At 42.3% G+C, this 124,180-nt stretch overlaps 2 protein-coding genes, 1 long non-coding RNA gene and 4 pseudogenes across 14 annotated transcripts; 4 read left to right on the top strand and 3 right to left on the bottom strand.

Moving 5' to 3' along the window:
* Positions 1 to 5,641: 5,641 nt before the first annotated feature.
* Gm2977 (predicted gene 2977) lies at positions 5,642 to 64,558 on the bottom strand. 9 transcript variants are annotated; one of them, XM_017316310.2, is made up of 8 exons: positions 64,310 to 64,470; positions 29,785 to 29,958; positions 13,906 to 14,040; positions 13,011 to 13,173; positions 11,922 to 12,053; positions 11,739 to 11,748; positions 11,061 to 11,122; positions 5,642 to 5,957 (listed from the first exon to the last, which is right to left on the bottom strand). In XM_017316310.2, the coding sequence occupies exons 2-8, from the start codon at positions 29,843 to 29,845 to the stop codon at positions 5,801 to 5,803; spliced, it is 720 nt and encodes a 239-aa protein (XP_017171799.1). In that variant the 5' UTR covers positions 29,846 to 29,958; positions 64,310 to 64,470; the 3' UTR covers positions 5,642 to 5,800. The 9 variants fall into 9 exon arrangements, 5 of the variants coding, with proteins under 5 accessions (XP_017171799.1, XP_030103994.1, XP_011243098.1 ...); XR_003950937.1 differs by lacking the exons at positions 5,642 to 5,957; positions 11,739 to 11,748; positions 13,906 to 14,040; positions 64,310 to 64,470 and adding exons at positions 53,116 to 53,218; positions 56,015 to 56,208 and having other exon boundaries at positions 11,056 to 11,244; positions 29,844 to 29,958; XM_030248134.1 differs by lacking the exons at positions 5,642 to 5,957; positions 11,739 to 11,748; positions 13,906 to 14,040; positions 64,310 to 64,470 and adding exons at positions 53,116 to 53,218; positions 56,015 to 56,208 and having other exon boundaries at positions 11,056 to 11,244.
* Gm46462 lies at positions 27,514 to 51,990 on the top strand. Of its 4 annotated transcripts, none has more exons than XR_001781344.2 (4): positions 27,514 to 28,800; positions 45,253 to 45,387; positions 48,273 to 48,509; positions 49,992 to 51,990. It is a non-coding gene; the product is annotated as a predicted gene, 46462 (long non-coding RNA). The 4 variants fall into 4 exon arrangements; XR_001781347.2 differs by having other exon boundaries at positions 27,681 to 27,908; XR_001781345.1 differs by lacking the exon at positions 27,514 to 28,800 and adding an exon at positions 44,372 to 44,721.
* Positions 70,980 to 72,265, top strand: Gm8324 (predicted gene 8324; annotated as a pseudogene).
* Positions 75,177 to 76,316, bottom strand: Gm18572 (predicted gene, 18572; annotated as a pseudogene).
* Gm8323 (predicted gene 8323) lies at positions 87,604 to 88,890 on the top strand (annotated as a pseudogene).
* On the top strand, positions 106,169 to 107,308 carry Gm18569 (predicted gene, 18569; annotated as a pseudogene).
* Positions 109,293 to 119,262, bottom strand: Gm10408 (predicted gene 10408). The gene is made up of 5 exons (NM_001256501.1): positions 119,064 to 119,262; positions 118,262 to 118,424; positions 117,204 to 117,335; positions 116,351 to 116,534; positions 109,293 to 110,187 (listed from the first exon to the last, which is right to left on the bottom strand). The coding sequence occupies exons 1-5, from the start codon at positions 119,191 to 119,193 to the stop codon at positions 110,140 to 110,142; spliced, it is 657 nt and encodes a 218-aa protein (NP_001243430.1). The 5' UTR covers positions 119,194 to 119,262; the 3' UTR covers positions 109,293 to 110,139.
* Between the last annotated feature and the right edge of the window lie 4,918 nt (positions 119,263 to 124,180).

The raw sequence follows: 124,180 nt of genomic DNA, 5'->3' as shown, positions 1-124,180 counted from the left end.
TTTAATATTTTCATTTTGTGTTTGGACTAATGGTTTGAATCTAAGTGGATTTTAGTTTTAGGATTGTTTGTTTCTTCTTATGAAATTGATATTCATTTTACCCTGAAATATAAATCCTTCTCTAAATCTGAAAATGTTTTTTGGGTTTGGGGGGTGGATTTTTAATTAATCATTTTATTTGTTTACATTTCAAATGATATCCCCCTTTAACTGTCCACAACCACCCCCACCCAAACCTCTTTCTCCTGCCTCCTCTTTGCCTATATGAGGGTGATCCCCAATCCCCCACCTACTCCCACCCTTCCTTTAGCATCCCCCTACACTGGGTCATCAAACCTGCACAGGACCAAGGGCCTCTCCTCCCACTAATGCCGAACAAGGTCATCCTCTGCTACATATGTATCTGGAGCCATGGATCCCTCCTTGTATTCTCTTTGGTTGATGGTTTAGTCTCTTGGAGCATGGGGTGGTCCAGTTAGTTGATATTGCTCTTCCTATGGGGATGCAACCCCCTTCAGCTCCTTCAGTCCTTCCCCTAGCTCTTTCACTGGTATCCTCATGCTCAGTTAGATGGTTGCCTATGAGTATCTGCATCTGTATTGGTCAGGGGACACTCATACCAGATTCCTGTCAGCAAGTGCTTCTTGGCATCAACAATAGTGTCTGGGTTTGGTGTCTCCAGATAACTAATATCAACAATCGGCAAATGGGACCTCAAAAAATTGCAAACATTTTGTATGGCAAAGAACCCTGTCAATGAAACAAAATGGCAACCAACAGATTGGGAAAAGATCTTTACCAATCCTATATACTATCAAAGGCTAATATCCAGTCTATACAAAGAACTCAAGAAGAACTCCAGAGAACCAAATAACCCTATTAAAATGGGGAACAGAGCTAAACAGAGATTGTCAACTGAGGAATACTGAATGACCATGAAGCACCTAAAGAAATGTTCAACATCCCTAGTCACCAGGGAAATGCAAACCAAACAACCCTGAGATTCTACCTCACACCAGTCAGAATGGCTAAGATCAAAAATTCAGGTGACAGCAGATGCTGGCAAAGATACGGAGAAAGAGGAACACTCCTCCATTGCTGGTGGGACTGAAAGCTGGTCAAACCACTTCTGAAATCAATCTGGTGATTCCTCAGAAATTTGTAAATAGATCTACCTGAAGACCCAGCTATACCACTAATTGACATGTACCCAAAACATATGCCAACATATAACCAGGACACATGCTCCACTATGTTTATAGCAGCCTTATTTATAATAGCCAGGAGCTGGAAACAACCCAGATGTCCCTCAAGAGAAGACTGAAAATGTTTTAAATTCAACTGTTACTTATCTTCATTCCTGTTCCATGCAATTTTCTCTATTTTGAGTTTCTATAACTAGATTTGACACAGAGATTTTATACTATCCTCCAAATCTCGATCTTTCTTTCACCGTTCTCCTCTTTGGTGGTGGTGGTGTTGTTGTTGCTGGTGATGGTGATGGTGACGATGTTTTGTTTTGTTTTGTTTTGTTTGTGTCTGTGTGTGTTTTGCTAGTCTTGGATACTTTTCTCTGAAATATTATCCAATTCCCTAATTTTGTTTGCAACAATGTTCAGTTGCCAGTGCTGATTTCTTGTCCTTTTGAGGTAAGGTTTTGCTATTTAGTTCTGGTGATTGGCCTACCAGTCTCTACAGAGATGGGACTGGCTTCAAACTTGTAGTAATCTTCCTGTCTCAGTTTAGCCTGCTTCTTAATTTCTTAATATGACCACTGTCTTCTCATTTGTTAATCTCCTTACAACTTTCATCTCATTCTTTTACAAAGCTGTTAGGTCTTTTTTAATATACTTTGTTTTTTATTTATCTTTTAAACCTGTATGTGGGCATGGGTGGGCGGGCATGTATGTACAACAGGATCTTTCTACATAGCCCTGGCATCAGCAACAGTGTCTGGTTTTGGTGTTATTTCTAGCTCATAACTCAAGGTGTAAATTCTACAAATGACCTTATTTTTCTGTTGTCCTCATCTCACCTAATTATTAAGAGAGAAAAAAAAACCTAAATGTCATTTTAAAATGAAAGACAGATTTTTTTAAAGCTGGTGAGATGGCTCAGTGGGTAAAGGCATGGGCCACACAAGCCTAATGATGTCAGTTAAATAGATCACTAAATGCACATAAATGTGGAAGGAGAGAACTAAGGCTACAAAGTTGTCCCCTGACCCGCACATGTACAGGATAGCATGTTCTTCTGCACACACACACACATTACTAATAGTAAAAAAAATTGTTTTTATTAAAAATAAAAAACTGTTAAATATTTTAACTACCTAAAGCCCAATGTGTAAAAAGTGTACATATGATAAAATAAGAATTTTTGAATTGGTAGGTTATGTCTCAACATGGCTACTGGTTATTAATGTGCAACAGGATTCCATAATTGCATGTATTTTTTTCCTTCCTTTTGGCTAAAGTATGGTAAGATCATGTATTTTTTTCTCCGCACAGTTGTTGTTGCTTGTAAGAGAAGAAAATGATTAATAATTACAAATGATTCATCTAACAAAGAGATCAGTATAGAAAACTATGAAAAAGTATTCCATGACTGCTGGGTGAGGTTGTTAACGATGCAGAGAAAAGAACAAACCAACATGAGGTCTGCTTTCCACAGAGAGAGGATGAAACAATTGAGTCTAAAATAAATATAAATTGTGACAGATTTAGTTGTAGTTCAAGAAATGGCACGTTCAGGGCAGGAGAGTCAGCTATAGGTTAAGAGCATAGGCTGTCTTCCAGGGGACCCAAGTTGGGTTCCTAGCACTCACACAATGGCTAACATTCATCTGCAACTCCAATTTCAGAGGATCTGACACCCTCTCCTGGCCTCTACGCATACAGCAAAGTCATGGTACAAAGACATATACTGTGGGCAAAATGCTCATATACCTAAAATAAACTTGAAAATAAATACGTTTTCTTTTAAAGAAATAGAAAATATGAGGTTCCCTCCAAATGTGCAGGGGAAAAGCCAGGGGCAGCATGGGAAGCTAGTTCTTATGATCCCCCGAGAATACTTCTAGCAGAGCCCTTCTATACAGTGGTAGGACCCAGCCACTTCAGATTCCAGCTTAGAGCTCCAAAGCCAAGACACGCAGTTGCCAAGAATCAACCCAGGTGCTCTCGGGATCAATAATTCTGTGATTATTCTATCGGAATCAATTCTGGAGATTAATCACATAAGGAGCCTGAAGGCAGGTGTAGGTGACTCAGTAGCCAGCATGACATCTAGCAGGGAGGCAGGAATCCAGGAGACTAGAGAGGGCCTTTGAAACTTAAGGGCTGGGGAAGGCACTTCAGGAAAGGTCCCCAAGCAGTCCTGGGCTGCATAGTAATGGCAGTGGAAAAGGAAGACACAGCTCAACATTGGCAACTGTCCCTTAGGGGGACTTCTACTCACTGAAAAATGAGACTCTTAACTTACACCACAAAAGAGAAATTCAGTACAAGTCTGTATGAACCATAAATGGAGTTTACTGAGAACGACTGTGTGGGGGTTGGGGGGTGGTAGTTGTACATATCACGGGGCCGTCTTGGTTACTTTGCTACTGCTGTGGAGAGAAAGCATGACCAAGGCAACGTATAGAAGAAGGCGTCTACAGGGGCTCCTGGGTGCAGAGTGCTAGTCCATGACTCTTATGGTGGGGAGCATGGCAGGAGACAGGTATCATACTGGAGTGGTAGCTGAGAGTTTACATCTGATCCACAGGCAGGAGACAGGGAATGCTATGGGCTTTTGAAACTCCTCCATTAGGCTACACCTCTTAATCCTTCCCAAATATATGGGGGCTATTTGCATTCAGACCGCCACAGTGCCCATGGACTGCTCAAGAGAGAAGTTATCAAAGTCACATCTAAGTGTCTTAACAATAAACTCTCTTTCTCTGTCTTTCCCTCTCTCTCTCTCTCTCTGAGAACACACACACACTGTATTGTTGATCTCACACCTACCCATTTCCCTGCAGCCTGACTACTCCCAAACTTGTTATGAAGCAGAAAACATTGACTTACCTGTCTCCATCCCCCTGAGTTCATGCTAGGGAAGTACTCTACCAACTGAACAAATGCTTATAAAACAAACTTTGGTTTTGTTTTGTTTTGTTTTGTTTTGTTTTGTTTTGTTTTGTTTTGTTTGGAAATAGCATGATGTAGCTCATGGTGGCCCTGGACTTGTACTTTTCACACCTTTCCTGAGTCTTGGGATATCAGTAATGTTCCATCACGTCTGACTTAAAGAACTTCTCTTTAGTACATGAGGTTACTGTTGTGTCCGGCCAGCAGATGACAACATGGGTTCTAGCCTGGAAAGGCATTTTGGAAACCTGGAAGAGAAGAGGTGCTAGGTGGCGAGATAAAGAAATGTAGCTAAGACAGTCATTCTGATCAAAGCTCAATTTTACTGTTCCACATGCAACTATAAAGCAGGGAAAGGGGGCCCCTATTCCCGCCAATTAATCTTGGGTTCCAATAGCAGAGTGACAATGTGCAGGGCTCCAAACAGCAAAGAAGCAGGTTCCAGCAGTGGGCATGGCAGAATGATTGAGCGAGAAGCTCCACCCCTGAGCAAGCAGGTTTCAGGCTGGGGGAGGGGAGACTACAGGTTACAAAGTGGTATGTCAGGTATGTTGTCTGTGTTTAAAGACAGATAAAAGATGCATAGACCAGAAAAGGTCAAAGGGATTCATAATGTAATAGGTTACAGTGTCAGTGCCTGTTTGGTGTGCCTTATACCTGTGTGTGGATGCATGTGTACAAATTTGTGTTCAAATTTGTGCTGAGGCAGGAGGACACCTCATATCCATCCAGAGACTTCACCTGGGGATCCATCCCATAAACAACCACAAAAACCAGACACTACAATGGATGCCAACAAGAGATTGCTGACAGGGGCCTGATATATCTGTCTACTGAGAGGCTCTGCCACTGCCTGACCAATACAGCAGTAGATGTTCACAGCCATCTATTGGTCAAAGCACAGGGTCCCCAGTGAAGGAGCTAGAGAAAGGAACTATGGAGCTGAAGGGTTTGCAGCCCCATAGAAGGAACAACAATATGAACTAACCAGTACCTCCAGAGATCCCTGGGACTAAACCACCAGCCAAAGAAAACACATGGTGAAACTCATGGATCTAGCTAAATATGTAGTAGAGGAAGGCCTGGTTGGTCATCACTGGGAGGAGATCCTTGGTCCTGTGAAGGTTCTGTGCCCCAGTAAAGGGGAATGCCAGGGCCAGGAAGAGGGAGTGGGTAGGTTGGGAAGCAGGGGTTGGGGGTAGGAAAAAGGGGATCTTCAGAGAGGAAACAAGGAAAGGGTTTAACATTTGAAATGTATGTAAAGAAAATATCAAATAAAAAAGCATTTGTTAGGATTTTATAGGATGATACCTAATTGCAGTCTTCATTGTTTTTGAAAGATGTCTTTTGGCAGACACAGGTGAATCATAAAGTAATAAAATGAATGTTGAAGGACCCGTAGAGAAACCTGTCCCCAAACAGATTGTGGAATTTATTATCTCTACTTGCAGTTACCAGTGATTTTATATTTGAAGGAAAGCTGAAGCATACACTGCTGTGTTTTCTGACAGCTTTTTATTCCCTTAGACTATGCTTTTAATTAATGAGAGTTATTACAGAAATACTGATGTATTTGCCATTAATGTGTGCAACATCATCATCCACAGAATTTTCACAGTAGCTAAATATTTGACAACAAGGATGCAGCATGGGTAAGTTTTCCAACATTAAGTTCCTATCCAGAGAGTTGGACACACTCTCCACAATGAATTTATGATGGACTTTGTAGTGCAGTCTGGCTCAGAAGAAACTATGGAGCCCAGGTCCCGTGAAGAATGCAGAGATCCATCTGGGTCTGATATCTGTGGGATTTCATGATCACACCTGAAATAACAAGGTTTTTAAGAGTGAAGAGTTGGAGATCAAGGTGTTAGTCATAAGAATAAATGCAATGTACTCAATTGTAACTAAAAGCTGACAGTCAATATGTACTGTATATAGCCTTATCAAAATATCAAATTAATTACAAGAACAAATAAACAACCAATTAATAACAAAACTTTGAATGAAAACAAGAAAAACCAAATAACTAAACTAATCAAAACTCAAACCAAAATCAAACCAAAAAATTGTGCAAAGCAAAATTCTTAGTCTGCTTATTTTGTAGCACAGACTTATAGCCTGTGGCTGTCCTTGGCAACTAAGTAGAAAAGCAGTTCCTGCAGGTAAAAATCTTTGCAGGAGAAATTTAAGCAACACTCTCCTTTTGGAGTGTGGGTCTGAAGGATATGGCCTCCCAAGTCAAAGCAGAACACAGGTTGTAGACTTGGACCCAAGGTTTTACAATTTTGTTGACTGATCTCCATGTAATTAGTCATGATGACCCATCAGGAAAAGATAAATTTGCACTCAGATTCTTCCTGGATGCCCAGCAGCTCTTAATGTGTCTCAGCATTTCTCTTAATCCCTTTAAATGTGCACTCTTCCTGGGCCAGAGGCTAGATGAAATTAAGGCCTGTTCATACCCAAGAAACCAAAATAAAGGAGGAGCATACAGCCCATTACAGCCATGGTTATTAGGGATGAGAGGCAACAGTGGTGTATTTCCTGTGCACACACAGTGCTCCTCCTCCAGCACTTCTCTTTGAGGGAGATCATGTCGTGGTCTGTGCCATGTTCTGCTTTCTGCTGGACTATTTCAGACTTAGGGAAGGAAGAAACAAAGGCCTGGTAAGCATTTGTCAATTCAGCTGTCCCTCCCAGAACAGCTCTATTCAGCTGGACAAACCAACATGACCTATGAGCTGAGATCATACCGTGCATCCCAAGTGTCATAGAACACCTGAGCTTGGAATTGTTTCTCACCTTTTAAAAACTGCTAGAATCAGTACTGTCAATGACACATTATACTGGAGTTTTAAAAAAACACCACATTTCCCCAGTTGTGCGGGTATATTATATTGAGTAATAACAATTGAACAATGTCTGAATGTGAGTCCAAGAGAGATGTGTGCAACCTAGAAAACCATGTAGATTCCTTATGGGGTGTGAGCATGCCCTGAACTGAAGTGAAGGCTATGATTATTTCTCCAGTGCAGGAACCTCACAAGGTTCCACTTGTCAATCCCTCTATCTCCAAATAACCAGAGACAACATACAACATAAAACCCCATGGGTAATTCATAGGTCCTAGAATCTGTAAGAGTTTGCTAAATAAAAATATTCCCAAGGCCGAGCAATGAACCTTAAAAGTGATGGTCATGAAAAAAACACAACACCCCTGTACATCTATGACTATTGTAGGGCACACTCTCAAACACACCTATTTGTGTTTATGCAATACAAGCATATTGTATTGCAGTGCCCCATTTAGTTTCCGGGTTAATACAAATATAAAAATCTCCCAGGAAACTTTAGAGGCATAAAAAACCAAATCTTGAATGGGAAAGGTACTTAGTGGGCAAAGCATAGAGGCAGCACAGTCAGTGATATGCTTTCCACTCATAAACCAGTCTGGGAATCAGGGTTCTTGTCCTATTATCCAATCTGGCTCAGCAAGTTCCCAAGGCTGTGTAGAATAGGTTTGTTTCCCAGCCTATGCTCACATGTTGGTGGTGGACCAGCCTCTTGTTCTTGCTCACTGTTTCAGACTTGTCCCAAAGTAAACAATTTCTTTCAATAGGATCTCCATTTTCCATCACCTAACTGACTTGGTGTCCAAAGGTATGAGCCCAGAGTAATAGGAACTGTCTATAACAGGATCCAAAGGAACCATTTTCTCCCCAGAATGTGATTGTGTCAGGGCTATTTTGAGTAAGAAAAGGCTGACTAGTTGAAGGACAAAAGCTTGCATGGATTATCTCACACTGAGTTCATGGAAGGGCTGCACCACACAGTACCGTTTCATTCTTCAGCAAATGGACATCAGGATAACTTCTCCTTCAGGGCTGCTCTGAGGACCACTACAGCCCTGAATACCCTAGAATCTGTGGATACCTCCTACTTGTTCTGGAAGAACTGGGTCAATGAGGACTTCTTTTCTACTTTCAGAACATGGCTTCTAACAGACATAACCAATTTTATACTACCAGAACCGTCTGAAGGTCCTCATTTCTCCCAACCCCAACTGAGGCTGATTTTAACTCTGAGAAAATGATGTTGAAGAACAGTCCTGCTGAATGCTACACAGATAAGATAGTGTGAGTACTTTAGATTATCAAGACCCTCAATGGGCTCCTGAAGCAGGCCTGGTTTGCTCCACAGCTATGGGAATTCTGCTGGATGCAAGTTCAGCTCCAAGCAACTCAATCTCTCAATGAGTAAAATCCAAGACAAACTACAAGGCAAAGCTTTACTGAGCAGAGGTAGCAGGAAATGTAATGGTGGCAGGCAATGAGGAAAACAACCTGGAATGCTTAGAAGACACAGTGAGCCACCTGACCTCCCAGTGGTCCTTCACAATTCACCAAGAGCAGAAAAAGGTCATAAACACAACGATTTTATACAGCAATGTCCTCCTTACCTCCATATACCATATCCCTTACATTTGCTCTAAAGATTTCAATGAGAATCAATAGTTTTGTCTCTAGTCAGTTAAAAATCTGACCCTACAAGAATTCTTGTGTCCTTTTATTCTTGGGTGTTAGGTGAGCATGAAGAATAATTGAAGTGCTGTATTTGATATTTCATAGGTGCAAACTCAAACCTCAGAGTGTATTTCTCATTAAATTTGACCTCTAGAGACACACACAGGTGCATTCATGCACAATTACTCACACACACACACACACACACACACACACACACACACACACACACACACATTTGTATATACAAGCACCCATATCACAAACACAAAATTACCTAGTATTACACTAATACACAACTTTAGTATAAACAAGCTCAGCCAAACGTGGTCCAAACACACACAGACAAACACACACACCACACACAAGGAACAAAAACATACACACCACACAATACACACATAGAGATACACAAACACAAATCAATGAAAATATTACTGTCGCCCAGCACATTTCCTGTTGCATGAGCAGCTACTGGGACCTCTGATGTGTATGAGTATAAGGTTCTTAGACTCAGGCAGTCTTTGTGGCCTCATCTGTAATTAACTCCTCTTCAAAATTTTTTTTATGCAGATGCTTTCTGATCCTACCAGGAAGTTACAAGCTCTGCACAGTTAACCTGGACAACACAATACCAAATTCCCAAGAAATAGATTCCTAAGAAAAGCCTCCAGCAAGCCCCATGTTGACTCTCTCAGTAGCCTTCCCTACAACTACACTGGTTCCTTGGTAGCATCAGAGGAAGACAGTGACTTTTGGTCACTACCCAGGAACTTTTCAACCTATTACAGTTCATGTGATATTAAATCTTCCTCAATATCAGTAGGAAGAAAGCTGGTGAAATAACGTGCTGTGACATTTATGAAATGCAGCACTGTGCCAACTATGAAGAGGAATCTATCCTGAAACAAAGCCATGCCCACAATATAGTTACAAAAACCATGTTAGCAGAGGGATGCACGGTAGGATTCTATGCATGTTCATGGTGGAGCCAATAAGACAAACCCAAATCTCCCAGGGAGATAAATCTATGCAGGGAAAGTGAAGGAATCTAACACTTATTTTTAAAATAGCTGTGTTTATCAATTTGTTGAAATAAATGAAAGAGGGGGTGCTACCTGATAGTGAACAGGAGATGCAAAGACTACTGGACAGAACAAAACAGGAAATGTCACTTTTATTGAGAGACCAATGCTCAAAGAAGTAATATAGAGAATAACTGCACAACTCAGATGTCACTGAATGGCCTCCCAACATACTGAGAGAGACACAGGTCACGAAAACAATGCATACACAAAAAGAAACACACAGACACACTGTCACAGACACAGACACACACAGAAGCACACACAGACTGATTCACATAAAATCATAACTGAGCACAAAATAATGAGGTATCTGTTATGGTTCAGGACCAAGATAATTCAGACTATGCACAGGAGATGTTTCAAGGGAGACCCAACGACTCTGTGATTACTTTAGAGGGATAAAAAGCCCTGGAGAAGCCAGGTCATAGTGGCACACTACTTTAATCCCAGCACTTGGGAAGCAGAGGCAGGCAGATTTCTGAATTCAAGGACAGCCTGGTCTACAGAGTGAGTTCCAGGACAGCAGGTGCTGCACAGAGAATCCCTGTCACAGGGGACAGAAAAAAAAAAAAAAACATCTAACAAAAATCACTAGAGAACACTCTTCTTGGTCAGAATTGGGGGCATATATTAAGAAATTTTTTCATGAAGCCTCAGAAATCTCACACCAAACCTGAGCCTGTGAGAAGCCGCTCTGTCATCTCTGGTCATCCAGACAACTCCAGACTCTCAGGCCCAGGAATGACCACTCCAACAGCACTCAAAGAAAATGGGACTGACAATATGCTACTCAGGACCTCTCAGTGTGAACCAAGATATATGAAGCCTGCAGAGACCATTTTGAGATAGAGGGGAAAGGGGGGAATAGAGAAGCCACCAAAAGACAGCAATGAAATCCACTTATTTGTCAATTACACAAGGCTGTCATCCCTGCAAACTATTTCCTACCTAGAATCTCACAAGATCCCTGTAAAGCAAATGAGCTACAGGCCTTTACTTCTTCCTTCAAAGCTCTTGCTATTCTCAACAAGGGCTCCAACACAGCATCCTTCAAACTTAAGGCATGTAGTGTTGTGATGTGTAAACAACCTATCACCCTTATTGATTCTAGCAGAGCAGGAACATTTGCATGCCAAACATGCAGTTTCTTGAACCAAGCTACCTCCACAGAGAGCCCTGTAGATGATCACATAAACAAACACTTGGAGGAGACATAGGTGAGTGCCTGGAGAAGTTGGTGGACTGTTGCATTGGATTGTCTATGTTTATGTTTAGACATGAGGGCAATCTGCCTCTGATACACATCATCCTACCTGCTGCTCCTTGGCACTTGAGGCACAGATGTTCTTGCTGGCCTCCTCACAGAACCTCTTTTCTTCCCCACGGGACACTTGCATTCCAGCCTACTCCAACAGCACCTTTCTGTTCTCATTCGGTAATATCCTCACTTTTTCCTTTAGTTGAGTGCACTCACGGAGGTGGTGTTTCTGCTTGATGCTGATCCACAAAAAAAAAAAATTGGTGATTCCCAGCCAGATTCCATTGGCTTGCCACTACTACAAGTCCCATGGTCCCACAAGGGCCCTGAACCCCAGACTGTCCCAGAAGAGTCTACAGTATACATAGCAGCAGCAAACAGAGGCAGGTCAAATCAAGATACCGCCCATGTTCCACAGGACTCAACAAACTTCTGAAAGCCCTGACACCAAGAGTGCACCCTATACATCACAGAAGAGGAAATGTTCTTCATGGTTGATTATAGGTCTGTGGTACCATAAAACCTTCAGCAGGGAGAGGGCTTATCTCCTCTGAGAGAGTTGAGCTGACCCAACAAGTGTACACTCTTTCCATTTTTGTCTGGAATCCTAGATCTTTTAATCTGTGGTCAGAACCCTAGAGGTTCAGGGTTCCTGGATATTCCCAGCGTGGTGGAAAAGTTTTTATGTAGAGGTCCTTGAATTTGGAAGAATAAAGATTGGAGGGTCTTGGACACTTTTCACACTTAGGACAACTGAGTCCAAGAGGTACAAATCCAAGACCCTTGCCTCAGGGCAGGGTTCCTAAATAAAAAAAAGATAACATAGAACCAGAGCCCTTGCGTTTTTTCAAAGTCCTAAAAGGACAGAAGCATTTCCTACCTAGTTCTGGGGGTCTCAGTTGTGTCACTGACTCACCTGTAGGAATAGTTATCTTTTAACAGTTCCTCGGAGAACTTCATGGAAGCAATTATGGACTGGGTCATTTTATCCATATCCAACATTGTCTTCTCATGTTGTGATTTAATGATGTTGAATTCAGTGTTCATCCTGTGTTAGGTCATGGCCCAAGAAGCAAATAATCTGCTGAATTGAGGATTCAATAATCATGTGCAAACAGGCTGTATCATGGACTACCCAAGCCAATTGCATGCCACATCCTAGTTCCTTAAAACTGGGTCCCCTTGGTGCTAATTAAACTTACTATCCTGGGCAGAGGACAGCAGAGCAAGGAGACCTAATGGAGCTAGCTGACCTTCAAGAGCTTCCTGGGCAAGCCTGAAGGAATAGATTACTTCTATGACAATTTTCCAATACACTGTGCCACAGGCAAGGGTCCTATAGGTATCTGTAATGACTTTCCTCTTATTTTTAAGGCAGGGATTCTCATTCCTTGGTTCCTGTTGTTATGTGAATTCCCAGAGGACACAACTATTATTTACAGGTGAAAGGCTTTATCACACCTCCTCCCCGAGGAGATTCCTGTGTGACAACCAGGAAACACCAGGAGCAAACTTCCCTGGTGATCACTTTGGACCTCTATGGACTCACACCAACAGGACCTGCAAACTGTGCATCACACAAATCCTCAGACCCCATCAAAGGTCCCAGAGCCTCAGTCCTGAACAAAACACACACAGCTAAGTTCACACACATAGACACAATTAGAATGCCAATAAATCCAGGGAGGTGCCATCGCTCAGAATATGATGAACAATATCAGAGTAAAGGTGTGATAGCCTGCAGGCATTGCATTCACACACTGAGAGGCAGCAAGTGTGAGCAGGTCCTTCCAGCTGTTGACAGCAACAATCAGATTGCAAGCAACCCAAGGTCAAGTACAAAAGAAGTTGATAATAAACACACAGCACCTTGTTTATCCAACAATTAAACACCTGTCAGTGCAACTTAATTGAATGATGGGAGATGACACACTCCATTCATGGAAGGAAATTGGGTTAACAGATGGCACAATACAGGCAACAGGGTACTGGGCATAATTCCTACCTGTAGTTCAAATTCTCATACATGTAAACGTTCAGGATTCCACACATTTCCTCCATGTCATTGCTGATCTTCCTCATATCCAATTTCAATTCTCTAACTTTATTTATATTTGATATCTGATTAGTGATGTTGGAATTTTGGGTTGAAGTATTTCTAGCAGACCCTGCAGATAGATAAACACAAATGAATTTGCATACTTGATGGCCCAGGAGAGGGGAGACCATTCTGAGTCCCAAGAAGAAGACTGAGGGAGAGAAAAGGTAAAGACAGGGTGAATCCATAAAAGAGCAGAAAAGCTATCTTCCAGCTGGTTTGCTAAGCTATGTCCTCTTCCTAATCACCACTGTCAGACATATGCCACACTCCCTATTACAGGACCCCTTGCCCTGAAATCTATAATTTGCCTCAGACAAAAAGATATGGGGAACATTGTCAGGTCATATCAGATGTGTTTCAGGGAAATCCTGAAGTTCATAGTGCTTAGCACTATCAAGCTCTAATTAATCGAGTGTCTTCAAATCCAAAGTGTCTGAGTCCTCACCACATGACATGACCAGGGAAGCATCCTTCTCTGTTCTTTTCATCAGAGACTCAAGTTACCTACAGTAATCTGGAAGATGAAGTGTTTCAACTCCCTTCCATGAAAGGAATAAAACACTGATATTCCCATAGTGCCCACTCCTGGCATTCTTTGCCACTCAAATTGAAATTAAATAGCTCCCAGAAAAGTAGCTGCAGGTTTGTCAATTCCTGGCTCTGTCAAACTAATCATCAGAAATTCTTGACTCTTTGACATTGGCAAAGTCCAAGGCTTCAGCTTGTAAGACCTACTCCTGGAAGGCCCAGCTCAAGCCTACCTCTACCAGGAAGATCCCCAACTCTGCCCAGGACTCACTGTGCCTTCTCCAGAATGACTTCCTTCTTCCTTTTTCATGAGAAAGGATTCCCTCCTCCTTCTTTGTTGGTCTGGTGTCTCCTTCATCGCCATTCTCTTTCTGACATAGCCTGAGCAGCCAGGAAAACATTCCTGCTGGTGATCCCAGAGCAAACAGAAGAGATGAACCACAGGCAGTTGCTGTCACCACAACACAGGTGACAACACAGAAGATTCTAGTTCTCTCCTAGATACAAGAGATTCTCCAAGGAAGGCATTACTGATGATGTCACTAGCAACTTCCATGATCTACCTGCTAACTAGTTCTCCCCAACTTGGTCCTTTTCTGGGGTGCCTCTCCTGGAGCCTCTCATGGACCCGTGTGATCCCCTTTGGCAACCTCTCCTTCCAAAGCTGGAGAATTCTAACTGCTTCATTAGATGTCATGTGCTTTTGAGGGGGAACGTTGGTTAGGACTCTGACATGCTTAAGAGATTTTGTTAGCCCCAAATCTCTAGGGACTGTGGATGTAGTAGATTTTTCTCAACAATAAATATGCCACCTGAGTCAATTCATATGATATATACTCCAATTTCCCAGGGATTTCCTGTATCACAGAGGCAAATATCTTTCTCCTATACGTTTAATTGTATAAAACCTGGATGATATTTGCTAATGGTGCATTCCTTGATAGTGGTCATTCTTTTCATTCTTTCCATACATAAATACATACATATATATGTATGTATATATATATATATATATATATATATATATATATATACACACACACACACACACACACACACACACACACACACACACACACACACATGTATATATATATATCCATGTGCTTCACAAAATCTCTGGTTTACAATGCTATCTTTTATAAGGAACACTCCCTATTCTTTCAAACATAGGGGATCAACTACAGGGCAAATATAAATGGTAAACTTGCTGTCCTATCTTCAAAACATTATCTTGCACATGGTCCTGTTCTCAAATACAACCAGACAATTTAAGTGGGCATCATAGAGCAAAGGTCATCCTGGACTGTACATTACTACATTGTAGCCTCATAGCCATGACTTCTGCAATATCTGTCTTCCTAAATTGCAAAGTTGTGCAATAAGGATGTTGCGGGTTGTACCATGATGCTGTACTCACAGCAAATATAAGACTCAGGGGGATGGATGATTGCTTTAATGTGTTCTTGGATTCGGTTAGCGAGAATTTTATTGAGTATTTTTGCATCAATATTAGTAAGAGAAATTGGTCTGAAGTTCTCTATCTTTGTTGGATCTTTCTGTGGTTTAGGTATCAGAGTAATTGTGGCTTCATAAAATGAGTTGGGTAGAGTACCTTCTACTTCTATTTTGTGAAATAGTTTGTGCAGAACTGGAATTAGATCTTCTTTGAAGGTCTGATAGAACTCTGCACTAAACCCGTCTGGTCCTGGGCATTTTTTGGCTGGGAGACTATTAATAACTGCTTATATTTCTTTAGGGGATATGGAACTGTTTAGATCGTTAACTTGATCCTGATTTAACTTTGGTATCTGGTATCTGTCCAGAAATTTGTCCATTTCGTCCAGGTTTTCCAGTTTTGTTGAGTATAGCCTTTTTTAGAAGCATCTGATGGTGTTTTCGATTTCTTCAGGATCTGTAGTTATGTCTCCCTCCTCCATTGCTGGTGGGATTGCAAGCTTGTACAACCACTCTGGAAATCAGTCTGGCGGTTCCTCAGAAAATTGGACATAGTAATACCAGAAGATCCCGTAATACCTCTCCTGGGCATATATCCAGAAGATGTCCCAACTGGTAAGAAGGACACATGTACCACTATGTTCATAGCAGCTTTATTTATAATAGCCAGAAGCTGGAAAGGACCCAGATGCCCCTCAACAGAGGAATGGATACAAAAAATGTGGTACATCTACACAATGGAGTACTACTCAGCTATTAAAAAGAATGAATTTATGAAATTCCTAGGCAAATGGTTGGACCTGGAGGGCATCATCCTGAGTGAGGTAACACAATCACAATAGAACTCAAATAATATGTACTCACTGATAAGTGGATATTAGCCCTGAAACTTAATATATTGAGATATAAGGTACAATTTGCAAAACACATGAAACTGAAGAAGAACGAAGACCAAAGTGTGTACACTTTGCCCCTTCTTAGAATTGATAACAATCACCCATGGAAGGAGTTACAGAGACAAAGTTTGGAGCTGAGACAAAAGGGTGGACCATCAAGAGACTGCCATATCCAGGGATCCATCCCATAATTAGCCTCCAAATGATGACACCATTGCATACACTAGCAAGCATTTAGTGCAAGGACCATGATATAGCCGTCTCTTGTGAGACTAGGCTGGGGCCTAACAAACACAGAAGTGGATGCTCACAGTCAACTATTGGATGGATCACAGGGCCCCCAATGGAGGAGCTAGAGAAAGTACCCAAGGAGCTAAAGGGATCTGCAACCCTATAGGTAGAACAACATTATGAACTAACCAGTACCCCGGAGCTCTTGTCTCTAGCTGCATACGTATCAAAAGATGGCCTAGTCAACCATCACTGGAAAGAGAGGCCCGCTGGACAGGCAAACTCTATATGCCCCAGTACAGGGGAACACCAGGGCCAAAAAATGGGAATGGGTGGGTAGGGGAGGTGGGGGTGTGGGAGGCTTTTGGGATAGCATTGGAAATGTAATTGAGGAAAATATGTAATAAAAAAAATTTAAAAAAAAGACTCAGAGGGTAGGGCTGGGAGTGCAATGACCTGAGTTAAGATGAAACCTCAATTTTAATGTGTCTATAAGTTCAGGATGCTTTCCCTTTGGCATTATCATCTCTGGCTTCTGTGTTCTTATGCTGGCTTTGCTGAACCTGTGCTATAATACCCCCTAACCTCACAGATAAAGAGTGAAAAATCATGTATGTCTTCTTTGGGAAAACATCTGAATTTCACTACCTTCTTGAGCCACACAATATCAATATGCAGAGCTCAAAAATCAGGGGAAGATAGGTGATGGCTTCAAAGATGAGGGCTTTTTCTTCCAATGATGGCACATATTGTTGCAATGTGATTTTTCCTTTTCTCTTTCACTAAGGGTGGCTTGTGTGTTTGCTGGCCTAAAGTATCCTGGATCCAACAACAAGGGGCTTACTCTATACAGGCTCAGTTTTACCAAGAAAAGGATTGTTGCAGAATCATACCATGGCAGTAAGAAGGTTAACTACACTGTCTTAGGTCCAGCTGACCTGGTAGAGAACTGAAGACCTGACCTATCTGGGGAAAGGAAGCAGCATGCAGTGTCACACAGCTCTCTCTGAGGCAACTGCTAGAACTGGAATAGGGATGTTTGTTTGTTTATTATAAATACATACAAACCTTAGCCAGAGTTGGTACATAACTGTAATCCCAGCACTAAGAAGGTTTTTTAAAAATTGTTGTTGTTAATATTCCTGTTGTTTCTATTGGTTTTGTTTTGAACTCTCCCAGCTCTTTGCACTGGAAGCAGAAAATTAAGCCCATGCTCTGTAGAGTCCTATCATTCACGTTAATCAGTGATTTTATTCTTAGCAACCACTCCTCAGCTGATCTCATTACTCACTTTCAAATAAGGAAAACAGTCATACAGACATTAGTTAACTTCTATGGTCTCACGTAACCAACTCATCATGACTGTAGAGTGGCATCCCAATCTTTGGAATACCCAAGCTTCTATTTTTGAGATGACAGGCCTCTGTGGAAGACTCCATTAGCTGACAGAGGACCTGGAATGGCTGCCACCTGAAGGCCAGGGCTGCCCCTCCAGTGTCTCTGAAGCTTGAGGCAGAACAGGAACACTTGGCCACAGCTGGTTCAGGTCTGTGCTTTGGATGAGACCTGAGACCTGGATGAACAGAGGTCTCTAGAATTCTGGTGAAGGTGACCACAAACACTTAGACTTGAGGAGAATAATAGATCTTTGGGATGAACATCTTTCTTTTTTATTTATGTTTGCAACGTGCATACTTTATGTCAATAACAAAGGCACCCTAGTTTACAACATCTAGTCTATCTGGGTGTTAAACTGATTGCCTGTGTATACACTAGAATTACTATAACAATACATTTTGTGCCATTTTGTTAAATAATTAAATATTTTTGTATTAATATCTATTTACTTATTCACTTTACACTCTCCTTACTGCCCCGTGACACCCATAATCTTTCCCCAATATTCCTGGCCCCTTCTTTTCTGAGGGAATATGGGACAGCTATCTCAGGTCATCCCTTCTCCTACCAAAACTAAGTGACCCTGTCCTGGAGAAAGGTGCTGAGGGTGCTGGGAATGAATGACTTCTGCTTGGCTTTCTTCTTGCTCCACTTGGCTGGCTTTGACCAGTTCGTGCAGAACTTTCCTTGAACTTGGTACTTCATCCTGATGGTCCATAAAAAGCACTGGTTTGATTAAGGTTTGAGAGTATATTTCCATCAAACCTACTCCCACTAGTATACTAACAATGACAAAGGAAATTAGATATGAGACATCTATTCCAGGAGTTTCCAATTGTTCTCAGACCAGCAGTAGAAAAGCCGACAAAGCTGACAAAGGTGAGGTCACACAGGGACCTGAGAGCATACTGCTGCTTTCCTAAAGAATGTTCTAGAGGATTAGCATATCTAGACTCCCATAGATTCGTGTGCACTGGACACCAAAGGGCTCAACATACTTTGCTTTTGTCACTCAGCTTCTCCAAGTATTAGAAGTCCCCCAATTTAGAGGGATTTGAAGGTATAAATAAGTCCCAGTGGCTAGAGGTATCTCAAAAAATGTGTAAGAACAGAGAACTGCTTGAGAATCAGAAAGACAAGAGCAAAGTCATAGCCCAATAAGAAAATCTGAGTAACAAGCCATCAAGTGAAAACTGAAAGTAGCAGGCCATGCACCAGTAAGGTTGGTCCTTGTCTCTCAGGTAGATCAATCTGAAAATTTCTGAGGAACTCCATATTGGTTTCCAGAGTTGCCATAGCACTTTGCAGTCCCACCAGAAATGGAAGAATGTTCCTCTTTCTTCAAATTCTCACCAACATATGCTTTCACATGAGTTTTTTTGATCTTAGCATTCTTCACTGGAAAGTATACCGCTGGAAACCAGCCTCAGGGTCATTTTGGTTTTCATTTCTCTGAAGACAAAGGACGTTGCACACTTCTTCAGTGCTTCTCAGCCATTCAAGATGAGTTGTTGTGAATGTTGTGTTTAGTTCTCTACCACATTTTTAGATTGTGTTCTTAGCTCTTATGGTGGTTATCTACTTGAGTTCTTTATATATTTTGGATATTAGTGCTCCACTGGATGGGGGGTTAGTGAACATTTTTCTCCCAATATGTAGTTTGTCAATCTGTCCTACTGGCTATGCCCTTTGTCTTATAGAAGCTTTTCAGTTCCTTGTGGCCCATTTATAAACTTTGATGTTAGAGTCTGAGCTATTGGAGTTCCCGTTTATAACATTTAACCCCATTCCCATAAGTTTGAGGCTCTTTCCTGCTTTCTCTTCAGTTAGATTCAGTGAATCTGGTTTTATGTTGAGATCTTTAATCAACCTGGACTTGAGTATTGTGCCAGGTGACAAATATGCATCTACTTTCTTTTTTCTACATACTTACTCCCAGTTAGACCAGCGACATTTATTTTAGGTGTTTCTTTTTTCTATTGTATATTTTTTAATTTGGCGAAGATCAAGTGTCCATAAGTATAGTTTAATTTCTGGGTCTTCATTTTTTTTTTCTATTTTAAAACACTTTAATCTTACATTTCAAATGTTAGCCATTTTTTCTGGTTACCTGCCTAGAACCCACTTATCTCATGCCCCTTCCACCTGCTTCTATGAGGGTGCTCCTAGAGGATGACTCGTGTGCTACAAAGGGCCTGGCTGGAGAAGTGACCCAAGCCCTTGGAAGAGCCCAGAAGATCGTGAGTTGGATCCCAGACATTGGACGGTTGGAGATTGACTTTTGCTTTTGATTGTGACTGTGCCCTGATATTTTCCTCTTGAAGGAAGAAACTGTTTTAGTGGAGCCCACAGTTGAGACTTTTAATTGTAAAAAGACTTTGAATTTTAAAAGAGATGAATATTTTAAAGAGATTGAAATTTTAAGAATATGTAAAGACTGTGGGACTTTTAAAGATATTTAGAACACAGTGTTCTCTTACTACCCTGACATTCCCCTACACTGGGGCATCAAGCCTTTAAAGGACCAAGGGCCTTTCCTCTCATTGATGTCCAACAAGGACGTCATCTGGCACAATGTGCCTAGAGCCATGGGTCACTCCATGTGTGATTGGTGGTTTAGTCCCTGGGAGTTCTAGGGGATATGGTTGGTTGATATTGTTGTTCTTCCTATGGTTGCAACCCCCTATAGCTCATTCAGTCCTTTCTCCAACTCTTCCACTGGGGACTCTATATTCAATCCAAAGAGTGGCTGCAAAAATGTGCCTTATTATTTGTCACTCTCATGTGGAGCCTCTGAGGAGACACCTATAGCAGGATCCTGTCAGAAAGCACTTATTGTCATCTTCCATATTGTCTGGGTTTGGTGTCTATATGTGGGATGGATCTCCAGGTGGGGAAGGCTCAGGATGGCTTTTGCTTCATTCTCTGCTCTACACCTTGTCTCCACATTTCCTCCTGTGACTATTATGTTCATCCTTCTTTTTTTTTTTTTTTTGACTTTCAATATTGTCTGCTATGTTTATATGCCTGGCTCTTTCTTGTTTTTTAACCTTTTTATCATATGTCCTGGGAGATTCAGACTAATGGAGCCCATATCTGTTCATAAGCCCAGGCATATATAAATGACCTTCCCAGGTGTTCTCCGTTTCCTTGTTAGCATTTCCTTCAAGAATAGGGAGTAAAAGCCAGGGAGTCAAAGCAAAGGCATAGAGAGGGATTGTGAATTGTGATGCTCAGATTTCTAAAGCAGGGAATATACAAAGCCTAAAAGAGAAATAAGGGAAAGCTTATCTATCCTTAGAATGCAGGTGGGGGACACATACAGAAGTAGAGGACAGCAGGGTTTCAGGAAGTATCTTGTTATTACCATATTAGGACTCTTTGGGTATCAAACAGAAACCCAAAGCAAACTAACTTAAGCAGAAAGAGGGGATTATTTATACAAGACACAAGGTATCATAGAATACAGGGGCAGAAATGCAGTTGAAGGGTCAGCAATTAAAGGGATGACTGGAGCCACTGGGAACTGGGAGGCTTCCATGATGAGCCATTGCTTCTCCTGCCATTTGTATTTCCTGGGAAGAGTGAATTTCTCAGCTGATTGGTGCATATGACAGATACCAGATGGCCACCCTCAGCTCCCAAGGTAACAGAAAGACTTGGCCATGTTTTTTCCAGTTTCACCGCCTTAGTCTGACATCTCTGGTTAGGAAGAATAAGACATCTCTAACTTTAATCACCTGTGATCAAAATCAAGCTTCAGCATAAAATCCTGATTTCTAGGAATTAAGAATAAAAAAGTAGCCAGGAACTGTTGTAAGCTAGGGTGATCGTTGAAAGTGGCCACTCTTAATGTTACAATCCGGAATCTAGAGGTAAGAGGGGGAAAAATCCAAGGCCAGGAACATGAAGAAACTGATTGGTACTTAACTGGTTAGACTCATAAATTGACCCCACATAACAATTTCAAGTTTGCTTATTTCTCTCAAATATTTCTAGTATACCTTTTCAATGGATTCCCCTTCTTGCTCTAGTAATGTGTTGTGGAAATTCCTACTTACCTGGTCATTCTGGGCTCCTCACTGGGAACATCCCACTCCATTCCACATCCCTTTTTTGCCTATGAAAATTATATTCATTCATTAAAGGTTAGCTTAACCCTTCATCTGTTTATTAATCTTTTTGTATTCCTACCAAATTTGCTAATTTAACTTTTATTAAATAAACTTTTCCAAACAGACTATATGGTCCTTTAGGTCAAAGACAGTGTTTGTGTCCTTTGTGATTTTTGAAAATTCTAAGTATGAATGTAATTAGTTAAATATAACTGCAGTAATCAGAGAACATTCAAACGCCAGATGAAAAGGAGTAGGAGAGGTGGGGTCTAAGTAAAATGGTGTGCTATGGTGTGACAGTAGGAGAGGTGGGTCTAAGTCAGATGGTGTGCTATAGTGTGACAGTAGGAGAGGTGGGCCTAAGTCAAATGGTGTGCTATGGTGTGACAGTAGGAGAAGTGGGCATAAGTAAGATGGTGTGCTATTGTGTGACAGTAGGAGAGGTGGGTCTAAGTCAGATGGTGTGCTATGGTGTGACAGTAGGAGAGGTGGGTCTAAGTCAGATGGTGTGCTATGGTGTGACAGTAGTCCAATGGGCCTAAGTAAGATGGTGTGCTATGGTGTGACAGTAGGAGAGGTGGGTCTAAGTCAGATGGTGTGCTATAGTGTGACAGTAGGAGAGGTGGGCCTAAGTCAAATGGTGTGCTATGGTGTGACAGTAGGAGAAGTGGGCATAAGTAAGATGGTGTGCTATTGTGTGACAGTAGGAGAGGTGGGTCTAAGTCAGATGGTGTGCTATGGTGTGACAGTAGGAGAGGTGGGTCTAAGTCAGATGGTGTGCTATGGTGTGACAGTAGAAGAAGTGGGCCTAAGTAAGATGGTGTGCTATGGTGTGACAGTAGGAGAGGTGGGTCTAAGTCAGATGGTGTGTGATGGTGTGACAGTAGGAGAGGTGGGTCTAAGTCAGATGGTGTGCTATGGTGTGACAGTAGGAGAGGTGGATCTAAGTCAGATGGTGTGCTATGGTGTGACAATAGGAGAGGTGGGTCTAAGTCAGATGGTGTGCTATGGTGTGACAGTAGGAGAGGTGGGTCTAAGTCAGATGGTGTGCTATGGTGTGACAGTAGGAGAGGTGGGTCTATGTCAGATGGTGTGCTATGGTGTGACAGTAGGAGAGGTGGGTCTAAGTCAGATGGTGTGCTATGGTGTGACAGTAGGAGAGGTGGGTCTAAGTCAGATGGTGTGTGATGGTGTGACAGTAGGAGAGGTGTGTCTAAGTAAGATGGTGTGCTATGGTGTGACAGTAGGAGAGGTGGGTCTAAGTCAGATGGTGTGCTATGGTGTGACAGTAGGAGAGGTGTGTCTAAGTCAGATGGTGTGCTATGGTGTGACAGTAGGAGAGGTGGGTCTAAGTCAGATGGTGTGCTATGGTGTGACAGTAGGAGAGGTGGGTCTAAGTCAGATGGTGTGCTATGGTGTGACAGTAGGAGAGGTGGGTCTAAGTCAGATGGTGTGCGATGGTGTGACAGTAGAAGAGGTGGGTCTAAGTCAGATGGTGTGCTATGGTGTGACAGGTAGGAGAGGTGGGTCCAAGTCAGATGGTGTGCTATGGTGTGACAGTAGGAGAGGTGGGTCTAAGTCAGATGGTGTGCTATGGTGTGACAGTAGGAGAGGTGGGTCTAAGTCAGATGGTGTGCTATGGTGTGACAGTAAGAGAGGTGGGTCTAAGTCAGATGGTGTGCTATGGTGTGACAGTAGGAGAGGTGGGTCTAAGTCAGATGGTGTGCTATGGTGTGACAGTAGGAGAGGTGGGTCTAAGTCAGATGGTGTGCGATGATGTGACAGTAGAAGAGGTGGGTCTAAGTAAGATGGTGTGTTATGGTGTGACAGTAGGAGAGGTGGGTCCAAGTCAGATGGTGTGCTATGGTGTGACAGTAAGAGAGGTGGGTCTAAGTCAGATGTTGTGGGATGGTGTGATTATAAGTAAACACCATTTGCAGTGTACCTTTTAAAACAATTCGAAAATTATAAAAGACTGGCTGATTTTAATAATTGAAGAATACATTAATTAGGGAGTCAGGTCTGAACATTTCTAATTTCTATCATCTTTCTGATGATAGACCCTTACCACATAGGAAATGAACTTCAGAGAATGCTGTACTGAAAAATGAACTAGTTTAAAACAGGTTTAAGGGGAGCCTGAGCTGCATAGCAAGATCCAGAGGCTGGGGAGGGGAGGCAGGAGACAGAGACAGAGAGACAGAAAGAGAGAAGGATAGACAGAGACAGCGACACACATAGAGAGAGAGACAGAGTCAAAGAGACAGAGAGACATTCAAGAAGTAAACTAGTTAAATATGCATGGTGCTAGGGAATGGACACATAGCCTCGGTTTAGGGCGTTGTAAATATTTTTTCTAGCATTTGAATTTAATAGCTTTAAAGTCCCTTCTTCAAAATGTATGTTCAATTTTATTAGGAAGAATAAGGTAAACTCCTCTTTGTGGGTCAATTGAGAATATTTCCATAGATGATAAAATCAATAAAACATACAACAGCCTTATAGACATTCAAGTATGGCCAGCTTTAATTTATTGTACTTGCTGGAAATGAAGCAAAAGCTTTTCAATTAAATTCTGGTCTGCATTGAGATGAGTGAGAAACTTCTATTTGAGGAAGGCTGATAAAATATTTAAGAACTCAGTAACTATTGGTCCAGCACCACGTATATACTTATCCCTATGCATTTTACATTGCCACTGGGGAAGCACCATACACTAAGCATCTAAATTTGAAAGCCTAAAACATTTACAAATCCAAAACTTGCTAAGCACCAAGACAGTGCCACCAGGAGAAACTTCCACACTTGACCTCAATTGAAGGGTCATAGTAAAAGCATAAGCTCATTAAAAATCCTGTAAATCATTAATTTCAGGCTATATTCATGAGGTGTGAAATATAAATGAATTTTGTGTTTTGACTTGTGTCTTAGCCACACACACACACCATTTTTCATTAAAAAAAGTTTTTAAAGCAAGGTGGTCCAATATTTTGAGATTCTCAATTTGTACCTTTTACAAAAGTTTAGAAGTTTTAAATCCCGAGAAATTAAACTTTTGAAATAGCCCAGTTATCAGTGAAAGCAGAGTCTTCCTTACACACATACACACACACACACACACACACACACACACACACACACACACACACACACACAGGACTGTTAACTAAGCCTGGTGGTGTAAGCTTGTAATATCAACTACACAAAAGACTGAAGCAGCGCTGGGTAACTGCCTTAATGCAGGCAAACCAGCTGAGGACATGACATCATGACTGATAACCTTTAGTGCACAGGCAACTTCACATATGCGGAGGCCATGACAACCTGTCAGGGTGTATTTCTTTGCTTGATGGCTCCTATGGATTCTGAGGCATCAATTTGAAGATGGAGCTCAATTTCAGGATGTAATGAAGATGGAACTGTAGCTCTTCATTCCATGTCAGCTTGACAGGCGGTCTAGCTTCTATCTTCATAGACAGCTGTCTCTTTTGCAACTTCTCAGAGACATCAAGGCATCTGTCTGCTTACAATAGTTTCTCATTATTTCAGAGCCGATGGTTGTAGTCCAGTGGCTGTCTAGAGTCTCCCTCTCCTCACTCCTTGCTTTGAGTTTGGTGAGGTGAGCCGTGACCTGGATTTCAGCAGTTATCAGTCTGGGAAGATCAATGCTACTGTCAGAGTAGAGAATGAGAAAGTTCAGTTACTGTTCTTGCCACACAAGCTTGAAGACCTGGGTTTGAGCCTCACCCCAGATGTGACGGTGTGCACTTGTGATTCTAGCACACAGGAGACAAGCAGATCCTTGGAGCTTACTGGTCAGCCACCCTGGCTAACAGAAGAGCTCCAGACCAATAAGAACCCACTTTACAAACAAAGCAGGGGCTAAGCGATGCCTTGGCCTTAGCACTAAGAATACTTGCTGCTCTTACAAGAGATCAGAGCTCAGTTCCCAGCACCCAGGTCAAGCAACCCACAGCTACCGGTGACTCCAGCTCTGGGAATTTGGCACCTTGTCTTGGTCTCTTTGGGTATCCACACTCATGTGGCACACACACATACACACACACACACACACACATCCATAAATCTAAAACTGTGTTTTTCAAATGATGACATTCTTTCTTCTGTAAAGTTATTTCTGTCCTGGAGACATGTCAGTTGACAAGTCACAAGTACAGTGACAAGAGCTTGGCCTTCCACCTTCAAATGCTTTAATGTCTATTTTCTGCTACTCAGGATATTCTTCTCCATGGATATAGTGTAATGATCAGAGTCAATAGTGGTACACATTTCCATTCTAATAGTGAGACCCCATTTAAATGTGAAAAATGACCCCAATCATAATTTCTTTAGCAAAAGGACCTGATTGAAAATCCTGTCTTGCACTTAGCTGTCCTGTGTGACACAGCTTCTCTCGAGACCTTGACACATTTTTAAGATTGTGGTACCTTTATTTTATGCAAGGTCACTCAGTTTGGGCTCATCTGACATTTCTTTCCTTTCACTATGTGGTCCTTGCGGATCAAACTCAGGGCGTGAGGCATGGCAACAAAGATATTTACCCACTGAACGTTTTGCTGTCCCCCTTATCTGATATTTTGTTCTGATTAAATTCTAGTTAGAAAACCTTGACCACATAGAGTGTTGCTTTGTTGCCCAGCTCCAAGTGGGACTTGATTTTGAGTTGCCACTTACTATTGACATTAACTTTGATTATTGACTAAGGTGACATCCTCACAGTTTCTCCATGAGAAGTAATTCTTTTTCCCTTTGCAGTTCTTCAGTATCTTGAAATTTGGGAAAGGTAGATCAAGATTGTGTGACTCTTTTCTTACTCATAAAACATCCTGGTTTGTTTGTTTGTTCTTAATATATTTAATTATGTTGCTATGGACTCAGGTGTCCCCACTTAATCAATAGTTTATAATCTTGGTTAATTTATTATTTATTTTACATGTACAGGTATTTTGCCTGCATGTCTTTCTGTACACCATGTGTGTGCCTGGCACTCATGGAGGGCAGAGAGGGTACCAGATCCTCTATAAGCAGCACTGTGGGTTCTGGGAATTGAACCCAGGTCTGCAGGAAGAACAGCCATGCTTTTAACCACTCGACCATTTCTCTCTCCAGCTCCTGTCATCTGTTATTTTGATCTTAAATTAGCACAGGCTAAAAGCTGGTTACTCTGTCCTTTGGGTGTGAATCCCTCATTCCTTTGAGCATTTGCCTAGTTTGGAGTAAAAGCAGGCTCTCCTCTTATTTCTTTCTCAGCCCTGAAGTCATCCTTTCCTCCAGGGAGCCCTGGTTCCTTAGAGAATGGTATTTAAGAACCAAGATCTATCTGGCTGTGCAATATGGTCATTGCTCACAGGTCCTCTCCCTGAACAGAGCTAGAAAATGCATGTACATGTTCACATATACACATACAGATATAAATTCACACACATACAGACATAGTTTAAAAAAAAAAAAACAGAGGTGAAGTATATGTGAATATAACCACACATTTATACCCAAACCACCAAGTCCTATTCTATAATGTAGGGTTAGTATCATTTTTTTTCATCTCCACATTTATAACCTCCCCCATCTCCCTTCATCCCTTTCCCCTGCATGGAACTGAGTTTCCACTCCACACCTCCCCTTCTCTACAGAAGATGTCTTGCACATCCTTCGTATCTCTCTTGATCATATTTTCTTTTTCCTCTGTGTTTTTTTGATCATATAGAGAATATTTGTAATAGCTTCTTTGGAAAAATCCCTATCCACAAATTCTATTCTTATTAGGTTAGCCTGGGCAACATAAGACGACCCTTTCTCACAAATAAATGTTTGCCCTTCAGTCGGCAGCAGTGTATGTAACACAGTTTAAAAACATTCCATTACTATCCATTATTAATTGTGACATCACCAGTAGTCCCTTTAGGGGACAATCTCTTGTATTCAGGAGAACCCTAGAATCACCTGTGATGTCACCAGTGTTGTGGTGACACCAGCAGCCTATGGAGAATCCCTTTAGAGCCTATTATTTTTGCAAGCAGGCATGTTGTTCAGGCTGCTTAGGCTATTTTGAAGTGAGAATGGAAAACAAGGAGAGGCCATATCAAGACAGAAGGAGGCTGACCTTCTATCATGCTGTAGAACAACAAGAAAGCAATGGTCCTGGGGAAGGTCCAGTGAGTCCTGGGCAGGGTTTGGGGAGCTTCCTGGAGGAGGAAAGCTTATGCTGGTCCTTCCAGGAGTAGGACTTATGATTTGAACCTCAGTCTTCCTAAATGGCAGACCCAGACTCAATAATTTCTGCAGATCAATTTGGCAGAGAGCCGGGAATTGACATGTGTCAATCTGCTTTCCTCAGAGCTCTTTACTTTCATACTGAGTGGGCCTGGAGGAGTCTCTGTGAGAATAACAGAGTGTTGCTGTCAGGATAGTGTTGAAGCACTTCATCCTAAGCATATTCTGTAGGATACATGAGTATGTGATGCCAAGAGCAAAGAGGAATACTCTCCTGGTCATGTCAGACAGACCTCACCACGTTCTCAGACACTTTGGTCTTGAACAAACATGATTAGGGCTTGGGTGCTAATCAGTATGGATTCCAAGAATTCCCTGCATCACATCAAACATGAGCTAACAATGTCCTTCAATTCTTCTTGCCTGGGCCAGCTGATACATTTCAGAGCCAGGGAGATGGCAGTAGGGTGTGAGGCATATGTCTACCTATGGTGCTTGGGAACAGGGACATAGCTGAGGAGCCCAGCTTGAAGATAACTTTCCTGCTCTTTCAGGGATTCATTAGTGTCTCTAGCAACACTTCTTCCTCAGATTTCTATTTGGGACTAAGCATGGTTTCTCCTGGCCCTGTGCCATCATCTATGCAAGTTTACTAGTGTTTATCTAAATACAGGATCTACTGGAAGGCATAATCCCAACCCTCCACCATCTCTAAGGAGGAGGAGAGGTTGAAGAGGTTGGAGAATCTGACAATCTCCAGAAGATGACAAATGGGAGGGATGAACTCTGGGGAATCCTGGCCCATTACACTAACAAGGATTTGAACAACAACAGGTAGTCATTATGCCCAGTTCTTTGCTATCTTGGGCCCTCTCTGTTAACCCAAGATTTCCTCACATCACAGGAGACTACAACTCCAGAGTGTTCTCATGCCCAAAATCATTTTCCTGATTACATCTTAGATACAGAACTTGAAGTTCAGATAGGAGTGAGATGGGGTCACAGGCTCTTTTGATTCCCCCAAAAGTAAACCAGAGCCTGTGGCCTGAATCACAGTCTGGGAATAAGGGTAGAAGTGTGTGAGCTCTCATCCTGCATTTTAAGAAGCCTGGACATGTGTTGGCTTATGGAAATTACTAGGTGCTGTGTGCTTATGGCAAATCACTTTTGTAACTGACCTGGAAGTACTTTGGTTCTAATTGGTCCTGTCAACAGCTGGAGAGTTCTGGTCCCACGTGCTGCCTCTCAGTGTGACAGGATTTCTGCAGGTCACTGCTTTTCTCTGATTTTGCTCATTGTACTCTGAATTGTATTTATTTGGCATTCTAAGTGTGTGTGTGTGTGTGTGTGTGTGTGTGTGTGTGTTTACCTTACAATCCATGGAGTCTCTGGCCTTGATTTGGCCTGAGGATTGGCCTGAATCAATTTTCAGGTCATGATACTGATGAGGACAAGGAGCCTTCCATTTTAGCAGCACAGCACATGACCTCTGTGCTCACCTTGGGTGCACGTTGGAAACTCCTAGTATGTGTTTTTATAAAGCCTTTCACTGTAGATATTATGTCCTTTGGGGATTTATGTAGCAATAGAACCAATGATTGACAATTCCTTGTCTAAAAACAGGAGAAGGGTCATCACAGGTTTAAGGTGGACCCAGGCCTGTGGCACAGGCTCCTGGAAAGTTCTTGGAGAGCTCATCCATTCCTTCAAGTCCCCTCAGGGAGCTAAAGCAGGTCAGCTCTCTTCTTTTACTTCCCTAGCTCTACTGGCCCCAGGCCAAGAGTAATAATTTTAATAATCACCAAGAGGAACCAGTACCAAGGAGCAGGATGTGGCATATGTGGGCTGAGGTAGTCCACGATTCAGCTTGAACTGACATGATCCTTGTAGCCTCAGTTCAAGGGATTATTTGCTCCTTGGGCCATGCCATCCCACAGGATCAACTTTGAGGCCTTCATGCTCGAGATGCAACACCAACAGGTGATAGCCAACCTGCAGAAAATATCCCAGGACATCAGTGAGGCTTCTATGTGATGCTCCATGGCCAATATGAATTGTTGTCTGAGGCTGTCTGGGGGTCAGGGCTCATGATGGGAGGATGGTCCTTGGGAGGAGTGGGAGGAAGGTGCTGCCTGGGAGTCACAATTTTTTGTTTGTGGCTCAGCATCAGGCACTGCCACCTCCTGAGTGAATCTAACCACCTTCAGCACAAAGTCAGGAGAACAGGCAGCTTCTAGGGGAGCAGATTGCATTGGAAAAATGCTCCAAAGAAACAAAGAGGCTGTGTAAAGACAGCAGCCTGAATATCTATGACCTATGTACCAAGCAGCAGCAGGTAGGATGAATGAAACATCAGGGGCAGGTTGCAGTCATATCTAAGCATAAACACAGTCAAGCCTAGGCCACCATCCTGCACCTTATCCAAGATCTCTCCTATGGCTCACCCAGTAGTTCATTTCTGTGATCATTTACAAGACTTTCTGTGGTGTTAGCCTCTTGCAAGAAGCTGAAGGATAGTCCAGGTCACCTTGGGCACGGAGTCGGTGAACACCCCCAAGATCCCCTAGAGGACTCTCCACACAATCTTAGGACCACTGGTGAGTGGAACACAACTTCTGTTCCGATCCAATCGCCTGGGACCTGAGAAAACATTAGAGAAGCAGGAAACCCGGCCTGACCAGGGTCACAAGTCCCTTCCAGTAGGTGCCAGGACTTGGTCACCTGGGCGCAGAGTTGGCAGACACCCCCAAGGTCCCTAGAAGACAGACTCTGAGAAAGGACCCCGTTTTGGGCTCCAGACATCTGGACACCTTCCCTGACAGAGGAGAGGTGTCTGCCCTGCCCTGGAGGGCTTTGCTGGAGCACCTGGGGGAGCCATCTTGGTTCCCGGATCCCTCTGAGACTAGTCTGTGCAGATGAGAGTGTGAACTACAGAAGCAACACAGCTTCTGGAACAAGTCCTGTTTCCGGCCTTCATCTTCTGCCAAGAGGGAGGTCTGAATGCCAGATATCTGTGCACCTTCCCTGTAAGAGGAGAGCTTGCCTGCAGAGAGCGCTATGACCACTGAAACTCAGAGGAGAGAATTAGTCTCCCAGGTCTGCTGATAGAGGATAAAAGAATCTCGAGAGGAACAATCTCCAACCAGAGACAACTATAACAACTAACTCCAGAGACTACCAGATGGCGAAAGGCAAACGTAAGAATCTTACTAACAGAAACCAAGACCACTCACCATCTTTAGAACCCAGCACTCTAACCTCGCCCAGTCCTGGGCACCACAACACACCCGAAAAGCTAGACCCAGATTTAAAAGCATATCTCATGATGATGGTAGAGGACATCAAGAAGGACTTTTATAACTCACTTAAAGAAATACAGGAGAACACTGCTAAAGAGTTACAAGTCCTGAAAGAAAAAGAGGAAAACACATCCAAACAGGTGATGGAAATGAACAAAACCATACTAGACCAAAAAAGGGAAGTGAACACAATAAAGAAAACCCAAGGAGAGGCAAAGCTGGAGATAGAAACCCTAGGAAAGAAATCTGGAACCATAGATGCGAGCATCAGCAACGGAATACAAGAGATGGAAGAGAGAATCTCAGGTGCAGAAGATTCTATAGAGAACATCAGCACAACAAAGACAATGCAAAATGCAAAAAGATCCTAACTTAAAACATCCAGGAAATTCAGGACACAATGAGAAGACCAAACCTACAGATAATAGGAGTAGATGAGAATGAAGATTTTCAACTTAAAGGACCAGCAAATATCTTCAACAAAATTATAGAAGAAAACTTCCCAAACCTAAAGAAAGAGATGCCCAAATAGACTGGACCAGAAAAGAAATTCCTCCCGACACATAATAATCAGAACAGAAAATGCACTAAATATAAAATATTAAAAGCAGTAAGGGAAAATGGTCAAGTAATATATAAAGGCAGGCCTATCAGAATTACACCAGACTTTTCACCAGAGACTATGAAAGCCAGAAGATCCTGGACAGATGTTATACAGACACTAAGAGAACACAAATGCCAGCCCAGGCTACTATACACAGACAAACTTTCAATTACCATAGATGGAGAAACCAAAGTATTCCACGACAAAACCAAATTCACACATTATCTTTCCACGAATCCAGTTCTTCAAAGTATAATAACAGAAAAATAAACAATACAAGGATGGAAACCAAGCCCTAGAAAAAGCAAGAAAGGAATCCTTCAACAAACCTAAAAGAAGACAGCCACAAGAACAGAATGCCAACTTGAACAACAAAAATAATAGGAAGCAACGATTACTTTTCCTTAATATCTCTTAATATCAATGGACTCTATTCCCCAATAAAAAGACAAACTAACAGACTGGCTACACAAACAGGACCCAACATTTTGCTAACAGGAAACCCATCTCAGGGATAAAGACAGACACTACCTCAGAATGAAAGGCTGGAAAACAATTTTCCATGCAAATAGTCTAAAGAAACAAGCTTGAGTAGCCATTCCTATATAAATAAAATCGACTTCCACCCGAAAGTTATCAAAAAAGACAAGGAGGGACACTTCATACTCATCAAAGGTAAAATCTTCCAAGAGGAACTCTCAATTCTGAATATCTATGCTCCAAATGCAAGGGCAGCCACATTCATTAAAAAAAAAAAAACTTTAGTAAAGCTCAAAGCACACATTGCACCTCACACAATAATAGTGGGAGACTTCAACACACCACTTTCACCAATGGACGGATCGTGGAAACAGAAACTAAACAGGGACACACTGAAACTAACAGAAGTGATGAAACAAATGGATTTAACAGATATCTATAGAACATTTTATCCTAAAACAAAAGGATATACCTTCTCCTAAGCACCCCATGGGACCTTCTCCAAAATTGACCATATAATTGGTCACAAAACAGGCCTCAACAGATACAAAAATATTGAAATTGTCCTATGCATCCTATCAGATCACCATAGACTAAGGCTGATCTTCAATAACAACATAAATAATAGAAAGCCAACATTGATGTGGAAACTGAGCAACACTCTTCTCAATGACACCTTGGTCAAGGAAGGAATAAAGAAAGAAATTAAAGACTTTTTAGAGTTTAATGAAAATAAAGCAACAACATACCCAAACTTATGGGACACAATGAAAGCATTTCTAAGAGGAAAACTCATAGCACTGAGTGCCTCCAAAAAGAAACTAGAAAGAGCACACACAAGCAGCTTGACAACACACCTAAAAGCTCTAGATCAAAAGGAAGCAAATTCAACCGAGAGGAATAGACAGCAGGAAATAATCAAACTCAGGGGAGAAATCAACCAAGTGGAAACAAGAAGAACTATTGAAAGAATCAACCAAACGAGGAGCTGGTTCTTTAAGAAAATCAACAAGATAGATAAACCCTTAGCCAGACTCACTAGAGGGCACAGGTACAGCAACCTAATTAACAAAATCAGAAATGAAAAGGGAGACATAACAACAGATCCTGAAGAAATCCAAAACACCATCAGATCCTTCTACAAAAGGCTATACTCAACAAAACTGGAAAACCTGGATGAAATGGACAAATTTCTAGACAGATATCAGGTACTAAAGTTAAATCAGGATCAGGTTAATGATCTAAAAAGTCCTATATCCCCTAAAGAAATAGAAGCAGTCATTAATAATCTCCCAACCAAAAAAAAAAAAAAGTCCAGGACCAGATGGGTTTAGTGCAGAGTTCTATCAGACCTTCAAAGAAGATCTAATTTCAGTTCTTCACAAACTATTCCACAAAATAGAAGCAGAAGGTACTCTACCCAACTCATTCTATGAAGGCACAATTACTCTGATACCTAAACCACAGAAAGACCCCACAAAAATAGAGAACTTCAGACCAATTTCCCTTATGAATGCAAAAATCCTCAATAAAATTCTAGCTAACTGAATCCAAGAACACATCAAAACAATCATCCATCCTTACCAAGTAGGTTTCATTCCGGGGATGCAGGGATGGTTTAATATGCGTAAATCCATCAATATAATCCACTATATAAACAAACTGAAAGACAAAAACCACATGATCATCTCTTTAGATTCAGAGAAAGCATTTGACAAAATCCAACACCCATTCATGATAAAAGTCTTGGAAAGAACAGCAATTCAAGACCCATACCTAAACATGATAAAAGCAATCTACAACAGGCCAGTAGCCAACTTCAAAGTAAATGGTGAGAAGCTGGAAGCATTCCCACTAAAATCAGGGACTAGACAAGGCTGCCCACTTTCTCCCTACCTATTCAACATTGTACTTGAAGTCCTAGCCAGAGCATTTCGACAACAAAAGGAAATTAAGAGAATACAAATTGGAAAGGAAGAAATCAAAATATCACTTTTTGCAGATGATATGATAGTGTATATATAAGTGACCCTAAAAATTCCACCAGAGAACTCCTAAACCTGATAACCAGCTTCAGTGAAGTAGCTGGATATAAAATTAACTCAAGCAAGTCAATTGCCTTTCTCTACACAAAGGATAAACAGGCTGAGAAAGAAAATAGGGAAAAAACACCCTTCTCAATAGTCACAAATAATATAAAATACCTTGGTGTGACTCTAACTAAGGAAGTAAAAGATCTGTATGATAAGAACTTCAAGTCTCAGAAGAAAGAAATTAAAGAAGATCTCAGAAGTTGGCAAGATCTCCCATGCTCATGGGTTGGCAGGATCAATATAGTAAAAATGGCTATCTTGCCAAAAGCAATCTACATATTCCATGCAATCCCCATCAAAATTGCAACTCAATTCTTCAATGAATTAGAAAGGGCAATCTGCAAATTCATCTGGAATAACAAAAAACCTAGAATAGCAAAAACTCTTCTCAAGGATAAAAGAACCTCTGGTGGAATCACCATGCCTGATCTAAAGCTGTACTACAGAGTAATTGTGATGAAAACTGCATGTTACTGGTATAGCAACAGACAAGTAGACCAATGGAATAGAATTGAAGACCCAGAAATGAACCCACACACCTATGGTCACTTGATCTTTGACAAGGGAGCTAAAACCATCCAGTGGAAAAAAGACAGCATTTTCAACAATTGGTGCTGGCACAACTGGCGGTTAACATGTAGAAGAATGCAAATTGATCCATTCCTAACTCCTTGTACTAAGGTCAAATCTAAGTGGATCAAGGAACTCCACATAAAACCAGAGACAGTGAAACTTATAGAGGAGAAAGTGGGGAAAAGCCTCGAAGATATGGGCACAGGGGGAAAATTCCTGAATAGAACAGCAATGGCTTGTGCTGTAAGATTGAGAATCAAACAGCAATGGCTTGTGCTGTAAGATTGAGAGTCAACAAATGGGAACTCATAAAATTGCAAAGCTTTTGTAAGGCAAAAGATGCCGTCAATAAGACAAAAAGGCTACCAACAGATTGGGAAAGGATCTTTACCTATCCTAAATCAGATAGGGAACTAATAACCAATATATATAAAGAACACAAGAAGGTGGACTCCAGAAAATCAATGGAGGAGCTAGAGAAAGTATCCAAGGAGCTAAAGAGATCTGCAACCCTGTAGTTGCAACAACATTATGAACTTACCAGTACCCCGGAGTTCTTGACTCTAGCTACATATGTATCAAAAGATGGCCTAGTCGGCCATCACTGGAAAGAGAGGCCCATCGGACACACAAACTTTATATGCCCCAGTACATGGGAACGCCAGTGCCAAAAAAATGAGAATGGGTGGGTAGGGAAGTGGGGGGAGGGTATGGGGGACTTTTGGAATAGCATTGGAAATGTCATTGAGGAAAATACGTAATAAATAAATTTAAAAAAAAAGTGGGGCTCAGAACTAAATAAAGAATTCTCACCTGACAAATACCAAATGGCAGAGAAGCACCTGAAAAAATGTTCAGCATCCTTAATCATCAGGAAAATGCAAATCAAACAACCCTGAGATTCCACCTCACACCAGTCAGAATGGCTAACATCAAAAATTCAGGTGACAGCAGATGCTGGCTGGAATGTGGAGAAAGAGGAACACTCCTCCATTGTTGGTGGGATTGCAAGCTTGTACAACCACTCTGGAAATCAGTCTGGCGGTTCCTTAGAAAATTGGACATACTACTACTGGAGGATCCCGCAATACCTCTCCTGGGCATATATCCAGAAGATGGTCCAACTGGTAAGAAGGACACATGCTCCACTCTGTTCATAGCAGCCTTATTTATAATAGCCAGAAGCTGGAAAGAACCCAGATGCCCCTCAACAGAGGAATGGATACAGAAAATGTGGTACATTTACACAATGGAGTACTACTCAGCTATTAAAAAGAATGAATTTATGAAATTCCTAGCCAAACAGATGGATCTGGAGGACATCATACTGAGTGAGGTAACCCAATCACAAAAGAATTCACACAAGGAGAGGTTTGTGTCACAGGCGCCGGCGGGAGCCTTCTTGGCTCCGGGACTCCGTGGAGGGCAGGCTGCACGGGAGACCGTGTGGAATACAGAGGCCAGCCGTTTCTGGGACGGGCGAAAGTCGCAGAGCTTCTGGGGCGGTGCCATCTTCGTATCCAGACAACCGGCCACCTTCCTGGCGAGAGCCACAGAGCTTCTGAGGCGGCAACATCTTCGACTCCAGACAACCGGCCACCTTCCTGGCCAAAGCAGCACAGCTTCTGGGAAAGATCCTGTTTTGGGCCTTCACCCTCAGCCAGGAGGAGGTCCAAACACCAGATAACTGTACACCTTCCCCGAAAGAGGAGAGCTTGCCTGCAGAGACTGCTCTGACCACTGAAACTCAGAGGAGAGAGCTTGTCTCCCACGCCTGCTGATTGAGGGTAACAAAATCAACAGAGGAACAATCTCTTAACAAAGACAACTATAACAACTAACTCCAGAGATTGCCAGATGGCGAAAGGTAAACGTAAGAATCCTACTAACAGAAACCAGGACCACTCACCATCATCAGAACCCAGAACGCCCACTTCGCCCAGTCCAGGACACCCTAACACACCTGAAAAGGTAGACCTGGATTTAAAAGGATATCTCATGATGATGGTAGAGGACATAAAGAAGGAATTCAATAACTCACTTAAAGAGATACAGGGAAACACTGCTAAAGAGTTACAAGTCCTTAAAGAAAAATAGGAAAACACTGCTAAAGAGTTACAAGTCCTTAAAGAAAAACAGGAAAACACAACCAAACAGGTAGAAGTCCTTATAGAAAAACAGGAAAACACATACAAACAGGTGATGGAAATGAACAAAACCATACTAGACCTAAAAAGGGAAGTAGACACAATAAAGAAAACCCAAAGTGAGGCAACACTGGAGATAGAAACCCTAGGAAAGAAATCTGGAACCATAGATGCCAGCATCAGCAACAGAATACAAGAGATGGAAGAGAGAATCTCAGGTGCAGAAGACTCCATAGAGAACATCGGCACAACAATTAAAGAAAATGGAAAATGCAAAAAGATCCTAACTAAAAACATCCAGGAAATCCAGGACACAATGAGAAGACCAAACCTACGGATAATAGGAGTGGATGAGAATGAAGATTTTCAACTCAAAGGACCAGCAAACATCTTCAACAAAATTATTGAAGAAAACTTCCCAAATCTAAAGAAAGAGATGCCCATGAACATACAAGAAGCCTACAGAACTCCAAATAGACTGGACCAGAAAAGAAATTCCTCCCGACACATAATAATCAGAACATCAAATGCACTAAATAAAGATAGAATACTAAAAGCAGTAAGGGAAAAAGGTCAAGTAACATATAAAGGCAAGCCTATCAGAATTACACCAGATTTTTCACCAGAGACTATGAAAGCCAGAAGAGCCTGGACAGATGTTATACAGACACTAAGAGAACACAAATGCCAGCCCAGGCTACTATACCCAGCCAAACTCTCAATTACCATAGATGGAGAAACCAAAGTATTCCACGACAAAACTAAATTCACCCATTATCTCTCCATGAATCCAGCCCTTCAAAGGATAGTAACAGAAAAAAACCAATACAAGGACGGGAACCACGCCCTAGAAAAAACAAGAAGATAATCCCTCAACAAAACTAAAAGAAGACAGCCACAAGAACAGAATGCCAACTTTAACAACAAAAATAACAGGAAGCAACAATTACCTTTCCTTAATATCTCTTAATATCAATGGTCTCAATTCCCCAATAAAAAGACATAGACTAATAGACTGGCTACACAAACAGGACCCAACATTCTGCTGCTTACAGGAAACCCATCTCAGGGAAAAAGACAGACACTACCTCAGAGTGAAAGGCTGGAAAACAATTTTCCAAGCAAATGGTCTGAAGAAACAGGCTGGAGTAGCCATTCTAATATCGGATAAAATCGAATTCCAACCCAAAGTTATCAAAAAAGACAAGGAAGGACACTTCATACTCATCAAAAGTAAAATCCTCCAAGAGGAACTCTCAATTCTGAATATCTACGCTCCAAATGCAAGAGCAGCCACATTCATTAAAGACACTTTAGTAAAGCTCAAAGCACACATTGCACCTCACACAATAATAGTGGGAGACTTCAACACACCACTTTCATCAATGGAGAGATCATGGAAACAGAAACTAAACAGGGACACAGTGAAACTAACAGAAGTTATGAAACAAATGGACCTGACAGATATCTACAGAATATTTTATCCTAAAACAAAAGGATATACCTTCTTCTCAGCACCTCACGGGACCTTCTCCAAAATTGACCATATAATTGGTCACAAAATAGGCCTCAACAGATACAAAAATATTGAAATTGTCCCATGTATCCTATCAGACCACCATGGCCTAAGACTGATCCTCAATAACAACATAAATAATGGAAAGCCAACATTCACATGTAAACTGAACAACACTCTTCTCAATGATACCTTGGTCAAGGAAGGAATAAAGAAAGAAATTAAAGACTTTTTAGAGTTTAATGAAAATGAAGCCACAACGTACCCAAACCTTTGGGACACAATGAAAGCATTTCTAAGAGGGAAACTCATAGCTCTGAGTGCCTCCAAGAAGAAACGGGAGAGAGCACATACTAGCCGCTTGACAACACATCTAAAATCTCTAGAAAAAAAGGAAGCAAATTCACCCAAGAGGAGTAGAAGGCAGGAAATAATCAAACTCAGGGGTGAAATTAACCAAGTCGAAACAAGAAGAACTATTCAAAGAATTAACCAAACGAGGAGTTGGTTCTTTGAGAAAATCAACAAGATAGATAAACCCTTAGCTAGACTCACTAAAGGGCACAGGGACAAAATCCTAATCAACAAAATCAGAAATGAAAAGGGAGACATAACAACAGATCCTGAAGAAATCCAAAACACCATCAGATCCTTCTACAAAAGGCTATACTCAACAAAACTGGAAAACCTGGACGAAATGGACAAATTTCTGGACAGATACCTGGTACCAAAGTTGAATCAGGATCAAGTTGACCTTCTAAACAGTCCCATATCCCCTAAAGAAATAGAAGCAGTTATTAATAGTCTCCCAGCCAAAAAAAGCCCAGGACCAGACGGGTTTAGTGCAGAGTTCTATCAGACCTTCAAAGAAGATCTAATTCCAGTTCTGCACAAACTATTTCACAAGATAGAAGTAGAAGGTACTCTACCCAACTCATTTTATGAAGCCACTATTACTCTGATACCTAAACCACAGAAAGATCCAAAAAAGATAGAGAACTTCAGACCAATTTCTCTTATGAATATCGATGCAAAAATCCTTAATAAAATTCTCGCTAACCGAATCCAAGAACACATTAAAGCAATCATCCATCCTGACCAAGTAGGTTTTATTCCAGGGATGCGGGGATGGTTTAATATATGAAAATCCATCAATGTAATCCATTATATAAACAAACTCAAAGACAAAAACCACATGATCATCTCGTTAGATGCAGAAAAAGCATTTGACAAGATCCAACACACATTCGTGATAAAAGTTTTGGAAAGATCAGGAATTCAAGGCCCATACCTAAACATAATAAAAGCAATCTACAGCAAACCAGTAGCCAACATCAAAGTAAATGGAGAGAAGCTGGAAGCAATCCCACTAAAATCAGGGACTAGACAAGGCTGCCCACTTTCTCCCTACCTTTTCAACATAGTACTTGAAGTATTAGCCAGAGCAATTCGACAACAAAATGACATCAAGGGGATACAAATTGGAAAAGATGAACTCAAAATATCACTTTTTGCAGATGATATGATAGTATATATAAGTGACCCTAAAAATTCCACCAGAGAACTCCTAAACCTGATAAACAGCTTCGGTGAAGTAGCTGGATATAAAATTAACTCAAACAAGTCAATGGCCTTTCTCTACACAAAGAATAAACAGGCTGAGAAAGAAATTAGGGAAACAACACCCTTTTCAATAGTCACAAATAATATAAAATATCTTGGCGTGACTCTAACTAAGAAAGTGAAAGATCTGTATGATAAAAATTTCAAGTCTCTGAAGAAAGAAATTAAAGAAGATCTCAGAAGATGGAATGATCTCCCATGCTCATGGATTGGCAGGATCAACATTGTAAAAATGGCTATCTTGCCAAAAGCAATCTACAGATTCAAAGCAATCCCCATCAAAATTCCAACACAATTCTTCAACGAATTAGAAGGAGCAATTTGCAAATTCGTCTGGAAGAACAAAAAACCTAGGATAGCAAAAACTCTTCTCAAGGATAAAAGAACCTCTGGTGGAATCACCATGCCTGACCTAAAGCTTTACTACTGAGCAATTGTGATAAAAACTGCATGGTACTGGTATAGAGACAGACAAGTAGACAAATGGAATAGAATTGAAGACCCAGAAATGAACCCACACACCTATGGTCACTTGATCTTCGACAAGGGAGCTAAAACCATCCACTGGAAGAAAGACAGCATTTTCAACAATTGGTGCTGGCACAACTGGTTGTTATCGTGTAGAAGAATGCGAATTGATCCATACCTATCTCCTTGTCCTGAGGTCAAATCTAAGTGGATCAAGGAACTTCACATAAAACCAGAGACACTGAAACTTATAGAGGAGAAAGTGGGGAAAAGCCTTGAAGATATGGGCACAGGGGAAAAATTCCTGAACAGAACAGCAATGGCTTGTGCTGTAAGATCAAGAATTGACAAATGGGACCTAATGAAACTCCAAAGTTTCTTCAAGGCAAAAGACACCGTCAATAAGACAAAAAGACCACCAACAGATTGGGAAAGGATCTTTACCTATCCTAAATCAGATAGGGGACTAATATCCAACATATATAAAGAACTCAAGAAGGTGGACTTCAAAAAATCAAAAAACCCCATTAAAAAACGGGGCTCAGAACTGAACAAAGAATTCTCACCTGAGGAATACCGAATGGCAGAGAAGCACCTGAAAAAATGTTCAACATCCTTAATCATCAGGGAAATGCAAATCAAAACAACCCTGAGATTCCACCTCACACCAGTCTGAATGGCTAAGATCAAAAATTCAGGTGACAGCAGATGCTGGCGTGAATGTAGAGAAAGAGGGACACTCCTCCATTGTTGGTGGGATTGCAGGCTTGTACAACCACTCTGGAAATCAGTCTGGCGGTTCCTCAGAAAACTGGATATAGTACTACCGGAGGATCCAGCAATACCTCTCCTGGGCATATATCAAGAAGATGCCCCAACTGGTAAGAAGGACACATGCTCCACTATGTTCATAGCAGCCTTATTTATAATAACCAGAAGCTGGAAGGAACCCAGATGCCCCTCAACAGAGGAATGGATACAGAAAATGTGGTACATCTACACAATGGAGTACTACTCAGCTATTAAAAAGAATGAATTTATGAAATTCCTAGCCAAATGGATGGACCTGGAGGGCATCATCCTGAGTGAGGTAACACATTCACAAAGGAACTCACACAATATGTACTCACTGATAAGTGGATATTAGCCCAAAATCTAGGATATCCAAGATATAAGATACAATTTCCTAAACACATGAAACTCAAGAAAAAAGAAGACTGAAATGTGGACACTATGCCCATCCTTATAAGTGGGAACAAAACACCCTTGGAAGGAGGTACAGAGACAAAGTTTGGAGCTGAGATAAAAAGATGGACCATGTAGAGACTGCCATATCCGGGGATCCATCTCATAATCAGGTTCCAAATGCTGACACCATTGCATACACTAGCAAGATTATGCTGAAAGGACCCTGATATAGCTGTCTCTTGTCAGAGTATGCCTGGGCGTAGCAAACATAGAAGTGGATGCTCACAGTCGGCTATTGGATGGGTCACATGGCCCCCAATGAAGGAGCTAGAGAAAGTACCCAAGAAGCTAAAGGGATCTGCAACCCTATAGGTGGAACAACATTATGAACTAACCAGTACCCTGGAGCTCTTGACTCTAGCTGCATATGTATCAAAAGATGACCTAGTCGGCCATCACTAGAAAAAGAGGCCCTTTGGACAGGCAAACTTTATATGCCCCAGTACAGGGGAATGCCAGGGCCAAAAAAGGGGAGTGTGTGGGTAGGGGAGTGGGGGTGGGTGGCTATGGGGGACTTTTGGTATAGCATTGGAAATGTAAATGAGCTAAATACCTAATAAGAAATGGAAAAAAAAGAATTCACACAATATGTACTCACTGATAAGTGGATATTAGCCCAGATACGTAGAATACCCAAGATACAAGATAACAATTTGTGAAACTCATGAAACTGAAGAAGAATGAAGACCAAAGTGTGGACACTTTGCCCCTTCTTATAATTGGGAACAAACACCCATGGAAGGAGTTACAGAGACAAAGTTTGGAGCTGAGATGACAGGACAGACCATCTAGACACTGCCATATCTGGGGATCCATCCCATAATCAGCCCCCAAACGCTGACACCATTGCATATACTAGCAAGATTTTGCTGAAAGGACCCTGATATAGCTGTCTCTTGTGAGACTATGCCGGGCCTAACAAACACAGAAGTGGATGCTCACAGTCAGCTATTGGATGGATCACAGGGCCCCCAATGGAGGAGCTAGAGAAAGTACCCAAGGAGCTAAAGGGATCTGCAACCCTATAGGTGGAACAACAATATGAACTAACCAGTACCTCCCAGAGCTCTTTTCTCTAGCTGCATATGTATCAGAAGATAGCCTAGTTGGCCATCACTGGAAAGAGAGGCCCATTGGTCTTGCAAACTTTCTATGCCTCAGTACAGGGGAACGCCAGGGCCAAGAAGTGGGACTCTCACACACACCTCCTATTCTTTACATTTAAAGTTGTCATATCCACTACCCCGCCCCCAAAAATGGTGAGATTAGTGTACTGTCCTAAAACCACCAATTTCCTTCCACTAAATTGATTAATTAAATGATCACGTACCGTGTTATTTCAACCAAATGAAACTGTCTACACTTTGCCAACTTTGAACTGCTGAAAGCAATTTGGCACAGCTCATCTGAATGGCCTACTGTCACTAAAAAGAAGGAAGTAAATATACAGAAGGCCATTAGGGAATAGTCCTAGTAGCAGTTTTTAAACAGAATATATAAACATTGTGTGTGTGTGTATAAATATCTACAAATATAAAAATAGACAGTGATATTTTCTAAATGTCTATTTTTTGAGAGAGGGTCTCACTATGCCACTCAGGTTAGACTTGATCTTTAGGCAATCCTCCTGCATCAGTTTCCCTGGGGCTGGAGCTACAGGTATATACCATGATATTTGGTTATCTTAAAAAATGTATAAATGCATATATATATATATATACATATATTTGTGTGTGTGTTTATATATGTATGTGTTTATATATGTATTTGTTTATATTTATATGTATATATATATATATATTCTTACATGTATGTTGTACATAGAAATTATATAACATAGAGATTTTCTGGAAGCACCCCGAGAAAACATCACTTATGACTGACTGCCTTTGAGAGGAAACCAGAGATCACTGGAAGACAGGATTTGTCTCATGGCTAGAATCCTTTCCCTGTAGTCTCTTGTATTGTTAGTATATGTGGGTTTGAATATGCTTGGCTCAGGGAGTGGCAACTATTGATGAGGTCAAGGTCAGCTGTCTTCTTATTATTCTTTTTTTTTTTTTTTTGAGACGGTTTCTCTGTGTAGCCCTGGCTTTCCTGGAGCTCACTCTGTAGACCAGGTAGCCTCAAACTCAGAAATCCACCTGCCTCTGCCTCCCAAGTGCTGGGATTAAAGGCATGCACCACCATGACCTGCAGCCGACTTCTTTAGTCACTTTGCTCTTTAAGTTTTGGACAAGGTTGATCCTTAAACCTGAATCTTTGATTGGCTTGGCCAATAGCTCAAGGGGATCCTCCTATGTCTGCCTCCCCAGCACCTGTCTTTTATCAAATGTGGTAGAGGGGTCTGAATAAGAATGACTGCCCCCACCCCTGGCCCCTCCCTACCCCCACTCCACACAAGCATGCCCCCAGTCTATGGAATGTAAACACTTGGCCCTCAGTCAGTGACATTGTTTGGGAAGGATTAGGAGTTCCTCTTTGAAGGAAGTACCTCACTGTGGGGGCAGGGTCTCGGAGTTTAAAGCTTCACACTGCTCTCAGTTGGCTCTCTCTGTTCCAAGACTTCAGTGCATCATGCTACAGCTTCCTGCTTCTACTGCTATACCTGCCTCATGCAGCCATGCCTCCCTCCCAGGAAGAACTCTTATGCTTCTGGAAGTAAAAGCTCCAAAACAATCTTCTATAAGCTCTGCTGGTCAAGGTATTTTTATCACAGCAACATAAAGGCAACAAAGACACATGAGTACTGGGGATGTGATTCAGTTCCTCCACTTGCACAGCAAGCACCTTACAGACTGAGTCCTTGCTCCTCCCCTCAAATATTTTCAAGTTCTATGAACAACACACTCACCTGTGGGCCATACACCTACTCACACTACTCGATCAGGAGCACATTTACACATCTATATGTAAGCATGTAGTATGTATAAGTGTGTGAATGCAGAACTAAATGCACTAATAGTAATCCTAACCCATCATACTTAGAGGGTCTTGATGTATCTTCAGGATGACTGAGAAAACACTGTTAGTGAGGCCTCAAAACCAACTAAGCCTTAGCCAAATCTGGAGCCTGCGCCTCTATTCAAGCCTCTCTCACCTTATACTCCTAGGGAGAAGATGGGGAAATATCTTCATTTTTCTAAGGGTGCTTCTCTTCTTACCTGGATAATTCCCAAAGACCAGGAACCCACTGTTAACTTTAGTAGCTCTACTTAAATTACTTCCTCCACAGATCTCAACTTCTCCCCTAAGAAGCAGTATGTAAGCTAAGTGCCACCATGATGGGCACCACAGCACGAGGTAGAGCCTGGACTGCCACCGTGAGAGATGGGCACCACCGCACAAGTTACAGCCTGGACTTCAGGAGGTAGGCCATGAGTCTGAGTCTTAGCAACTTAATACTTTGACATCAGATGTTTGTGCACAAAAATATTTTCATATGAGCCAGTATAAAATGCAGATTTCCTGATATACTGATATGAATATCAGAAGTGGTATTCGAAAGCTTGATAATTAGCCATAATTGTGGCAAATGTTTGTCAGAAAGTCAAACAAAAAACCAAAAAAAAAAAAAAAAAAAAAACCAAACCAAAAAAAAACCCTTTAATCCCAGCACTAAGGAGTCAGAGGCAGGCAGATTTCTGAGTTCAAGGCCAGCCTGGTCTACAAAGTGAGTTCCAGGACAGCCACAGGTATACAGGGAAACCCTGTCTCGAAAAACAACAACAACAACAACAAAACATAAACAAAAACAAACAAACTAAAACATTTTCTTAGATTTATTGTAGCCTTCATAAACATGCTTTATCCAAAAATTAAACAATACAATCTTTCAAGTTCATTAAGCCCACAACTTAATAGTGCCCTCTATCAAATTTTTTGTTCAATCTTACTTCCTCAGTTCAATTTAAAACATCCCTAATTTTTTTCAAACGGCATAAATCTTACTAGCCGATATTGATATTAATAGGCATGGAATTTTGACCATTGCATATAAGTATATGATGTGCCATTTTCAAACCTAACATTTTTCTCTTTAACTCACTTTTTCAGGTATGTTTGTTTGTTTGGTTTGGTTTGTGTTGTTTTTTTGGAGACAGGGTTTCTCTGTATAGCCCTGGCTGTCCTGGAACTCACTTTGTAGACCAGTCCTGCCTCAAACTCAGAAATCTGCCTGCCTCTGCCTCACGAGTGCTGGGATTAAAGGCCTGTGCCAGCACTGCCCGGCCAGGGTTTTGGGTTTTTTATTTTTGTTTTGTTTTGTTTTGTTTTGTTTTGTTTTGTTTTGTTTTGAATAAGTTTTCATAAGTTAAGAGTATAGGTAGCTTTAGTTTTCAAAAAAATCTAAATTCAGAAAAATTACAAATGCTATGAAATTCAAATCCGTCTTCATTAAATAGTAGTTCCAAGATGTCTGAGTAAACAAGGCTGAAGCAACCTTTGACTCTGGTAACTGAAGTTATCGTCATGTATATGAAAGGAGATTAAATAAAATAAAAGGTTTAAACTAAAAAGGCCTGGGACTGAGACTGCAAAGAAAACAAGCCCGGGCATGCCCTAGTCCATCTTGAAGCTAGGTCACCCGGTCATAAAGATAAGGGAAGGAATGCAGGAACTGGTTCTGACTATCTTGGCTGACTCATTGACCCTCTGGCAGCCCGGCGCCTCCTGCTCGCCCCCCTTTCTATAGACAGCATAGTTAAAAGCTGAAACATTAACCAGATGCATTGACGACTCAGATAAGCCCCCGGCTTTAGAATTCTTATATGCCCTGGCCTGCACGTACTACTCTGCTGACTCATAATCATGTTGTTGATGTTTGAATGGGGCAATCACGTGTAATCGCGCCAATTCTTCCTAGCCCCTAACCCCTACCCTATAAAAACCCTGACTTTTTGAGTCTCAGGGTCGATTCCTCTGTCTCCTGAGTGAGATACGTATTGACCTGGAGCCCCACCATCAAAGCTGCCTCATGCTTTTGCAACAAGGTCTCTCATGTTTTTTTGGGTGACGCTGCATCCTGAGACTTGAGTGGGGGCTCCTTCTTGGGGGGGCATCTTACATTTGCGGGCTCGTCCGGGATTTGAGGGGTCCCCAAGGACTTGAAATACCACTTGGAGTTACGTTTTGTATGTGTGTGGTATGTTTGTGTGGCCACTGAGTCTGTGCCTTGTTTTTCGGAGTCTGGTGTTCTGGCAGCTGCCATTGAGGACTGTAAGGACCCACAGGCTGCGGTGGGGGATGCCCTAAGGCCTGTAGGCTGCACCCCTGGAAGACGTTCCAAGGGAGACCCTGGAGGGAGTGCCCAGGGTAAGGAACAGTCAGGAGGATCTGGCTGTTGCCTGGCAGAGTAAAGGAGAGAGAGTGTTCTTCCTGCCAGAGAAGGAGTGGATGCGGAATCCCACTCTGTCAGAGGTAGCGTGTGGCTTGTTGTATAAGTCCAGATGTGGACAAGTTTGTTTAGATGTCTTAGTGTGTTCTGTCTCTGTCATTGTGTTGTATTTATTCTTATTCTTCACTATGGGACAGACCGTGTCTACTCCTTTATCTTTGAATAAGGACCATTGGACGGACGTTAGGGCTAGAGGACGAAATTTGTCAGTAATAGTGAAGAAAAAGCCATGGATGACTTTCTGCTCCTCGGAATGGCCTGTTTTTGGAGTAGGTTGGCCACCGGAACATTTTACTTACCCACCATAAGGGCTATGAAGGCCATTGTTTTTCAGGAAGGGCCAGGGTCGCATCCAGAACAGCACCCATACATGACAGTATGGGAGGACTTGGCATGCTACCCACCCCCGTGGGTTCACCCATTCCTCCCACCTCTCTGCCCTGGCACCAAGATCCTAGCCATCTGAGAAAATGCTGAGAAAGAGAAACCAAAACCACCGCTCGGGGGAGATGATGAACACAGCACACCAGTGATGAAACTCCTCAAGATCTATCCAGAGATTGAAGAACCCCCTGAGTGGCCCGACACCCCTTAACCCCCACCGTATGCTCCCCAGCTCCAACCTTCAGCTTCCTCGGGACCTCTGCCTCAGGCCTGGGCAGGAGGAGAGGGTCCCTCCACAGGAACAAGGAGCTGGCGAGGAGTCACCCCTGAGGGGCCTGCTGATTCAACCGTGGCACTTCCACTCAGGGCTATTGGGGCTCCCCCTGCTGATCCGGATAGTCTGCAGCCCTTACAGTATTGGCCTTTTTCCTCTTCTGATCTCTATAATTGGAAAGCTAATCACCTTCCTTTTTCAGAGAACCCCGCAGGACTCATATGGTTGGTCGAATCACTAATGTATTTGCACCAGCCGACCTGGGATGACTGCCAACAGCTTCTGTAGACCTTATTCACCACAGAGGAGAGAGAAAGGATTTTCCTCGAGGCTCAGAAAAACATCCGAGATGAGGTTGGGCAGCCTGTCCAACCTCCAGCCAAGATAGTTGAAGGATTCCCGCTAACCCAGCCCCGATGGGATTACAATACAGCACAAGGTAGGGAACGACTGTCCAATTATCACCGGGCCCTAGAGGTGGGTATCAGAGGTGCTACTTGGCGGCCCATGAATCTGGCCAAGGTAGGAGAGGTTATGCAGTGAGCAACTGAGCACCCCTCAGTCTTCCTCGAAAGGCTCATGGAGGCTTACATAAGATATATCCTATTTGATCCCACATCAGAGGGTCAAAGGGCCTGTGATTATGGCCTTCATTGGCCAGTCGGTTCCCCACATTAGAAAGAAGTTACAGCGAATTGAGGGCTTGCAGGATTATACCATAAGGGATGTAGTTAGAGCAGCAGAGAAAGTGTATCATAAGAGAGAAACAGAAGATGAAAACTTAGAGAGAGAAAAGAAAGAGAGAAAAGAGGATGAGGATAGGAGAGACAGGAGACAGGAAAAGGTTTTGACTAGGATACTGGCCACAGTAAGAGAAAGAGATAAAGGGAGAAGAGGTAGACAGTTAGGGAACCTGGGAGACAGAAGATACCAGGGACCAAGGAGACCCAGAGAAGGCAGACAGCACCTGGAGAGGAAGCAATGCGCATATTGCAAGGAAATGGGCCACTGGATGTGTGACTGTCTGAAAAAGAAGCAAGAGGTGAAGGTGCTTTCTCTTGGAGAAGATGAAGACTCGGAGAAACAGGGCTCGGCCCCCCTCCCCAAGCCTAGGGTAACTTTAGAAGTTGAGGGGACCCCTGTGGACTTTCTAGTCGACACTGGGGCAGAATTTTCAGTACTCAAGACACCACTAGGAAAAGTGAAGAAAAACGAAAAAACCTTGGTGATCGGGACCATGGGACAAAAATCGTATCCATGGACCACATCCTGAATAGTAGACATAGGGCAAAAACAAGTAACTCATTCGTTTCTAGTCATTCCAGAGTGTCCTATGCCCTTATTGGGGAGAGACTTACTAACCAAGTTAAAAGCACAAATAACTTTTACCTCTCATCGACCAGAGGTATCCTGGGGAATGAAAGCACCCCAGACTCTAGAGCTAACTTTACAACTAGGAAAAGAATATCGACTCTACCAAAGTAAAGTGAAGCCCCCTGAGGGATTAAAGGACTGGTTGAATCGATACCCTAAGGTGTGGGCAGAGACAGGAGGAATGGGCATGGCAAAACAGGTTCCTCCTGTGGTGATTGAACTTAAGTCCGGGGCCACCCCTATAGGGGTCTGACAATATCCCATGAGCAAAGAAGCTCAAGAGGGTATACGCCCCCAAATCAACAAACTGCTCCAACAAGGGATTTTGGTCCCATGCAAATCCCCTTGGAACACTCCTCTACTTCCTGTAAAAAAAAAACTAGGGACCTGTGACCTGTGATCCAGTTCAGGATCTTAGAGAAGTCAACAAGAGGGTTCAAGACATACACCCCATGGTGCCAAATCCTTATAACCTCCTCAGCACCTTGTCACCTGGTTGGACGTGGTACACAGTCCTAGATCTCAAAGACGCTTTCTTCTGTTTGAGGTTACATCCCAACAGCCAGCCTTTGTTCGCTTTTGAATGGCGAGATTCTGAGAGTGGACAAGCTGGACAGCTCACATGGACGAGGTTGCCTCAGGGATTCAAGAACTCGCCCACCTTGTTGGATGAAGCACTACACCGAGACCTTGCCCCCTTCCGAGCCAGTAACCCACAGGTGACTCTTCTGCAGTATGTAGATGACCTCCTACTAGCTGCAGAAACATGTGAGGACTGTGAAACTGGGACTCAAAACCTCCTGGTCGAGCTAGGTTAGCTGGGGTATCGGGTCTCTGCTAAAAAGGCTCAGTTATGCCGGACAGAAGTGACCTACTTAGGATATGTTCTGAGAGATGGACAACAGTGGCTCACAGAAGCCAGAAAACAAGCCGTTATGCAGATCCTGGCCCCAACCACTGCTAGCCAGGTAAGAGAGTTCCTGGGGACTGCTAGGTTTTATAGACTCTGGATTCCCAAATTTGCCACTCTGGCAGCCCCATTGTACCCATTAACCAAAGAAAAAGGAGAGTTCATCTGGACCAGAGAACATCAGCTAGTCTTTCAAACTCTCAAAAAGGCGCTACTGCAGGCTCCAGCATTGGCCCTGCCAGATGTGAGCAAGCCTTTTACCTTATACATTGATGAAAGAAATGGGGTGGCAAGGGGAGTCCTTACCCAGCTTTTGGGGCCATGGAAGCACCCAGTAGCCTACTTATCAAAGAAGCTGGACCCTGTGGCCAGCGGATGGCCCTCCTGCCTGCAAGTGATAGCAGCCACGGCTGTGCTAGTAAGAGATGCTTACAAACTGACTATGGGCCAGAATGTTACCATAGTGGCCCCGCACTCTCTTGAGAGCATTGTCAGGTAACCACTGGACCGCTGGATGACTAACGCCAGAATGACGCACTACCAGAGCCTATTGCTGACAGAGCAAGTAAGTTTTGCACCCCCAGCCAATCTCAACCCTGCTACTTTACTACCTGAGGTTGACGAGGCCCCTGCACATAAGTGTGAGGAAATACTGGCAGAAGAGACTGGAATCTGGCCAGACTTCACAGACCAACATTGGCCAGGGGAGATGACCTGGTTCACTGATGGAAGCAGCTTCGTGGTAGAAGGTAAGCGGAGGGCTGGGGCAGCATTAGTGGATTAGTGGAAAGTCTGTCATATGGGCCAGCAGCCTGCCGGAGGGTACATCAGCTCAAAAAGCGGAACTTATCTCACTAATTCAAGCCTTAAGGCTGGCATAAGGAAGGACTCTTAATGTCTATACCGTCAGCCGGTATGCTTTTGCCACGGCCCATGTTCACAAAGCAATATACCAACATCATGGACTGCTAACGTCTGCCAGCAAGGATATCAAAAATAAAGAAGAAATTCTCAGCTTATTAGAAGCTGTCCATCTGTTCCATAGAGTGGCAATTATCCATTGCCCAGGACACCAGAAGGGAACGGGGCCCGCTGAAAAGGGAAACCAAATGGCAGACCAAGAAGCCAAAAAAGCAGCCCAAGGGCAAATGACTCTGGTGGCAAGAACCCAACAGCCCGCCAACAAGGAAATAACTAAAAGAACCCTCAGAGATGAAGAGGGGCGAGATTACTTAGATAACATACACCATCTGACTCATTTAGGAACTAAAAAATTAATAAAATTGGATAGTGAGTCCCCCTATTACATTCCTGGATTAAAAAGAATTGTAGAAGAGATAGTAAAAAACTGCCATGCTTGTGCACTTACCAACGCTGGGTCTAGCAGGCTCCAGGAAGGAAAACGACTGTGACGAGACAGGCCTAGAGCCTACTGGGAAACCCGACTTCACTGAGGTGAAACCGGCTAAGTATGGAAATAAATATCTCTTAGTTTTCATAGACACCTTCTCAGGATGGGTCAAGGGGTTCCCCACCAAGAAGGAAACAGCTATTGTAGTGGTCAAGAAGATACTTGAAGAAATCCTTCTCCGCTTTGGGATACCTAAGGTCATGGGGTCAGACAACGGACCTGCCTTTGTCTCCCAGGTAAGTCAGGGATTGGCCAGACAACTGGGGACTAATTGGAAATTACATTGTGCATACAGACCCCAGAGTTCAGGACAGGTAGAAAGGATGAATAGGACGCTAAAAGAGACTCTAACTAAAATAGCCTTGGAGACCGGCGGAAGTGATTGGACAGCTGTTCTCCCTTATTTCTTGTTCAGGTTTTGAAATACCCCTGGACCCCTTGGCTTAACCCCTTTTGAATTAATGTATGGGGCGCCCCCGCCCATTTTTATGACCGTAGGGGATAAGAATCACCTGAATGTGTCTTTCTCTCCTTCTTCTAGTCTTTTGGCTCGATTAAAAGCTCTCGAAATAGTAAGAAAAGAGGTCTGGGAACAGCTAAAAGAAAACTATGTTGCTGGTGACACAGGTGCCGCACCAGTTTGAAGTAGGAGACACAGTCCTGGTGAGGAAACAGCGAGCAGGGAACCTAGAGCAGAGGTGGAAGGGGCCCTTCTTGGCCCCTTCTGACAACGCCCACCTCGGTCAAAGTGGAAGCAATCCCCACTTGGATCCACGTGTCCCATGTCAAGAGAGCACCCCCTGGAGTCAGCCATGATGAGTGGACTTTGGAGAAGACTACTAACCCTCTTAAGTTGCGCCTGCTTCGTAGGAGCGATCCCAAAGGACTTCAACCCCTACAGTCCTGTTCAACAAACGTGGGAGGTATTCAATGAGGGGGGTAGGGCTGTATGGACAATCGCCGAGGTACACCCCCTGTGGACTTGGTGGCCTAATCTTTGCCCTGACATCTGTAAGTTGGCTATAGGAGCCCCTCCTGGATGGGACCTTTAGGGGTACTCTGACATTAAGAGGGCACCTTTTAAACCCCCTCCGTACATAGAAAAACATTCGAGAGACCCATGGGGTGGTTGCTCTAACCAAAGGAATAGAAGCATGCTTCAAACCCATCCCTTCTATGTCTGCCCCAGGCCCCACCAAAGTCAGTCCCTCAATCCAACATGTTGAGGTAAGACTGACTTCTTTTGCAAGAGCTGGGTTTACAAGATTTCAGGTACAGCCCGCTGGAAGCCCTCCTCGAGCTGCGACTATATTAGAGTAACAGCCAATTATTCCTTAGTGTCTTACGTACCTGAAGGATTTCACCTAGATGAGTATACTGACTGGTGCCATCTGCTCCGTGTCACCTTCACTGAACCAGGGAAAAGAGCTCTGGGATGGACAAAAGGGTGTACCTGGGGTTTTAGGATTTACAAGGAAAGATATGATGAGGGATTATTGTTCACTAACAGATTAAAATAGAGACCCCCTACAATCCTTTAGGCCCCCCAACCAAGTTCACACCCCTTACCTATACCATTACTCAGCCTACTCCGGTGATTGCGGACCCCCTTAATATGGTCGCTCTCACCCAACCTCCCACTCTTCAAGTACCTCTAACTATTACCTCCACAATCACTTCAACAAGACAGAGGATGTTTAACCTAGTGAGAGGAGCCTTTTATGCCCTTAATAGAACTGAACCAAGCGCTACTGAGGACTGCTGGCTATGCCTGTCCTCAGGTCCTCCTTATTATGAAGGAATTGCCTTCAATGGAGATTTCAACAGAACCAATAGCCATACTTCCTGCTCTTGGGGAACAGGACAAAAACTGACCCTGACTGAAGTATCCGGGAGGAGTCCAGGTCTCTGTATAGGCACCCCACCTTCCACCCACAAACACCTATGCGGACAAATTCAATCAGTGTCCAGGACAGAAGCTAATTACTATCTTGTACCTTCCCTGGTTGGCTGGTGGACTTGCAATACAGGACTTACTCCCTGTGTATCAACTAAGGTTTTTAATTCATCTCATGATTTTTGTGTCATGATCCAGCTGTTACCCCGCGTATATTATCACCCTGCATCCAGTTTAGAAGAAAGCTATGCTGGCCGGCGGTCAAAAAGAACCAATTACTTTAACCCTGGCTGCATTCATGGGAATAGGTATGGCAGTAGGAGTGGGGACGGGAGTGTCAGCTTTGATAGAAGGAAGACAAGGAATTCAGTCTTTGAGGGATGCTGTCAATGAAGACCTAGCAGCAATAGAGAAGTCCATTGACCCTTTAGAAAAATCTTCGACTTCCCTGTCTGAGGAAGTTTTGCAGAACAGGAGAGGCCTTGATTTGTTGTTCCTAAAGGAAGGAGGACTGTGTGCTGCCCTTAAAGAAGAGTGCTGCTTCTATGCAGATCATACAGGAATACTTAGAGATTTTATGCAGAAACAGAGAGAAAGATTAAAGCGAAGGAAACAGGAACGGGATGCTCAACAGGGTGTGGTTTGAGTCACAACCATCTTGGATAATTTCTTTGATTTCTGCTGTAGCCGGACCAGTCCTTATGATATGCTTAGCTTTAGTTTTCGGCCCTTGTATAATAAATAGAGAAATGGCTTTCATCCAGAGTAGAATTGATACAGTAAAACTCATGGTTCTTCAAAGGCAATATCAACCTATAGTTCAGGTAGATAAAGAGTTAGGGGACACCAATCTCTAAAATTCTATGATTAGAATTAGTCTAAACAGAAGAAGAGGGAAATGAAAGGAAATTAAACAAATAAAAAGTTTAAACTAAAAACGTCTGGGACTGAGACTGCAAAGAAAACAAGCCCGGGCATGCCCGAGTCCATCTTGAAGCTAGGTCACCGGGTCATAAAGATAAGGGAAGGAATGCAGGAACTGGTTCTGACTATCTTGGCTGACTCATTGACCCTCTGGCAGCCCGGCGCCTCCTGCTGGCCCCCTTTCTATAGACAGCATAGTCAAAAGCTGAAACATTAAACAGATGCGTTGTCTACTCAGATAAGCCCCCGGCTTTAGAATTCTTATATGCCCCGGCCTGCACATACTACTCTGCTGACTCATAATCATGTTGCTGATGTTTGAATGGGGCCAATCGTGTGTAACCTCGTCAATTCTGGCTAGCCCCTAAACCCTACCCTATAAAAACCCCAGTTTTTGAGTCTCAGGGTCTATTCCTCTGTCTCCTGTGTGAGATACGTATCGACCCAGAGCTCCGCCATTAAAGCTGCCTCGTGCTTTTGCAACAAGAAGGTCCCTTGTGTTTCTTTGGGTGACCCCATATCCCAAGACTTGAGTGGGAGGGCTCCTTCTTGGGGTCCTACATATACATCTACTGCATTTTAGATGCCAGCACACGCTCAAACAAACACTAATCCAAACTGTTTCCATGTAAGACTCCCATAAGCCTTAGGCAGCTAATTGTCATGAAATGACTGTAGATGAATTGCTTTGGCAAATCTGTTACTAGAGGGAGCATCCACTAATTTAATCATTTCCCTCCTCAAAATCTTGCTTTAACTCCTCCAGTAACAACAGCCTAGGTGTTGAAGACTTCTAAACTAAGAAGAACGTTAGAATATCTAAGTCCCTTATCATCCAGTAGCCTCTGCATTCATTATTGAAGGAAAGCTCAACTTTGAGACTAATCAGCACAAAATTGCCACAAAAGCACTACCACACCCTGAAATACCCTAAAGAAATTAACTTGTGATGAACCACCATGGATGTCTGAGCCCTGCACTTTGAAGGAACCTTCAAAACAGAAGCCTGGGCAGCCTGTGGGCACAGCACACCAGAGAAACTGACTGAGAGGCTCAAGCTGCTCAGCTTGCTGTGGGTGGGAAAGCATAGTGGCTGGCAGAATACAGCTTCCAGCAGGGCTTCCATAGCATGCAGCTCATGGGTGAACAATCAAACTCCCTTTAAGTTTCCTAGGTGGGAACTCGCCACCAGGCTTTAACCGTGCTCCAAGACGCTTGCTATGATGGCTAGACAAGTGTTCCAGAACACACCCTAGATATGTCTTCAACCAACCTCAGGAATCCCTAGAGCACCTTCCTGTCCCCTGCGTGAGGCCACGCCCCATCCAGGCCACGCCCCCGCGCCCATTCCCCAATACCAGTTGCAGGGATCTCCCAGAGCTTTCACTCTGCCCACAGCCCTCTCACAGGTGCCCGGCCGAGCCTTACCTTGGTCCCCATCTGTCCAGAGGTGGACACTTTATGGACCAGCTTCTGGGGCCCCTCCTGCTCTGATTCACTGTTGGACGAATCCTCTCCTGGTCCTGCAGCAGTAGGGGAAACCGCACTGGCCCCAGTGACAGCTCCTCCAGTGAAGCCCTGAGGGTGGTGCTGGCTTCTGGTCCAGGCATCCTCTCTGATTCCCGCAGGGACACAGCAGCGCCCCGAGGGGCTGTAGTCAGCTGCTGGGCTCTGCCCGAAAGTCTGAGCCCTTCACCTGGCTAGCACCATCTTCCCTTATCCCCTCCATGCAGCAACCTGGACCCGGGACTCTGGATCACAAGTCGCCCCTGCCTATATCTCTTTGGTCCTCTGCACACTTCACACCTGAGCACCCAGCCTTGGGATGTTCTGTGGTTGCTGACCCAGGATATGACCAGCACCGGAATGAGAGGATGGAAATCGAGATAAGCCTCGAAGGACCTCCCTCTTACTCCTCCTAGGGTCTGGAGGGCTCAGAGGGAATGGAGAGTAGAGATAGGGAGGGGCATGAAGCAGCAGGTCAGGCAGTGGAGATTCTCCTCCCCTTGTTCTAGGCAGCAGGAGTGAGGAGAAGGCTCCTGAGGGAAATGGGGACATAGAGCTATCTCCTATGTTCTGGGGTGCACTCTGGACCCTGAATCCCTTCACATACTCGGACCACGAGGTTCAATTCCAGCTAAGTAAAAGTTCCCTCTGCACAGGAGAAGAACTGGGTCTTACTGACCCTCAATCAGCACCACTGCTAGGAACTTACCTCCCACCTCTGCCTGGGGGTTCTGGTCCATTATGCCACCTCTACAGTGCTGTTTAGCTTCGGGCCCACCCCCATCTGGCGATTTGGTAGAGAAGAGCATTTTCTGGGAGGTTCAGCTCTGCTCTGAGAGCTTTTGGTTCAGAAAGAGTGATTCTAAAGCGCCCATCCAGAATGCCTGGAAGAATGCACCGAACTACGTGAACAAAGTATAAAGTAAAGAATATATATACACACACCCACAGGAGAGAACACCACTCCCTGGTGCAGACTAAAATCTAAGGAAAGAGAATCCACAGGCTGGAGCCTCAGCTCCCAGGCCTCCCTGGCCAGCTGCTTCAGCACAGCCACAGGGAAGAGCTACCTTGCAGCAGCAGTGCACAATGCACATTCGACCTCAAAATCCTACACAGGTTGGGGAAGAGGGGCTGAGGGAGAGGGTAGGAAAAGGACAGGCTTCCTGCTGCCCACCTTAGAAACCTTCACAGTGCTGTTAGTGATTTTCCAATGGTGAATTCTCTACCGACTTGGTGGGGGGGTTCTCAGTAGAGCAATCCTTTTAGCACAGAGACAGCCTCTCTTGTGTGTCAGTTATTCCCTTTAGCGAGGGAAAACACGGGGTGAAATGGACTTCAAAAGTCCTTCTGGCCCTATAATATGAAATTCTGTAACTACTAGTACACACTGCCGAGAACTTTCTAAGAAACAATAGCATCAAATGGCCTTGGTCGGAGATCCAGATCAGTGCCTAGAGTACAGAAAGCCTATACACGGCCAAAACCAAAATAATGTCCTTTTAGTGACCTTTGTCTTAGTCTGACTATTTGGTCACAGACAAGTCAAGACAAAGACCCCTAGTAAAAGGCCTAACACAGTTCAGACTTTTCCTTTTAATGTAAAGAAGACAGAGGGCACAAGCTGGGACCAAAATGTGATTATGATTCTAATGTTCTCTTCCCCACACTCTATATAGTGAAAGGTCACTTTGGCAGCTATCCTGTATTTCAACCTACACATTAAACTTTCAGGTTTTATATAGCAACATTTCCCAGAATCCAGTCAAGGGTGACTGAAGTGAAAGGTGGTCTAAGGCCCATGCCTATTTGGGGAAGAGGACGGGTTTTATTTCTTACTCTTTGAAAGGATGCTGATTGCTTAAAGACACATTGCACACCTTCACATCCAGGAGCCAGGCAATTAATTTCTCAAAGTGCAGGCATCTGTTACTTATAAAAACATAGCCTTGCAGGCTGCTCTGAACAACACAGAATTCAGTAGCCAGCTCCTAAGGCCTGTAGCTTTGAAAAGCAAAGCCAGTCTAAGCTGGTTCCTGCTAAGTAAATGACTGCAACTCAACAGCATCTGCAGCTGTAGAGGAAACCCAGGATGACTGAAAATACTGTGTAGGCAAAGAAAGGAAAGCTGCCTCATTTCCCACTAAAGGCAGCTCAGGGGAAAAGCCTGGTGGAAGCCCATTGCTTCTGAGAAACTTTCAAGGAATCCCCAATTTAAAATAGTATCTGACCTACTAACTGCTTCTCCTAGTTAAAAGTGTTCACAATGGTTCTCTGACCTAAGGGACATCCACTTGTCTTTTCTTTGTTCAGTTTGTTTCTTTGTTTTGAGGGAGTCCCCTAGCACACCTCAGGCCCAATCTGACTTAGCATTTATGGCAGGTCTCCAGCATCAAACTCTATTTCTCAATATGGCTACTACAATTTCAAATACATGGCATATTGTCTCATTTGGTTTATAAAAAGTTCCTTGACTTTCTTTAGTGTTTTAGATTTTCAAATAATTTCTCCCCTGCTGCTCATGAAATCCCTTTTATTACTGTTACTTTGAGATCTTCATTGGTGAGCCATTGTAGTGCACAACTTTGGTTACAGAATTCCAGAGGCAGAGGCCAGCAGACCTTTGAAATGTGAGGCCAGCCTGGGCTATACAATGAAACTTCTATGTAGAACATATCAATAATCTTGTTGAAAGCTTGCATGTTGGAGTTTAAGGTATGAGTGCTGCCAAGAGCTGGAAGCCAGTCTGGGCTACATTGTAACAGGCCCGCAAGAGCTACACAGCAAATTCTTGTTTCAAACAAACAAACAAAAGCAAGAAAGAGTCTTGGCCATACAGTCTATAGATGCTACAGTCAGGGTTAAATAGAAAGGAGTAAAGCTGACCTCTCCAGTCAGTTTTCTACTTAATAAGGTGCCATACCACCACCCCCAAAGTACAAGAGACATGAGCCAAAGCTGATTAAATCTTTATGAACACTCTATTACTACTTACAGTTATTCTGAACTAATCAGTTGCTCACAAGCAGAATCATGAGACACTTAAAGTGTCTAATCCCATGTTCTAAGGTTTTACCTTCAATTGTGATAGAACTTAAGAGTTATGTGTCATATCTTGAAAACCATGAGTGGGTACTTGAGAAGCCATGGTGCAGGGCTCATGTTCCTGATCAGTCCAGAAGCAAAGGACTACAGATGGAACCAGCACAGACTGGAAGGCTGCCCTGGCAGCAATATGGAACCGATTCCGCAATCACTATGTGTTCCGTAGTCAGAACTTAACATTCAAAAAGTTTGCCCTGGGTCAATTTTCTTAGTTGTTACGCCGATAACAAAACAATCCGTGAGCAACAGTGCTGTCGATTACAGGAACTTCTGTGGTCCTAGCCCACAAGGCCAAAGACTCACCATCCAGGCAGAAAGGGGAACTGTACAACTTCTAGCTTGTATTGTGGCCTTTTTGCTTTGAAACACTTCTCTTTCTAAGTGTCCATTAATTCTGGACTATTAACTGGTATACTGCCATCAGCTAATGCCAACAGGTATAGAACCATTTGAAAATAAAAACCAATTTTAGGCAATGAAGTATAGTCAAGCCTCTCTCCACTTAAGATATTTTGTAAATCCTCCCACATTTTTAAACTGAGTGAGAATTGTAACTACCTATCTGCTAACCACTCCCACCCACCATTAAGGACTGCTTTGCTAAATATCTTCCAATGGCTCATTCTCAACAGCAAAACACTTTGATTCTCCTCACTTGTTTACTTTAATGATGCTAGGGCAAGCCTTGCACTGACATATGCTCTGTCCCAGATCTACATTCCAGCCCCCATTTTTTTCTACTCTTTCTCTTGATACAGAGTCTCAATATGTAGCTTATGCTGGCTCCCCAATCTGGGCCCTCTTTCCTCACCTAGTTGTTGTGAATACAGGTGTGCAGCACCACACCCAATTCCCCAAATACTTTTTGGGCTAAAATTTAAATTATGACTATATTCACTAACACTGGAATATATTCCAAAGCTAGCACCAAAGAAAACCAAGAAACTTACTATGCTAGCAAGTATCTTCTTTAGGCTCAAGACTTAGCCAGAATAATGCTAAATAAACTAATATGTATCCAAATTTAGCTAATTAACTTAATTTCACTCCCTCACAGAGAGAATGGCAGGAAGTCCCAGAAAATCCCTTTTCTCCACATGAATCTCCAAGGAATCTTTTGTTTTTCTCTCTGAATAGGAGAAATCAGGCCATCAAGGTTTAGGCTCCATCAGGAGAGAGAGGGAGAGAGAAGAGGAAGGGGGAGAGGGGAGAAGGGAGAGTGGGGAGGAGAGAAGGGAGAGGGCAGAGGAGAGAGGGGAGAGAGAGAAGCATAGTATGCCTTGGTTGAGTGGTGAAACAAAAAACATCTATGAGTATTTTAACCTATATGTCTTTGACACTGCAGACCTATTGCATAGGAAGTCTTTCCATCCAGAAAATAAGCATCAGAGAGATAGTCAGCTGTCCTTTCAAAATAGGACAAGAGAAATATACTCTTCTCCATTTTGGCCAGAATAAACCTGGTAATATGCAAGGCTTCTCTCTCTTCTAGGGGTGATGATCAGAATGGTCTCAAGCAACTCCAGAATTTCCACACCAAAGCAGAAGGCTTATGAACTCCAGGACCAAAAAGTCCAGCCAAGCAGCTATTGAAGCTAAAACTAAAGGCAGATTCATCAGTGCAGCCAAATCCCCAATGAAGCATTAAGTATAAGGTCGACAGGGAGCCTTTAAATTGTACCCAGATTCTGTGCCATTTCAAAGACTTTGGCATTTGTGCTAGGAAAGGGGACAGATTCTTCTTAGGTATGACACAGAAAGCTAAAACTAGTGATATTTTAGGTACTCACAGCCATGAAAATGTGCCAAGCATGCACAAGTCAAGTTCTGTCAGCATCTTAGCATGCTGGGTGATGAGGAAACCCTACATCTCTGTTAAAGATTAGGACAGGGATAGAATTGTCTTCGGTGTATAAACATTCTTAATATGCCATTTTCAGGTAAATAATCCCTGTTTCACTCCTGCGCTCAGACTTCATGAAATTCATTTTCACATTAAATTTTTAAAAAGAGATCAAATTAGAAGAATTAGTTTGGGGTGGAAAGGGGATGAGCAGGCCTGGGAAATGCATGAGAGTGTACCAAAAGGTGAGTGTAACACAAGCACACCATAAACCTACATGAAAGTGTCCTAATGGAATCCATAGTATTCACAGTTAGAAAATCTAAATGAAAGCATTTATTAAAAAAAATATATCAATGGTCATGATAAAGAGCACCCAAGATTAAATTCTGGCCTCCAAATACATTCATGGGCAACAACAAAAATAACCATGCACACACATACACAAATAAAGATAAAACCCATAAGGCAGGTGTAGTAAAATGTCATATAAATCCAATAAATGACAACAAACAAATATCCACAGACCAGAGGGAACTTACATCTTCCTCCACCTTCAGGGCTCTCGCCATGACACAGAGCCTTGTTTATGTGTTTGTCTGTGTGGATGTATGTTTCCTATGTGGGATATCCATGAAGGTCAGAAGAGGGATCAGATTGCCAGACCTGGAGTTACTAAATATTGTGTACTATTTCTACTTGGGTGCTAGAAAAGAACCTGGCCTCAGAGAATAGCACTAGGCACTCTTTACTGCTAAGCTCTCTCCATAGCCCAGAAAGTGTTGATACAATAAAAATTTAGGTTCTGCTTACTTATTTATAAATACCAGATTGTTTTCACTGAAAGCATAATCATTTCCCTCACTAAAAATTTATGTTCAACTCATGGCAGCAGATAGTGCATGGAGAAAATCCTGGATTGTCTGGAGAATGGAAGCCAGGACTGCTGAGAATGCTCTCCACCTGCACATGGAATATGACTGTGCATTTTTATTTTCTGGTTGTGAGATAAAACTCAGGACTTTGTGTGAGTGAAACAATTATCACACAGTACATGCCAGGTCTGTAAGCCCTTTCTATCACCAGCGTTACAAGGTACACAGCATGATGGGCCTGACTGTCCTTTGGGAAGCACGCACAATGGCACTTGAAAATGGCTTACAGAATTTTCAAGGATTAGACGGGATCAACTAGCCAAAGGCAGTTCAAACAGGTAATTCTCAGTCTGATAACCCTACCAATCTCAGTGTCTGCTCACCCTTCACAAAGAACTGGACTGTGAGAAACAAGTGTAACTAGTTCTACTTTTCCAGAAAAACAAATAAACAAACAAACAAACACACAAACACCCCTTTCCTCTGGCAAGATAACCAAATGATTTTGAAAGATGCCCATTGTCATAACAGGGCTCATTTTGTTCTCCAGGCTCCTTTACAAATACCGCTTAAAATAATTATAAAAAGAAATTTACAGAAAGGTCTACTCAAATTGTCTGCTTGTTTCTGATTAAATGGCTTACTTCCTAGGTATTAAATTTTATCTGGCTAAAACAGATGCATATTTTTCTCTGTCTCACTTCTTTACACATCTCAATGTCCCTCCATGGATGTCAAGGTTAACTGCAGTGGATTCCGGGAACCTTAAAATTCAGCCACCATACTTTACTCATTCTCCTACAGCCAGGGGGAAGACAGTGACCTAAATATTAGCCTTACAGGCTCCCCATCATCCTGTACCTCAACATGAATCAATAATTTGATTGATTCCACTAAAAAAATGGGGAATGTAATAGAAAAAATTAGCTCCATGTAAAAATGAGTTTCAGATCAAGTTGGTATGCAAAAAAAATTATAAGTTAAAGAAAACGCAGAAAAGAAAGTAGAAAATGAATGCAAAGCAAAAGAAAGGGAGTCAGCAAAACCTTGTGCTTAGGCTAAGGATTTTTCACCATAGGATGTTTCTACCAGGGCACTAAGCTTAATTCATGAGCAGTTGAGTCTTGACAGCTATTTAATGAGGTGGTTGATGTCAGAGCTACCTGGCTCATTTCCCAAAATTGTTTTCCTTTCCCATTATTGTGTATTTGTTAATATAAAATATTAACCAGACATTCATTCAGCTTCTGTAATTTCATTTATCTGATGATTTTTCAGAAAAAAAAATACAGTGCCTCATAGAGCAGAAATTCTTGAGTTGAGGCTGTTGTGGTGTGTTCCTTTAATAACCCAAGTCCATGTTTTCTTTTGTAAAGCACCTAAGACTTGCAGAGAATAATTGGGACTCAGCCACAATCACTAAGTTTTTCCCATGGTATACAACAACTTCCTCAGTTATTTTTTCTTGAACCACAATATCTTAGGAACTGGAAGAGGCATTATGCACAGTTAAGAGCAAATCTAGAAGAGCTAGGAGACTGAGCTCAAGAAAGCCAAAAGGAATCTTGAACAGCCCCAAAATAAAAAGGCCCAAGTAATCCTAAAATGGATTAGTGGGGAATCAAAATATAGGATTTCAGCTCCTGGCATTAATTCCAGCCTTGCTTGTTGCAGCCTTTTGATGCAAAGGGATAGAAGATCCTCCCAGGTCCTGATGGCTCCAGAGGACCCTATAGCAGGGGCGACCACAAGAGGGAAGGCAAGGTTTTATTATTGTTCCCAGGGATCCTCAGAATAGAAGTAAGAATTCTTGTATAAGCATCAGTTCCTCCTATGTATAGGATGAGTAAGGTGTCACCCATGCCATAGAGATGGAGAAGTGGCTTTAACTAGATACTTGCTAACTCACCATACGCTACAAAGAAAAAGGGAGACCAGAGAGGTGACCTCTGGTCAAAGACTTGTCTACCTCTTGCTAAACTGTTGAGCCCAAGATACCCTTCAGGTAGCAGATGAACTGTCTTCTCCAGGGCAGCATGAAGGTCCTGGAAGTGGTCCTGCTACATGCCCAGGAGACAGTAGAGCAATATCTCTGCTTTGGGGCCTACTACCTCCTGTTCCTGCTGTGACTGCTCACAGAAGCTCAATAGTATGGTGTACTGCAGCACCCTGTTCATGGCCTTTACCTGTGTCATGGCATGGGCAAGGCTCTGTAAATACTATATGAGCCATTCCTTGCTCTGTGGCTCCCTGTTGGTGACATTTTCCCTCTCTGTATATGGCCAGATAGCATCAGGGCTTAGTGAGGGCAGCAGAGTGACACAGACTGAATTGGGCCTTCAGGCTAGGGAACTGTAAATAGGAAGGCTATGCGATTGATAGGCTGGAACTAACCTCCTGCATCACTGGTAATAAGGCATGATCATGGAATGCCTCTCCCTCTGCTTCCTCTTTCTGGCAAAACCAAGTTAGCTGAGGTTGTAACCATACTTGAAGAGAAGAGACAAAAATGGAGAAGGCAGAGGTGGTGACCACTCCATCCTAGGTCCTGCCACAGATGGGCTTGACCCCTCCTGCTCCACTTCCAGTTGACTATCCCACTTCAAACTTCTATTTCAGTTGGGATTGGAGGAGGGTAAAGTCACTGAAGCCCAACAGTTCCCAGAATTCTGACACGGAGGCATGTGCCCATGAGATCTTCTTTTCAGGCCTCCATCCTTCCTGGCCCACCTTCAGTACTGAGGAATTACAGCAGAAAACATGAAGAATTGGTGCTTTCTGACTTGCCTGGTAGGTTCATCTTCAGATCTTATCCTCATACCACCCATGACCATTTGCTCAGGTAATGGTAACTCCCACAGTCTCCTGGGTGCTCCTACCCAGTTATCAACGAGACATGACTGTATCACAGGTATGCCCAAAGGCCAACTTTGTAAAAGACAGTTACTCCACTGAGACACATGATTTCAGGTGATACCATACAAACAACAGGTTTAGACAATGGAGGTGACTGCTATCATGGAACCGTAGCTTTACACAGACTGCCTGGCTTTCCCCTCTCCCTTACACCTCGATAACTTCTGTCTGGCTGACCAGTACTTATCCTGACAGCAACCACAGATCCGAAGTCATCACTAAGATTCTCATCTTATGTCTTCTTAGGAATAATAGACATCCTGATGATGATGGGATGGACAAAGTGGGAAAGGGAAGGAAAAGTGACATTGGACACTGATTTGGTTTGTGATGAGAAATAACTAAGTTCCATGAAAAACAAGTATAGATACAGAAGAGAAACATAGTCTCTGAATAACAGTCAAAGGAGAGTGAAGAGAATTAGTTTGTGTTCCTAGAAATCTTCTGAATAATCCAGTGAGGCAGCATGGTTGGTGAGATTGTCTCACATTCTGTGCAGTGGTGCATAGTACTTTTGTTCAGTCCTTTATAAGATGCTCTTAGTGTCACTGGGAACTAGCTGACAGAAACTGGAAACATATTTAGTGCTTTAGTGTTGATTTTAACAATGACCTTGGCAGAAACTCCTTTCTGTCAGTATTAGAGATTTAGATGTGTGAGGTTGAAGAGTTCCCCAGTTAAAGAATTTCTTTTTTTTATTAGATAATTTCTTTACTTACATTTCAAATGTTATCCACTTTCCTCATTTCCCCTCCAAAAACCCCCTATCCCATCCCCTCTCCCCTTGCTCACCAACTTGACTACTCCCAATTTTCTGTCCTGGCATTCCTCTACACTGGGACATCAAGACTACACAAGACCAAGGGCCTTCTTCCCATTGATGTCTGACAAGGGCATCCCCTGCTACATATGTGGCTGCAACCATGGGTCCCTCCAAGTGTACTCTTTGGTTGGTAATTTAGTCCCTGGGAGCTCTTGGGGAACTGGATGGTTCATATTGTTGTTCCTCCAGTGGAGCTGCAAACCCCTTCAGCTCCTTGGGTCCTTTCTCTAGCTCCTCCATTGGAGACCCTGTGCTCAGGCCAGTGGTTGGCTGAGAGCATCCACCTCTGTATTTATCAGGAGTCTCTCAGGAGACAGCTATATGAGGCTCCTGTCAGCAAGCACTTGTTGGCAACCACAATAGTGTCTGGGTTTGTTGATTGTATATGGAATGGATGCCCAGGTGGGGCAGTCTGTGAATGGCATTTCCTTCAGTCTCTGCTTCACAGTTTGTCTCTGTCTGTCCTCCCATGGGGATTTTGTTCCTGCTTCTAAGGAGGACCGAAGGTTCCACACTTAAATCATCCTTCTTGAGCTTCATGTTGTCTGTGAATTATATCTTAGATATTCTGAGCTTCTGGGCTAATATCCACTTATCAGTGAGTGCATACCATGTGTGTTCTTTTGTAATTGGGTTACCTCACTCAGGATGATATTTTCTAGTTCCATCCATTTGCCTAAGAATTTAATGAAGTCAATGTTTTTAATAGCTGAGTAGTACTCCATTGTGTAAATGTACCACATTTTCTGTATCCATTTCTCTGTTGAGGGACATCTGGGTTCTTTCCAGCTTCTGTCTACTATAAATAAGGCTGCTATGAACATAGAAGAGAATGTGTCCTTATTACATGCTGGAGCATATTTTGGGTCTATGACCAGGAGTGGTATTGCTGGGTCCTCAGGTATTACTATGTCCAATTTTCTGAGCAACAGCCAAACTGATTTCCAGAGTCATTGTACTAGTTTGCAATCCCACCAGGAATGGAGGAGTATTCCTTTCTCCATATCCTCACCAGCATCTGCTGTGACCTGAGTTTTTTATCTTAGCCATTCTGACCTGTGTGAGGTGGACTCTAAGGGTTGTTTTGATTTGCATTTCTCTGATGATTAAGGATGCTGAACACTTTTTCAGGTGCTTCTCAGACATTCAGTATTCCTCAGGTGAGAATTCTTTGTTTAGCTCGGAGCCCCATTTTTTAATGGGGTTATTTGTTTCTCTGGAGTTTAGCTTCCTGAGTTCTTAGTATATATTGGATATTAGGCCTCTATCGGACGTAGGATTGGTAAAGATCTGAACCCAATCTGTTTGGTTGCTGTTTTGTCCTATTGACAGTGTCCTTTGCCTTACAGAAGGTTTGCAATTTTATGAGGTCTCATTTGTCAATTCTTGATCTTAGAGCATAAGCTATTGGTGTTCTATTCAGGAAAATTTCCCCTATGCCCATGTGTTTAAGGCTCTTCCCGACTTTCTTTTCTATTAATTTCAGTGTATCTGGTTTCATGCGGAGGTCCTTGATCCACCTGGATTTGAGCTTTATACAAGGAGAAAAGAATGGGTCAATTTGCATTCTGCTACATGCTAACCGACAGTCGAACCAGCACTATTTCTTGAAAAATGCTGTCTTTTTTCCGCTGGATGTTTTTACCTCCTTTGTCAAAGGGCATTGTCTTTTTCAGTGAGAGAAGCCCTTCCCTGTTCTGAACCCTCCTTTACCACACGCAAAGACACACATTATATCCATGACTGCTCAGCCATGTGTCCATCCTTTTATTCAGGCTGAATTGGTACTTCCCTTATCCCCCAGGTCCTACTGTGTCCTTTTCTGTTTTCTTTCAGAAAGAAATCAATACCTCCTTGTAGATACTGGGCAACAGCACTGCATCCCTGGCACTTTACAACCTGATTTCTGACAATAACTCAACGTGGAAATTGATTCTCTGGAACGACTAGATGACCCAGTCATTTAGGGTGCGAGCTGATCTTACAGGATACCTCAGTTTGGTTCTCATCACCCACATCAGACAGCTCAGTTCTGCCTCTATCCCCAGCTCTGGGGGATTTAACAGTCTCTTGTAGCTTCCAGGGCACCGGCACATTAAAAGAATAGAATAGAAGAAAGTCTACTCACTACCACTCACCTGAAGTCACCTCAGAGGTCCCTGCTTCCTACACCCTCTGCCACTTCTAGTTTAACCCTCACAACATCTTCCTTTCTTTCTCTTACCGTTTCACCCTGCACTGGCCCTATGTCTCTATAACCAGCTCCTGTCATGCACCTATCTTCCCCTGTACCTCTCTTCCTACACAGAAATCATTGGTAATCTCTACTGGATATTCATTGGCTAGCTCCTCAAGCTGTTTACTTAACTTTTCCTGAGCCTGCAGTTCTTTTTTTTTAATTAGGTATTTTCTTCATTTATATTTCCAGTGCTAGCCCAAAAGTCCCCCATACCCTCCCCCTCCACTCCCCTACCCACCCACTCCCACTTCTTGGCCCTCGCATTCCTCTGTACAAAGGCATATAAAGTTTGCAAGACCTATTGGCCTCTCTTTCCAGTGATGGCCAACTAGGCCATCTTCTGATACATATGCAGCTAGAGACACGAGCTCCGGGGGGTACTGGTTAGATCATATTGTTGTTCCACCTATATGGTTGCAGACCCCTTTAGCTCCTTGTGTACTTTCTCTAGCTCCTCCACTGGGGGCCCTGTGATCCATCCAATATCTGACTGTGAGCATCCACTTCTGTGTTTGCTAGGCCCTGGCATAGCCTCACAAGGGACAGCTATATCAGGGTCTTTTCAGCAAAATCTTGCTAGTGTGTGCAATGGTGTCCGCATTTGGAGGCTGATTATGGGATGGATCCCTGGGTATGGCAGTCTCTAGGTGGTCCATCCTTTCGTCTCAGCTCCAATCTTTGTCTCTGTAACTCATTCCATGGGTGTGTTGTTCCCAATTCTAAGAAGGGGCAAAGTGTCCACACTTTGGTCTTCAATCTTCTTGATTTTCATGTGTTTTGCAAATTGTATCTTATATCTTGGGTATTCTAAGTTTCTGGACTATTGTCCACTTATTAATGAGTACATATCATGTGAGTTCTTTTGTGATTGGGTTACCTCACTCAGGATGATGCCCTCCAGGTCCATCCATTTGCCTAGGAATTTCATTAATTCATTCTTTTTAATACAAGAGTAGTACTCCATTGTGTAAATGTACCACATTTTCTGTATCCATTCCTCTGTTGAGGGGCATCTGGGTTCTTTCCAGCTTCTGGCTATTATAAATAAGGCTGCTATGAACATATGATACATGTGTCCTTCTTACAGGTTGGAATATCTTCTGGATAGATGCCCAGGAGAGGTATTGCGAGATACTCCGGTAGTAGTATGTCCAATTTTCTGAGAAACCACCAGACTGATTTCCAGAGTGATTGTACAAGCTTGCAATCCCATCAACAATGGAGAATTGTTCCTCTTTCTCCACATACTTGCCAGCATCTACTGTTACCTGAATTTTTGATCTTAGCCATTCTGACTGGTGTGAGGTGGAATCTCAGGGTTGTTTTGATTTGCATTTCCCTGATGATTAAGGATGCTGACCATTTTTTCAGGTGCTTCTTAGCCATTCAGTATTCCTCAGGTGAGAATTCTTTGTTTAGTTTTGAGCCCCATTTTTAATGGGGTTATTTGACATTCTGGAGTCCACCTTCTTGAGTTCTTTATATATATTGGATATTAGTCCCCTATCTGATTTAGGATAGGTAAAGATCCTTTTCCAATCTGTTGGTGGCCTTTTTGTCTTATTGAGAGCCTGCCGTTCTTTATTACACCTTGGTGGTACACACCTCTGCTTACTAGAATCTTTAGGAAATTAAGTGATAGGACTAATATAATGACATTGACAAGGTCCACCATCTGGCAGTCACAGGAAACTCACTAATACAGGACTCATGCAGGCAATTTCAACTGCTCCAAAAGCTTGACTGGTAGGTTGCCTTTGCAATACACCAGCTGGGTACTATCCTGTAACCCTCTATCCTTCTATTCTCTTTTGAGCAAAATAGAGTGACAACGACAATAGTAGCAGACTAGCGCTCAAGCTAAGATGGATGCTATTGATAGACTTTCTCTGAGAGATAAACTTCACAGAATCAGGTGGAAGCTGAAGGAAAGAGATATTATTATTATTATCATTATTATTATTATTTATTTTCTTTATTTACATTTCAAATGTTATCCCCTTTCCTAGTTTCCTCTCTGTAAATAGAGGCATAGAGGAAGAAAGAGTTTTATTTAGCTGGTTTTCAGGTAATAAGTGAGGGGATAGGAACTCTCCACCTTAATCTCTACCCTGTCATCCAAACACTGTCCCTTTAACTATGTAAGAAAACCCATGTGTAGACCTCAAGAAATCAGAAATCAGGGGTTTGTGGTGTGGGGTACATGTTATATACCAATAGATCTTTTTAAATGGCCCAACAAACATTTGAGTGAAATAATAAAAATGTTACCATTTTGTGGGGTAGTGGGCTGTGCACAGACAGCCTGGTCTCCAGTCGAACAAAGGTCTGGAACCCCAGAGACTAGATGGATGGTGATTTCCACCTACATGGGACGGAAGGTGTTCCATCATGTCTCCTGGCCTTCTGGCTCCTGTCAAAGTTACCATCCCCACAGCCCACACAGGAGAGGTGTGTGGCTATCCGTCACGTAGGAGCAGCACCAAGCCTTCCCACAAATGAGAGGTACCTGCTGTCAAACCCTGAATCACCCCCAAAACTGTATATAAATCCTATCCAGGGAATTAAAGGTGCTCGAGAACTACTCTGTCATCTGAGTGTTATGTTCCAAGAGCTGTAACACTTGGGAAGAGATCTTCTCTCCATCTGAGGTTCCACTGCACTCCTCACTGAATAGTCGGCTTCTCCTTGGCCCAGCCCAACCCAACTCAGTGCAAAGCAGCTCAGAGTTACTGAGTGACCTGGAAGGCATGGCAGAAACTTCATCTTTGCCTGCAATCACTTCCCTTGGCTGGAACCCTGGCATTAGGCCTGGCCAGAGATCTCCATGGAAAACCTCTGGTACCCAGGCCCACATCATTGAGGATCACTTCTGGTGGACATGTTATATAGCAGCCTGAAGAAACAAGAGCCATAAATATACTTATTAACTAAATCCAATTCATGAAATGAAACCACCAGCAACAGGAGAATCAGAAGTGGAGAGGTAGGCCTACCCAAAGATTTCTCAGAGTCAATTGTTAAAGGACAAACAACTCTCGTTCTGTGTCCTTGTTCAGGAGTAGCCTCAATAAGAATGATCTAGATCTATAAGCAGCATGTGGTGGCAAGATGTCTCACAGGAAATTCTCAGCTCCCGGGCATGGGTCATTGGGCTTCTTGCCTCACAGGCACAACAGCCGGCATCATGGGAAAATGAAGAGCCTCCCCAAGGATGACCCTTCCAAGCCTATTCACCTCACAGCTTTTCTAGGCTACAAGGGTGCCATGACCCACATCCTCTGGGAAGTTGACAGGCCAGGATCTAAGGTGAACAAAAAAGAAGTTCTGGAGGCTGTGACTATTGTGGAAACCCCACCAATGGTGGTTGTGGGCATTGTAAGATATGTTGAAACCCCACGAGGCCTCTGGACCTTCATGACTATATTTGTTGAGCATATCAGTGATGAGTGTAAAAGGCAGTTCTATAAGAAGTGGCACAAATCTAAGAAGACGACTTTTACCAAGTACTGTGAGAAATGGCAGGATGACACAGGCAAGAAGCAGTTGGAAAATGACTTCAACAGCATGAAGAACTATTGCCAGGCCATTCGCATGATTGTTCACACTCAGATGAGTCTGCTTCCTCTGTCCCAGAAGGCACACTTGATGGAGATCCAGGTGAATGGAGGCACTGTGGCTGAGAATCAAGACTGGGCCCAAGAGAAGCTGGAGCAGCAGGTTCCTGTAAACCAGGTGTTGGGGCAGGATGGGATGATTGATGTCATCAGCGTGACAAAAGGCAAAGGATACAAAGGGGTGACCAGTTGTTGGCAGACAAAGAAACCACCCCAAAAGACGCATCAAAGTTTGCACAAAGTTGCCTGGATTAGAGCCTGGAACCCTGCCTGTGCAGCCTTCTCTATGGCTTGAGTTGGGCAGAAAGGCTACCATCACTGAACAGAGATTAACAAGAAGATTTACAAGATTGGTCAAGGATACCTCATCAAGGATGGTAAACTGATCAAGAACAATGCATCTACTGACTATGACCTGTCTGATAAGAGCATCAACTCACTGGGTGGCTTTGTCCATTATGGTGAGGTGACCAATGACTTCATCATGATCAAAGGCTGTGTGGTGGCGACCAAGAAGGGAGTGCTTACCCTTTGTAAGTCCTTACAGGTCCAGATCAAAAGTCAGGCCCTGGAGAAGATTGACCTAAAGTTCATTGACACCGCCTCCAAGTTATGTCATGGTCATTTCCAGACCATGGAGGACAAGAAAGCATTCATGGGACCACTCAAGAAAGATATCATTGCCAAGGAGGAAGGTGATTGATTCCAGGATCACTTTGCACAGCTGGTGGGGTCTCAGCAATAAAATATTTCTAGAAAAAAAAAAAGAATGATTTAGGACTGGAGCCCATGCCTCCAGGGCATCAAGGTTGTGGTCTTTTTGGATCCATCTCTTGGGCTCTGGCTATCAGGGCTTATTCACCTGTTTCTGAGGTGTCCCATGCTCTCTTTGGCAACACAATTACACTTGGCTCTTTGATGACTGTGGCCATTTCCCCATGTAAATAATCTATATGATGCTGTATTTCTTCATAAACCTGCTTGGATTAAGCCAAATTAGTAAAAGATCTGAAGACACAGCTTCTATCTTCTCTATCCTTCTAAACTCCTGGCACCTCCCCATCAATAATTTGTCACTGATGTTGGATGTGCTGGTCCAGGTCAATCAGAAATAAAGAAAGGAAGGTTCAAAAATTCTCTGATGTCTCAGAAAGTGATGGCAGGTGGATGGCTTGCCAAAGCACAATAATTATGCCTTCCTTAGAACTGCTACCACTTGGGTAGAAGCTGCAGTCTTCCTCCCTATATTGCCATGTAGAGAAAGTTGAGTTATAGTTGATTCCACTTCCCATGGCTAACTTAGTCACCATTCTACTGTTGTGAAGAGTCAGCATGGCCAAGGCAAGTCCTATGAAAGAATTTAATTGTGGGGTTGCTTACATTTTGGAGGATTAATCCCATAGTAAACATGGCAGAATGCATGATGTTAGGCTTGGTGCTGTATGTATCTGAAAACTGCATCCTAACAGAATGACCAGAGAGATGAAAAGGGACCAAAATGGGGTGTGAAAATCTCAAAGCCCACCTGCAGTGACACAATTCCTTCAAGAATGTTGTATTTTTTCCACCAAGCCACACCACATAATCCTACTCTAATTGTCTCACTCCCTGAAGATTAAGCATATAGATACAGACACTTCTGTTGGGAATCTTTCTTCAAATCACCAAAATACCTTTGTTCGGAGTGCGGGAGAGATATAATCCTCAGTATAACCATCAGTGCCATGGATGGTGGTGTTTGGGGGGGGCATTGTTTTCTCAGTGAAATAGGAAAATTCTGATTACACATTTTTTTATGAGAAAGATGCTTTGGACAGTTGGGATGGCTCTTACTCTTTCGGTTAATATTATAACAAACATTAAATTGTATTCAGAAACATATTTTGATTATTATCTTTGTGTGTTTTGGATCTCATGGCAGTAATAGGTACCCGAGGTGTTAACTACCGTTTCTGTAACAGCAAACTGTCTCTCTCTACAGCCCAATGCTGTGTAGTTTGTATGGTTCATTTGTTGTTGGCTTGTTGTTATTGATGTTGTTTGTGTTGCTGAGGCTAGAGTCTGGGGCCTTGTACATGTTGGGCAGGCAAATTCTCCACCACTGAGTCTCCAGCCACTTTTCTGGAGGTTTTTGTTGCTGTAGATTGTACTGAAGAAGTCTTTCAGCTTTTATATTTGAAAAAGATACCACGGCAAGATACACAGCCACAACCAATGCACCACAATAAATAACCAACCCAACACATGACATTATGATACAGTAAGAATCAATTTAAAAGATATATCACCTCATTCTTGGGTTTGCCTATGTTCTTAATTTTTAGATTAAAAATCTTTTGAAACATTGAATGACACCTCTCATCTATCAACTACTGCCATTAAATATCGCATCTTCACAGCTGAATAAATAGACCAGCCAACATCCAGAATAGTCCTCCAGTCATTCAAGAAAGAGTTCCTAACTAAGGACAAATTGTTTCTACTGATTTCTTTCCTGGGGTTTCATTTTGGATTGCATGTTCACTTTTAAAGATGCTTGCTGATCTCTTCGTGGACCAGAGATGGAGGAAGCACACCACTCTATTTATTTTTTCACCACAAGATTAATTCAGGTCAATCTCAGCTCTCAGGTTTGTTCTTGTAGTGGTTTTGAAGGTTTCAAAGGAAATGTTGCTGCATGGAGAGCTATGAAGCTGCTGATGTTTGCAAGTCAGTTAGAGAGTGACTTCTACAAGCAGATCAGATTGGTGACCCTGGTCTTCTGGCTGTCAGGGGAACACCACTTTGGCCACTGATTCAAAGAATGTTCTGTTGAGAGCATTTGCTAAGGGGGTTCTGATGATGGCAACTTGCTGATGTCAGGGAACTCCAGGGACATGAGCTCACTGAATCACTGCTTTCATTGGAAAAGGAACTTTTTGGCCAGAACAATCCTCTTAGAATCTATCTTTCTGCACAGCAGCTCTGGATCATTTCTCCAATGCCCTGACTGGTTTAGCCTTAACTATAGGGGAAATCACACACACACACACACACACACACACACACACACACACACACACACACACACACTGTGGTTAGCATCTGCTTTCTTTCCCTGTCTACCTGGGCCACAAAATTTCTCCACCTCAAATATTTTCAGGTCTCAATAGATAAAAGTTCTGAAACTTCATCTTGATATGCACCAATAATACAGTAACACACAATTTCTAGCAGTCTATGTAACATTGATGTTTTGTCCAGGAAGCTCATAGCTCTTTTTTCAAGTAATCACCTAATCCAACCCTAAGTCACAAAAATTGCAAACCTGAAGACAAAAAGAATCTATTCTGAGTCAGGTGAAGTCTCTGCAATGTTCTTTTGAAGTTCATATACTGTTTTCAGATCTTCCCTCTGATATTCTAAAATGTCACCATCATTCCTTCACTGAGGGCTTTATCAAGAATGAAGTAGGAATATTGAATCCTCTCTGTGGCATTGGCTTTAACTCACTCAGTCTTGGAAGATACACTCATATCATGGATAAATTCTGTTCTGCCACCCACAGTGCAGAGCAAGCTACAAATCTATCAGATATGTGTCAGCATCTACATGTTCACAGTAATTCATGCTTCATGATTTATGACCACACATCTTGAACGATAATATGTCCTGTCTTGATCAAACAAGCTTCACATTATCATCCCCAAATTTTATCAATCGCCATCACCTTCAGTTTTAAAACAAACCCTGTAACATCAGTTATGGTTCTCTCTGCTGGAAATCAGGAATGCATGGAAAATAATTTGTAGGGTCCTTATGATCTGTTTCTGCTATCACAAAATTCAGGAAGTCATAATTTTCCCAATAACTCAAATTATCATTGTCATGACAGCTTTAGTCATCTCAGGGTTATGCTTTCTACATCCTAAGCTTCAGTCAAAATATTAATAGCAACCTCCAGCTATGCTGACCGAGTGCAGTTTGCTGTTTCTGTCTAGTAGTTGTGCTGTCACATGATCCATAAGTGATCCTCATATAGTTTTCCTTTATACTCAGCTGGATCTCATCATAATGAATGGGGCTGGGAGCCCACAATTCTGCCTTGTATATAGGGTGTCACCCTGCCTCTGGATAATTTTGCATTGTACTATCTGTACACGTCTTTCAGCTGATGTTCATTGATCCAGCAACATACATACATACATAGCTGTTGAGCTTCAGGGTAGTATATGAAATAGCTCAGCCAAATGATTAGTAGCTCCAACCTGCAATGTGCATATTGCCTGGTAAACATAGAGCTTTTTCAAGCATTGGTATATTTTGCCCTGAATCATCAATCTCTGTTGGTATAAAATACACTGTCTTGGCTTGCTGACCTGTGGAGAAAAGTAAGTTCCTCATTAGGCTGATACTATAATATGGATTCTTTCAGTCAATCTCTGCTTGTGACCTTCTGGAGAAGTAGCTGAACATTGGGAGCATCTGCTCTTCAAAGAGGTCAAACATGCCCTCTACAAATACTTTCTCAGGACTGGACATTTCAGTCCAGCGGTGAAACCGGAGTCTCCAGTAATTTTCTTTATGGAGGAACAAATGAGTAACGGGAGGAATGAGGGACTGTTGTCATCTCTGACACAAATTATCTTCGTCCACATGTTACTCTTGTGCGTGTGATGGAGTCATTCTGCTTTAGCACTCTACTGGAGTTGGAATCTTATGCATTTGGTTGTCATCTGTTTGGATAACAACCTAGATCAACACAGTTGACAACATTTTTTCATGACAGATTTCCCTACACATAGGGAGAACTGAGGACTCAGTAAGCTTACCACTGCCTTGGGCAGTAAACTGACAAGATTCTTTCTTGCTCACGAGCAAATCTTCCCTCCATGTGGGCTACTTGTTGGTGGATATCTGGGTTTTGAGTACAGTTATAAGGAGTTGGGCAGAGGACATGGAAGTTGAAAGGAGGGGCAGTTGAGTGCAGAGAAAGTCAATGTTTGACCTTGCTTACTGAATGTAATAAACCAAAGGGGCAGTGGTTCCCATAATTCAAATAAGTGAATCATGTGACTATGAAACAGCATGTGATTATATTGGAGAGTCCTATATTACTGGATAACTGGATAGATACCAGGACATTTTTAGCTCTTTTGTTTTCAATGAAGTAGTTCAAACTTCTATGTAGGTTTGTATTTTTAGTGTATTTTGCAAAGAGTCACTTTCTTGATGCATATACTTTTTCCAATTATGGCCACTCCCACCTAATTTATCGAATTGGTTTTTTCTTCCAAGTCCACTGGGTACTTCAAATTTAATATGAGAAACTGAAGACAATGTCCTAAATCTTGTCTCTTGTCTTAGGATTTCCATTGTTGTCAAGTGACACATGACCACAATAATTCTTAGAAAGAAAAATTTTATTGAGGCTGGTTTACAGTGCAGAAGTTTAGTCCATTATCATCATGGTGGGGAGCATGGCAGTGTGCAGGCAGAAATCGAGCTGGAGGACCTGAGAGCTCTAAATTTTGATCTGCAAGTAGCAGAAAGAGATTGGGTTATACCAGGCTTGAGCATATATCAGACCTTGAAGCCCTCTTCCAGTTACACACTTCCTCTAACAAGGCTACACCTAGTGCAACAAGACCACACCTCTTAGTAGAGCCATTCTCAATGGGTCAAGCATTCAAACACACAAGTCCATGCAGGCCATGCCTATTCCAACCACCTCATCTTGGAATTACTCCACACTATCAGCTGGTATCTCATCCTAATTAGGACCAGGTGGTAAATTGTACTGAAATCCTGAATTGGGGAAGTTTTGGGTCCTAGTAATTCTTCATAGCTCCAACAGTCATTAAGTTCTGTGTCTGTTGTTCTGTCTTTATCGTTGAGGAGAGCATGCCTACTTCTTTTGTATTTATTTTAATGTTTCAAAATGTTATTTACAGTCACATAATACATTTTTATCTAAAACACCACACTTTACTTCCCTCAATTCATTCCTATCTGTAACCACTATTCCTTTACACACTATGTATTTTTAAAGAAGATAACAGAGCCCACTTAGCATGGATAGAATTAGCAAAATCTACTGGAGCATGAGTAGCCTCTCAGGGATGTATCCCCAAAGAAAACTGGCTCTCTTCTCCTCAGCAGCCACCATTTGCCAGCAAGTCCTTACCTAAGGATGGTCCTGCATGAGCCTCTCCCTTGTTAATGCTGAGATGTTCATTGCCCAAATCTTGCTCACCTTTTGGGCATGCAGGTACAATTGCTATGAAGTAATGTGTGCAGCAACCCTATCATAACAGATAAATACTGTTTTGGTTTGGACATCCTTACCTCTGCATCTCAAAAATTTCCTCTACCTTTTTCTGCCATAACTCCATCGCTTTGTAGTATGAGGTTGTGATATAGCCGGGTCATGTAAGCTGAGAACTCCACAGACCCATATTCTCTGTACATTGATCAAGTGGTCTTTTAGGACTCTAATAACTGTTATACACTGTTAGGAGAAGTATAGGACCAGAAAGGTGTACAACTTACAGAGAAAGTCTGACACAAGAGTGAGTTTGAAACATGTCCAATCCCTGAAAATATTATCCTGAATACAACACTAGGAGCATTGTGTCCTCCTTGTCTGAGCCTGCATGTTCCAGCTCACTTACAACACCTACCTCCACCACCCTTGAGGTAATCATTTACTCTGGTGACTAGATTACAGGTTAAACTTCCTTTCATTCTATTATGACAGGACCAGCCAACACATGGAGTTCTTCATGCAAATGAAACATTCACAGCACATTTGCACTGGAGAATAATGCAGTTACCCTGAAAGCCCCTACCTACATGTTCACTCCAATTTAAGGAGATCTGTTTCACTGAAAACCGTCTCAAGAGAAGACTATTTCTCCCACACTTACACCAACCAAGATCTTGGTATCCTAACTGGCTACTCATCATTCTTTCCAGTCAAGCCTGGGGTACAATGGTGCCTAGATATGCCCAAGGGAAAAACAGATTTGACTGACAGAGACTCTTTTCTGATGATTACCTAGAGCTATACTATTTTATGTGTCTAGAAATGAAACTTAGAAAACAATACTATTTATTTACAGTGGGCAAATAGTAGCCAGATCTCCCCTAGGGGCTATGTCCTACACATACATATTTAGCCCAGTCAACATCAACATAAATAAATGTGGAACTTTGAATCTAGTGTGGAAAGGGTTGGTTACTCCCATAACATTCACACTACTATTTCACTTGGGATCGTGATTTGCTGGCTGAGGAACATTGTTAATCACAGGGTTCACTGTTGAGGAAATGGTTGATTATTTTCTCACTGTTAGCATGAAGGCCATATCCTAATATTGTGAATGTTATCAGGCAGGGATGAACCTTCCAGGTTAGTACCAGATTGAGTTCTCCATGTCCTATGACTCAAGGATATAATGTCTTCAGCAAAAGGACCTTAACATTGAGTTTTGGAGGCTAACCATGAGCCATGGGATTATTCCATATTTTTGAAGGGATTGTATCTATGGGACATTTTTACTAGATAAATTTTTGGGTGAGAAACTCTCTTGTCAGTATAGAGTAACTCCATTTAAATCCATTTTATATATGCAGATGTACATATTTTACCACCTGTTTACTAATGGGTCTAAAATTATCTATGGGACTATGGAACTATCTTATCATGTTCATAATTAACAAGGTTCACAAGGTTCATGGGTGGGTGAGACTGTTGAAGGCTTTCCCCCAGCAGGTTATAAAAAAATATAGTAGACAAAGAATTGATACATCTGTAACATGGATCAATCCTGAAAACAATGCTAAGTGAAAGAAGCAGTTCATGAAGTCTAATGCAGCCTGAACACATTTATATTTAAATAGTCACCCAAAAATATTCCTCCATGCTCTGACACAACTAGATATAAAGCACAGTTATTGTAGTATGTGACCTCCCAGATCTCAGCTACGTAAGGCATCTTTGGAAGAGTAGAGATTTTATTAATGAGGCCTTATTTGTTGCAACGCTACCATTCTGCATAACTCTCCTTTATCAGTCATTCCCTACCCTAAATTTGACAAGTTAAAATGAATAACGCAATTCATAGATATTTGCTTTAGAGTGCAACACACTTTTCCTTATAGCTCTTAGTCATTTCCTGACATGTCTAAGAGCTGTTGAAATCTTCTAATGGGTGGTCATTTAATGAGTGGACCCTGGCCCCTCAAATACTTCCAGATCCTGTATTTTGTTTTTGTTTTTGTTTTTGTTTTGTTTGTTTGCTTGTTTTGTTTTTTGAGACAGGGTTTCTCTGTATGGCCCTGGCTGACCTGGAATTCACCTCGAACTCAGAAATTTGCCTGTCTCTGCCTCCCAAGTGCTGGGATTAAAGGTGAGCACCACCACCGCCTGGCAGATCCTGTATTTTTATTCAGGTCTTTGGTCAGAAAGACAATGAGAATATTATCAAATAATTATTTTGTGTGCTTTGTTTTCTTTTAATTGATGTAGGTAGTATCCTATCTCAGCATGTCTATTAATTTCATGGACCCAAACATTATCAGTCTGACAGAGCTCCATAATGAGAGCCACACTGTTGACAAACAGTAATAGCGGCAGTAAGATATGTTAGGAACTTAACTTTACTGATTGTGGAATCAATTATTCTTTTAAAAATCTGAGAGAATTGAATATAAATAGTAAATACATTAACAACTAGTATAACTCCATAGGTTGCTTTAACCCCATCATGTATTCTAGCTTTTTACTTAAAATATGATACTAACAAAGAAAAAGTTAAATAAATGCTTTCTTTGTATCATAACCAGTTGGAAACAGATAGAACGGACTGAAGGCAGTCAAGACTGTATCTCACTTAGTTGTTTCCACAAATTAAACCATTAGCCAAACTTCCAGAAACTTCTTCAACAATCTACATTTGCAGTTGCTCTTAAGGAGCTGAACCTTGTGTATTTGGAGCCAGAGTTATAGACTGGTCCTTGTAGATGAAGCACACATGTGCATTAGTGTGCTAGGGATCCACCTTTAGTTTTCATGTCACTTTGCATCTATAATTATTAGAATTTACAACCCTTTGCTGTTGATCAAAAGAGAGATGCTAGTGTTTCTTAATATGGTTAGTATGAATTTCTATTGAAGTACTATAAATTTGCTAATAGTGGTTGAAAATGGCATTAGATTTTAGAGTTGAAGATGCAGCTCACTGTTAAAGCACTTATTCCAACAGGAGACTGTCAGCCTTCATGGGTTAATACTGGTTATGCTTGAGAAGGTTATACTTATTCTAAAAGTTGCATCCTTCTTTTTATTCCTATGCCTTTGAGGTACTGACTTTGCAGCTCATTGAGCAAAATGCAATCCAAAGGGATTGTATCTGAATTCTCTTAAAAAACATTGATATTTTATTTCTAGTTTGTGATTTGCATAAATTTTTAGTATACAGACATATAAAATGTATGCAAGTATAGAAATTTACAAAATGAAAGTCAGAGTTTACAGTAACTTCTATTTCTTCTTAATCATTAGAATACAAGTACAATTGATATCCAGCAAAAGTTCCAATCTTTTAGAATTAGAGAGATTCTCATATTCAATCACCACAACCACAGATTTCCTCAGTCACCAGCTCTTAATCTAAATCACTGGTGAGGCATTGCTTGCTAACTTTTCAAATCCATATACAAAGCAGTTAATAGCGCCTACAATAATCATGCTATGTAGCAATGAGAAGCATATCTTTCCAGGCAGGTAGTAACTTGCAGGGTCAACAAGTGCTGAGGCTGGAGGATTATTTCAGGATTTGGTTCTTCTACCATGTGGACCCAAGATCAATCTCAAGTAATCATGTTTGGCGAGTGGCACATTTACCCATTGTACCATTTAACTGGACCCTCAAACAGTTATTACATGAATTAAAGCACAGTATGGTTCCATGGAGCTTTTTCTTCTCTGCTTAATCTTGGTTATCACTTACCCCTCTGCACTATTTAAAAATTTCCACTTGCCCCTAAATCAGATAGGGGACTAATATCCAATGTATATCTAAAGAACTCAAGAAGGTGGACTCCAGAAGATCAAATAACCCCATTAAAAATGGGGCTCAAAACTAAACAAAGAATTCTCACCTGAGGAATACCAAATGGCTGAGAAGCACCTGAAAAAAAATGCTCAACATCCTTAATCATCAGGGAAATGCAAATCAAAACAACACTGGAGAAAGAGGAACAATCCTCCATTGTTGGTGGGATTGCAAGCTTGTACAGCCACTCTGGAAATCAGTCTGGTGGTTTCTCAGAAAATTGGACATAGTATTACAGGAGGATCCCGCAATACCTCTTCTGGGCATATATCCAGAAGATGTTCCAACTGGTAATAAGGACACATGCTCCACTATGTTCATAGCAGCCTTATTTATAATAGCCAGAATCTGGAAAGAACCCAGATGCCCTTCAACAGAGGAATGGATACAGAAAATGTGGTACATTTACACAATGGAGCACTACTCAGCTATTAAAAAGAATGAATTAATGAAATTCCTAGGCAAATGGATGGACCTAGAGGGCATCATCCTGAGTGAGGTAACCCAATCACAAAAGAACTCACATGATATGTACTCACTGATAAGTGGATATTAGCCCAGAAACTTAGAATACCCAAGATACAAGTTACAAATTGCAAAACACATGAAACTCAAGAAGAAGGAAGACAAAAGTGTGGATACTTTGCCCCTTCTTAGAATTGGGAACAACACACCCATGGAAGAAGTTACAAAGACAAAGTTTTGAGCTAAGACGAAAGGATGGATGATCTAGAGACTGCCATACCCGGCGATCCATCCCACAATCAGCCTCCAAACGGTGACATCATTGCATACACCAGCAAGATTTGCTGAAAGAACCCTGATATAGCTGTCTCTTGTGAGGCTATACCGGTGCCTGGCAAACACAGAAGTGGATGCTAAAAGTCAGCTATTGGATAGAACATAGGGCCCCCAATGGAGGAGCTAGAGAAAGTACCCAAGGAGCTGAAGGGTTCTGCAACCCTGTAGGTGGAACTGTTGTCTTAGTTAAGGTTTCATTGCTGTGAACAGACACCATGACCAAGGCAAGTCTTATAAAAAACAACATTTAATTGGGGCTGGCTTATGGGTTCAGAGGTTCAGTCCATTATCATCAAGGTGGGAGCATGGCAGTATCCAGGTAGGCATGGCGCAGGAGGAGCTGAGAGTTATATGTCTTCATCCAAAGGCTGCTAGTGGAAGACTAACCAGTAACCCCAGGGCTTGTGTGTCTAGCTGCATATGTAGCAGAAGATGGTCTAGTCAGCCATCACTGGGAAGAGAGACCCCTTGGTCTTGCAAACTTTATATGTCTCAGTACAGGGGAATGCCAGGGCCATGAAGTGGGATGGGGTGGGTATGGAAGTGGGGGTGGGGGACTTTTGGGATAGCAACTGAAATGTAAATGAAGAAAATACCTAATTAAAAAAATTTGGAAATGGAAAAAAAACAGAAAAAAGAAAAAGAAAAAGAAAATGTCTTGCAACATTACAAGGAATTGACACAAGTCTGTTCTGAGGGACATACAGTTACACATATGAGGCAAATGTCATTTTTGTATAATTTAATTGGGTTTTCTTCTTATATAGTCAGGAGGATTAGACATTCTGCTCCCTTCTTCCTTCAGTGCATCTTGGAGTTTCGACCCATAAGTTCTTGCACCCATAATTACATAACTTATCATAGACTCAGACTGTGGTGTTGTGAGGAAGCGAAGACATGTTACAGGCATATGAAACTCAGATGGGCTGTTGGGAGCAGCATCTGCCTGTACAGGTGTCAAGGCAGCTAAAATCAGAGCAATATGCAGGACAGCTAGCTTTAAGCTAAGGCACCAGTGTGGATGGAGTGGGCAGGGAAGGTGTGGAATGCTCAAGGTAAAGAATGACTTGGAACTAAAAGAGGGAGAATCAGAAGATCTGTGTGGAGATCGGGTACAGAGAGGTGGGGGCCTGATTGGGCAGATGTTAATGTCACTGTATGATGTTAACACTGTATACCCACTTGAATGAATAGGAAAATTTCATAATGTAATGGGAAAAAAATTTCCACTTGCAGGCTCCTCCCCATCTGCTTTCATAGAACATATATTCTGCCCTCCCACTTACCTTGAGATCTGTCTTTTTTTTTTCTTCTTCCCTTTTATAGTCCCATTACTGCTTTCTGGACTTTACAGGCCCTTCATATTAAACACATTTGTCTGGAACTCCATAGCTATGACCCACATGTAAGACAGAAGAGACACATGGATTCAAAGTATCCATTTTTCTTCCCAAATCTTCATTTGTTCTGCTGCTCATGTTCCCTAGACCTGAGCTGAGGTTCTAAGGCCTCCGAATCTCTGCAGCTGGTTGGAAGTTTGAACAGTGTTTCTTTTTCTCTTTTTCCTGCTTTTGCACTACTGCTTGTTTTGTTTTTCACACAGCTTCTCATTTAACTAGAAGAGGGGCTCTCAGATTCTGTCTCTGTCTCCCTGTTTCTCTCTCTGTCCCTCTCTATCTTGTCCTCTCCCACTGTGAGTGTGTGTGTGTGTGTGTGTGTGTGTGTGTGTGTGTGTGTGTGTGTGTGTGTGTGTGTGAGTTCCTATCCTCTCATCCTTTTATGTTCATAAAGACACAGTTCAGACCAGTTTAAGCACATAACTTGCTCTAAATTCCAGTGTGGCCTCAAGGTGTTATCTCTACAAGACACTACTTTAAATAAGAGTTGACATCCTCCTAAGGGAAATGATTTTGGGGGAAAAGCACAGAGATCTGAAGAAAATGCATTCCAAACTGTCCATGTGTTGACTCCTCTTTACAGCAACTCTCAAGGAGAAACATTGTATATAGTTTAGAAAGGATGTATGCTACAATATCCCAGAGTGGTTCCACTTGCTAGCTTCTTGCCTGACATTCTCATGTTCTTCTGATAGATAGTGTATCTAAAGCTAGCAACAGCACATTTTTAAGAACATAGGAATTGCCACAAATGGGTCTGTGCCAAGGTATTTGGCATTTCTTTGCTGGGTGTAGCACCATAGCAGTGATCTATATCATGTTCACCTCTGTGGCTGAAGGTTTAGTGTGAGTGAGTGTGAGTGTGAGTGAGTGAGTGAGTGTGTGTGTGTGTTTCCAGCTCATGTTGTTTCTACATAGCTCAGGCTGATATCTTACTTGCTACTACTCTGTCCTCAGCTCTGTAGCATTCCCCTGTACAGAGGCATATAAAGTTTGCAAGACCTATTGGCCTCTCTTTCCAGTGATGGCCAACTAGGCCATCTTCTGATATATATACAGCTAGACACACGAGCTCTGGGAGGTACTGGTTAGATCATATTGTTGTTCCACCTATAGGGTTGCAGACCTCTTTAGCTCCTTGTGTACTTTCTCTAGCTCCTCCACTGGGGGCCCTGTGATCCATCCAATATCTGACTGTGAGCATCCACTTCTGTGTTTGCTAGGCCCTGGCATAGCCTCACAAGGGACAGCTATATCAGGGTCTTTTCAGCAAAATCTTGCTAGTGTGTGCAATGGTGTCCGCGTTTGGAGGCTGATTATGGGATGGATCCCTGGGTAGGGATGTCTCTAGGTGGTCCGTCCTTTCATCTCAGCTCCAATCTTTGTCTCTGTAACTCATTCCATGGGTGTGTTGTTCCCAATTCTAAGAAGGAGCAAAGTGTCCACACTTTGGTCTTCAATCTTCTTGATTTTCATGTGTTTTGCAAATTGTATCTTATATCTTGGGTATTCTAAGTTTCTGGACTATTATCCACTTATTAATGAGTACATATCATGTGAGTTCTTTTGTGATTGGGTTACCTCACTCAGGATGATGCCCTCCAGGTCCATCCATTTGCCTAGGAATTTCATTAATTCATTCTTTTTAATACCTGAGTAGTACTCCATTGTGTAAATGTACCACATTTTCTGTATCCATTCCTCTGTTGAGGGGCATCTGGGTTCTTTCCAGCTTCTGGCTATTATAAATAAGGCTTCTATGAACATAGTGGAGCATGTGTCCTTCTTATAGGTTGGAATATCTTCTGGATAGATGCCCAGGAGAGGTATTGCGGGATACTCCGGTATACTATTTCCAATTTTCTGAGAAACCACCAGACTGATTTCCAGAGTGGTTGTACAAGCTTGCAATCCTACCAACAATGGAGGATTGTTCCTCTTTCTCCACATACTTGCCAGCATCTGCTGTTACCTGAATTTTTGATCTTAGCCATTCTGACTGGTGTGAGGTGGAATCTCAGGGTTGTTTTGATTTGCATTTCCCTGATGATTAAGGATGCTGAACATTTTTTCAGGTGCTTCTTAGCCATTCAGTATTCCTCAGGTGAGAATTCTTTGTTTAGTTTTGAGACCCATTTTTAATGAGGTTATTTGATTTTCTGGAGTCCACCTTCTTGAGTTCTTTATATATGTTGGATATTAGTCCCCTGTCTGATTTAGGATAGGTAAAGATTCTTTTCCAATCTGTTGGTGGCCTTTTTGTCTTATTGAGAGCCTGCCGTTCTTTATTACACCTTGATGGTACACACCTCTGCTTACTAGAATCTTTAGGAAATTAAGTGATAGGACTAATATAATGACATTGACAAGGTACACCATCTGGCAGTCACGGGAAACTCACTAATACAGGACTCATGCAGGCAATTTCAACTGCTCCAAAAACTTGACTGGTAGGTTGCCTTTGCAATACACCAGCTGGGTACTATCCTGTAACCCTCTATCCTTCTATTCTCTTTTGAGCAAAATAGAGTGACAAAGACAATAGTAGCAGACTAGCGCTCAAGCTAAGATGGATGCTATTGATAGACTTTCTCTGAGAGATAAACTTCACAGAATCAGCTGGAAACTGAAGGAAAGAGATTATTATTATTATTATTATTATTATTATTATTATTATTATTTTCTTTATTTACATTTCAAATGTTGTCCCCTTTCCTAGTTTCCTCTCTGTAAATAGAGGCATAGAGGAAGAAAGAGTTTTATTTAGCTGGTTTTCAGGTAATAAGTGTGGGGATAGGAACTCTCCACCTTAATCTCTACCCTGTCATCCAAACACTGTCCCTTTAACTATGTAAGAAAACCCATGTGTAGACCTCAAGAAATCAGAAATCAGGGGTTTGTGGTGTGGGGTACATGTTATATACCAATAGATCTTTTTAAATGGCCCAACAAACATTTGAGTGAAATAATAAAAATGTTACCATTTTGTGGGGTAGTGGGCTGTGCACAGACAGCCTGGTCTCCAGTCGAACAAAGGTCTGGAACCCCAGAGACTAGATGGATGGTGATTTCCACCTACATGGGACGGAAGGTGTTCCATCATGTCTCCTGGCCTTCTGGCTCCTGTCAAAGTTACCATCCCCACAGCCCCCACAGGAGAGGTGTGTGGCTATCAGTCACGTAGGAGCAGCACCAAGCCTTCCCACAAATGAGAGGTACCTGCTGTCGAACCCTGAATCACCCCAAAAACTGTATATAAATCCTATCCAGGGAATTAAAGGTGCTCGAGAACTACTCTGTCATCTGAGTGTTATGTTCCAAGAGCTGTAACATTTGGGAAGAGATCTTCTCTCCATCTGAGGTTCCACTGCACTCCTCACTCAATAGTCGGCTTCTCCTTGGCCCAGCCCAACCCAACTCAGTGCAAAGCAGCTCAGAGTTACTGAGTGACCTGGAAGGCATGGCAGAAACTTCATCTTTGCCTGCAATCACTTCCCTTGGCTGGAACCCTGGCATTAGGCCTGGCCAGAGATCTCCATGGAAAACCTCTGGTACCCAGACCCACATCATTGAGGATCACTTCTGGTGGACATGTTATATAGCAGCCTGAAGAAACAAGAGCCATAAATATACTTATTAACTAAATCCAATTCATGAAATGAAACCACCAGCAACAGGAGAATCAGAAGTGGAGAGGTAGGCCTACCCAAAGATTTCTCAGAGTCAATTGTTAAAGGACAAACAACTCTCGTTCTGTGTCCTTGTTCAGGAGTAGCCTCAATAAGAATGATCTAGCTCTATAAGCGGCATGTGGTGGCAAGATGCCTCACAGGAAATTCTCAGCTCCCAGGCATGGGTCATTGGGCTTCTTGCCTCACAGGCACAACAGCCGGCATCATGGGAAAATTAAGAGCCTCCCCAAGGATGACCCTTCCAAGCCTGTTCACCTCACAGCTTTTCTAGGCTACAAGGGTGCCATGACCCACATCGTCTGGGAAGTTGACAGGCCAGGATCTAAGGTGAACAAAAAAGAAGTTCTGGAGGCTGTGACCATTGTGGAAACCCCACCAATGGTGGTTGTGGGCATTGTAAGATATGTTGAAACCCCACGAGGCCTCTGGACCTTCATGACTATATTTGTTGAGCATATCAGTGATGAGTGTAAAAGGCAGTTCTATAAGAAGTGGCACAAATCTAAGAAGACGACTTTTACCAAGTACTGTGAGAAATGGCAGGATGACACAGGCAAGAAGCAGTTGGAAAATGACTTCAACAGCATGAAGAACTATTGCCAGGCCATTCGCATGATTGTTCACACTCAGATGAGTCTGCTTCCTCTGTGCCAGAAGGCACACTTGATGGAGATCCAGGTGAATGGAGGCACTGTGGCTGAGAATCAAGACTGGGCCCAAGAGAAGCTGGAGCAGCAGGTTCCTGTAAACCAGGTGTTGGGGCAGGATGGGATGATTGATGTCATCAGCGTGACAAAAGGCAAAGGATACAAAGGGGTGACCAGTTGTTGGCAGACAAAGAAACTACCCCAAAAGACCCATCGAGGTTTGCACAAAGTTGCCTGGATTAGAGCCTGGAACCCTGCCTGTGCAGCTTTCTCTATGGCTCGAGCTGGACAGAAAGGCTACCATCACTGAACAGAGATTATCAAGAAGATTTACAAGATTGGTCAAGGATGCCTCATTAAGGATGGTAAACTGATCAAGAACAATGCATCTACTGACTATGACCTGTCTGATAAGAGCATCAACCCACTGGGTGGCTTTGTCCATTATGGTGAGGTAACCAATGACTTCATCATGATCAAAGGCTGTGTGGTGGGGACCAAGAAGCGAGTGCTTACCCTTTTTAAGTCCTTACAGGTCCAGATCAAAAGTCAGGCCCTTGAGAAGATTGACCTGAAGTTCATTGACACCGCCTCCAAGTTTTGTCATGGTCATTTCCAGACCATGGAGGGGAATAAAGCATTCATGGGACCACTCAAGAAAGATATCATTGCCAAGGAGGAAGGTGATTGATTCCAGGATCACTTTGCACAGCTGGTGGGGTCTCAGCAATAAAATATTTCTAGAAAAAAAAAAAGAATGATTTAGGACTGGAGCCCATGCCTCCAGGGCATCAAGGTTGTGGTCTTTTTGGATCCATCTCTTGGGCTCTGGCTATCAGGGCTTATTCACCTGTTTCTGAGGTGTCCCATGCTCTCTTTGGCAACACAATTACACTTGGCTCTTTGATGACTGTGGCCATTTCCCCATGTAAATAATCTATATGATGCTGTATTTCTTCATAAACCTGCTTGGATTAAGCCAAATTAGTAAAAGATCTGAAGACACAGCTTCTATCTTCTCTATCCTTCTAAACTCCTGGCACCTCCCCATCAATAATTTGTCACTGATGTTGGATGTGCTGGTCCAGGTCAATCAGAAATAAAGAAAGGAAGGTTCAAAAACTCTCTGATGTCTCAGAAAGTGATGGCAGGTGGATGGCTTGCCAAAGCACTAATAATTATGCCTTCCTTAGAACTGCTACCACTGGGGTAGAAGCTGCAGTCTTCCTCCCTATATTGCCATGTAGAGAAAGTTGAGTTATAGTTGATTCCACTTCCCATGGCTAACTTAGTCACCATTCTACTGTTGTGAAGAGTCAGCATGGCCAAGGCAAGTCCTATGAAAGAATTTAATTGTGGGGTTGCTTACATTTTGGAGGATTAATCCCATAGTAAACATGGCAGAATGCATGATGTCAGGCTTGGTGCTGTATTTATCTGAAAACTGCATCCTAACAGAATGACCAGAGAGATGAAAAGGGACCAAAATGGGGTGTGAAAATCTCAAAGCCCACCTGCAGTGACACAATTCCTTCCAGAAGGTTGTATTTTTTCCACCAAGCCACACCACATAATCCTACTCTAATTGTCTCACTCCCTGAAGATTAAGCATATAGATACAGACACTTCTGTTGGGAATCTTTCTTCAAATCACCAAAATACCTTTGTTCGGAGTGCGGGAGAGATATAATCCTCAGTATAACCATCTAAACAGTGCCATGGATGGTGGTGTTTGGGGGGCATTGTTTTCTCAGTGAAATAGGAAAATTCTGATTACACATTTTTTTATGAGAAAGATGCTTTGGACAGTTGGGATGGCTCTTACTCTTTCGCATTCCTCAGACCTAACCTTAGTTCAGCTTCCAATTTACCTACTTCCCTTTACTATGACCATATCTGAGTCTCATTCCTTCCTTTTCCCCAGGGTGTACACTGGCATAGAGTCAAGAAATGAATTGATTATTCCAAGCGGCCTTCTCCAGGGGCCATAAGCAATCCTACTTGGTATTGTTATTCTCTCTCCTGACTGGCCAGATGTGCAAGCTTAGGAACCTTTTGGGAAACTCTATGTAGTAGCATACTATGATGACAAGCAATGTGATCAGAGGCCTATAGTTGCTTAGGCAGTGGGTACCAATGCCCTTTCTTTGCTCTGGTTTTAGGGATTGTAAGTTGTATCCTGGTACTCTGAGCCTCATGGATTTGGGAAGGGAAATTCTCCCTCAATGGAACGACTTCCATCCAAGACTGTTCTGCTCTTCATCTCCAGAAAGAAGCAAAGGACCTCAAATCTCAGCATGTACACCAGTAGGATCAGGCTGAACAGTTTCAAGCATTGTGTTTCAGTCCTCAGAGCCACCATACAAGGTACAGTCTGTTTTTTGAACAAATGGCACAATTGAGTCATGGTGAAGTCAACCTTGTGGATAAGAAGAAGGATTAACTCTGGCCCTTGGTAGAGCACTGATCTCGTATGATCAAGGCCCTGGATCTAACTATGGGAAATGAAAAAGAAATTTCAAACATAAAGACACACACAAACAATTTAGAACTACCAATGCAGCTACTTTCAACTTCCCTGTACCTTCCTGAAATGTTTCAAATGTAATATTGAAACTGAATATTTGTGGTGTCTTGAGTTCAAACATTCATTCATTGATTTAGGTTTCTGAGGAATGATGGGTACTCATCTAGTCTCAGTCCATTTAAGATTCACAAACATTGTCCCAGACAATGAGACCCATCTTTCTTCAGCATAGAGAAGATGAATCACTAGACTATGCACGTAGCAGTAAAGGGGCTTGATACAGCCAAACTTTGGCTCAGACCCTCTGGCCAGGCCCACTTGGATAATGTGCCTGCTTTTGCACAGTTGTCAGTCTTATCAGCAAGTGTCCTGTGAGCAAAAAAACCAAGAAGACTCCTCCAGTAAGAGTAAAAGATGCTTGTGACTGTCTGCAGTTAAGGTAGTAGAGTTCTCATAACTTGGGCCTTCATTTCTCCAGGCCCAGCTGTCCCCTGGCTTTGGCAGTGGCATATTGATGGGACTGTCTGTTCTAGAAAACACATGCTGGGATGTTAGAAAGGATGAGCTCTCAGCTTCCATAGTGATATCTCTTTTGGAGCCCTTACTTGAGGGCCTAGTACCAAATCAGGCCATATTCACAGATGGTTCTTTCTTTCCCACCACTGATAATCAGGCCTTTCTTTATTTTATTCATATTACTGTTGTTGATAGAGTCTCATGTTTCCCAGGCAGGCACAGAGTCATGATCCTTCTGCCCTATGTCCATGGTGTTGAAATAAGAGGCTTGTCACCACACCAGTAATCCAGCTGTCTCTTCTTTATTGGATGGTCTCTTCATTGATGCCCTTTCCTGCCTGTTGACACTTTAGGGACATTCCATGATGGTTAGCTGAATGAACAAATTAAGGGCAGAGGAAAATAGACTTGTTCACAGCTAACAGTAATGTAAGGAGCATGGAATAAGTGCCAAGTGATAGTGAGGTGTGCCACAGCTAACAGGGAAGGAAGAAGGGAAAGTCATTGTGTCCCTGCAGCTGGCACAACAGTGTCAATGCTCCTCCCTGCAGATCTCTGTCATTCAGAAAACATCAAAGTGGGGTGAGTATACTGTCATGGATAGATACAAGTTATACTCATGCGTTTGTAAGTAAAACCTTCCAGAACCTACAAAGCCTTTGTGGTCTCCTCTCTAGCAATATGCTGGCAGCTTCCCTTCACTCATTTTCTATCTTGAACCTGAAGGGAAGCTTGATTTCCCCATCGTTTAGCCAGGAATATCTATGTCACTAAACAATATATCGTTTAGAGTTACATGGTTGTGAAATTTGTTCTCAAAATAGTTATTGCATTTATTGATTTTTGCATGTATATATGTGCATGGGCAAGATTGTGCTATAGCATGTGTGTGGGGCCAAGGACAACATGCACTAGCAGGTTCTGTCATGCTACCACATCCATCCCTGGGATCAAACTCTAGCTGTCAATCCTGGCACACTCTGGACTCACTGAGTTACATTATCAACTCCCAGTTTGAAATTCTATGCATTTACTTCACTTTTGTGTTTAGATTTCATGTGTATATAACATGCTTGTTTGTTATAGAGTTTTACCTGTGTGGCTGCTCTGGTAACTGACTGCATCCTCCATTCTATTGTATAAGGAAAGCACAATTTATTTCGTAGTTCTCTAGTTGACAGTCATTTGAATTGTGTTCACCTTTGGTCACGAAAATGGTGTTTTCAATAAATCCTAGGCACACATTTCAAGAAAATATTGCTGGGTAAAGTTGTTGAGTTTAATTTTAGCATTAATGCCTCACTTTTCTGAATGAACTGTGTGTGCATCTGGGGATACTCAACTGTAGTTCAACTTAGTCCCTGGCATGGAACGCATCTGTTTCATCAGTTTAAGTTTAAAATAGAGCAGAATTACTTCACAGGAAGTAGATTCAACGTTACTTGCAACACCTAGTGCTAAATTAATGTTTTTTGAGTGATAGAAATCAAATAGCAAAATCTATCTATCTATCTATCTATCTATCTATCTATCTATCTATCTATATCTTGGTTCTGACCTCAACAACAAAGAAGCCCATGAACACAGGTCTCAAAGAAAACATGAATTCAGGTGTGAGTCCTGAACTGTTCTAGCACACTGGATGTCAAACACTGGCTCTTACCCACTGGAACTTCCTGTTGTTTATTAAACTTATTCTCATGATCCAAAACAGCAGAGAAAAGGAAACCAGAGGTAGGGAGCCAGAGATGAATGAGAACCCTCAATGGGCCTGGAGGAGTAAACTAACTCTCTAAAAATTTTCCAGGGGATATAGGCTCACATGCAACCCGCGGTGACATTTGTGTTTTCTTCAGAACAAGGATTTTTGATCCTGGGTTCCTGTTACTCCATGGAAGCCCAGAGCACACAATCAGTATTTTCAAGGAGGAAATCCAACATAAAGATGTCTGGATTACGGTTTACAAGGAATTCTGATATATCTCCAAGGTGAACACATAGGGCCATAGGCCAAGAGCAGCGAGGGTCAAAGTGGGGCTCCCTGGTCTCAGCACTGGCACTGCTTGGAACTTGTAAAAGGAAAATCATCCTGGTGACCCGAAGCCTAATTACCAAAATCCAGAGGGAAACATGCAAAAAAATGAAGGAAATTGGCACTGTCCCAGAGTCTAAGGCAGTAGACAAGAAAGGAGCAATGGTAAAATCTGTTCACAAACTTCGACAGACCAAGTGGCACCAGATCACTTCTGCTGTAGTCTGAGCAATCAGCACCAATGCTCATGATGATTAAGTATAAAGACTCACCATAAACTCACAATACCTAGCATATGACAGAAGCTAACACCTGTCAAGACCTCTTGAAATGTGTGCTGTGAGATCACACTCTAGTACCCTTATCCCCTGACTCCATGCGACAGGCTCTGCTTTTTATTTGGAGGAAGGGGATCAGAATACTTCCCACACAGTACATATACCTACTAACCAGGCATCAGTTCTGTCTCTTAGAAGAATATATAAAAATTAGTCTGGGGATGAGAATATGATTGAGGCACAACCTCTTGTGATCTGACAAATACTGGGGATGATGTTATGGTGTCAAAACAGAAAACAGAACTGGGCGTAATGCTTACATGTTCTTCAAATCACTGTTGCTATAATGATCCAGAATTGCATGCAGTTCATTCCTCTCATAGGTCATAATCTGAGGGTGAAATGGCAGTTTATCTGCCTTGTTCATCTCTGTATCCCGATCACTGGGGAAGAGCAGTGCAGATGATGCCTTCAAGATAGTCCTTTTAGGTAGAGTAGAGAAAAATAAGAGAGACCAGGAGAGACGATGCTAAGTCCCATGGAAAAGCCTGTGGAAAAGGAATGCATAAAACCTAAAGAAATGAAGGCAGGTCTACTCAGAAGAGGACAGGCCACAGAAGCAACAGAGCTTCTGGGACAGGGTCCTACAGGCCTACATCTGCAGCCAGGAGGTGGAGCTGACCCTCAGTCCTCCGAGCACCTTCCCTCCCAGAGGAGAGCTTGCCTCCAGGGAGTGCTTTAACCCCAGGACTCTCACCCGAGCTAGTATCTCGCCGGCAAGAATTCACTCGGACAACCAGATCCTTCTACGGCAAAGCTTTTATTGCTTCAACATAAGGAAGACCCCGAACCCAGAAAATGGTGCTGCTTATATAGCCCGCAGCGTGACGGTTCAGCACCTGATGTGGCGTGACAGCACCTGATTAGTTGCTCGCCCATCACCCCATTACTACGTCCCGAGATGGGCAGTGACTGGGCGTGAATTTACTCTTGCACTTGCGCATAAGGCTTGTTTACTAGTTAGGCTCAGTGGAAGCCGGCGCCATCTTATAATGGCGATTGCTAATGGCACGGCTCTCCACATTTCCCCCTTTTTATTTTATTAAAATTTGAGGCTGGTCTAGGCCTCTGCAGTCATGTCCATCTGCTGTGGTTACTGTCTTAGGTCATTCCTCCAATGTCACAGCCTTTCCTGTCATAGGTTAACCCTATCACCACCGGGTCCCATGTCTTAGGTTGGTCTGTACATGAGGAAAGTTGCCCATCTCTGGATAAGAAGTTAGACTCAGCCGGGCATGGTGGTGCACACTTTTAATCCCAGCACTGGAGAGGCAGAGGCAGGCCGATTTCTGAGTTGGAGGCCAGCCTGGTCTACAAATTGAGTTCCAGGACAGCCAGAGCTATATAGAAAAACCCTGTCTCGAAACCACCACCACCACCCCAAAAGAAGAAGTTAGACTCCAGAAAACCAAAGAACCCCATTAAAAAAGGGGTACAGAGCTAAACAATAATTCTCAACTGAGGAATACTGAATGGCTGAGACACCTAAAAAATGTTCAACATCCTTAATCATCAGGGAAATGCAAATCAAAACAACCGTAGATTCCACCTCAGGTCAGAATGGCTAAGATCAAAATTTCAGTTGACAGCAGATGCTGGCAAGGTTGTGGAGAAAGAGGAACACTCCTCCATTGTTGGTGGGATTGCAAGCTTGTACAACCACTCTGGAAATCAGTTTGGTAGTTCCTCAGAAAATTGGACATAGTACTACCAAAGGATCCAGCAATATTACTCCTGGGCATATACCCAGAAGACGCTCCAACTTGTAACAAGGTCACATGCTCCACTATGTTCATAGCAGCCTTATTTATAATATCCAGAAGCTGGAAAGAACCTAGATGTCCCTCAACAGAGTAATGGATATAGAAAATGTGGTACATTTACAAAGCTATTAAAAACAATGAATTTATGAAGTTCTTAGGCAAATGGATGGATCTGGAGGACATCTTCCTAAGTGTGGTAACCCAATCACAAAGAAACACACATGATATGTACTTACTGATAAGTGGATATTAGCCCAGATGCTCAGAGTACCCAAAATACAATTTGCAAAACACATGAAACTCAAGAAGAAGGAAGACCAAAGCTTGGATCCCCAATGAATGAGCTAGAGGAAGTATCCAAGGAGCTGAATGTGTTTGCAGCCCCATAGGAAGAACAACAATATGAACTAACCAGTAACCCCAGAGCTCCCTGGGACTAAACCACCAATCAAAGAAAGCTCACGGTGGGTCTCATGGCTCTAGCTGCATATGTAGCAGAGAATGGCCTAGTCGGTTATCAATGGGAGGAGAGGCCCTGGGTCCTGTGAAGGTTCTATGCCCCAGAATAGGGGAATGCCAGGGCAAAGAAGGAGGAAGGTTATCTTGGGGATCAGGGGCAGCGGGGGGGATAGGGGATTTTCAGAGGGGATACTAGGAAAGGGAATAACATTTGAAATTTAATAAAGAAAATATCTAATAATAAAAAAGAAGTTGCATAGTGGGGAAAAAACCCTAAAGAAACACCGAATGACCAGGGCAGCATGCTTCAAGCTGGAGCCTATAAGGCTGATTTCTTCCCAGGAACTCACAGCTACAGAGCCCCAAAACTAGAAGACATATCTCCAGACCATTTACTTCAGGAAGCTTGTCATCCATCCCTTGCTCAGGACTTTCTGTGCCAACCACAGAACTCTTGTTTCTTGCTGTTTTACTCTGAAAGCAAAGGCTGGATTCCTTCTGCCTCTCTCTGCTCTTGCTAGGCTCTCCATTCTCTCTCTGAAGCAGCTTGTTCAGTCTGGCCTACATATTTATGGGTAACCTTATGTGCAACAAACAAATGCCCCAGAATAGTTGATGGCATCACAACACTGTTGGCATCACAGAGGATGCTAAGGCTCTCCAGGATACAAGACAATGTCCAGTGAAGGAGCTGTTAGGGTCATCACCAGGAGCCTACACGTAGTTAGCTTTTCCACAATTTAACATACCTTTCCACAGGCCTTCCCCGAGACCCAGAAAAAGTCTTTAGCATCCCCTTCTACCAAAAAAGTGTGAAATCTCTGCTACATTAGAATCATGTCATTACTTCATGTGGGAAGGTGGACACTCACTTTTCCCACACAGCCCAGCTCTTGCCCTCCTTAATTCCTCTAATCAGGATGATGAGAAAAGTTGCTAGGAAGTTGGATCAGGATAATGCATATCAAAAGCCAGTCACCTGACATATACAAGGACAAAAGGAAGATCCTCAGGGCCCGTAAAATGTGTCAGGGTGGGGGGGCCTGTGTGTGACAAAGATGTGTCACATAAGATGGAGATTTCCCTCAAAGCTTCAACAGAATAAATTCCAATCGTTATGATGTTAGAAAAGGTGGGCTCAGGCAGTGACAGGTCAGGCTGGAGATACCTAAGGACTGGCAGACACAAGCTTAGCCCTCTGATACAAGGAGCAAACACTGGCAGAAAGAGTGATGGTCCAAACCTGCATTTGAATTTGAGGAAAGATGCCTGGCTAGGAAGAGGTCAGGCATTCAGAACTATAAAGTGTCATTGGCAGGTTTGATATCACACTGGTAGACAGTGTGATGTAAAGAGTTAGAACCTCTGGCTTTGACCAGGGGATTTTTTTCTCCTTGTCATTTGTGACAACAAAGCTCTTTATCATCTCCACTTTCCAATAGCTCTCTGGTTTATTAGAAACTTTTTAATCTATGGGGGAATTTAAGGTTCAATTTCCAAGCACTGCTAGAAGAGGCTCTTTCCATTCTGAGGTTCATAGTGAGGAAGATAAGAAAAAAAAAGGATGACGAGAATTTAGAATTGTTTGATACAGAGCCAGCAGGATGAATCCTCTGAAATGAACAAGCATCTGGAGAAGATTCTAGGACTATACACTCTTTGAGTGGGTGTTCAAAGGAAATCACATACATAGTGATGAGAATTTCCCCCAAATCCTCATCAGAACTCACTACAGCTTTGAGGATGTTAGTGAAGTTATGATAAGCTACTCATAGGTCTAGCTGGATCCATGTGAGTCCTGAATCAGCCCAAGTGATCCCTCAGCCATCAGAAGCAAACAATCCCAGGAAGAGTATGTTGGCCCATATGTTGAATCAAGGAGCTGAGGACAGAGTAGTAGCAAGTAAGATATCAGCCTGAGCTATGTAGAAACAACATGAGCTGGAAACACACACACACTCACTCACTCACTCACTCACACTCACACTCACTCACACTAAACCCTCAGCCACAGAGGTGAACATGATATAGATCACTGCTATGGTGCTACACCCAGCAAAGAAATGCCAAATGCCTTGGCACAGACCCATTTGTGGCAATTCCTATGTTCTTAAAAATGTGCTGTTGCTAGCTTTAGATACACTATCTATCAGAAGAACATGAGAATGTCAGGCAAGAAGCTAGCAAGTGGAACCACTCTGGGATATTGTAGCATACATCCTTTCTAAACTATATACAATGTTTCTCCTTGAGAGTTGCTGTAAAGAGGAGTCAACACATGGACAGTTTGGAATGCATTTTCTTCAGATCTCTGTGCTTTTCCCCCAAAATCATTTCCCTTAGGAGGATGTCAACTCTTATTTAAAGTAGTGTCTTGTAGAGATAACACCTTCAGGTCACACTGGAATTTAGAAGCAAGTTATGTGCTTAAACTGGTCTGAACCGTGTCTTTATGAACATAAAAGGATGAGAGGATAGGAACTCACACACACACACACACACACACACACACACACACACACACACACACACACAGTGGGAGAGGACAAGAAAGAGAGGGACAGAGAGAGAAGCAGGGAGACAGAGACAGAATCTGAGAGTCCCTCTTCTAGTTTAATGAGAAGCTGTGTGAAAAACAAAACAAGCAGTAGTGCAAAAGCAGGAAAAAGAGAAAAAGAAACACTGTTCAAACTTCCAACCAGCTGCAGAGATTCGGAGGCCTTAGAAACTCAGCTCAGGTCTAGGGAACATGAGCAGCGGAACAAATGAAGATTTGGGAAGAAAAATGGATACTTAGAATGGACAGAATGATTATGTGTCTCTTCTGTCTTACATGTAGGTCATAGCTATGGAGTTCCAGACAAATGTGTTTAATATGAAGGGCCTGTAAAGTCCAGAAAGCAGTAATGGGACTATGAAAGGGAAGAAAAAAAAAGAGACAGATCTCAAGGTAAGTGGGAGGGCAGAATATATGTTCTATGAAAGCAGATGGGGAGGAGCCTGCAAGTGGAAATTTTTTTCCCATTACATTATGAAATTTTCTTATTCATTCAAATGGGTACACAGTGTTAACATCATACAGTGACATTAACATCTGCCCAATCAGGCCCCCACCTCTCTGTACCCCTTCTCCACACAGATCTTCTGATTCTCCCTCTTTTAGTTCCAAGCCATTCTTTCCCTTGAGCATTCCACACCTTCCCTGCCCACTCCATCCACACTGGTGCCTCAGCTTAAAACTAGCTGTCCTGCATATTGCTCTGATTTTAGCTGCCTTGACACCTGTACAGGCAGGTGCTGCTCCCAACAGCCCATCTGAGTTTCATATGCCTGTAACATGTCTTTGCTTCCTCACAACACCACAGTCTGAGTCTATGATAATTTATGTAATTATGGGTGCAAGAACTTATGGGTCGAAACTCCAAGATGCACTGAAGGAAGAAGGGAGCAGAATGTCTAATCCTCCTGACTATATAAGAAGAAAACCCAATTAAATTATACAAAAATGACATTTGCCTCATATGTGTATGTCATATGTATGTCCCTCAGAACAGACTTGTGTCAATTCCTTGTAATGTTGCAAGATATTTTCTTTTTCTTTTTCTTTTTTCTGTTTTTTTTTCCATTTCCAAATTTTTTAATTAGGTATTTTCTTCATTTACATTTCAATTGCTATCCCAAAAGTCCCCCACCCCCACTTCCATACCCACCCCATCCCACTTCATGGCCCTGGCATTCCCCTGTACTGAGACATATAAAGTTTGCAAGACCAAGGGGTCTCTCTTCCCAGTGATGGCTGACTAGACCATCTTCTGCTACATATGCAGCTAGAGACACAAGCCCTGGGGTTACTGGTTAGTCTTCCACTAGCAGCCTTTGGATGAAGACATATAACTCTCAGCTCCTCCTGCGCCATGCCTAACTGGATACTGCCATGCTCCCACCTTGATGATAATGGACTGAACCTCTGAACCCATAAGCCAGCCCCAATTAAATGTTGTTTTTTATAAGACTTGCCTTGGTCATGGTGTCTGTTCACAGCAATGAAACCTTAACTAAGACAACAGTTCCACCTACAGGGTTGCAGACCCCTTCAGCTCCTTGGGTACTTTCTCTAGCTCCTCCATTGGGGGCCCTATGTTCTATCCAATAGCTGACATTTAGCATCCACTTCTGTGTTTGCCAGGCACCGGTATAGCCTTACAAGAGACAGCTATATCAGGGTTCTTTCAGCAAAATCTTGCTGGTGTATGCAATGGTGTCACCGTTTGGAGGCTGATTGTGGGATGGATCGCCGGGTATGGCAGTCTCTAGATGATCCATCCTTTCGTCTTAGCTCAAAACTTTGTCTTTGTAACTTCTTCCATGGGTGTGTTGTTCCCAATTCTAAGAAGGGGCAAAGTGTCCACACTTTGGTCTTCAATCTTCTTGATTTTCATGTGTTTTGCAAATTGTATCTTATATCTTGGGTATTCTAAGTTTCTGGACTATTATCCACTTATTAATGAGTACATATCATGTGAGTTCTTTTGTGATTGGGTTACCTCACTCAGGATGATGCCCTCCAGGTCCATCCATTTGCCTAGGAATTTCATTAATTCATTCTTTTTAATAGCTGAGTATGGTTCATTGTGTAAATGTACCACATTTTCTGTATCCATTCCTCTGTTGAAGGGCATCTGGGTTCCTTCCAGCTTCTGGCTATTATAAATAAGGCTGCTATGAACATAGTGGAGCATGTGTCCTTATTACCAGTTGGAACATCTTCTGGATATATGCCCAGGAGAGGTATTGCGGGATCCTCCAGTAATACTATGTCCAATTTTCTGAAAAACCACCAGACTGATTTCCAGAGTGGCTGTACAAGCTTGCAATCCCACCAACAATGGAGGATTGTTCCTCTTTCTCCACATCCTCGCCAGCATCTGCTGTTACATCAATTTTTGATCTTAGCCGTTCTGACTGGTGTGAGGTGGAATCTCAGGGTTGTTTTGATTTGCATTTCCCTGATGATTAAGGATGTTGAGCATTTTTTTTTCAGGTGCTTCTCAGCCATTTGGTATTCCTCAGGTGAGAATTCTTTGTTTAGTTTTGAGCCCCATTTTTAATGGGGTTATTTGATCTTCTGGAGTCCACCTTCTTGAGTTCTTTAGATATACATTGGATATTAGTCCCCTATCTGATTTAGGGGCAAGTGGAAATTTTTAAACAGTGCAGACGGGTAAGTGATAACCAAGACTAAGCAGAGAAGAAAAAGCTCCATGGAACCATACTGTGCTTTAATTCATGTAATAACTGTTTGAGGGTCCAGTTAAATGGTACAATGGGTAAATGTGCCACTCGCCAAACATGATTACTTGAGATTGATCTTGGGTCCACATGGTAGAAGAACCAAATCCTGAAATAATCCTCCAGCCTCAGCACTTGTTGACCCTGCAAGTTACTACCTGCCTGGAAAGATATGCTTCTCATTGCTACATAGCATGATTATTGTAGGCGCTATTAACTGCTTTGTATATGGATTTGAAAAGTTAGCAAGCAATGCCTCACCAGTGATTTAGATTAAGAGCTGGTGACTGAGGAAATCTGTGGTTGTGGTGATTGAATATGAGAATCTCTCTAATTCTAAAAGATTGGAACTTTTGCTGGATATCAATTGTACTTGTATTCTAATGATTAAGAAGAAATAGAAGTTACTGTAAACTCTGACTTTCATTTTGTAAATTTCTATACTTGCATACATTTTATATGTCTGTATACTAAAATTTATGCAAATCACAAACTAGAAATAAAATATCAATGTTTTTTAATGAGAATTCAGTTACAATCCCTTTGGGTTGCATTTTGCTCAAAGGCATAAGAATAAAAAGAAGGATGCAACTTTTAGAATAAGTATAACCTTCTCAAGCATAACCAGTATTAACCCATGAAGGCTGACATTCTCCTGTTGGAATAAGTGCTTTAACAGTGAGCTGCATCTTCAACTCTAAAATCTAATGCCATTTTCAACCACTATTAGCAAATTTATAGTACTTCAATAGAAATCCATACTAACCATATTAAGAAACACTAGCATCTCTCTTTTGATCAACAGCAAAGGGTTGTAAATTCTAATAATTATAGATGCAAAGTGACATGAAAACTAAAGGTGGATCCCTAGCACACTAATGCACATGTGTGCTTCATCTACAAGGACCAGTCTATAACTCTGGCTCCAAATACACAAGGTTCAGCTCCTTAAGAGCAACTGCAAATGTAGATTGTTGAAGAAGTTTCTGGAAGTTTGGCTAATGGTTTAATTTGTGGAAACAACTAAGTGAGATACAGTCTTGACTGCCTTCAGTCCGTTCTATCTGTTTCCAACTGGTTATGATACAAAGAAAGCATTTATTTAACTTTTTCTTTGTTAGTATCATATTTTTAGTAAAAAGCTAGAATACATGATGGGGTTAAAGCAACCTATGGAGTTATACTAGTTGTTAATGTATTTACTATTTATATTCAATTCTCTCAGATTTTTAAAAGAATAATTGATTCCACAATCAGTAAAGTTAAGTTCCTAACATATCTTACTGCCCCTATTACTGTTTGTCAACAGTGTGGCTCTCATTATGGAGCTCTGTCAGACTGATAATGTTTGGGTCCATGAAATTAATAGACATGCTGAGATAGGATACTACCTACATCAATTAAAAGAAAACAAAGCACACAAAATAATTATTTGATAATATTCTCATTGTCTTTCTGACCAAAGACCTGAATAAAAATACAGGATCTGCCAGGCGGTGGTGGTGCTCACCTTTAATCCCAGCACTTGGGAGGCAGAGACAGGCAAATTTCTGAGTTCGAGGTGAATTCCAGGTCAGCCAGGGCCATACAGAGAAACCCTGTCTCAAAAAACAAAACAAGCAAACAAACAAAACAAAAACAAAAACAAAAACAAAATACAGGATCTGGAAGTATTTGAGGGGCCAGGGTCCACTCATTAAATGACCACCCATTAGAAGATTTCAACAGCTCTTAGACATGTCAGGAAATGACTAAGAGCTATAAGGAAAAGTGTGTTGCACTCTAAAGCAAATATCTATGAATTGCGTTATTCATTTTAACTTGTCAAATTTAGGGTAGGGAATGACTGATAAAGGAGAGTTATGCAGAATGGTAGCGTTGCAACAAATAAGGCCTCATTAATAAAATCTCTACTCTTCCAAAGATGCCTTACGTAGCTGAGATCTGGGAGGTCACATACTACAATAACTGTGCTTTATATCTAGTTGTGTCAGAGCATGGAGGAATATTTTTGGGTGACTATTTAAATATAAATGTGTTCAGGCTGCATTAGACTTCATGAACTGCTTCTTTCACTTAGCATTGTTTTCAGGATTGATCCATGTTACAGATGTATCAATTCTTTGTCTACTATATTTTTTTATAACCTGCTGGGGGAAAGCCTTCAACAGTCTCACCCACCCATGAACCTTGTGAACCTTGTTAATTATGAACATGATAAGATAGTTCCATAGTCCCATAGATAATTTTAGACCCATTAGTAAACAGGTGGTAAAATATGTACATCTGCATATATAAAATGGATTTAAATGGAGTTACTCTATACTGACAAGAGAGTTTCTCACCCAAAAATTTATCTAGTAAAAATGTCCCATAGATACAATCCCTTCAAAAATATGGAATAATCCCATGGCTCATGGTTAGCCTCCAAAACTCAATGTTAAGGTCCTTTTGCTGAAGACATTATATCCTTGAGTCATAGGACATGGAGAACTCAATCTGGTACTAACCTGGAAGGTTCATCCCTGCCTGATAACATTCACAATATTAGGATATGGCCTTCATGCTAACAGTGAGAAAATAATCAACCATTTCCTCAACAGTGAACCCTGTGATTAACAATGTTCCTCAGCCAGCAAATCACGATCCCAAGTGAAATAGTAGTGTGAATGTTATGGGAGTAACCAACCCTTTCCACACTAGATTCAAAGTTCCACATTTATTTATGTTGATGTTGACTGGGCTAAATATGTATGTGTAGGACATAGCCCCTAGGGGAGATCTGGCTACTATTTGCCCACTGTAAATAAATAGTATTGTTTTCTAAGTTTCATTTCTAGACACATAAAATAGTATAGCTCTAGGTAATCATCAGAAAAGAGTCTCTGTCAGTCAAATCTGTTTTTCCCTTGGGCATATCTAGGCACCATTGTACCCCAGGCTTGACTGGAAAGAATGATGAGTAGCCAGTTAGGATACCAAGATCTTGGTTGGTGTAAGTGTGGGAGAAATAGTCTTCTCTTGAGACGGTTTTCAGTGAAACAGATCTCCTTAAATTGGAGTGAACATGTAGGTAGGGGCTTTCAGGGTAACTGCATTATTCTCCAGTGCAAATGTGCTGTGAATGTTTCATTTGCATGAAGAACTCCATGTGTTGGCTGGTCCTGTCATAATAGAGTGAAAGGAAGTTTAACCTGTAATCTAGTCACCAGAGTAAATGATTACCTCAAGGGTGGTGGAGGTAGGTGTTGTAAGTGAGCTGGAACATGCAGGCTCAGACAAGGAGGACACAATGCTCCTAGTGTTGTATTCAGGATAATATTTTCAGGGATTGGACATGTTTCAAACTCACTCTTGTGTCAGACTTTCTCTGTAAGTTGTACACCTTTCTGGTCCTATACTTCTCCTAACAGTGTATAACAGTTATTAGAGTCCTAAAAGACCACTTGATCAATGTACAGAGAATATGGGTCTGTGGAGTTCTCAGCTTACATGACCCGGCTATATCACAACCTCATACTACAAAGCGATGGAGTTATGGCAGAAAAAGGTAGAGGAAATTTTTGAGATGCAGAGGTAAGGATGTCCAAACCAAAACAGTATTTATCTGTTATGATAGGGTTGCTGCACACATTACTTCATAGCAATTGTACCTGCATGCCCAAAAGGTGAGCAAGATCTGGGCAATGAACATCTCAGCATTAACAAGGGAGAGGCTCATGCAGGACCATCCTTAGGTAAGGACTTGCTGGCAAATGGTGGCTGCTGAGGAGAAGAGAGCCAGTTTTCTTTGGGGATACATCCCTGAGAGGCTACTCATGCTCCAGTAGATTTTGCTAATTCTATCCATGCTAAGTGGGCTCTGTTATCTTCTTTAAAAATACATAGTGTGTAAAGGAATAGTGGTTACAGATAGGAATGAATTGAGGGAAGTAAAGTGTGGTGTTTTAGATAAAAATGTATTATGTGACTGTAAATAACATTTTGAAACATTAAAATAAATACAAAAGAAGTAGGCATGCTCTCCTCAACGATAAAGACAGAACAACAGACACAGAACTTAATGACTGTTGGAGCTATGAAGAATTACTAGGACCCAAAACTTCCCCAATTCAGGATTTCAGTACAATTTACCACCTGGTCCTAATTAGGATGAGATACCAGCTGATAGTGTGGAGTAATTCCAAGATGAGGTGGTTGGAATAGGCATGGCCTGCATGGACTTGTGTGTTTGAATGCTTGACCCATTGAGAATGGCTCTACTAAGAGGTGTGGTCTTGTTGCACTAGGTGTAGCCTTGTTAGAGGAAGTGTGTAACTGGAAGAGGGCTTCAAGGTCTGATATATGCTCAAGCCTGGTATAACCCAATCTCTTTCTGCTACTTGCAGATCAAAATTTAGAGCTCTCAGGTCCTCCAGCTCGATTTCTGCCTGCACACTGCCATGCTCCCCACCATGATGATAATGGACTAAACTTCTGCACTGTAAACCAGCCTCAATAAAATTTTTCTTTCTAAGAATTATTGTGGTCATGTGTCACTTGACAACAATGGAAATCCTAAGACAAGAGACAAGATTTAGGACATTGTCTTCAGTTTCTCATATTAAATTTGAAGTACCCAGTGGACTTGGAAGAAAAAACCAATTCGATAAATTAGGTGGGAGTGGCCATAATTGGAAAAAGTATATGCATCAAGAAAGTGACTCTTTGCAAAATACACTAAAAATACAAACCTACATAGAAGTTTGAACTACTTCATTGAAAACAAAAGAGCTAAAAATGTCCTGGTATCTATCCAGTTATCCAGTAATATAGGACTCTCCAATATAATCACATGCTGTTTCATAGTCACATGATTCACTTATTTGAATTATGGGAACCACTGCCCCTTTGGTTTATTACATTCAGTAAGCAAGGTCAAACATTGACTTTCTCTGCACTCAACTGCCCCTCCTTTCAACTTCCATGTCCTCTGCCCAACTCCTTATAACTGTACTCAAAACCCAGATATCCACCAACAAGTAGCCCACATGGAGGGAAGATTTGCTCGTGAGCAAGAAAGAATCTTGTCAGTTTACTGCCCAAGGCAGTGGTAAGCTTACTGAGTCCTCAGTTCTCCCTATGTGTAGGGAAATCTGTCATGAAAAAATGTTGTCAACTGTGTTGATCTAGGTTGTTATCCAAACAGATGACAACCAAATGCATAAGATTCCAACTCCAGTAGAGTGCTAAAGCAGAATGACTCCATCACACGCACAAGAGTAACATGTGGACGAAGATAATTTGTGTCAGAGATGACAACAGTCCCTCATTCCTCCCGTTACTCATTTGTTCCTCCATAAAGAAAATTACTGGAGACTCCGGTTTCACCGCTGGACTGAAATGTCCAGTCCTGAGAAAGTATTTGTAGAGGGCATGTTTGACCTCTTTGAAGAGCAGATGCTCCCAATGTTCAGCTACTTCTCCAGAAGGTCACAAGCAGAGATTGACTGAAAGAATCCATATTATAGTATCAGCCTAATGAGGAACTTACTTTTCTCCACAGGTCAGCAAGCCAAGACAGTGTATTTTATACCAACAGAGATTGATGATTCAGGGCAAAATATACCAATGCTTGAAAAAGCTCTATGTTTACCAGGCAATATGCACATTGCAGGTTGGAGCTACTAATCATTTGGCTGAGCTATTTCATATACTACCCTGAAGCTCAACAGCTATGTATGTATGTATGTTGCTGGATCAATGAACATCAGCTGAAAGACGTGTACAGATAGTACAATGCAAAATTATCCAGAGGCAGGGTGACACCCTATATACAAGGCAGAATTGTGGGCTCCCAGCCCCATTCATTATGATGAGATCCAGCTGAGTATAAAGGAAAACTATATGAGGATCACTTATGGATCATGTGACAGCAAAACTACTAGACAGAAACAGCAAACTGCACTCGGTCAGCATAGCTGGAGGTTGCTATTAATATTTTGACTGAAGCTTAGGATGTAGAAAGCATAACCCTGAGATGACTAAAGCTGTCATGACAATGATAATTTGAGTTATTGGGAAAATTATGACTTCCTGAATTTTGTGATAGCAGAAACAGATCATAAGGACCCTACAAATTATTTTCCATGCATTCCTGATTTCCAGCAGAGAGAACCATAACTGATGTTACAGGGTTTGTTTTAAAACTGAAGGTGATGGCGATTGATAAAATTTGGGGATGATAATGTGAAGCTTGTTTGATCAAGACAGGACATATTATCGTTCAAGATGTGTGGTCATAAATCATGAAGCATGAATTACTGTGAACATGTAGATGCTGACACATATCTGATAGATTTGTAGCTTGCTCTGCACTGTGGGTGGCAGAACAGAATTTATCCATGATATGAGTGTATCTTCCAAGACTGAGTGAGTTAAAGCCAATGCCACAGAGAGGATTCAATATTCCTACTTCATTCTTGATAAAGCCCTCAGTGAAGGAATGATGGTGACATTTTAGAATATCAGAGGGAAGATCTGAAAACAGTATATGAACTTCAAAAGAACATTGCAGAGACTTCACCTGACTCAGAATAGATTCTTTTTGTCTTCAGGTTTGCAATTTTTGTGACTTAGGGTTGGATTAGGTGATTACTTGAAAAAAGAGCTATGAGCTTCCTGGACAAAACATCAATGTTACATAGACTGCTAGAAATTGTGTGTTACTGTATTATTGGTGCATATCAAGATGAAGTTTCAGAACTTTTATCTATTGAGACCTGAAAATATTTGAGGTGGAGAAATTTTGTGGCCCAGGTAGACAGGGAAAGAAAGCAGATGCTAACCACAGTGTGTGTGTGTGTGTGTGTGTGTGTGTGTGTGTGTGTGTGTGATTTCCCCTATAGTTAAGGCTAAACCAGTCAGGGCATTGGAGAAATGATCCAGAGCTGCTGTGCAGAAAGATAGATTCTAAGAGGATTGTTCTGGCCAAAAAGTTCCTTTTCCAATGAAAGCAGTGATTCAGTGAGCTCATGTCCCTGGAGTTCCCTGACATCAGCAAGTTGCCATCATCAGAACCCCCTTAGCAAATGCTCTCAACAGAACATTCTTTGAATCAGTGGCCAAAGTGGTGTTCCCCTGACAGCCAGAAGACCAGGGTCACCAATCTGATCTGCTTGTAGAAGTCACTCTCTAACTGACTTGCAAACATCAGCAGCTTCATAGCTCTCCATGCAGCAACATTTCCTTTGAAACCTTCAAAACCACTACAAGAACAAACCTGAGAGCTGAGATTGACCTGAATTAATCTTGTGGTGAAAAAATAAATAGAGTGGTGTGCTTCCTCCATCTCTGGTCCACGAAGAGATCAGCAAGCATCTTTAAAAGTGAACATGCAATCCAAAATGAAACCCCAGGAAAGAAATCAGTAGAAACAATTTGTCCTTAGTTAGGAACTCTTTCTTGAATGACTGGAGGACTATTCTGGATGTTGGCTGGTCTATTTATTCAGCTGTGAAGATGCGATATTTAATGGCAGTAGTTGATAGATGAGAGGTGTCATTCAATGTTTCAAAAGATTTTTAATCTAAAAATTAAGAACATAGGCAAACCCAAGAATGAGGTGATATATCTTTTAAATTGATTCTTACTGTATCATAATGTCATGTGTTGGGTTGGTTATTTATTGTGGTGCATTGGTTGTGGCTGTGTATCTTGCCGTGGTATCTTTTTCAAATATAAAAGCTGAAAGACTTCTTCAGTACAATCTACAGCAACAAAAACCTCCAGAAAAGTGGCTGGAGACTCAGTGGTGGAGAATTTGCCTGCCCAACATGTACAAGGCCCCAGACTCTAGCCTCAGCAACACAAACAACATCAATAACAACAAGCCAACAACAAATGAACCATACAAACTACACAGCATTGGGCTGTAGAGAGAGACAGTTTGCTGTTACAGAAACGGTAGTTAACACCTCGGGTACCTATTACTGCCATGAGATCCAAAACACACAAAGATAATAATCAAAATATGTTTCTGAATACAATTTAATGTTTGTTATAATATTAACCGACAAGTAATATACAAATTTGGTAGATACCAGGGAAATCAATACATGTTCTTCTCTTTCCTTCCCTCTACCAAAAGAATTATGACAAGAGAGAGAGAGAGAGAGAGAGAGAGAGAGAGAGAGAGAGAGAGAGAGAGAACACATCAGCTTTTAGGTTTTCTTGTTTTTGCTTTTGTTTTTTCCATGTTCCTCTGGGTCAGGCCAACCTGAAACTCACTGTACGCTGAGGATGAATTTCTGCTTCCCACATGTCTACCTGTAGAGTTCTGAGATTACAGACACGAGTCACAACCTACCTTACACAGTGCTAGGGATTGAAACAAGGGCTTTGTATATACTAGCTAGGTAAACACTCCACCAACGGTACTACATCCCAACCTGTAAAATGCCACATTTTACAGAACGAAAAAGGAAAGGAAAGGAAAGGAAAGGAAAGGAAAGGAAAGGAAAGGAAAGGAAAGGAAAGGAAAGGAAAGGAAAGGAAAGGAAAGGAAAGAAAAGAAAAAAGAAAAAAAGAAAAGGCAGGTACATTTCTAGATAGTAGGCAACAACTTTATTACTAACCTGAGACAAGTGTTTGTTTCTTGTTTTATTACCAAAATTGTTGATCCGCAAGGAGAAAAAAAAAATTAAAGCTTAAAATAGCATGAAAAGTGAAGCCAGCTGACAATATTATGGAGAAGGAAGCATCTGGTTTGGACTCAGGAAAAAGCCCACTGTGGTAGAGCCCCCTTCTCGCCACACGCCAAGGGTCACCTTGGGTAAAGGAGAATTGGTTGCCTGGAGGAAGAAAAGTCCCAGGAGCTGTCTTCCTGCAGACTTCCAAGAGAACAGAAAGAAATGCCTGGATTCCAGTCCAGGCTAGATGAAATTAAGGCCTGTTCAGACCAAAGAAACCAAAATAAAGGAGGAGCATACAGCCCATAACAGCCATGGTTATTAGGGATGAGAGGCAACAGTGGTGTATTTCCTGTGCACACTCAGTGCTCCTCCTCCAGCACTTCTCTTTGAGGGAGATCATGTCGTGGTCTGTGCCATGTTCCGGTTTCTACTGGAGTTTACACACTTAGAGAAGAAGAAAAAAAAGTCCTGGTAAGCATTTGTCAATTCAACTGTCCCTCCCAGAACATCTTTATTCAGATGGACAAACCAACATGACATATCAGCTGAGATCATAACGTGCATCCCAAGTGTCATAGAGCACCTGAGCTTGGAATTGTTTCTCACCTTTTAAAAACTGCTAGAAACTGAACTGTCAACTACACATTATACTGGAGTTCTAAAAAAAACACCACATTTCTCCAGTTATGCGGGTATATTATATTGAGTAATAACATTGTAGCAATGTCTGAATGTGAATTCAAGAGAGATGTGTGCAACTTTGAAAACCATGTGGATTCCTTATGGGGTGCGAGCGTGCCCTGAACAGAAGTGAAGGCTATGATTGTTTCTCCAGTGCAGGAACCTCACAGGGTTCCTCTTGTCAATCCCCCTATCTGCAAATAACCAGAGACACCTTACAACACAAAAGCCCATGGGTACTTCATAGGTCCTAGAATCTGCAAGAGTTTGCTAAAGAAAAATATTCCCAAGGCCGAGCAATGAACCTTAAAAGTTATGGTCATGAAAAAAACAAAACAACACCCCTGTACATCTATGACTATTGTAGGGCACACATTCAAACACACATAATATTTGTGTTTATGCAATACAAGCATATTGTATTGCAGTGACCTGTTTAGTTTCCCGGTTAATACAAATATAAAAATCTCCCAGGAAACATTGGAGGCATAAAAAACAAATCTTGAAGGGGAAAGATACTTAGTGGGCATAGCATATAGGCAACACAGTCAGTGATATGCTTTCCACTCATAAACCGGTCTGGGATTCAGGGTTCTTGTCCTATTATCCAATCTGGCTCAGCAAGTTCCCAAGGCTGTGTAGAATAGGTTTGTTTCCCAGCCTAGGCTCACATGTTGTTGGTGGACCAGCCTCTTGTTGTTGCTCACTGTTTCAGACTTGTCCCAAAGTAAACAGTTTCTTCCAATAGGATCTCCCCTTTCCATCACCTGACTGACTTGTTGTCCAAAGGCATGAGCCCAGAGTAATAGGAACTGTCTATAACTAGGATCCAAAGGAACCATTTTCTCCCCAGAATGTGATTGTGCCAGGGCTATTTTGAGTAAGAAAAGGCTGACTAATTGAAGGGCAAAAGCTTGCATGGATTATCTCACACTGAGTTCATGGAAGGGCTGCACCACACAGGACCTTTTCATCCTTCAGCAGATGGACATCAGGATAGCTTCTCCTTCAGGGCTGCTCTGAGGACAACTACAACACTGAGTGCCCTAGACTCTATGGATATCTCCTCCTTGTTCTGGAAACACTGGGTCAAAAAAGACTTCTTTTCTACTTTCTGAACATGGCTTCTGACAGACATACCCAATTTTATACTACCAGAACTGTCTGAAGGTCCTCATTTCTCCCAACCCCCACTGAGGCTGATTTTAACTCTGAGAAAATGATGTTGAAGAACAGTCATGCTGAATGCTACACAGATAAGATAGTGTGAGTACTTTAGATTATCAAGACCCTCAATGGGCTCCTGTAACAGGCCTGGTTTGCTCCACTGCTATGGGAATTCTGCTGGATCCAAGTTCAGCTCCAAGCAACTCAATCTCTCAATGAGTAAAATCCAAGACAAACTACAAGGCAAAACTTCACTGAGTAGAGGTAGCAGGAAATGCAATGGTGGCAGGCAATGAGGAAAACAACCTGGAATGCTTAGAAGACACAGTGAGCCACCTGACCTCCCAGTGGTCCTTCACAATTCACCAAGAGCAGAAAAGGGACATAAACACATGGATTTTATAGAGCAACCTCCTCCTTACCTCCATATACCATATCCCTTACATTTGCTCTAATGATTTTAATGAGAATCAATAGCTTTGTCTCTAGTCAGCTAAAAATCTGACCCTACAACAATTTTTGTGTCCTTTTATTCTTGGATTTTATGTGAGCATGCAGAATAAATGGACTGCTGTATTTGATATTTCATAGGTGCAAGCTAAAACCTCAGAGTGAATTTCTCATTAAATTTGGCCTCTAGAGAGATGCATTTATGCACAATCACACACACACACACACACACACACACATTTGTATATACAAGCACACATATCACAAAATTACCTAGTATTTCACAAACACACAAATTTAATATAAACAAGCTCAGCCAAAGGTGGTCCAAACATACACAAACATACACACAAGACACACAAACATACACACATTATACTGGAGTTCTAAAAAACACCACATTTCCCCAGTTGTGCAGGTATATTTTACTTAGCAATAACATTGTAGCAATGTCTGAATATGAGTTCAAGAGAGATGTAAGCAACCTAGAAACCATGTGGATTCCTTATGGGGTGGGAGCGTGCCCTGAACTGAAGTGAAGGCTATGATGATTTCTCCAGTGCAGGAACCTCACAGGGTTCCTCTTGTCAATCCCTCTATCTGCAAATAACCAGAGACACCATACAACACAAAACCCATGGGTATTTCATAGGTTGCAGTATCTGCAAAACTTTGCTAAATAAAAATATTCACAAGGCCTGGCACTGAACCTTAAAAGTGATGGTCATGAAGAAACAGAAAAACACCCCTGTACATCTATGACTATTGTAGGTCACACCCTCAAACACACATAATATTTGTATTTATGCAATACAAGCATATTGTATTGCAGTGACCTGTTTAGTTTCCCGGTTAATACTAATATAAAAATCTCCCAGGACACTTTGGAGGCATAAAAACAAATCTTGAATGGGAAAGATACTTAGTGGGCATAGCATATAGGCAGCTCAATCAGTGATAGGCTTTCCACTCATAAACCGGTCTGGGATTCAGGGTTCTTGTCCTATTATCCAATCTGGCTCAGCAAGTTCCCAAGGCTGTGTAGAATAGGTTTGTTTCCCAGCCTAGGCTCACATGTTGGTGGTGGACCAGCCTCTTGTTCTTGCTCACTGTTTCAGACTTGTCCCAAAGTAAACAGTTTCTTCCAATAGGATCTCCCCTTTCCATCACCTGACTGACTTGGTGTCCAAAGGTATGAGCCCAGAGTAATAGGAACTGTCTATAACAGGATCCAAAGGAAACATATTCTCCCCAGAATGTGATTGTGTCAGGGCTATTTTGAGTAAGATAGGGCTCACTAGTTGAAGGACAAAAGTTTGCATGGATTATCTCACACTGAGTTCATGGAAGGGCTGCACCATTAGGACCTTTTCATTCTTCAGCAGATGGACATCAGGATAGCTTCTGCTTTCTGAACATGGCTTCTAAAACACATAACCAATTTTATACTACCAGAACTGTCTGAAGGTCCTCATTTCTCCCAACCCCCACTGAGGCTGATTTTAACTCTGAGAAAATGATGTTGAAGAACAGTCCCACTGAATGCTACACAGATAAGATAGTGTGAGTACTTTAGATTATCAAGACCCTCAATGGGCTCCTGTAACAGGCCTGGTTTGCTCCACAGCTATGGGAATTCTGCTGGATGCAAGTTCAGCTCCAAGCAACTCAATCTCTCAATGAGTAAAATCCAAGACAAACTACAAGGCAAAGCTTTACTGAGCAGAGGTAGCAGGAAATGTAATGGTGGCAGGCAATGAGGAAAACAACCTGGAATGCTTAGAAGACACAGTGAGCCACCTGACCTTCCAGTGGTCCTTCACAATTCACCAAGAGCAGAAAAGGGACATAAACACATGGATTTTATACAGCTATGTCCTCCTTACCTATATATACCATATCCCTTACATTTGCTCTAATGATTTCAATGAGAATTAATAGTTTTGTTTCTAGTCAGTTAAAAATTTGACCCTACAACATTTTTTATGTCTTTTTTTCTTGGGTGTTAGGTGAGCATGCAGAATAATTGGACTGCTGTATTTGATATTTCATAGGTGCAAACTAAAACCTCAGAGTGCATTTCTCATTAAATTTGGCCTCTAGAGATACACACAGCTGCACTTATGCACATTCACACACACACACACACATTTGTATATACAAGCACCCATATCACAAACACAAAATACAAGGGTATTACACAAACACACAACTTTAGTATAAACAAGCTCAGGCAAAGGTGGTCAAAACACACATAGACAAACACACACACCATACAAAAGAAACAAAAACATATACAGGACACAATACACACACAGAGACACACAAACTCAAATCAATGAAAATATTACTGTCGCCCAGCACATTTCCTGTTGCATGAGCACCTACTAGGACCTCTAATGTGTATGTGTATAAGGTTCTTAGACTCAGGCAGTCTTTGAGGCCCTCATCTGTAATTAACTCCTTTTCAGAAACTTTTTTCATGCAGATACTTTCTGGTCCTACAAGGAAGTTACAAGCTCGGCACAGATAACCTGGACAACACAATACCAAATTCCCAAGAAAGACATTCCTAAGAAAAGCCTCCAGCAAGCCCCATGTTGACTCTCTCAGTAGCCTTCACTATAACTACACTGGTTCCTTGGTAGCATCAGAGGAAGACAGTGACTTTTGGTCACTACCCAGGAACTTTTCAACCTAATATAGTTCATGTGATATTAAATCTTCCTCAATATCAGTCAGAAGAAAGCTGGTTGAATGACGTGCTGTGACATTTATGAAATGCAGCACTGTGCCAACTATGAGGAGGAAAGTATCCTGAAACAAAGTCATGCCCACGATATAGTTAGCAAAAATCATGTTAGCAGGGGGATGCATGGTAGGATTCTGTGCATGTTCATGATGGAGACAATAAGACAGACCCAAATCCCCCAGGGAGATAATTCTATGCAGGGAAAGTGAAGACATCTAACACTTATTTTTAACATAGCTGTATTGTTTATCAATTTGTTGAAATAAATAAGAGAGGGAGAGCTTCCTGATAGTGGCCAGGAGATGCAAAGACTACTGGACAGAACAAAACAGTAAATGTCACGTTTATTGAGAGACCAAGGCTCAAAGAAGTAATATAGAGAATGACTGGACAATTCAGATGTCATTGAATGGCCTCCCAACATACAAGAGAGAGACACAGGTCGGAAAAACCATGCACACACAAAAAGAAACACATAGACACACAGTCACAGACACACACACAAGCACACACAGAGTTGTTGACATAAAATCATAAGTGAGCAGAAAACAATGAGGTATCTGTTATGGTTCAGGACCAAGATAATTCAGACTATGCAGAGGAGATGTTTCAAGGGAGACCCAACGACTCTGCGATTATTTTAGAGGAATAAAAAGCACTAGAGAAGCCGGGTCATAGTGGCACACTACTTTAATCCCAGCACTTGGAAGGCAGAGGCAGGCAGATTTCAGAGTTCGAGGCCAGCCAGGTCTACAGAGTGAGTTCCAGGACAGCCAGTGTGAACAGAGAAACCCTGTCAGGGGGATGGGGGGGAGGAGGGAAACATCTAACAAAAAGCACTAGAGAACACTCTTCTTGGTAAGAATTGGGGGCATATATTAAGAAATTTTTTCATGAAGCCTCAGAAATCCCACACCAAACCTGAGCCTGTGAGAAGCCTTTCTATCATCTCTGGTCATCCAGACAACTCCAGATTCTAAGGCCCAGGAATGACCACTCCAACAGCACTCAAAGAAAATAGAACTGACAAGCTTCTACTCAGGCTCTCTCAATGTGAACCAAGATATATGAAGCCTGTAGAGACTATTTTGAGATAGAGGGGAAAGGGGTGAATGGAAGTGGCCAAAAGACAGTAATGAAATCCACTTATTTGTCAATTAAACTAGGCTGTCATCCCTGCAAACTATTTCCTACCTAGAATCTCACAAGATCCCTGTAAAGCAAATGTTCTACAGGCCTTTACTTCTTCCTTCAAAGCTCTTGCTATTCTCAACAAGGACTCCAACACAGCACCCTTCAAACTTAAGGCATGTGCTGTTGTGTTGTGATCAACCTATCTCCCTTAGTGATTATAGCAGAGCAGGAACATTTGCATGCCAAACATGCAGTTTCTTGAACCAGGCTACCTCCACCGAGAGCCATATAGATGATCACATAAACAAACACTTGGAGGAGACATAGGTGAGTGCCTGGAGAAGTTGGTGGACTGTGACATTGGATTTTCTATGTTTATGTTTAGACATGAGGGCAATCTGCCTCTGATACACATCATCCTACCTGCTGCTCCTTGGCACTTGAGGCACAGATGTTCTTGCTGGCCTCCTCACAGAACCTCTTTTCTTCCCCATGAGACAATTGCGTTCCAGCCTGCTCCACTAGCAGTTTTCTGTTCTCATTCAGTAATATCCTTACTTTTTCGCTGAGTTGAGTGCACTCACGGAGGAGGTGGTCCTCCTTAATGCTGATCCACAAAGAAAAATTGGTGATTCCCAGCCAGATTCCATTGGCTTTTCACTCCTACAAGTCCCATGAACCCTGCAAGGGCCCTGATCCCCAGAAAGCCCGAGAAGAGTCCCCAATATACATAGCAGAACCAAACAAAGACAAGTCAAATCAAGATACCACCCATATTCCAGAGGATTCCACAACCTTCTGAAAACCCTGTCACCAAGAGTTTTCCCTATACATCACAGAAGATCCTCATGGTAGATTATAGGTCTGTGGTACCATAAAACCTTCATCAAGGGAGGGCTTATCCCCTCTGAGAGAGGTGAGACCACCAAACAGGTGTACACTCTTTCCATTTTTGTCGGGAATCCTAGATCTTTTAATTTGTGGTCAGAACCCTAAAGGTTCAGGGTTCCTGGATATTCCCAGCGTGGTGGAAAAGTTTTCTATGTAGAGGATCTTGAATTTGGAAGAATAAAGTTTGGAGGGTCTTGGACACTCTTCACACTTAGGACAACTGTGTCCAAGAGGTACAAATAAAAGACCCTTGCCTCAGGGCAGGGTTCCTGGATAAAAATAACAGATAGCATAGAACCAGAGTCCTTGCTTTTGTTCAAAGTCCTAAAAGGACAGAAGCATTCCCTGCCTAGTTCTGGGGGTTTCAGTAGTGTCACTGACTCACCTGTAGGAATAGTTATCTTCTATCAGTTCCTTGGAGTACTGCATGGAAACAATTATGGACTGGATCATTTCATTCATATCCAACATTGTCTTCTCATGTTGTGATTTAATGATGTTGAATTCAGTGTTCATCCTGTGTTAGGACATAGCCCAAGAAGCAAATAATCTGCTGAATTCAGGATTCAATAATCATGTGCAAACAGGCTGTATCATGGACTACCCAAACCAAGTACATGCCACATCCTGGCTCATTCAAACTGGGTCCCCTTGGTGCTAATTAAACTTACTATCCTGGACAGAGGACAGCAGAGCCAGGGGACCAAATGGAGCTAGCTGACCTTCAAGAGCTTCCTGGGCAAGCATGAAGGAATAGACTACTTCAATGACAATTTTCCACTACACTGTGCCACAGGCTTGGGTCCAGTAGATATTTGTAATGACTTTCCTCTTATTTTTAAGGCAGGGATTTTCATTCCTTAGGTCCTGTTGTTATTTGATTTCCCAGAGGACACAACTAGTATTTACAGGAGAAAGGCTTTATCACACCTCCTCTCCCAGGTGATTCCTGTGTGACACCAAGGAAACCAGGAGAAAACTTCCCTGATGATCACTTTGGGCCTCTATGGACTCAACACGAATAGGACCTACAAACTGTGCATCACACAAATCCTCAGACCCCATCAAAGGTCCCAGAACCCCAGTCCTGAACAAAACACACACAACTACGTTCACACACACAGACACAATTAGAATGCCAAATAAATCCTGTGAGGTGCCATCTCTCAGAATATAAGGAACAATACAGGCATTGCATTCACACACTGAGAGACAGTAAGTGTGAGCAGGTCCTTCCAACTGTTTACAGCAACAATCAGATTGCAAGCACCCCAAGGTCAAGTACAAAAGAAAATGATAATAAACACACAGCACCTTTTTTATCCAACAATTTAACACCTGTCAGGGCTACTTAATTGAATGATGAGAGATGACACAGTCCATTCATGGAAGGAAATTGGGTTAACAGATGGCACAATACAGTCAACAGGGCATAATTCCTACCTGTAGTTCAAATCCTCATATATGTAAAGTTCCAGGATTCCACCCATTTCCTCTATGTCATTGCTGATCTTCCTCATATCCAATTTCAGTTCTTCTAGTTCATTTATTTTTGATCTCTGCTTAGTGATTTTGGAATTTTGGGTTGAAGTATTTCTAGCAGACCCTGCAGATAGATAAACACAAAAGAATTTGCATACTTGATGGCCTAGGGGCAGGGGAGACTAAGCTATGTTCCTCTTCCTAACCACCATTGTCAGACATATGCCACACTCCCTGTTACAGGACCCGTTGCCTTGAAATCTATAAGCTGCCTCACACATAAAGATGTGGGGAACATTGTCAGGTCATATCAGATGGGATGCAGGGAAATCCTGAAGTTCATAGTGCTTAGCACTATCAAGCCCTAATTAATCATGTGTCTTCAAATCCAAAGTGTCTGAGTCCTCACCACATGACAAGACCAGGGGAGCATCCTTCTCTGTTCTTTTCATCAGAGACTCAAGTTACCGACAGTAATCTGGAAGATGAAGTGCTTCAACTAACTTCCATGAAAAGACACACTGTTATTCTCATAGTACCCACTCCTGGCATTCTTTGCCACTCAAAATGAAATTAAATAGCTCCCAGAAAAGTAGCTGCAGGTTTGTCAATTCCTGCCTCTGTCAAACTAATCATCAGAAATTCTTGACTCTTTGTCTGACATTGACAAAGTCCAAGGCTTCAGCTTCTAAGACCTACTCCTGGAAGGCCCAGCTCAAGCCTACCTCTACCAGGAAGTTCTCCAACTCTGCCCAGGACTCACTGTGCCTTCTCCAGAATGATTTCCTTCTTCCTTTTTCATGAGAAAGGATTCCCTCTTCCTTCTCTGTTGTTCTGATCTCTCCTTCATCGCCATTCTCTTTCTGACATAGCCTGAGCAGCCAGGAAAACATTCCTGCTGGTGAACCCAGAGTAAACAGAAGGGATGAACCACAGGCAGTTGCTGTCACCACAACACAGGTGACAACACAGAAGATTCTAGTTCTTTCCTAAATACAAGAGACTCTCCAGGAAGGCATTACTGATGATGTCACTAGCAACTGCCATGACCTAACAGCTAACTGGTTCTCCCCAGCTTGGTCCTTTTCTGGGGTGCCTCTCCTGGAGCCTCTCACGGTCCTGTGGGATCTCCTTTCAAAGCTGGAGAATTCTAACTACTTCATTAGATGTCATGTGCTTTTGAGGGGGAACGTTGGTTAGGACTCTGTCATGCTTAAGGGATGTTGTTAGCACCCAAATCTCTGGGGACTGTGGATGTAGTAGATGTTTCACAACAATAAATATACCACCTGAGTCAATTCATGTGACATACACTCCAATTTCCCAGGGTTTTCCTGTCTCACAGAGGCAAATATCTTTCTCATATATGTTTAACTGTATAAAACCTCGATAATATTTTCTCTTTTTTTTCCATTTTTATTAGGTATTTAGCTCATTTACATTTCCAATGTTATACCAAAAGTCCCCCATGCCCACCCACCCCCACTCCCCTACCCACCCACTCCCCCTTTTTGGCCCTGGCATTCCCCTGTACTGGGGCATATAAAGTTTGCCTGTCCAAAGGGCCTCTTTTTCTAGTGATGGCCGACTAGGTCATCTTTTGATACATATGCAGCTAGAGTCAAGAGCTCCAGGGTACTGGTTAGTTCATAATGTTGTTCCACCTATAGGGTTGCAGATCCCTTTAGCTCATTGGGTACTTTCTCTAGCTCCTCCATTGGGAGCCCTGTGATCCATCCATTAGCTGACTGTGAGCATCCACTTCTGTGTTTGCTAGGCCCCGGCATAGTCTCACAAGGGACAGCTTCATCTGGGTCCTTTCGATAAAATCTTGCTAGTGTATGCAATGGTGTCAGCGTTTGGATGCTGATTATGGGGTGGATCCCTGGATATGGCAGTCTCTACATGGACCATCCTTTCATCTCAGCTCCAAACTTTGTCTCTGTAACTCCTTCCATGGGTGTTTTGTTCCCACTTCTAAGGAGGGGCATAGTGTCCACACTTCAGTCTTCATTTTTCTTGAGTTTCATGTGTTTAGGAAATTGTATCTTATATCTTGGGTATTCTAAGTTTCTGGGCTAATATCCACTTACCAGTGAGTACATATTGTGTGAGTTCCTTTGTGAATGTGTTACCTCACTCAGTATGATGTCCTCCAGGTCCATCTGTTTGTCTAGGAATTTCATAAATTCATTCTTTTTAATAGCTGAGTAGTACTCCATTGGGTAAATGTACCGCATTTTCTGTATCCATTCCTCTGTTGAGGGGCATCTGGGTTATTTCCAGCTTCTGGCTATAATAAATAAGGCTGCTATGAACAGAGTGGAGCATGTGTCCTTCTTACCAGTTGGAACATCTTCTGGATATATGCCCAGGAGTGGTATTCTGGGATCCTCCAAGAGTACTATGTCCAATTTTCTAAGGAACTGCCAGACTGATGTCCAGAGTGGTTTTACAAGCTTGCAATCCCACCAACAATGGAGGAGTGTTCCTCTTTCTCCACATCCTTGCCAGCATCTGCTGTCACCAGAATTTTTGATCTTAGCCATTCTGACTGGTATGAAGTAGAATCTCAGGGTTGTTTTGATTTGCATTTCCCTGATGATTAAGGATGCTGAACATTTTTCAAGTGCTTCTCTGCCATTCGGTATTCCTCAGGTGACAATTCTTTGTTTAGCTCTGAGACCCACTTTTTAATGGGGTTATTGGATTTTCTGAAGTCCACCTTCTTGTGTTCTTTATACATATTGGTTATTAGTCCCCTATCTGATTTAGGATAGGTAAAGATCCTTTCCCAATTTGTTGGTGGCCTTTTTGTCTTATTGACGGTGTCTTTTGCTTTACAGAAGCTTTGCAGTTTCATGAGATCCCATTTGTCAATTCTCAATCTTACAGCACAAGCCATTCCTGTTCTATTCAGGAACTTTCCCCCCTGTGCCCATATCTTCTATGCTTTTCCCCACTTTCTCCTCTATAAGTTTCATGGTCTCTGGTTTTATGTGGAATTCCTTGATCCACTTAGATTTGCCCTTAGTACAAGGAGATAGGAATGGATCAATTTCCATTCTTCTACATGTTAACTGCCAGTAGTGCCAGCACCATTTTTTGAAAATGCTGTCTTTTCTCCACTGGATGGTTTTAGCTCCCTTGTCAAGGATCAAATGACCATAGGTGTGTGGGTTCATTTCTGTGTATTCAATTCTATTCCATTGGTCTACTTGTCTATCGTTATACCAAGACCATGCAATTTTTGATCACAATGCTCTGTAGTACAGCTTTAGGTCAGGCTAACAACAACAATTTTTAAAAAACCCTCTGAGGCCTGGAATTACAAGCTTGTACCAAATCTGGTCAACTTTTGTATGTATTTCCACCAGAGGTTCTTTTATCCTGGAGAACAGTTTTTGCTATCCTAGGTTTTTTGTAATTCCAGATGAATTTGCAGATTGCCCTTTCTAATTCATTGAAGAATTGAGTTGGAATTTTGAGGAAGATTGCATTGAATCTGTAGATTGCATTTGACAAGATAGCCATTTTTACTATATTGATCCTGCCAATCCATGAGCATAGAAGATCTTTCCATCTTCTGAGATCTTCTTTAATTTCTTTCTTCAGAGACTTGAAGTTCTTATCATACAAATCTTTTACTTCCTTAGAGTCACACCAAGGTATTTTCTATTGGATTTTACTCTTGTGAACAGTGTTGTTTCCGTAATTTCTTTCTCAGCCCATTTCAAAAGACCAAGTCAGAATCAGTGTCAATCTCTTACTTCCTGCAGATAAGGATGTTAGTTAGCTCTTAGCTGTTGCTCTAGCACTAGGCCTGCCTGTCTGCGGCCATACTTCCAACCATGATGACCTTGGACTCTATGAAACTCTAAGCAAGCCCTCAGTTAAAAGCTTCATTGTATCTTACCTTGTTTATAGTATTTCATCACAGTAATAGAACAGTGACTACCACAGGCAGGAAAGAGTTTCTCTCAGCTTACAGTTATAGACCATCATGAACTAAAGTCAGTGCAGGACGCCATGGTGGAGCCCTGCTTACAGGGTTGCTCCTCATGGCTTGTTCAGCCTGCTTCCTTACACCACAGGACCACCTGCCAAGGCAACCCACTTCTTGAAGTGGGCTTAGCCTTACCACATCAATCCTTAATCAAGAAAATGCCCCACAGAATTGCCTACAGGCCATTATGAGACAATTATCTCAAACACCTCATGAGGAAGCTACATCTTTTTTATATTTCTTTTGAGGAACTTCCATGTTGTTTTGCCTGTGGCTCCACCAATTTACATTCTTGCCTGGAGTGCACACAGCTATCCTTTGTGAGGCAGTGGACTGTGTCACCAGAGGACCATGACAACCGGTGACATTGCATAGAGTTTTCTATTGTGATGGGGTATCTAGCTAGGCTCTAAGTGATTAGCCAATGAGCTTCCCTCCAATTCTGTGAAAGATATTCAATCTCTGGTTCACCCAGAGTAAGACTTGTGCATTTTCATCTACCCTGAATAAAACAGTTTAGACAAGCAAGGATTGTCTTCTTCGTCAAGGACCTGAAGGGTGTGGGAGACAGTGGGCTGTGGGGGGATGGGGATGGCAGGGGGGAAGGCTTAGACACACAGAGCTGTGGTTAAGTCTCCTGTAGAGGACCCCTCTTCTAGCCCCTCCATAGCCCTGGCACTCACCTGGAGCTAAGCTGAATTCCCCACACTGGGTTCATCTAGGGCTACTGGCTCCTGTTCCCAACTACTTGAAGTTCTCAGTGGTATCTGCGTACACAAGAGGATTGGGACAACCATTTTCAACTCATCATGGTTCCCAGGAAATTCTGGGTGCACAGGACTCCCCCTCCCCCCAACCCTGTTGTTTTCAGCCAGAGAAACACAGGCTGGGCCCCTTGAGACTGTTTCAGCCTTCCCTGAGCAATGTGGCTCAGCACTCCAGGGGCTAGGAAGAAACACAGCCTAATATCCCTGAGTTTGCCTTCCCCAAGTGGCACATTGGTGGCATTCCTAACCCCCAGAGGGAAGGCAGAGACACAGAATGATGCCTTTACTGTATGCTGTCAGCAGGGCCTGATCTCTCTGCTCTGTTTTTGATATCTGTGCTCACAGGTATGGGGTATGAGGCAGAATGTCACTGTGGTTGATTTGCACTTCCTTGGTGCTTAGGGATAACAAACCCTTATCATAGAAATTAACATTTAGAGTCCTACTTGCTATCATGTGCCAACATACATCCTAATAGATTTAATAGTTGGTATGTTAAATGACTTTTTGTTTAATTGCAATTTCATTCTTAGATCTGCTATTGTGGCAATATTATAACCAAAGTAACTTGGGAAGGAAAGTTTATTTGACTTATACTTCCACATCACAGCTCATCATGGAAGGAATCTGGACAGGCACTCAAACAGTATAGAAATCTGGAGACAGGAGCTGATGCAGAGGCCACTGAGGAATGCTGCTTACTGGCTTGCTCCTTATGGCTTGCTCAACCTAATTTCTTATAGAACCTAGGACCACCAGGCAAGTAACGGCCCCACCCACAAAGGGCTGGGCCCACATCCATCAATCTAATTAAGAAAATGTCCTATAGGTGTACCAACAGCCTGATTTTGTGTTGGCATTTTCTCCATTGAGGTTCCCTCCTCTCAGATAACTTCAGCTGGTGCCAAGTTGACATTAAGTTAGCCAGCTGAGAATTGTTATGGCCAAAAGATACGTTTCCAATGAAAGCAGTGATTCAGTGAGTTCATGTCCCTGGAGTTCCCTGACATCAGCAAGTTGCCATCATCAGAACCCCCTTAGCAAATGCTCTCAACAGAACATTCTTTGAAACAGTGGACAAAGTGGTGTTCCCCTAACAGCCAGAAG

This window comes from Mus musculus, chromosome 14, assembly GCF_000001635.26.
Source record: "Mus musculus strain C57BL/6J chromosome 14, GRCm38.p6 C57BL/6J".
NCBI lineage: Eukaryota > Metazoa > Chordata > Mammalia > Rodentia > Muridae > Mus > Mus musculus.
The sequence above is the reverse complement of the archived record's forward strand: the minus strand, read 5'-3'. Positions and strand labels throughout refer to the sequence as shown.

Bases quoted from the DNA above. Each gene is read 5' to 3' on its own strand.
- Gm2977 (XM_017316310.2), bottom strand. From the start codon at position 29,845: ATGTCAGTTCAAGCTGAATCGTGGACTACCTCAGCCCACATATGCCAC. The intron at 14,041-29,784 runs GTACTGGTTCCT...TGGGATCACCAG, and splicing joins ATGCCACATCCTGCTCCTTG to CAGGAATGTTTTCCTGGCTG. The intron at 12,054-13,010 runs GTAGGAATTATG...GACCTAACACAG, and splicing joins TATGAGAATTTGAACTACAG to GATGAACACTGAATTCAACA.
- Gm10408 (NM_001256501.1), bottom strand. From the start codon at position 119,193: ATGTTTTCCTGGCTGCTCAGGCTATGTCAGAAAGAGAATGGCGATGAA. The intron at 116,535-117,203 runs GTGAGTCAGTGA...TTTGTGGATCAG, and splicing joins GAAGATAACTATTCCTACAG to CATTAAGGAGGACCACCTCC. The intron at 110,188-116,350 runs GTAGGATGATGT...TTCTTCTCTAAG, and splicing joins CAAGTGCCAAGGAGCAGCAG to TGTGTAAACTCCAGTAGAAA.